The sequence below is a fragment of the Nuphar pumila genome, chromosome 1 (genome assembly GCF_984573655.1).
Source record: "Nuphar pumila chromosome 1, dmNupPumi1.hap1.1, whole genome shotgun sequence".
NCBI lineage: Eukaryota > Viridiplantae > Streptophyta > Magnoliopsida > Nymphaeales > Nymphaeaceae > Nuphar > Nuphar pumila.
In genome coordinates this window covers 42,179,333-42,323,511 of record NC_143249.1, presented here as the reverse complement: position 1 = coordinate 42,323,511, position 144,179 = coordinate 42,179,333, and the positions used below count along the sequence as shown (strand labels likewise).

The 144,179-nt window shown below is 39.3% G+C and overlaps 2 protein-coding genes across 3 annotated transcripts; both read right to left on the bottom strand.

Moving 5' to 3' along the window:
* Nucleotides 1–45,435: 45,435 nt before the first annotated feature.
* LOC149848815 (putative beta-1,4-xylosyltransferase IRX9H) lies at nucleotides 45,436–112,268 on the bottom strand. Of its 2 annotated transcripts, none has more exons than XM_089997585.1 (4): nucleotides 111,044–112,268; nucleotides 68,605–68,854; nucleotides 47,999–48,218; nucleotides 45,436–45,769 (listed from the first exon to the last, which is right to left on the bottom strand). In XM_089997585.1, exons 1-3 carry the CDS (start codon nucleotides 111,994–111,996, stop codon nucleotides 48,048–48,050), a joined length of 1,374 nt encoding a protein of 457 aa, XP_089853711.1. In that variant the 5' UTR covers nucleotides 111,997–112,268; the 3' UTR covers nucleotides 45,436–45,769; nucleotides 47,999–48,047. The 2 variants fall into 2 exon arrangements, with proteins under 2 accessions (XP_089853711.1, XP_089853719.1); XM_089997593.1 differs by lacking the exon at nucleotides 45,436–45,769 and adding an exon at nucleotides 46,898–46,914.
* Nucleotides 112,269–131,165: 18,897 nt separating this feature from the next.
* Nucleotides 131,166–134,592, bottom strand: LOC149848814 (large ribosomal subunit protein eL32z). Its single transcript, XM_089997574.1, has 3 exons — nucleotides 134,470–134,592; nucleotides 131,533–131,714; nucleotides 131,166–131,413 (listed from the first exon to the last, which is right to left on the bottom strand). Exons 1-3 carry the CDS (start codon nucleotides 134,557–134,559, stop codon nucleotides 131,284–131,286), a joined length of 402 nt encoding a protein of 133 aa, XP_089853700.1. The 5' UTR covers nucleotides 134,560–134,592; the 3' UTR covers nucleotides 131,166–131,283.
* Nucleotides 134,593–144,179: the final 9,587 nt, after the last annotated feature.

Sequence of the window (144,179 nt, the reverse complement as noted above, 5' to 3'; positions counted from 1 at the left end):
ACGGATCCTTCCAGGGAAAGTTCAGAGCACCGTCAAGATGAAGGCGACTGCGATGAGCCTCCCGACAAACCCTAAAGGATATTTAATTTCCGCTATCATCAAGAGACCACCAGCCAATGAGCCAATAACCGTCGATATAATCCCTGAGAGAAAAAGAAGGATCGGAGCATCTCTGAGATGAAGGAGTTTGTGACGTACCCTTCCAAAAAAAAAAGAGAGAAAAGTCAGAACATCTCCAAAATGAAGGATGATGTAATAAAATCCCCAAAAGCCTAAGAGAGCTCTAATTCTGCCAAAAAAAAAAAGAAAAAAAAAGTGGGCAGAAAGATCATCATGAGAAAAGAATCCCAGGATATCAGACTGCCGAATCTGTCAAGAATCTTCTTTAAAATTTGTGAAATTCTATTATCAATATTCTTTCACCAATTGCTTTCACAATATCAAGAATACTCTTTTTTCTGCTCATATCAAGGAAATTGATAGCTTCCTTGAAAGAAAGCCAATCGCAAGCAATTTGAATTCAAATCTTGATTCTATGGAGTTAAGTCCAGCCGGAGGTAATACTTCAGGTAGAAAAGAGAGAATATTTTCAAAACAATGTGCATCACTTTCAATTATTTTGAATCAACAACAATTTTCAACATTTTGACAATATTTTCTAGCCATTCTGACTTGAAGCACGAGTTTGAGGTTCATCTTTGGCGCATCTTGACATAGTTGTTATCCCTTTTAGGACTTGATAACGGGAGTTTTCAAGATTCCTTCCCTTCTGTTGGTATAATCTGAGCGCATGGGCTCTCAAATTCGCACACTTCCCTGTGTCCCCACTGTCCCACCATAGACAGTCCAATTTCGGCTTGAGGTTAAGCCACAAATCATTTTCTCGCAAAAGGTCATCAATTTCAAAAGTTATTTAGTCTCAGCAATGAGGCGCCCAAAATCAAACCCCTTTTCAAGCTTTAGGGACCCCAATTTCATTCTTTTGCAAAGCTCCTATCGGACTCATTGTGCGGAGATCCGAAGGTTCCATCATGGTTTCTTCCTTCGAGGATTCCATTCATTTTCTGCCCAATCAGGATAAGGGTACAAACCTGAGCCTTCTTTGATGAGGTATTTCATTTTCCGCCCAATCAGGATAAGGGTACAAACCTGAGCCTCCTTTGATGAGGTATTTCATTTTCCGCCCAATCAGGATAAGGGTACAAACCTGAGCCTCCTTTGATGAGGTATTTCATTTTCCGCCCAATCAGGATAAGGGTACAAACCTGATCCTCCTTTGATGAGGTATTTCATTTTCTGCCCAATCAGGATAAGGGTACAAACCTGAGCCTCCTTTGATGAGGTATTTCATTTTCCGCCCAATCAGGATAAGGGTACAAACCTGAGCCTCCTTTGATGAGGTATTTCATTTTCTGCCCAATCAGGATATGGGTACAAACCTGAGCCTCCTTTGATGAGGTATTTCATTTTCTGCCCAATCAGGATAAGGGTACAAACCTGAGCCTCCTTTGATGAGGTATTTCATTTCCCAATCAGGTTAAGGGTTAAACCTGAGCCTCATTTTGATGAGGTATTTGATTTCCCGGTCAGGTTAACGGTTAAAACTGAGCTTCGTTTCTACAGGAGGTATTTCTTGTCTCATCCAGGTTAAGGGCAAAACCTGAATCTCACTTCTTTTGAGGTAAAATTTTTCTTCTTTATTCTCCATTTCATATCTACCATTTTCATCAGGGCTAATCTCTTTATAACCAGTCAGATCCTTCTAACTGGGGCATTTTTATAGCCCAAATTTGGTGTGTTTTTCTTTGTCACTAAGCTCGTTTTCAAGCCGGCTTAGTAGCAAAGAGGGGCATATGTAAACACCCCAAATTTTCCTCATCCATTCTCAAATAACCCTCCTTGTGCAGTGCCAACCCTGTTAGGTTAGTGTAGGAGTCAAACCCCGAGTCAGTTTCAGGAAATCACCATTTTACCCATTTTCACTAGGAAAATTACCATTTTACCCCTAGGTCATCCCAGACCCCAGTCAGTAAGAGTCAACCAAGCTTGTTGGTCAGTTCAGAATAGTTAGAATATCAGTCATTTCAAGCTCATCTGAGCTCACAATGAACAGACCATTTTCATTTCTGACCATTCTTGCCAAAATGAGATCATTTCTTCAGAAATGAGCTCATTTCTCACTCAAATCCAAGCCAATTGTCTCCGAGTCAGTCATTTACAGTCAGTCATATTCCCCAAAGTCTAACTAGAGCTCACCAGGAGTTCAAGTGCTCCAGTTTCAATTCAAAACCATTTCCAAGTGTCCAGGAGCCCATTTTAGTCCATTTCAACTCTTTTAGCTGAAATTGAGCCGAGTTTAGTCAGTTGAGCTAGTGTTTGAGCCTCAATTTTAGTTCACCTCAGTATTATTGACCTTTGTTTCAGCTCAAACCCAGTTCAGGTTCGTAATTCACTTCATTCCAATGATCATTCCATACCATTTCTCTAAAAATGACAGCTTTTCTTGAAAATTCAGTTGAAAAGGTCAGTTAAGTCAGTGTCTGGTGAGTTCATTTAAGTTCTGAAACTCTAAAACCCAGCTCAATCTAGCTCATATCAGTTCAATCCAGCTCGAATTCCAATTTTCAGTGTCACTCTGACCCAGTAGAGTCCCGAAAACCATTTCTTGAGCTATTTTGCAAATTTTATCAATTGTAATGCTTTTTAAACTGGTACAGCTGCCAATCGGGGTCTAACATCTAAAATTCTTCATTCAGGGTCTGCATTTCGCATGTCATTTCTCATCATTTCATATCATTTCTTAGCATTTCATAACATTTCATTTCATTTTCGAAGTCCAGAACTCCAGTTTTATAAATTTCAATCCAGATTGAGTTTTAAAAGTTTTCAGAAATCAATTTCAAACCTCGGGTTTCCAAAATTGACATTTTCACCTCGGGAGTCTAAATTTGGAAATATTTTCTCAGGAAAAATAATCTGGATTTCTTTCAAAATTAAATTTTCAAATTTTACACTGGATTTGCTTCGCAATGAGCTATTGAACTTCAAAATCCGAGCTCGTTTCAAAAGCTGCCAAAAATAGCTCGTTTCGTTTGGAAATATTTTCTCGAGAAAAACAATCTGGATTTTCTTCAAAATTACATTTTTAAATTCTACATTGGATTTGCTTCGCAACGAGGTATTGAACTTCAAAATCCGAGCGCGTTCAAAGACTTCCAAAAATAGTTCGTTTCGTCTAAATTTTTTTTTGAAAAGACTATTTTACCCCTCTAATCGTCAAAATGAATTTCAAAATTGAAATTCGGACCCGCTCTGAGATGGCCCATTCATTTACATTTCTATTTTATTAAAAAAACAAAAAAATGATTCTTTTTATTTGTTTGTTTTTGTTTTTATTGATTTTTATTTATTTATTTCATTTTAGAGATGTGGGACCCACAAGGTGGTCACCCAAACCTCCAGCCCCACTTTCCATTTTTTTCTCATTTTTTCTTTCCCTTTTCCTTTTTTCCTCCTTTTCTTTCTTTCCTTTCTTTTTTCCTTTTCTTTCTTTTTCTTCTTTTTCTTCTTCCTCTTCTTTCCCCTTTCTTCCTTACTCCCTTGCCATTTCCCTCCACAGCCGTATGGCTGCCAACCATTCACGTAAAAGATGATTTCACTCTCTCATTCCTAGAAAAATTAAACCTAGAAAACTTAGGGCAAATGGCTATTAAGCCCTAAGTCCAAAAAACAAAAAAAGAGGAAACCTATGGCTGCCCAAGAGAGCCATTCACGCACTTCCCTTTCCCATTCACGTAGGCTGTTGGGAGCTTCTTTTTTTCATTAAGCTATTAAGACCTAAGTGGAGGGACATGAGGGGCTAAGTTTTGATTTTTTGGAAAAAAAAGGAGAAACCTACGGCTGATCATCTATCTCTCTCCTTCCCTCCCCTTGGCTGCTGCAGCCACAACAACATCCATTATTTTGGCAGCCACCAAGGAACACCTCCAGCCTCCTTCACTTGGACAACAGCCAACCATCACTGCCACATCTCCTTGCTGCAGCTACTACCTCCACATCAAAGCAGTCTTCAAGCTCCAGCCGGTGCAGCAAGTGAAGCTCCTCTCCTTCAGCTCCTCCAGCAGCCCCCTTTTGGAAGCAGCTACAGCCGGTGCCACCTCTTCCAAAGGCTCCCACAACAGCTTCACCAACAACATAGCAGCTTCCTCCATCGGTTCCAACCACCAGAAGCAACCTCCACGCATGGCGGCAACCTTCCTTTAGCAGCTGCCTCCCCCTCAACCGATCCAGCCACCACTTCAACACCACATCATATGGCTAAGGTTCAGCCTTCATCACCTTCACCATAGCAGCAAGACCTCCAGCTGATCCAAACCAATCTAAGGTAAGCCTGCATATGCTCTATTGGTTTTTTTTTATTAGAACTCCATGGGCTTCTCATGATTGTGGGCTGCATAGAGGAAGGGATATGTCCGACGAATGGATCAAGTCCCTCCTCTCAATAGCCAAAATCAATGAAATACTTTATGCCTCTCTACATTTTTGTTTTATTTTTTCTCATATAGTTTTTACATTGCATTTAAGTTCATTTTGTTATTTGAATTAATGTTTTATTCATATAGCATATTTTGTTAGTGCTTTGACTAGAGTCTATAGGTTTGAATCTTAAGCATTCAGTCCAGTCATCATTTCTTATTTAACATTCCATCAATAAACTCTTGAAATTTTAATATTGTTATATTTATATGTTCTTACTTTCCTGTAAAAAAATTGGTTTCATTCAAGTTTTGTAACCCCATGAACAAAGCAAAATCCTAATTTGGGTTTTGGACTTCTCAGAAATTCCAATTTCTGCTTTAGCAGACAAGAACCTTAAAATTTACCCTCATGAAAGATTTGAATTGTCCTACAAAACTCACAGTAGATTCATGATTGAATCTACTAATGATATGGAAATTTTTAGGTTTTTCCAAGCAGTTTTGGCCTCTGTAAAAAATCAGATTTCTCAGACCTCTGAGAAAATATCGATTTTCTTTTGTCTGGGTATAGACAGACCCTAATGCATCAAGTCCGCCCAATATGTAGCTCGTTTGCAAAAACTTTAAACACAAAAGTTATTACTAACAATATTTCCTGTCATGTCCCAAAATTTGGGAATTTTTAGATCGGTTTCAGTGTTTTTCTCGGATTTTCTGTTTCTGTCTAACAGATTCTAATGTCCAGAAATTCCAGAGATTTAGGTCTCTGATAACAGTGTGGCCTTTTCCAAACCGTAACCCGAATCCAAATAGTGTCAAAAAATCAAATCTTTATCTATTTGTCAGGGACATTTTCCCGCAATTTCAACCTTTTCCCCATCTGTCTGATATTTTTCCCATGTTTTCTACCAAAACCTGTCTGTTTCCCATAAATCCTAGAGTCGCCGGATTCCGATCCGACTTGCCGGAGTGGTACAGCTCCGATCATAGGTCAAAACCAGAAAGTGTAAAAGTAAAAAATCCTTCCCTTACTATCTTATATCACCGCATAAAATTTGGGAAAATTTTATGGAAGTTTGATATCCTAAATCTTCTTTAGAATCAACATTTTAGGCAAAAATCACAAAATTTAGGATTTTTATTTGAATTTATATGTTTAAAAATACGAAAAAATAGATTTTCGATCTCCATTCTGTTTTTAGGGTTATTTTAGGTGTCCATTCCAAATTTGGTTTAATTCCAAGTTCATTTGCTCCATGTGTTAGTTTATCTTTAAATTCAGAAGCGAAAATCAGGCGAAAATCAGGTTAAATTTGATATTTTATGATATTTTCGCCATTTTAGGGTTTTTATCATGTACATAATCATGTAGAATCATATTAGGGTTAATTTGAATCTCATTTGCATTTCATATTTTTCAATTTTGCAAAATTTATTTCAGAAAACCCTAGTTTCAAGGCCATAGTCTTGTTATTGGGGGTATTTTGGTCATTTTGACCTAAATTTCGAAATTTCAATTTCTAATTCTCCAAAATTTCATGCATATCATCATATTTTATCATGTTATATTTGATTTATTTCATTTGATTTTCAAAATTCCAAAATTTACAAAATTTCTTTCAAAAAACTCTGATTTCAAGGTCATCAGTGGCATTTTGGTCATTTTGACCCCAATTTCGAATTTTCAAGTTTATTTTCGAAATTTATTCATTATTTATCATGTTTATATCAAAAGGGGTATGAATTTGGGTTTCTATCTGAATAATATCTGATAATTTCCCATATTTTCGGATAAGTTCAGAAAAACCTACATTTTTGTGCTAACCTTGTTTTCTAGTTTTGCAGGAACATTCAAGAAGAAGATTTAGCTTTTATTTTTTTTATTTCAATTCAATGTAACCTCAAATGTAATAATTTGGAATAAGAGTTACTTTTCTGCTTAGAATAGGGTTGCATTGCATATAGTTTAATTTATGCAAATTTCAATATGTGATGTATGATTCATGCACATTATTTCAAATTCACTATGGTTTACACGAATGGCACGTGCACAAGCTCTTATGGAGTTTATAAACTCGGTGGGATTCGTATTTATGGCCATCGTCAGAATACGAAGAAAACCAAGATTTATGATCTTCATATTAGCCACATTCAGCCTACACACTTAGGCTAACTTCAAAAATGCACTGCATTTTTCAAAACTTCAAAAGGATTTCTCAATTCCTTAATGAAATTCCCTTTTCAAATTCATATTCATTCATTCATATTATTCAAATTGCATTGTTTTTAAATTCATTTTCCAATTTCAATTTCAGAAAATTCATTTTTCTCAAGAATTTCCAAGTCTTTCTCAGGATCTGATTTTATTAAAATCCTAAGTTTTCAAATGACATTTCAAAGCATTTTCCAAGTTCAAACCAAGATTTTCCAATGTTTTAAAATTCTCAAATTTCAAAATCCCAAGTTTTCAAAAATCGATTTTCTCAGATTTCCTATTTTCTTGAGAACCCCAGTTTCCTGAGAATCCATTTTCCATTTCAAAAATCCTTTTTCAATGAATTTCTTAGATTTTCTCAGAATTCTCAAATCCATATTCTCAGAAAAGCAATTCCAAATTTCAAAATCGATTTTCTAAAGTTCAAATTTTCCTGAGAAATCACTTTCCAATGCAAATTTCTGATTTCCAATAAAATTCAATGATTTTCCCAGGAATTCCATTTCCAAGCATTTTCCAGTCCTTTTCTAAATGCATTTCAATTTTCCAAAGCAAACATCATATTTTCTCAAACTTGCATTTTTCAAAATTCCATAGCATAAGCCTGATTCTTTGTGCATTCTAGGAAAAATAGAGCATAATTTAGATATTTGAGTCAAGTTAAAGCACGTAATTGATCCTTGGTTCAATTACCCCTGGTAAAGGCGCCTGGAACAGTTGAATCTCGTACCGACAGGAGGATCCCATTCCACGGAATTTCCCCGCAAATTTTCAAAATGGAGGCGAGTAATTTTCAAAACAATTTTCAAAACTTTGGTCGAGTTTGACTCGCGAAATTTGTTTCTCTCTCGCGAGGGAGGGAAAAAATTTTGCGATGATAACATGTTTGGCGACCGTGATGGGACCTGTCTTCGCCTGATCAATTGTGTGCTTTAACTTAGTTCAATTATCAAAATTATGTTTTATGGAATGTCAGCTTTATTTTTTGATATCATGTGAACCTAGGAGCCTAGACTTGAACCCAGTTGACATGGATTGCATGTAGACTAGGCATGGTTTGGTAGGATCATATTGAGGAGAATTATGCATGCTCACTTAGACTTGGGTCTGAAATACAACACTCCTCAATCTAGGGCTTGTATGAAAACAATGTTTGCTTCTTCAAATATTTCAAAATTCTATCTCTTTAGGATTTAGAGCTCTCTATTTGTCTGCATGTGATCATTTTTCAAAAACCACCCCACCTATGTCTACCCGGTCTTCACGTTGCTGGGCTCTCTTCCAGAACCATAGTTCGGGACAGAGCCTCACAACTGGGCCACTTATTTGGGCTAACGCTCTCCTGCCACGTACCAAGGGCCATAGTCCAACGTATATCGACAGGCGCTCAAGGATGTTGGGAAAACACAAGCTTAGAACCGGAGATAAAATTTTATGTCACGTACATCGAGCCTCGGCTCGAGTATATCGGCATAGCATGATTGGACACAGTTGATCTAAGCCTAGAGTCAGGATTAGGGTCCTAAAGCTCTTTTAAAATCAGTGCGTTTAGAGTCAGCTTCTTAGGGAATGCTGTATGTGCATAATTGTTTGTGATTGAATGTATGATATTAATTTTCATCTTATTTTCTTATGTTTTTCTCAATTTTTCCAAAATACCAAACAATTTTCTAAAATACCTCATTTTCCATCTTTTGTGAAATATCTTATTTTTCTCAAAAACCCTGGACGATTTTTTCAAATTATCCACCTTTTCTTCAAAACTCCAGGAGATTTTCCATTCTTTCGTTCCTCTAGACTTCGAATTTTCAGGTTTCATTTTATCCTGCCTGCAATTTTCAAAATTCTTGTATTTTTCCAATGTCTAATTCCAATATTCCTATATTTCAGTCCAATGGCATCCAGTCAGCTTGATTATGTTTTTCCTGAGGGTCACATCAACTACGAGGTGCGACAAAGTCTTCCCGAGCATCGAGCTCTCAGCACCGGACCCTTCTTCCCCCGGTGGTACTACATTTGGTTCAAAAACTTCTCTCGTATGTTTACGGACCACTTGAGCGATTGCGGGTTGGAACTGGCATCTGCAGTGGGGAAGTTGACAGTCAACGACAATCTGATCCATGCACTGGCAGAGCGATGGAATCCACATACCTGCACGTTCTGGTTTCCGTGGGGCGAGATGACACTACTGATGGATGAATTTTCAGAGATTATGGGACTGCTCGAGCCAGCCAGTCAGCCTGGAGATCCATTAGAGCAGCAATTTCTAATCAATGTCAAGGGTTTGGACCCCAAAGATGTCGTAGCTCGCATGACAGGGCGCAAGTCTTAGCCACTGATTGAAGAAAATGGGAATGAGTACGTGAGCCTGATCGAGATCTACCGACAGTATGGAGAATTCACAGAAGTCAGCTCGCTGTCCAGAACAGCTCGAGAGAGAATTCAGCATGTGATGGTTTTGTGCACTGTGGGACTTGCTTTCTTTCCAGACGGACAGAACTATGTTGATGTCAGAATAGTTCAGCTTCTGAGGAGATGGGGAAGTCGACAGACCAGCCGTCTTTCGATAGCCATGGCCGCGCTTGCTTTTCTATACAGAGGACTGACCCGCTTCACACTTGGAAAGTCCATCTTAGTCGAGGAATGTACTTATGCTCTTCAGTCTTGGTTCCTTCAGCATGTGCCAACCAGAGCTAGTTCATTCAGATACAACGGCAAGGAACTTCTTCCAGTTGCGCGGTACCGATTCATGATCGATTATCTGCAGGAAGAAGAAGTGGTGTGGGATTACTTTGATCGAGAATTATCGCCTCCCAGATACACCTATGCATATGGCAAGAGATTCAAGTTGCTCGGTCCATTCTTTTGCGCTTACTATCATTCAAAGCGGTGTGTTCGACAGTTTTCTCAGAGACAGAAACACATAGAGATGCGGCTGCTATTAGGAGTCGTGCAAGAGTTCGACCTTACATCAGCGCAGTGGTCCGAAACATACCATTCTGCCAGATATGGCTGGGAGTCTTTTGTTACTCTTCCACTTTTTCCAGGTCCTCGTGTCTCTGCTAGTTATAAAGAGTGGTGGCAAATGGTCCGTTTGCCCCCTCTTTCTCAAGTTTATTATTGATGCGATCATGTTTTTCTTTCAATAAATAAAAATCTTGCAAATTCCTCAATTCTTGGTTTGATGACCTCGCCTAGGTGACAAGGCATATTTGCAGTTGTCCGTTCTCCTTGCAAAGAATGACAACATAATTGTCGTGACTCCAGCGGTGACCCAATCCCTAGTAATGGGATATTCTTCCAATTATCTACCAAATTCTCATCAAATATTTTCCCTATATTTATTTCTATCCTGAATCTTCATCATCGAAATTTAATCATCTATCTTATTCTGTAGAAAGCATCAGTATTCTCAAGTGGTTCAGATCAAATCAAGCAAGAAGAAACCACTGTGTCAGTGCATCAGTGATTTTAGAAGCTGGCAAGAAGAAATGGATTCTCCAAGATCTGCCAGAAGACAGAATATGAATGATAGGGATGACACTGATCCGGCTACATATCAGATGTTCAAGAAAATGATGATTAGGATGATGTCTGAGCAAGCTGAAGATAGTCTCAGAAAGGCTCCCATCAAGGAGAAGACATTTGTCTCCTTCTCTCAGAATATCACTGGCAAGAGCAACAAGTGATTCGGCGCGTGTCTGCTCGATATTTTATTCTCGTCGATGTTCTCTATTATCGTGGATTCAGTTCTGAATATTCCAGATGCCTAGACGAAGTTGAAGCCAAAGAAGTCGTGCGAGAGGTACACTAAGGCATTTGCAGTAGACCCATCGGCTACCAAACTCTTATCAAGCAAATCATCCGGGCAATATATTATTGGAAGACTATGCAGCAAGATTGCTATCATTTTGTGAAGTGCGTTCAATGTCAGATGCATGCACCTTCCATTCATGCGCCAGCGACATATTTACAATCTGTCATCTCTCTATGGCCATTTTCTATGTGGACCTTTGATGTTGTGGGCCCCATTACTCCTTCTGCTTCAAATGGCCACAAATATTTTCTTGTCGCAACAGAATATTTCACTAAATGGGTTGAAGTTATCACTCTACGCACAGTCGAAGATCAACATGTGGTCTCATTCATCCACAAGAATATCCTTTGTCGTTTTGGCATACCGCACGATATCGTGTTGGACAATGGCAGTCATTTCAAGAATAAGAGAATGAGGACATTTTGCTCAAAGTTCAGAATTCAACATCGTTTCTCCGCTCCTTATTATCTTCAAGGGAATGGTCAGGCAGAGGCCACCAATAAAATTCTTATTAGAATCTTGGAGCGAACTTTGAAAACAGGTCGTGACTGGCATGAGAAGATCCATGATGCATTGTGAGCATACAGAATCATCATTCGAACTCCCACTAATGCTACTCTGTCAGAACTTGTCTACGGAACTGAAGTAGTATTGTCTCTACATGTTCAGAAACCTGCTCTGAAATTTGCATCACTTCTAGAATTATCTCTTGATCAGTATCAGCAACAGCGGCTAGTACAACTTGATTTGCTCGATGAAAGAAGACTCAGAGCAACAGAGCACGCTCAATCATATCGTCAGAGAATAGCCAGGCAATATGCAAAAAAATTTATTGAAAGGAAATTCTGAGTCAATGATCTAGTGATCAGATCAACGACCTATCTCAAGCACCGCCCGGGTGGCAAATGGTCATCGAATTGGGAAGGACCCTATATTGTCGAGGAAGCATTACCTCACAATTCATATCTGCTCATCAATGCTGATGGTGTGGAATTATCAGACCCCATCAATGCTCAACATTTGAAAATTTTCTATACTTAAATCCTCTATTCCATCCTTTGTAATTCCTCAATATACTTTCTTCAACAATGGTCAAATTCTTCTTTCCCAGTTACACTGGGGCATTATTTTGAAAATTGTTTTCAAAACATCTTGTATGCAGGCAGGATCAAACAAATCTCTCATTTTGCATGCATGTGCATCCATTTACATCATTTTGCATTCATTTGCATACATTTGCATTCATTTGCATTTGCATGCATTCATTCGCATACATATGCATCATATTCGTTTCCCCTTCAGGTTAAGGGATAAACCTGAACTTCCCCTTCAGGTTAAGGGATAAACCTGAACTTCCCCTTCAGGTTAAGGGATAAACCTGAACTACCCATTCAAGATAAGGGATAATCCTGAGACCCCAACAATCATTCTCGTTACAATTCCCAAATATTTTAATAGCATATGTCTCTTTCAAAAATTCAAATTTCAATTTAAAAACAAGGTAGGTTTTTAAAATCCAGTGCTCGCACTGGTATATTTTCAAAATTCAGTGCTCAAACTGGTGTGTTTTTAAAAATCCAGTGCTCGAACTGGTACATTTTCAAAATCCAATGTCTATGTTGACATAGTTTCAAAACCCGGTATTCATGCTGCTGTTCTTTCAAAGTTGACCACTCGTGGTTAGTGTCTCCCTGGTTGGTCATATCACTCAACCTCTCGGGTTCAGTCATTGTGTTGATTATTCATCAAAGTTCAAATTCCAATTACCAGTTTCGGCCCTTGGGCCATCCAAATTCCAATTTCGGCCCTCGGGCCATCTAATTACCAATTTCAGCCCTCAGGCCACCCAATTTCCAAATTTCCAATTTTGATCTTCGGGTCAATCAATATCCAAATTTCCAATTTCAGATCTCCGGGTCAACCAATTTTCAAATTTCTAATTTTGACCTTCGGGTCAATCAATTTCCAAATTTCCAATTTCGACCTCCAGGTCAACCAATTGTCAAATTTTCAAATTCGACCTTTGGGTCAATAGATTCCAATTTCGACCTTCGGGTCAATCAATGTCCAGTTTCCAAATATCAATTTCCAAATTCCAAATTCCAAATTCCAAATTCCAAATTTCCAATTTCCAATTTCCAATTTCCAATTTCCAATTTCCAATTTCCAATTTCAAAATTTCAATTTCCAATTTCCAATTTCCAATTTCCAATTTCCAATTTCCAATTTCGACCCTTTTGGTCACCCAATACCAATTTCAGTCATTTCCTCTTGCGAGAGACCCTTTTACAGGGAGAGTTCAAGGGAGCTCGTTCTTTTCACATGCTATCCTTTGTTCACCTAGCCCCTTTTTCAGGGAGAGTTTGAAGGGACTCGTGTCTATGTGAACCGTTTGCAAAACAAATTTCCAATTTCATACAAGGAACCCTTAGTTCAGGAAGAGCTTCGATGTAAGTTTGCTTTTCTTGTGACCATAATTTTATACTAAGCCATTTAATCATGAATGACCCTCTTTTCAGGGAGAGTGTGATGGAACTCGTTCCTTCATGACCAATTCACCGACCTCACCATTACCGGCCCCCTTTCCATAAGAGAAGCCTAATGTTAGGAAGTTTTGACTAAAGCTTAATTTCTCTTCGAAAGTTCATTTTGCAAACACCTCCTCTTCAGGGAAGAGAGGAGTAATTTCTATTTCCAATTTCTGAATCTTCTCCTTTGGGGAAAGGAGAAGAAAATTTCTGTCATGGATGTGTTGCGTAGTGCTTCAGATGCTCGCTCTCACCAAGGATTTTAAGGAAATTTTGCCAATTTGTCACTAAATATTTGTTGATTTCAAAATCTTTTTGCACAAAAACATTACTTCAGAATACCTTCAGTATTACTTCTGAAAGGACAAAGCTTTCGTGAAAAAGGATTCAAAATTCAAATTCTTTCTATTGGCCAACCAACAGATGAAGAATAAATCCTCGATATGGCTAGCAAAAGGAAATTCAATGTTGTTGCAAAACCATAAGTGATCGGTATTGATCGCAGTCAATGGCACATTTTTAAAGACCATTCTTGGAAAATAAAGCAGTCGAAATATCCTGGGTGATACAAAAAAATCCATTCAATCCCTATATCTCCTCAATCACCTAAGCTGCAATTAAATATCTGCAAAAGGGATCTCTCAATTGTCGTCAAGATGAAGGCGAATTAAGCGAGTCGACCCCCGGGGCCAAAGAAGATTTGGATCATCTCCAAGATGACGAAGTTTGTGACGGATCCTTCCAGGGAAAGTTCAGAGCACCGTCAAGATGAAGGCGACTGCGATGAGCCTCCCGACAAACCCTAAAGGATATTTAATTTCCGCTATCATCAAGAGACCACCAGCCAATGAGCCAATAACCGTCGATATAATCCCTGAGAGAAAAAGAAGGATCGGAGCATCTCTGAGATGAAGGAGTTTGTGACGTACCCTTCCAAAAAAAAAAGAGAGAAAAGTCAGAACATCTCCAAAATGAAGGATGATGTAATAAAATCCCCAAAAGCCTAAGAGAGCTCTAATTCTGCCAAAAAAAAAAAGAAAAAAAAAGTGGGCAGAAAGATCATCATGAGAAAAGAATCCCAGGATATCAGACTGCCGAATCTGTCAAGAATCTTCTTTAAAATTTGTGAAATTCTATTATCAATATTCTTTCACCAATTGCTTTCACAATATCAAGAATACTCTTTTTTCTGCTCATATCAAGGAAATTGATAGCTTCCTTGAAAGAAAGCCAATCGCAAGCAATTTGAATTCAAATCTTGATTCTATGGAGTTAAGTCCAGCCGGAGGTAATACTTCAGGTAGAAAAGAGAGAATATTTTCAAAACAATGTGCATCACTTTCAATTATTTTGAATCAACAACAATTTTCAACATTTTGACAATATTTTCTAGCCATTCTGACGTGAAGCACGAGTTTGAGGTTCATCTTTGGCGCATCTTGACATAGTTGTTATCCCTTTTAGGACTTGATAACGGGAGTTTTCAAGATTCCTTCCCTTCTGTTGGTATAATCTGAGCGCATGGGCTCTCAAATTCGCACACTTCCCTGTGTCCCCACTGTCCCACCATAGACAGTCCAATTTCGACTTGAGGTTAAGCCACAAATCATTTTCTCGCAAAAGGTCATCAATTTCAAAAGTTATTTAGTCTCAGCAATGAGGCGCCCAAAATCAAACCCCTTTTCAAGCTTTAGGGACCCCAATTTCATTCTTTTGCAAAGCTCCTATCGGACTCATTGTGCGGAGATCCGAAGGTTCCATCATGGTTTCTTCCTTCGAGGATTCCATTCATTTTCTGCCCAATCAGGATAAGGGTACAAACTTGAGCCTCCTTTGATGAGGTATTTCATTTTCCGCCCAATCAGGATAAGGGTACAAACCTGAGCCTCCTTTGACGAGGTATTTCATTTTCCGCCCAATCAGGATAAGGGTACAAACCTGAGCCTCCTTTGATGAGGTATTTCATCTTCCGCCCAATCAGGATAAGGGTACAAACCTGAGCCTCCTTTGATGAGGTATTTCATTTTCTGCCCAATCAGGATAAGGGTACAAACCTGAGCCTCCTTTGATGAGGTATTTCATTTTCCGCCCAATCAGGATAAGGGTACAAACTTGAGCCTCCTTTGATGAGGTATTTCATTTTCCGCCCAATCAGGATAAGGGTACAAACCTGAGCCTCATTTGATGAGGTATTTCATTTTCTGCCCAATCAGGATAATGGTACAAACCTGAGCCTCCTTTGATGAGGTATTTCATTTCCCAATCAGGTTAAGGGTTAAACCTGAGCCTCATTTTGATGAGGTATTTGATTTCCCGGTCAGGTTAAGGGTTAAAACTGAGCTTCGTTTCTACAGGAGGTATTTCTTGTCTCATCCAGGTTAAGGGCAAAACCTGAATCTCACTTCTTTTGAGGTAAAATTTTTCTTCTTTATTCTCCATTTCATATCTACCATTTTCATCAGGGCTAATCTCTTTATAACCAGTCAGATCCTTCTAACTGGGGCATTTTTATAGCCCAAATTTGGTGTGTTTTTCTTTGTCACTAAGCTCGTCTTCAAGCCGGCTTAGTAGCAAAGAGGGGCATATGTAAACACCCCAAATTTTCCTCATCCATTCTCAAATAACCCTCCTTGTGCAGTGCCAACCCTGTTAGGTCAGTGTAGGAGTCAAACCCCGAGTCAGTTTCAGGAAATCACCATTTTACCCATTTTTACTAGGAAAATTACCATTTTACCCCTAGGTCATCCCAGACCCCAGTCAGTAAGAGTCAACCAAGCTTGTTGGTCAGTTCAGAATAGTTAGAATATCAGTCATTTCAAGCTCATCTGAGCTCACAATGAACAGACCATTTTCATTTCTGACCATTCTTGCCAAAATGAGATCATTTCTTCAGAAATGAGCTCATTTCTCACTCAAATCCAAGCCAATTGTCTCTGAGTCAGTCATTTACAGTCAGTCATATTCCCCAAAGTCTAACTTGAGCTCACCAGGAGTTCAAGTGCTCCAGTTTCAATTCAAAACCATTTCCAAGTGTCCAGGAGCCCATTTTAGTCCATTTCAACTCTTTTAGCTGAAATTGAGCCGAGTTTAGTCAGTTGAGCTAGTGTTTGAGCCTCAATTTTAGTTCACCTCAGTATTATTGACCTTTATTTCAGCTCAAACCCAGTTCAGGTTCGTAATTCACTTCATTCCAATGATCATTCCATACCATTTCTCTAAAAATGACAACTTTTCTTGAAAATTCAGTTGAAAAGGTCAGTTAAGTCAGTGTCTGGTGAGTTCATTTAAGTTCTGAAACTCTAAAACCCAGCTCAATCTAGCTCATATCAGTTCAATCCAGCTCGAACCCCAATTTTCAGTGTCACTCTGACCCAGTAGAGTCCCGAAAACCATTTCTTGAGCTATTTTGCAAATTTTATCAATTGTAATGCTTTTTAAACTGGTACAACTGCCAATCGGGGTCTAACATCTAAAATTCTCCATTCAGGGTCTGCATTTCGCATGTCATTTCTCATCATTTCATATCATTTCTTAGCATTTCATAACATTTCATTTCATTTTCGAAGTCCAGAACTCCAGTTTTATAAATTTCGATCCAGATTGAGTTTTAAAAGTTTTCAGAAATCAATTTCAAACCTCGGGTTTCCAAAATTGACATTTTCACCTCGGGAGTCTAAATTTGGAAATATTTTCTCAGGAAAAATAATCTGGATTTCTTTCAAAATTAAATTTTCAAATTTTACACTGGATTTGCTTCGCAATGAGCTATTGAACTTCAAAATCCGAGCTCGTTTCAAAAGCTGCCAAAAATAGCTCGTTTCGTTTGGAAATATTTTCTCGAGAAAAACAATCTGGATTTTCTTCAAAATTACATTTTTAAATTCTACATTGGATTTGCTTCGCAACGAGGTATTGAACTTCAAAATCCGAGCTCGTTTCAAAGACTGCCAAAAATAGCTCGTTTCGTCTAAATTTTTTTTTGAAAAGACTATTTTACCCCTCTAATCGTCAAAATGAATTTCAAAATTGAAATTCGGACCCGCTCTGAGATGGCCCATTCATTTACATTTCTATTTTATTAAAAAAACAAAAAAAAACGATTCTTTTTATTTGTTTGTTTTTGTTTTTATTGATTTTTATTTATTTATTTCATTTTAGAGATGTGGGACCCACAAGGTGGTCACCCAAACCTCCAGCCCCACTTTCCATTTTTTTCTCATTTTTTCTTTCCCTTTTCCTTTTTCCCTCCTTTTCTTTCTTTCCTTTCTTTTTTCCTTTTCTTTCTTTTTCTTCTTTTTCTTCTTCCTCTTCTTTCCTTCTTTCCCCTTTCTTCCTTACTCCCTTGCCATTTCCCTCCACAGCCGTATGGCTGCCAACCATTCACGTAAAAGATGATTTCACTCTCTCATTCCTAGAAAAATTAAACCTAGAAAACTTAGTGCAAATGGCTATTAAGCCCTAAGTCCAAAAAACAAAAAAAGAGGAAACCTATGGCTGCCCAAGAGAGCCATTCACGCACTTCCACTTCCCTTTCCCATTCACGTAGGCTGTTGGGAGCTTCTTTTTTTCATTAAGCTATTAAGACCTAAGTGGAGGGACATGAGGGGCTAAGTTTTGATTTTTTGAAAAAAAAAGGAGAAACCTACGGCTGATCATCTATCTCTTCCTATCTCTCTCCTTCCCTCCCCTTGGCTGCTGCAGCCACAACAACATCCATTATTTTGGCAGCCACCAAGGAACACCTCCAGCCTCCTTCACTTGGACAACAGCCAACCATCACTGCCACATCTCCTTGCTGCAGCTACTACCTCCATATCAAACCAGTCTTCAAGCTCCAGCCGGTGCAGCAAGTGAAGCTCCTCTCCTTCAGCTCCTCCAGCAGCCCCCTTTTGGAAGCAGCTACAGCCGGTGCCACCTCTTCCAAAGGCTCCCACAACAGCTTCACCAACAACATAGCAGCTTCCTCCATCGGTTCCAACCACCAGCAGCAACCTCCACGCATGGCGGCAACCTTCCTTTAGCAGTTGCCTCCCCCTCAACCGATCCAGCCACCACTTCAACACCACATCATATGGCTAAGGTTCAGCCTTCATCACCTTCACCATAGCAGCAAGACCTCCAGCTGATCCAAACCAATCTAAGGTAAGCCTGCATATGCTCTATTGGTTTTTTTTTATTAGAACTCCATGGGCTTCTCATGATTGTGGGCTGCATAGAGGAAGGGATATGTCCGACGAATGGATCAAGTCCCTCCTCTCAATAGCCAAAATCAATGAAATACTTTATGCCTCTCTACATTTTTGTTTTATTTTTTCTCATATAGTTTTTACATTGCATTTAAGTTCATTTTGTTATTTGAATTAATGTTTTATTCATATAGCATATTTTGTTAGTGCTTTGACTAGAGTCTATAGGTTTGAATCTTAAGCATTCAGTCCAGTCATCATTTCTTATTTAACATTCCATCAATAAACTCTTGAAATTTTAATATTGTTATATTTATATGTTCTTACTTTCCTGTAAAAAAATTGGTTTCATTCAAGTTTTGTAACCCCATGAACAAAGCAAAATCCTAATTTGGGTTTTGGACTTCTCAGAAATTCCAATTTCTGCTTTAGCAGACAAGAACCTTAAAATTTACCCTCATGAAAGATTTGAATTGTCCTACAAAACTCACAGTAGATTCATGATTGAATCTACTAATGATCTGGAAATTTTTTGGTTTTTCCAAGCAGTTTTGGCCTCTGTAAAAAATCGTATTTCTCAGACCCCTGAGAAAATATCGATTTTCTTTTGTCAGGGTATAGACAGACCCTAATGCATCAAGTCCGCCCAATATGTAGCTCGTTTGCAAAAACTTTCAACACAAAAGTTATTACTAACAATATTTCCTGTCATTTCCCAAAATTTGGGAATTTTTAGATCGGTTTCAGTATTTTTCCCTGATTTTCTGTTTTTGTCTAACAGATTCTAATGTCCAGAAATTCCAGAGATTTAGGTCTCTGATAACAGTGTGGCCTTTTCCAAACCGTAACCCGAATCTCAATGGTGTCAAAAGATCAAATCTTTATCTATTTGTCAGGGACATTTTCCCACAATTTCAACATTTTTCCCATCTGTCTGATATTTTTCCCATGTTTTCTACCAAAACCTGTCTGTTTCCCATAAATCCTAGAGTCGCCGGATTCCGATCCGACTTGCCGGAGTGGTACAGCTCCGATCATAGGTCAAAACCAGAAAGTGTAAAAGTAAAAAATCCTTCCCTTACTATCTTATATCACCGCATAAAATTTGGGAAAATTTTATGGAAGTTTGATATCCTAAATCTTCTTTAGAATCAACATTTTAGGCAAAAATCACAAAATTTAGGATTTTTATTTGAATTTATATGTTTAAAAATACGAAAAAATAGATTTTCGATCTCCATTCTGTTTTTAGGGTTATTTTAGGTGTCCATTCCAAATTTGGTTTAATTCCAAGTTCATTTGCTCCATGTGTTAGTTTATCTTTAAATTCAGAAGCGAAAATCAGGCGAAAATCAGGTTAAATTTGATATTTTATGATATTTTCGCCATTTTAGGGTTTTTATCATGTACATAATCATGTAGAATCATATTAGGGTTAATTTCAATCTCATTTGCATTTCATATTTTTCAATTTTGCAAAATTTATTTCAGAAAACCCTGGTTTCAAGGCCATAGTCTTGTTATTGGGGGTATTTTGGTCATTTTGACCTAAATTTCGAAATTTCAATTTCTAATTCTCCAAAATTTCATGCATATCATCATATTTTATCATGTTATATTTGATTTATTTCATTTGATTTTCAAAATTCCAAAATTTACAAAATTTCTTTCAAAAAACTCTGATTTCAAGGTCATCAGTGGCATTTTGGTCATTTTGACCCCAATTTCGAATTTTCAAGTTTATTTTCGAAATTTATTCATTATTTATCATGTTTATATCAAAAGGGGTATGAATTTGGGTTTCTATCTGAATAATATCCGATAATTTCCCATATTTTCGGATAAGTTCAGAAAAACCTACATTTTTGTGCTAACCTTGTTTTCTAGTTTTGCAGGAACATTCAAGAAGAAGATTTAGCTTTTATTTTTTTTATTTCAATTCAATGTAACCTCAAATGTAATAATTTGGAATAAGAGTTACTTTTCTGCTTAGAATAGGGTTGCATTGCATATAGTTTAATTTATGCAAATTTCAATATGTGATGTATGATTCATGCACATTATTTCAAATTCACTATGGTTTACACGAATGGCACGTGCACAAGCTCTTATGGAGTTTATAAACTCGGTGGGATTCGTATTTATGGCCATCGTCAGAATACGAAGAAAACCAAGATTTATGATCTTCATATTAGTCACATTCAGCCTACACACTTAGGCTAACTTCAAAAATGCACTGCATTTTTCAAAACTTCAAAAGGATTTCTCAATTCCTTAATGAAATTCCCTTTTCAAATTCATATTCATTCATTCATATTATTCAAATTGCATTGTTTTCAAATTCATTTTCCAATTTCAATTTCAGAAAATTCATTTTTCTCAAGAATTTCCAAGTCTTTCTCAGGATCTGATTTTATTAAAATCCTAAGTTTTCAAATGACATTTCAAAGCATTTTCCAAGTTCAAACCAAGATTTTCCAATGTTTTAAAATTCTCAAATTTCAAAATCCCAAGTTTTCAAAAATCGATTTTCTCAGATTTCCTATTTTCTTGAGAACCCCAGTTTCCTGAGAATCCATTTTCCATTTCAAAAATCCTTTTTCAATGAATTTCTTAGATTTTCTCAGAATTCTCAAATCCATATTCTCAGAAAAGCAATTCCAAATTTCAAAATCGATTTTCTAAAGTTCAAATTTTCCTGAGAAATCACTTTCCAATGCAAATTTCTGATTTCCAATAAAATTCAATGATTTTTCCAGGAATTCCATTTTCAAGCATTTTCCAGTCCTTTTCTAAATGCATTTCAATTTTCCAAAGCAAACATCATATTTTCTCAAACTTGCATTTTTCAAAATTCCATAGCATAAGCCTGATTCTTTGTGCATTCTAGGAAAAATAGAGCATAATTTAGATATTTGAGTCAAGTTAAAGCACGTAATTGATCCTTGGTTCAATTACCCCTGGTAAAGGCGCCTGGAACAGTTGAATCTCGTACCGACAGGAGAATCCCATTCCACGGAATTTCCCCGCAAATTTTCAAAACGGAGGCGAGTAATTTTCAAAACAATTTTCAAAACTTTGGTCGAGTTTGACTCGCGAAATTCGTTTCTCTCTCGCGAGGGAGAGAAAAAATTTTGTGATGATAACACACAAGCATGATTCTTTGTGCATTTAGACTTAGGATAAATTCTTAGATAATATTTTAGCAAACCAAAAGGCATAAAATTCGACCCTTGGTTCGATTACCCCTGGTAAAGGCGCCAGGAACGGTCGAACCTCGTACCGACGAGCGGATCCCGTCTCCCAGTTTTCCCGCAAATATTTCAAAAACGGAGGCGAGTCATTTTCTCAAATATTTTCAGAATTAAGGTCAAGTGAGACCCCGCAAAAGAGTTCTTTTTCTCTTCTTTTCTTTTCTTTTCTTTTCTCTTCTCTCCTTCTTTCTGTCTTCTATTTTCTCCCTTCAAAATGGAGGAAATAGAGGTTGAAAAGGAAAAGAGAAGGAAGAGAGAGAATATTACGAGAGGAAAAATTTTGCAATGATCACAGAAGGCCATTCCATCTTTATGGCGGCTCTTCCCAAAGTCCTTTATGAGGTGGAGGTCGACCAAGGCTGAGGAGGCCTCTTTGATCTATCAAAAAAAAATTTGGGTGGCTGGTTTTGGGAAACTTCTTTGGGTGAAAGAAGGTTTAAATCTTATTTGAGCGTGGAAGGTGATCTTTGAGAAGATCTACCTTGACGTGGTTGTGTAAGCATTTTGGTTTGTGATTGTTGGTCTTCAAAGAGGGTTGTTCAACCTACTGTTTGTGAATCTTTGTTTGATGTCGGTTGCTTCTCAGCGATATCCATTGTTATCACCTTCCAGATAAAATTGTCGGTTCATTTGTTATACTCCATTGTTATCTTCTACATTTCTTATTGACTATTGTTTGTAAGTTTCAAGTAGATCATTTATTGTAGTTGGAATGAAATTTTCAAAGTATTTATGTCACTGAATAGTTCTGCTGCTCACAAGAAATTCCAGTTCGTTGTGATATTATGTAATTTGATTTCTATCAAGAGACGAGATAACTTATATCGAGTTGTCTGGGATGACTCTAAAGAATTGACCATATCGGCCTCGATACTAGTCAGATTCTAATGTTCTTTAGCTTCTCGGAAAGCTAAGACGTTTCTCTAAAGCTTTATAATTAAGGCCATTACGTGAAACAACTGTATGTATCCTTGAAATGTATTAAAAAGGTTTCAAATAGATAGAGCTCAATTGTTCCCTGTCTGGTGCAAAACATGTCTGGTAGTGTTCTGTATTTTTTTTAGATTCCCTCCATGAAAAATTGATTTGTTTGACTCCGTGAATAGCTAAGATGTAGCTCTAAAACTTTTATGTTCAAAGTTGTACCTGAATTCTTGCTTAGGTGTCTCAAAAATATCAATCTTTCTGCTGTTGTTGAAAAGTCGTAAAGTTAAAGCATGCATTAATATCCTGATTTTATATTTTCGAGTTTTCCACTTTTATTGATATTTTCTGCATGACTTGAGAATCTGAAAATTGAATTAGTTAGTTGATATATTATTGAACCTAGTTATTATTCTGAGTTTCATCTGATTCTTATGTTTGCATGTCTAAAATTTATGTTGATATGAATGCATGTTATGAATCCTAAATTACATTTTATAACAAATATCATATACCGTTTTGAGAGTTCAAAAATTTTTAGACACTCATAGAAAACTTAAAAAATCCAAATAATAACTCGTTGAAAAGGTTTGGATCTGACCTACGTTTTCTCTGTTGGTGGTTTTTGTAAACTCTACCGTCTAAGGGGTCGAAAACCCCTTAGAACAGACTGTTCATGGAGCCCAGAAGTCTGTCGCAGACTTGTCTGTCAGTCCCAGTTCTGAGTCTGTGGAACAGATACCTCTGATCTGAATATGGTGATTTTAGATTCGTTGGAAAGTCGTGCAAGTCGTGCATAAATCTCCTTTGGGCCGCCTCTGTCGAAACAGAGTGCTCATGTCCCAAAATCCTATTTTCCTAGAGTTCTATTCAGACTCATTTTCGTGAAATGCTTCTGCGTGTGTCAAGATTTGTTTGGATCTTGGATCATGGATCGGTGCCAAAATCTACAAGGCTTGAAGAGTTGCAAAATGATGCATACGATAGTGCCAAAATCTACAAGGCTTAAACTAAGCATTTTTATGATCAGCATATTTTGAGGAAGCAATTTGAGCTTGGTCAGAAGGTTTGGCTTTTTAATTCGCGACTCCAGCTATTTCTAGGGAAGTTGAAGTCTAGATGGGATGGCCTGTTCATTGTCCAAACAATTTTTTCACATGGTGCTATTGCTATTTTGGACCTATGAACGGGAAGCATGTTTAAGGTCAATGGTCAACGGTTGAAACCCTATACTTTTTAGGTCGTTACTAGTCAGAACATCAAGGTCATTAACCTCGTTGATATGTGAGGCAGTGCACAGTGTATGTATGTTGTACCTTTAGTATTTAGGTTGATTTAATTTGTAGTCTTCTATAGTCTTTTGCATATTTCGTTCTGTCTTGATTTCTGAGCATGTATATATTTCATTATGTTTGGATATGGTTTATGAGTTATAAGTAACAGGACAGATTCCATAGCATGGATTAAGTGACTTCTATTCCTTTCCTTGCATGTCTTTTGTTTCATAGTGTGTATTCATCTAAGTTTCATGTAAGCATGGGGGAGTGCCACTAAGGACAGTGTCATCCAAGCATGGGGGAGGGTGTAGTTTGCATACCCAATTTTTTTCCTTTCTGTTTATGTATTTGCACTTATGAAAACTCATAAAAATTAGATTTTTAAGGAATAAGTTTGATCTTATATGAATACTTTACACAATCTAACATTTTAGAGAATTTTCATGCCCAAAGGAAAAAAAATCTGACACCAATATAGAAAAACGTGGTTACTTATGTGAATTTCAAATAAATGATGATAGATGCATGTTAGAGTTTTATTTTGAATCACAAGTATGAATATACATGGTTTATTTTTAAAAACTAAGCAAATAAACAACATTGAAAATAAGAACTCAAAAAGTGAAAAAGAGCATATGTTTAGTGGTTTGATGTCTTCGTATTCCCTAGTAGTTGGGCTTAGACACAAGTTGAAGTGTTTAATTCCCATGTCAAAAAGGATAACGAAGGAAATCACTTCTTTGTCTAAGTTGATATTTGTGGCCTATTTGGTTCGAGCAAGTAGAACCTGAGGGGTATTTACACCTGGTGCCCTAAAGCCATCTGGTTTGGGAGCCACCGACCCGAAAGCCCATTACAGGACTTTATAGAGAGTCTAATAGATGTTGACATTGCACATGACAAGAAGCGGACTATACGTAAAACTATAAAAATTGAAGGTCTAGTGACTCAAGCAATTAAGTCTGAGGGATACTTTGTATCTAGTGCCCTAAGGCCGTCTGGCCTGGGAGTCACTGGCCCAAAGCTTGTTACACGGGTCACGAAAACTAGAAATTTGATATATCAATAAAAAGAAAGAAAGAATGTGGAAAAAATTGAAAAATAGAAAAAGAAAAAGAAAGAAAAGTCAAGAGCATAAAGATAAAGTTCACTGCTTAAGAATAATTTTTGAAAAAACTGTATAGAAGACATATAAGTGAGGATTAATAAACAATAACATGTGTGTATTCGATTTTTTGAGAATAAAGCATAAATGATTATGGTTTTTCTTAGAAAAGTAAAAGAAAAAGTTTTACTCTATGGTGGCATGTAAAGACTCTAAATATATATTGAAAGTATAATGGCATGAAATATTCGTGAAAACAAACTCCTTAATTGCCTAATACTTCATGAGGTTGCAATCTTTATGTATACATAACAGAGATGTTTGTGGGTAGCATCACTGCAAACCCTCACGAGACCTTACTCGTCCACTGGGGTAACCCAGGGGTTTAAAGGGCTTGTTGCATGCGCTAAATGCAACCGTGCTTCCTACAAAAGTGTGTTAGGTTTTTGCTTAGTTTATCTTTTATTTTTTGTCCAGATGATTACGCGTGAAAATGGTTAAAAATGCTCGTTTGCTAGAAGTTTTAGTGACTTTAATCAATTAGTAAATTGAGAAAATTAGTCATCTAAGTCTTTTAGCAAAATTAAATAAGTTTTTAGAAAATACTTTTTAAAAAGGAGTCTTTTGAAATTTTTGAAAATTCTATGGACTCTTTTAAAAATTTCTTCTAAAAAACAGGTTTAACCCTAATAATGGGTTATAAATTACAACATTGAGAGAGAGGGAGGCGTCTTTCTCACCTTGAAGCCCACGCTCCCTCTCTCTACCGGTTCCTCTTCCTCTCTCTCCTCTACCTTCTTCCCCTTCTCTTTCTTCTAACCCTGTCTTCGCCAGCATTTTTGTTCCCTTTTCGTCGAGGAGGCATAGCGTGACAAGCAGAAAGGCCACACTCTTTTTCTTAACCCTTCCATCAGGGACGGACCATCAAGGTACGCCTCTTCTCCCTTCTCTCTATATTTTTCTGTATATTAAATAGATTCTGGTTAGTGGAAATAGTTTTATTTTTTGTGGCATCGCTTCATAGTTGATACAATATTTTCAATATTTTTAGCATAGATTAGTTTCAATAAATTTCTGCATACATCTTAGACTAGGTTTTCTGTTTTTGTTCGGGCATACATGTTAGTTGGTTAATTTTTCAACATGGTATAGCTTTGTCTGCCTTGTTTAAATAATAATAAAAAAAGGGGTTGTATTTAATTTCAGATCAGTCGACCAGATCTGTCAATAAGATTTGGCCAACTGATCCATTTGTAGCCCAAATTTGATTTGCTAATCAAATCTGCCACCGTAGATCTGATCGGTAGATTAACTCCGATCGAGCCTTGAACCTGCCGACTCAGCCCAGATCTGCATTATACGTATATTCTTAGATTTGATTTGTTGGAATCAACAAGCTAGTCTAATCTATTGGGTTCGGCCTAGCTGATCAAGCCAGCGTGACTGCCTAATCTGACAAGCCTGCTGACTAGAACCGGTCTGATCCACCCTGCTGCCAATCGAATGACATAGTTAATCTGTGAAATACTTTCGTTAAATTTAAATCCAGTCTGATCTGTAAAGTCTTCCTCCTCGATAAGACGTGGATCCAAGCCAGACACAAGTAGATCAGATTAGACCAAATCGGATGAGCGGATTCTGGCTGCACCAAGATACATGTTGTAATTTTTGTTATTATTCAGTTCTCGTTGTTAGTTCAACTTTTCCTTAAGGTTAGATATAATTAGGTTGTGATTTTAAATTTAATTCTCCCTGTAGCTAGTTAGTTCAGATTTGTTTACTTAGGAGTTTTGTAATTAATTGGTTAGCTAGTTTACCTTAAATTCTGCTATGGTTAAGTTGGTTTAATATTTTATAGTCAAATTAGTTAAGTGGCATCAACGTTCCTTTGAGTTAGTTCTAAGTTGACATCTTCAAGTTAGTTAGGTTGTTTGATTTCTTTTTGTATTTAGTTAATTAGACTCCTTATAGCTTGATACATAATTTTAATTGGTTAATTGCTTTTAATTTATTTATTTATAACTAACTCTTTTGTGTTAGAAAATTATTCCCTTTGCCTTTCATGTTTTGTTTTTTTGTTTTTATGTCTTGCAGGAGGACTCAATTTGCATTACGAAAAGAAGGCTAGAACGCGAGGAAAAGAAGCCTGTAGATTTTTACTTTTCTTTTCTTTTCTTTTTTTTTTTTTTTTGGGGGGGGGGGGGTAGAGGGTCATTTTATTAATTGGGTTGTAATAAGGCCATTATTTTTTTTAGCCCTCTGCAGAGGGTAACTCTTGTAATTAGTTAATTATTCTTTTTATTTTTATTGAAAGGCAACAAAGTTCGTCTTTGTGTGAGGTACAAAAGTGATTAAACCTATTTTCTGAGTTCGACCCGGACTTCACTACTAGTGTGAGCCGGTTTTTATAATTTGATGCACGGTTTACACAGACACTTTTATTGAAAATTATCTTTTAAAAATACTTTATCAAAAAGTTGCATCATTGACTTTATTTAACACTTAGTGAGTGAGAGTTATCAAGTGTTAGAATGAATACTACCCAACCCCTCTTCTTACCCTCATTAAGCCCATACGAGCTCTCTCACTCTCCCACTCTAAATCTCTCTCTGACTCTCCCTCTTAAAACCTCTCTCACTCCCTCACCTACTCTTCTCCTAAACTCTCTCTTGTTTTTTCCACTAACACCAAGCTGCATCATTGGCAGCCATCAAGCTACCTCCACCACAACACCCTGTCCATAAAACCTTGCTGCAATTGTCTTCTCCATTGCCACCTCCTAAACCCGAGTTTTAAGCATAAGCATTGAAGCAACTGCACACACATGACCGTTCCATCTAGTGTTGCACATACAAGGTATATTTTTATACCAAATGATTGTAAATTGCATGTTATTTCATAAATTATGTTTTAAAAGTATATCTCTACTAGTATGCAGAGTTTTGTCTTGCTCAAAGGTCGACTCATGCCATGCAATGAGTCGATTCCCTGTTTATCGTAAGGGTTGACTATCTACAGGAGTCAACTCCTATTCCTCATTGTGCTTGGTCTGACAGGGTCGACCTCTATTCTGCAGAGCGTCAACTCCTATAACCCTTACACTTTGGAGGGTCAACTCCTGCTGAGAAAGTCAACCCCAACCTTTGTTAACATTTGCAGGTGTTGACTCCTAATTTGGAGGTGTCGACTCCTAAGTTGTTATAACGACCCTTGTGACTCTAGTTGCGGGTTTACGATGGTTTGAGATAGGTAAAGGTCGTTTAACTTGCAACAAGAAACTCGAGGCATTCTCTAGGCTTCAACCTTCATATCATCAACGAACATACCTTGCAGATCTCAAGGTAGGGATTTTCATATGCCATTTGCATGTGATTACACGACGTTAAAATCTATAATTATGTATACATGAATTGTTTGGAGCATGAGTCAATCCTTATTTCTTAAGGATCGACACCTGCAGCTTGTTGTATGGTATTGACTGTGGAGACCCACGAGGGTTGACCCTTTTCACTAAGGGTCAACCCTTCCCAGATTTTGTTTTGATCTTTATGATGGTTTGAGCAAACTCTTCTTAAAAAGAGTCAACCTTCTTCTTGTTGAGTCAACTTTTTTTATTAAGAGTCAACTCTTTTGACTATAAGTCGACCCTTGTGTTTTGGGAATCAACCCTTCTGCACTAGAGTAGACCATGAAACTTGGTGAATCGACTCATGAGTTGGGAGAGTCAACTCCTAAGTTCGAATTGCATCTTCTTTAACTCCAGGTACATGTTTGTGATGTTTTTAGCCTAGATAAAAGAAAATTATATTAGTACATATAGAATACAAATATATTTATGAGACTTGACATGCATAATGTATAATTCAAATTACGTAGAAATTACGTATACTCGAGATTTAGTTGTCGTGTATTATGAAATACACTTGTTCACATATGCATTGAACTTCATACTTCAAGGTTCAATTTACGAACATATGGATGTTTATGTGATGTAACATATGGCTATGATTTGATGATATGCTTCTATCTTAATATACCACATGATGTGACATAGGTTTTGATATTGTGTGGTTCATTAAAATTTGGTGTATATTCTTGTCAGGCTCATTTTATAGGAAGTAAGTTTGCCAAAGTTGCGTAGTGGAGCGGATGCGAGGTGCTACAACACTGCCAACGAGCCAATCATTTTCTTTATGGGTATTGAATCTTTGGTATTGTTATCCGCTTTACATTTAGTATAATCATTGTTGAGTAGAATGTAACTCGCTCAAGGTTTCAAACCTGAATTAAAAGATGTTGCTGCTAACAATTTCAAATGATAAAAAAAAAGTTTTAATTTTCACGTAATTTGAGAAATGGTTAAAATTTTGGAGTGTTACAGAGTGGGTTAAAAGTATTAGCTCATGACACGTCCAGCAACTGACATCGCTCTGTAAGTATTTCTCTGCATAGATTGCTATTTGAATATTTGTAAGATATTATGAAACTCAATATAAATTTAAGGCATACTCACTATGAGTATCACATCATGCACAATTATGAATGAAGGCATCCATAAAAAAGAATATAGGGGTTTTTCTATATTTTTGATAAAATACTTATGTATGTACATTTAGAGGTATGTACATATGTCAATTCTATTAATATATTTTATGATATAATAAGTTATGACACAAATATATTTCATTGCATCTACTAACCAAGGATGTTTCACCAAACGAGGCAAGAACCTCACAATGAATGGGCAAAGCAGTGAGAGTTCATTATGGAGACCCTCAATACTCTTTCCATGGTTATTAGAGACCATGCCCAAGACAGACAAGCCCCAGCAGTACCCGGAGATGCAAATGATAACCTGAGAGGGATTACCTATGAAAATTTTCTTAAACTAGATCACTCGATGTTTAACGAAAAAGCCGACCTAGAGTTGGCAGAAAGCTGGATCGAGAAGATTGAATGAGCCTTTGAAGTATTATATGTGCTAGAAGACAAAAAGGCAAATTTTTGCACATACAGATTAAAGGACAATGCTCGTAAATGACAGGACGCCACCAAGAGGGTATATTTTCCTAGGAATGTAGTAATTTCCTAGAAAGGTTTTTGAGAAACCTTTTTAGAAAATTACTTTTCGCTTCACGCTCAAGATAAGAACAATGTTGAGTTCCTGGAATTGATTCAGAGAGATCTGAATTTGATGGATTACACCACCAAATTTCAAAATTTGGAACGTTATTGTCCACATCTTTTCATCGATGATCGTGAAAGGATGAATAAGTATGTCAGAGGGCTCAAGAAAGAATTGTAATATCGAATCATAACTAGTATGCCACATACATTTTCTGCCACCATAGCCGTAACCACCATATTAAATGAAGAATGAAATCGCTCCAAGAAAGGACTGGCAAAGAAGCGAGTTGAGACTGGTAGGGGCAATAAGAAATATTTCTCTGATGATGGGATGCAACAATCAACCTACAAGAAGCAGAAGCAGTTCACCCCTATGAACAAGGGGGAGCAACACAAAGAAACAAGACCATCGCTGGAGTCGCATCAAAGGTGCTAAAACTGTCATCATTTTTATATTGGACAGTTGTGCCCTCATGACACGAGTGTTTGCCTCTAGAGCTGAGAGAAGCATTATATCAAGCAATGAATCAAGAAGGAGGGAGGCCGACAAACAGAAAAAGAATGTTGGGGATGTTTCGCTTCTGCAACAGCCATAGTAGATAGTCCCGTTAAGAGGCGGCTAGATATAGGTTGCTAGGATTAATCATTAGTCATTTTAGCCATGTTTAACAAGAGTGTCACCCAGTAACCTATCTACTTATGAACTTATAAGATTGCACTTTTTAAAATACAATCATAATATTTTGGCTTATCATTTGTTGTGCAAAGTACAAGATAGAAGTATGCAATAAGGCATAACTAGAAACCTACTAAATAGGCAGACTGGAACCCTTGCCAGAATAGGCAAAACTAATAGTGAATAGCTGTGACATGATAAAATCATGTGGAGCTGATTGTGGCATGATATAATCATGTGGAGCCTGGTAGTGAATAGTTGCGACATGATAAAAATCATGTGGAGCCGATTACATCATAATATAATCATGTGGAGCCTGATAGTGAATAATTGCAACATGATAAAATCATGTGAAGCCGATTGAGACATGATGTAATCATATGGAGCCTGATAGTATAGTTGTGACATGATAAAATCATATAGAGCCTGATAGTGAATAGTTGCTCCACATGATTATATCATGCTACAATCGACTCTACATGATTTTAAAAGCCTATTTTATAAATCATTGGTTAAGAGAAAAAACATAATTTTAAAAGCCAATTTTATAATTTTTAAACATGTGGTTGCATTCGTATAAAAAAAATTGAGAGAGTTTTTATTTCGGTAAATATAGAGTTGAAATAGATTTAGAACGTGCCCAGTAAAATTCAGGGGTAAAATAGTAATTTCAAGAAAGTTTCAAGGTCATTTTCAACCTAAGGATCATGATAGTCCAGTTTAGTTTAGTGTTGGATGACTTAGGGGCACAAAAGTCATTACATTTGACTTAGGGATATTATTAGTAAATCTTTATTTTGGTTAGAAAGTAACTAAACTAAAAGTAACTAATTTAGACTTAGTTACATTAACTAGAATAAGTTCTAGCTAATGTGACTACATAGATCAACCAAATTTAAACATGTTGGGATTTGAACTGGGTCATATCAGATCCAGCCCAGATCCAAGACCCACCATTCATAAGCCATAACATGTATTTATCACTTCACCAAGTGTTGACTTTATTTAACACTTAGTAAGTGAGAGTTACCAAGAATCAATACTTAGAATCTCTCTCCCTCTATAAATACTGCCCAGCCCCTCTTCTCACCCTCATTCAGCCCATACTAGCGCTCTCACTCTCCCTCTCTAAATCTCTGTCACGCTCTCCCTCTTAAAACCTCTCTCACTCCCTCACCTAATCTTCTCCTAAACTCTCTCTCTTGTTTTCCCCACTCACCACCAAACTGCACCATTGGCAGCCATTAGGCCACCTCCACCTAAACACCCCGGTGAGCACATTGCTGCAATTGTCTCCTCCATTGAGACCTCCCAAACCCGAGTTTTAAGCATAACCATTGATGCAACTGTGTTGAGAAACTCTGTTTTGATGTCACATAATATGATACACTGTCTCATTTGATTTTATATGATATGATAATATGTCCTCTTGAAAAATGTTATATTATGACTGCATATGTTTTGCCATAAATCTAACGAGTATTTGATGCAAGGATATCTCACCCAATAAGGATGGAGACTTCCTGTTCAAGTACAAATATGGTGCAATCATACTCCTTGAAGAAAAAGCTTGATGAGCCATGCATTCCTAAAGTTCAAATGAAGAGATCGGCTACCTCAAGATGAAGACTTCTTTCTTCTTTAGAGTCATATGTAACAGAACCTTCAGGAACTTGCATATTGCATATTACATACTCATTCATAAACACTATATCATAAAAGTATACGATAGTTTCAAAAAGCTCCTTTTTGAAAACCAATAATTGTACCTTCTTACAACCTTTTATGAAAAAGATATTTTGTCATATAATAATTGTACCTTACACTATATACAAGACAACATAAAAAAAAAAGGAATGTAGGAAAAAAACAAAAACATAAAATCGGCTACATGGAGAAAACAAATATAATATGTTTTTGAAAAGACTCTAGTTACCTTCTTTAAAGAAATATTTATAATATAAGAAGAAGACAAAAACATAAATCGGCTACACAAAAGAAAAATAAATAAAATATGTTTTTGAAAGGACTCTAGTTACCTTTTTGCAAAACCATAAAATGTCGACTTACTTGAAGTCATCATTCTCTTTACAAAACATTAAATACCTCCTGTAACAAATCCTTGTTAATATCCTTCTCAAAGAATGTCGACCTTCTTTTGGTCCTCATTCTCTCTGGAGACTTTGAAAAACACAACATAAAGAAAACACTTGACATGACTATGTACAAATAAATATCTCAAAGCACTCATTGTACTTACACTCATTTAAAGCAAAGAAGTACTAATGTACCTCAAATCATTAATTAGAATAAAGACAAAACTACAACCCAACGTTCAATGTACTATTGTAAGAAATAGACTTTTTACATAAAATATGCATTACCTAAAATATTACAACGACTAGTGTATCCTCTATTTTACTTTTATGGAAAAAGGCATTCTCCAATTTCTCTAAAAGATATTTTTGAAATGACATAACATTTCACATTTCAAAAAGTTACAATTCCAAAATGTAACGACTACTTTTTAAAAGCTATATAAACACACTCAAATAAACTATTCAAACAATGGAATGGAATGGACGTGTGAGCTTACAACGAGAAAAATTCCTATTCGATATTTGAAAAGAGAGCCTTGAAGAAGAAAGAGAAAAAGAAAAGAAAGAAAAGAGAAAAAGTCAAGTCCAGCTCTGTGACAAAGAGCATCCTCTGAGTGACAAACAGAACATTCTGAGAATCCTTCATTCGTGCATTCATATCATTCTGAAGGTTCTATAGGAAGTATTGTAACTCTGTTATTCACTGTATTCCTTCTTTGTTGAAAGAAGTAGACCTCTGTGAAAGAGGGTGTTGTCCTTCTCTGTTGAGAGAAGAAGACCTCTGTGAAAGAGGGTGTTGTCCTTCTCTGTTGAGAGAAGAAGACCTCTGTGGAAGAGGGTGTGCCCCTTCTCTGTTGAGAGAAGAAGACCTCTGAGGAAGAGGGTGTTGTACTATTTATCCAGTGACTCGGATGTTATAGTGGAAAGCTCAAGTGGTTTGCTTGGGGACTGGATGTAGGTCTGGATACTGACCGAACCAGTATAAATTCTGCGTTTTATGTGTTGTGCCTTATTGCCTGATTATTTTATTTTATCGATCTTTATCGTATTTCACTATTCACCCCCCTCTAGTGGAATTTTATTTGGTATCAGAGTAGGTTTGCTGGTTTCGACGTAACAAGTCTTCCAGCACAAATGACATCTACCTCCTATGCTCGTGATATTGAAGGTCAACACGCATCTCGTCCACCCTTCTTCAATGGCTCCAACTATGGATACTGGAAGTGCAGAATGGCTATATTTCTCAAATCCATTGATTTTGCTGTATGAAAAATTGTTGAGCATCCATACACATCTCCATCCACAGACTATAGCTTATGGTCTGATGAAGAAAAGAAAATGGCAAACCTAAATGCAAAGGCTATGAATGCCTTATATTGTGCCATTGATCAAAACGAATTCAATAGAATATCTATATGTGAATCTGCATATGATATTTGACATTCTTTGGAAGTTATTCATGAAGGAACCAACAAAGTGAAAGAAGCCAAAATTTCATCTCTAGTTAGAAAATATGAGTTGTTCAAAATGAACAAAGATGAACCCATCACAGAGATGTTTACCAGATTTACCAACATCACCAACGATCTGAAATATCTGGGTGTAACATATTCCCAGACTGAAAAGGTGAAGAAAATCTTGAGATCTCTCACAACTGATTGGGAGAAAAAGACTACAGCTATTGAAAAAGCTCAAGATTTATCTAAGCTTACTTTGGACGACTTAATAGGCAATGTTATGGCCTATGAAGTCCACATGAAAAAAAGAAGGGAAGAAGAGCAACCAGTAAAGAAAACTCTAGCTTTCCCAGCCCTATCTGAGAATGAAGACTCAGATAAAGAATCAAAAATTGTGCTACTCACCAGAAAATTCCAGCGCTTCATGAGAAGGAACTGGCTTCCAAACAGGCACAAGGAAAGAAAATATCCTAAAGAAGATCCCATGTGCTTTCAGTGTAATAAGCCAGGCCACTTAAGACGTGACTGTCCCCTTCTCAAAAGAAAGTTCAAGACTGAGGAACCAAAGAAGAGGTTCTTCAAGAAAAAAGCTCTGCATGCTCAATGGGATGATTCAGAACCATCCACTAGTGAAGAGCCAAGTGATGATGAAGCCGAAACTGCAAATATGTGCTTCATGGCAAACGAAAGTTCGGTAAGTGAAATCTCTGATTTTTCCTTTGAAGAACTTCTAGATGCTTTTCAAGAACTATTTGAAGAATCTAGAAAATTGAGTTTCAAAAATAAAGATTTAAAATCTGAAAATCTAAAGCTTTCTCAAGAAAATGAAAAACTCAGCAGTAAAAATTCTGAGTTGAAAAAGGAAAATCTTATGCTTATGTCTGAAATTTCTTCTACTAGCTCCAAAACTAAAAATCTACAAGTAGAAATTTCAGCGCTAAAAAGTAAAACTGAGAACCTCATGAAAACGGTTTTCAAGTTTACTAAAGGTAAAGAGAACTTGGATAAACTCTTATCCTCTCAGAAAGTCTCTTTTTACAAGAATGGTATTGGCTACTCTCATTTCAAAAAGCCATCTTGTATGAATCAAAAGACCACGTTTGTGAAAAGTTCATCTGAACCTAATAAGGAGTATTATAATGATAATCTTTTTAACTCCTCTAAAGATATAGACAAACCCAAATCCAAATGGATATGGGTTCCAAAGTCTAACAAAAAAGGACCCGATTGGGTACCAAAAAAAGAGATTTACTTAATGTTTTGCAGGCTCCAAAGAAGAAGAACAGATGGATACTAGATAGTGGATGTTCAAAGCACATGACAGGACATCCAGACCTTTTTGCTGTTCTTCATCATAAAGAAGGAGGAACCGTCACCTTTGGAGATAACAACAAAGGTTTGATAATTGGTATTGGTAATATTGGTAACATAGATAAACCTCTTATCAAAGACGTTCTCCTTGTTAAAGGCTTAAAACATAACCTACTAAGTATCAGTCAAATGTGTGACACAGGTTATAATGTTAGCTTTAATCATGATGCATGCCTCATAGCAGACACCAATGAAAACATCATCTTAAAATGTATAAGAAAGAATAATATATATGAACTATACCTAGAAAACATCACAGAACATTGTCTTATAGCTAATAATGACTCTCAACATTTATGGCACTTGAGAATGGGTCATGTAAATTCTAAGTACATGTCTAAATTAGCTAAAAATACGTTAGTACGTGGGTTACCCAAAATTTCTTTTAAAAAGGATTTCTTTTGTGATGCATGTCAATTAGGAAAATTATCAAAATCATCTTTCAAATCAAAAAATATCATTTCAAGTAAAAGACCTTTAGAGCTTCTCCACCTGGATCTTTTTGGTCCCTCTAGATAGCTAGTCATAATCACAATAAATACGTTTTTGTTATTGTAGATGACTACTCAAGATTTACTTGGGTAATATTTTTGAAAAACAAAAGTGACACGTTTTGTCAATTTGAAATCTTATGTAAAAAATTACAAAACGAAAAATCTTGTTCTATTGTTAAAATCCGTAGTGACCATGGAGGAGAATTTGAAAATGAACTTTTTGAAAATTTTTGTAACTTGCATAGTATTTCTCATAACTTTGCCTTTCCTAGAGCTGCACCTCAAAATGGTGTAGTAGAAAGAAAGAATAGAACCCTTCAGGAATCTGCCAGGACTATGCTCCAACACAATAATCTTGCTAAATCATTTTGGGCAGAAGCTGTTAATACTGCATGCTACATAACAAATAGAGTTCTCATTAGACCCTTATTAAATAAAACTCCCTATGAACTATTCTATGACAGAACTCCAAGAATAGACTATTTCAAAGTCTTTGGATGTAAATGCTTTATCCTAAACACAAAAGATAGCCTGGATAAGTTTGATGCTAAATCTGTTGAAGGCATATTCTTAGGATATTCGAGTCATAGTAAAGCATACAGAGTTTTCAATAAGAGTCATAATACTATTGAAGAATCTATGCATGTTAGTTTTTGTGAATCTATTGATCAATCTGTTCATGAGCAAACTAATGATGATGATGTTGAAAGTACAGATTTATTTTTAGATAACACAGCTAAGTCTAATGAAGATGATCATCAAAGAACATTTGTCGATATCAAAGATCATCCTCAAAAGCAGATTTTGGGAGAATTGACAAAGGGGGTTCAGACTAGAGCTCAGTTAGAACGAATTGCAAATATGGCATTCATTTCTCAACTTGAACCAAAGAAGATTGATGAAGCCATCATTGATGAGTTCTGGATGCTAGCCATGACTGAAGAACTGAATCAATTCCAAAGAAATGAAGTTTGGGATCTTGTACCTAGACCAAAGGATCATCCAATCATTGGGACAAGATGGATCTTCAGAAACAAGCTAGACGAAACAGGTAATGTTATAAGAAACAAGGTCAGACTAGTAGCTCAAGGATACAACCAGGAGGAAGGTATTGATTTTGATGAAACATTTGCTCCTGTTGCTAGACTTGAATCTATTAGAATGTTTCTAGCATATGCAAGCTATATGGATTTCAAATTATATCAAATGGATGTTAAAAGTGCTTTCTTAAATGGTTTTATAAATGAAGAAGTGTATGTAAAACAACCTCCAGGATTTGAAAATGAACAATACCCGGATCATGTTTTCAAACTCAAACGTGCTTTGTATGGTTTAAAACAAGCACCTCGTGCTTGGTATGATAGACTTAAAACCTTTCTTTTAAAAACTGGTTTTTCTGTTGGCAAAGCAGATTCTACATTATTTGTTAAAGTAGTGAATAATCATACCCTAATTGTTCAAATATATGTCGACGACATCATCTTTGGATCTTCTAACAGCACTCTTTGTGAAGAATTTTCTAAGTCCATGCAGAAAGAATTTGAAATGAGTATGATGGGAGAACTCATCTACTTTCTTGGACTGCATATTAAGCAAACCAAGGATGGAGTTTTCATCAATCAATCTAAGTATGCTCGTGAACTTCTGAAGAGGTTCAACATGAACTCAACTGCTTCAAAATCCACTCCTATGAGCACTACTACTGTTTTGGACAAAGATGAAGATGGTAAGTCTGTTGATACAAAGGTATACCGAGGTATGATATGATCACTTCTTTATTTAACTGCTAGCCATCCAGATATTATGTTCAGTGTTTGCTTGTGTGCTAGATTTCAGTCAAATCCAAAAGAATCACATCTTAAAGCTGTAAAAAGAATAATGAGATATTTAAAAGACAGTTGATTTTGGATTATTCTATTCAAAATCCTCTACATTTGATCTAATCTCATACAGCGATGCTGACTTTGCTGGAAGTAAATCTGACAGAAAAAGCACAAGTGGAACATGTCATATGCTAGGGCACTCACTAGTATCATGGTTCAGTAAGAAACAAAATTGTATATCCTTATCAACTACTGAAGCCGAATACATTGCTGCTAGCCTAGCCTGTACACAAGTCATCTGGATGAAACAAACTTTAAAAGATTTTGGTTTAAATTTTGAAAATACAACTATTTTCTGTGATAATACGAGTGTTATAAACTTATCTAAGAATCCTATTTTACACTCACGAACTAAACACATTCAAATAAGACACCACTTCTTAAGAGAACAAGTCTTAAACAACATAATTAAACTAGAATTCATACCCACTAATCAACAGTTAGCAGACATATTCACTAAACCATTAAAACATGAAGACTTCACATGAATTAGAAGAGAACTAGGAATATGCAAACTAAGTGACTTATAAATTAATCACACTTATTATAATACTTCTTATAAGTTTTGTTAAAATCTTATTTTAAATAGCTTTCCTTCTTATCGATTTTTGTTAGTCAAACTAAGTTTTCATATTCACGTGCACTTTATATTCTTATAAGACACATTCTTTATGTCTTTCAACTTGTCATCTTTCAAGTACACATCCATTATGACTCCTTGTCCTATCTCCTTTCTCTCATATCCATAAAAACTAATTATATTAAAAGCTATCATAACAATGTTCACATCACTCATCTCATAACTCCTTTATTATTTTTGTCCTTTTGTGAAAACTTTTCTTACGATAAATTGTTTCACCTTTCTACTTAGTTTATGAGAACTCATACTTTTCATTAGTTAAAATCGAATGACTATTTTTTGTTGTTCTTTTACCTTTTTCTAAAAAATCTAGTTTCTATATTCTCACGTAAATTTTTTTTACTATATCATTTGATATATCATAGATTATGTACACTCTATTATATCTCACGTAAAACTTTACTATATCATCTGTTATATCATAGCCTGACGAACTATCTATTATCATCTCTTCATGCTTTACATATTTTACAAAAAGTATCATAAAAACACATTATACTTCATATTTTTTATTCTCATTAGTACCTTTAGTACTTTCTCTCTCTCTCATACGAATTGAGCCTCCATTCTTGTCAATTCTTGTTTGTGACTCCTTCACTAGTTTAAAACTTAACTTTATTCTCTAATAACTATGAACTTCCTCAAGTCGAGTTTCTTTAAGAATATGTTTATCAAATAAACAATAATTCATATCAATCATAACTTTATGTCTTTCATCAATCATGTTTTTTTTTACTTCTTTATCCTACACAAAATCCATATATGTCATCTCACTTCTCTCTATGACAACTCACACTCCTTCCACGCATATCCACAAAAATGATTCTTATATAAGCAATTATTACTCTTCACTCATAAATATTTCTTTGTCTCCTCATTTCATCTCTCGAATACATTTTTTTTATATTTTAGATTTTTGAATCCGACTCCTCCATGTCTATTCTTATTTTTTAATCTATCATTTATCAATTCTTATATACTTTTGACTCTTTCTCCTTTTTGTCTCATCATCTCTCTTACCACTAGTCAAAGTCAAAGTGTGTCCTTCTCATATCTACGTATACTCATAAAAATTACAAATATGAAAACACATTAATCATGAAACATTTTTTAAGGCATTCTTTTCTTTAAAAATGTCATATCTTTCAAAGTACACATCACATGATCACCCTATGACCTATTTCCATAAAAAAAAATATTTCTATATTAAATAAGCAATCATGTCATTTCTTTCCATCCGTGACCATGCCTCTCTCTTACATTGTATATCTCTCTAAAATCGAGAATCATTAAAGTCTTGTATCCAAGCAAAACTTTATTTATTCTAATTCTACTCTATGTCATATCTAAATCAAGTAAATGTTGTCCTTTATAACCTTTCTCTCTTCTCTACATATTCGTATCATCTTTTTATATCTTTCACTCTCCTTTCACGCTTATCTATATATATAAATGAAAACTATTATTGCCTCTCACTCATACCCCATGGGTTGTCCTATTCTAAACTCTTCATTCACGAATTTAGAATACCTCCAAATAAAGTAAAAAGTTGCTTGTTTTATTAGGCCATTATTTTCAAAAATCATTCACTCTTTTTACTTCAACATGTCACCCCATACTCTATTAATGGCTTCTCTCACTAGTCGATAAACTCACCCATAGTAAAATCTATATATATATACTATATATTTCAATACTATGTCCTTCTCAACCTAATATAATACACTATCCTCAAACATTGATTTGATTTGTCATTCACAAGTCTCTTAACTTACTCCTCACGGATTTCCTTATTTGACTAAAATCTAAAAATCACTCACTTCCAATGTCATCCAAAACCTATCAAAATTATTTTCATTTCCTCTATTTAATGGATTGGTTCATCACACACCAATTCCACTCGTATCTATCTATCATCCTTCAAATTATTACCCACTTCAAACTCGCCCTTCTTAGTCCTCCTTTTTCCTTACAAACTCTTGCAATGGCCTCTTCCTCCTCTAACAATGTGATTACCGCAACAGATCTAAGGTATCCAAACTTGTTTCACAATTACAACTTACTATGCTCTCGCCCCATTCATGAAGGTAAATTGGTTAACTTTGACGACTTCATGCTCTTTGACTTAGACACCTATCTTCCTGAACTCAAACCTCTACTAGGATCTTCATCCCCAGCTGCCTATTATCCCGAACTAGTTCGACTGTTTTATACCAACTTCTCTACTGATCATGAACAAACCACAATCACCAGCAAAGTCCGAGGAAAGCTGATGATTTTCGATGCTTCCGACCTAGGTAGAATTCTAAACCTACCTTCCACCGGTACCGACCTTAACACCATAGTACCAATCGAACGATCGGTACTTCGAAAAATACTTCTCTGCACCAACTGCTACCAACTTCCATGGCACATGAGGAATCTCCAACCTCATGCTCAACTACTTGCCCAGATTCTTCTCCACAACATCTATCCCAAGCTTCCCCGCCAGGGATTAGTTCCTCGAAAAATCTCTCTTCTTATCTACGCAATTTTTTCTTCTCTTGCGATAAACTGGTCATCCATTCTTTTCGCTCTTTTTATTCGTTATCAAAAATTCGAACCTCTTCTTTTTGGGCGTTTCATAACTCCCATTCTCAAATACTTCAAAGTACCACTTCACAACGAAGTCATCCTCCGTCCATCTCAGGTCCTCGATGATACCACCTTCAATCTAAGGTCCCTGCACATGCCCGGCTCTGATGAAGCAGATCCAACATCCTCCTTCAATTACTTTTCTGCTATGATGGATATCGAGCACTCTCAGGATCGTATCCTTCGTAATCAAGCCCTGTTGCAGCAGACTCGCAAGCGGAATCGTGCCGACCGAACACATTCACCTCCTCCACCTTCGAGATAAACTCATTTTTTTTGGTCTGTAATAACTTTTAATTACTTTTAGACTGTAATATTTGGTCTGTAATAACTCTCTTACTCTGATCCCTTCCTTTTTGTCCATGACAAAGGGGGAGAAAACTTGTCTCCATTATTGGAGAAATACTCTCTTTAAACCTTTTTTTTCAAATATTTTATCATATTATTATTTCTATGCATAATGTCTTTTTGACAGGGGGAGCATATTTTGTCATCATCAAAAAGGGGGAGAATGTTGAGAAACTCTGTTTTGATGTCACATAATATGATACACTGTCTCATTTGATTTTATATGATATGATAATATGTCCTCTTGAAAAATGTTATATTATGACTGAATATGTTTTGCCATAAATCTAACGAGTATTTGATGCAAGGATATCTCACCCAATAAGGATGGAGACTTCCTGTTCAAGTACAAATATGGTGCAATCATACTCCTTGAAGAAAAAGCTTGATGAGCCATGCATTCCTAAAGTTCAAATGAAGAGATCGGCTACCTCAAGATGAAGACTTCTTTCTTCTTTAGAGTCATATGTAACAGAACCTTCAGGAACTTGCATATTGCATATTACATACTCATTCATAAACACTATATCATAAAAGTATACGATAGTTTCAAAAAGCTCCTTTTTGAAAACCAATAATTTTACCTTCTTACAACCTTTTATGAAAAAGATATTTTGTCATATAATAATTGTACCTTACACTATATACAAGACAACATAAAAAAAAAGGAATGTAGGAAAAAGACAAAAACATAAAATCGGCTACATGGAGAAAACAAATATAATATGTTTTTGAAAAGACTCTAGTTACCTTCTTTAAAGAAATATTTCTAATATAAGAAGAAGACAAAAACATAAATCGGCTACACAAAAGAAAAACAAATAAAATATGTTTTTGAAAGGACTCTAGTTACCTTTTTGCAAAACCATAAAATGTCGACTTACTTGAAGTCATCATTCTCTTTACAAAGCATTAAATACCTCCTGTAACAAATCCTTGTTAATATCCTTCTCAAAGAATGTCGACCTTCTTTTGGTCCTCATTCTCTCTGGAGACTTTGAAAAACACAACATAAAGAAAACACTTGACATGACTATGTACAAATAAATATCTCAAAGCACTCATTGTACTTACACTCATTTAAAGCAAAGAAGTACTAATGTACCTCAAATCATTAATTAGAATAAAGACAAAACTACAACCCAACGTTCAATATACTATTGTAAGAAATAGACTTTTTACATAAAATATGTATTACCTAAAATATTACAACGACTAGTGTACCCTCTATTTTACTTTTATGGAAAAAGGCATTCTCGAATTTCTCTAAAAGATATTTTTGAAATGACATAACATTTCACATTTCAAAAAGTTACAATTCTAAAATGTAACGACTACTTTTTAAAAGCTATATAAACACACTCAAATAAACTATTCAAACAATGGAATGGAATGGACGTGTGAGCTTACAACGAGAAAAATTCCTATTCGATATTTGAAAAGAGAGCCTTGAAAAAGAAAGAGAAAAAGAAAAGAAAGAAAAGAGAAAAAGTCAAGTCCAGCTCTGTGACAAAGAGCATCCTCTGAGTGACAAACAGAACATTCTGAGAATCCTTCATTCGTGCATTCATATCATTCTGAAGGTTCTATAGGAAGTATTGTAACTCTGTTATTCACTGTATTCCTTCTTTGTTGAAAGAAGTAGACCTCTGTGAAAGAGGGTGTTGCCCTTCTCTGTTGAGAGAAGAAGACCTCTGTGAAAGAGGGTGTTGTCCTTCTCTGTTGAGAGAAGAAGACCTCTGTGGAAGAGGGTGTGCCCCTTCTCTGTTGAGAGAAGAAGACCTCTGAGAAAGAGGGTGTTGTACTATTTATCCGGTGACTCGGATGTTATAGTGGAAAGCTCAAGTGGTTTGCTTGGGGACTGGATGTAGGTCTGGATACTGACCGAACCAGTATAAATTCTGTGTTTTATGTGTTGTGCCTTATTGCCTGATTATTTTATTTTATCGATCTTTATCGTATTTCACTATTCGCCCCCCCTCTAGTGGAATTTCAAACTGTACACACATGACTATTCCATCTAATATCACACATACAAGGTTGATTTTTATATCGAATGCTTGTAAAATGCATGTTATTTCATAAATTATGTTTTAAAAGTATATCTCTACAAGTATAATGAGTTTTGTCTTGCTCAAAGGTTGACTCATGTCATGCAATGAGTTGATTCCCTGTTTACCGTAAGGGTTGACCCATGTCTACAGGAGTCTACCCCTATTCCTCGTTGTGCTTGGTCTGAGGTCGACCCCTACATCCCTTACACTCTATAGGATCAACTCCTGTAGAAAGTCGATCCCCAGCCTTTGTTAGCTTTTGCAGGTGTTGACTTCTGATCTACAAGTATTGACTCATGATATGTAGGTGTCAACCCTTGGTCTGCAGATGTCGACTCCTGATCCGCAGGTGTCGACCCCTGGTCTGCAGATGTTGACGCCTACTTTACAGGTGTGAACTCCTGATTTGTTGGTGTGGAACCCTAGTCTATTGGTGTCAACCCTTGATCTAGAGGTGTCGACTCCTAAGTTGTTATAACAACCCTTATGACTCTAGTCGTAGGTTTACGATAGTTTGAGTCAGGTAAAGGTTGTTTAATTTGCAATAAGGAACTCGAGGCATTCGCTAGGCTTCAACCTTCAGATCATCAATGAACATGCCTTGCGGATCTCAAGATAGTGATTTTTATACGCCATTTGCATGTGATTACATGATATTAAAATATATAATTATGTTCAGAGTTTCGATTCAACATTAGTTTAGAGGTGAATACACAAACTGTTTGGAGCAGGAGTCAACCCTTATTTCTTAAGAGTCGACCCCTGAAGCTTGTTGTATAGTATTGGTTGCGAAGACCCATGAGGGTTGACCGTTTTCACTAAGGGTCAACTCTTCTCAGATTTTGTTTTGATCCTTATGATGGTTTGAAGAGACCTCTTAAGAAGAGTCAACACTTCTTCTTGTTAAGTCAACTCTTTTGATTAAGAGTTGACTCTTCTTCATGATGAGTCAACTCTTTTGATTATGAGTCAAACCTTGTGCTTTGGGAATCAGCCCTTATGCATCAGAGCCGAACCTAAAACTTGGTGAGTTGACTCCTAAGTTGGAATTGCATCTCCTTTTAACTCTGGCTACATGTTTGTGATATTTTGAGCCCAAATAAAAGACAATTATAATAGTACATGTAGAACACTGATCTATTTATGAGACTGAACATGCATAATGTATAATTCAATTTACATAAAAATTACGTATGCTTGCGATTTAGTTGTCGCATATTATGACATACACTTGTTCACATATGCATGAAACTTTATACTTTAAGGTTACAAGGACATGAATGTTTATACGATGTGACATGGTTATGATTTGATGATATGCTTTTATCTTAATATACCACATGATGTGATATGTTTTGATATTGTGTGGTTCCTTAAAATTTAATGTATATTTTTGCCAAGCTTTCATAAGAGTTGTGCACATGGAAAATAGGTTTACGAGAGTTGTGCAGCATAACTGTCGAATCATTTTTTCTTTCCTGGGCACTGAATTGTCGATATTGTTATCCACTTTAAATTCAGTATAATCGTTGTTGAGTAGAATGTAATCCACCTGAACCCGAATTAAAAGATACTTTAGTTAACAATTTCAAATGATAATTTTTTTTTAATTTCCGTGTAATTTGAAAAAGAGTTAAAATTTCAAGGCATTACAGTCATCCTCAATGAACAGGGGCATCCAGAAGAAAAAGTAAATAACACGTCAGGATAGAACCGGCAGGATGTCCAGATCATCCACCCCCTGAATGATTTTCACTATTACATTAAAATTGATAAAGCTACAACTATGTGTCATCCACAAGCGTCTTCAAGTGGGGTACTTTCTTTTTTGCAAATATGCTTCATCCAAGCAAACAATACCCAATGTATCTCAAAAACATTGAATGAAATTTTAAATATAGAAAAATATAACTGTTGGTATGGCTACCTGACAGTTTCTTTCTCCATAAAAAAACAAAACAAAAAACTACTGCACCAGTTGGCTGGATGCAAATGATCCATCCTCTGAGCGCCATTGCCTTGATGAGTCAACTAAAAACAAATTTACAATTTTCTCTCTTGTGTGGGGCTCCAATGCATTGATACAAAATGAAGCAGCAGCAGGGTTTCAACCATGGAAAACAATGTCAGTTGAACATCATTGCTTTTGCCTTTCCAGTAGACCATCATCTACAAGAAGCTAAGATTGGAGGATCCCCTGACCTGTAAAGCACAAATGTATTAAGAACTCCATATGGTACTTTACAGAAATAGCAGCGTTCAGCTTTAGAGCGACCCACAATGTTTCAGTTGAAACACTACCAGCACAAGAGCTAGACATAAGCATTACAATTTACATCTTTTTTTCCCTTACAGCCAGAAGTGCGTGCATTAAAATGACAGAATTTGCTGGAAAATGACATTTTTTGGGAAAAAAGAAAATAATGTTTTAGCATGTTTGGATGATCCATAAAAACACAATCACATTGGACACTTCAATAATCGTTCCATCTAACGCAGCTGTATGGCCTATTTATGAGCTGGTACATTAAAAAAATAATCCAAGTATTTTACAGAAGCTCTTTAGAGAGCGTCTGATGATACAGTAAACAAATCTGCAAGGAGAAACAGTCAGACTCTTCCCCCTCCCGACTTTTTCTCCCCACTTTTTGAGAAAGGAGAATCCCACATTTGATACACACCCAGGCTCCATCTGAAAATGATGGACAAAAAGTGGTGCAAGTTTTCTAATATCCCATGTGCACCCTTAGGGTATGTCCGTAAACAGGAAAAAAGAAGTTTAATTTGTTTCTTCAAAAAAACAAAGAAAAATCATCCATAGAAAGAATCTGAGGGATTTGGGTCAAAATCCTTCAATTGCAACCATTTGGAAACAAGTGAGTTGTGGACAAAAGGGTATAAGGAAAATTCTTGGCTTTTGAATCTCTGACTTCAACACCAGGAAAGGAGTAGGGTAATTCAGAATTGGCCCAATGAGATCTGGGCCACAAAATCCTTTATTTCCCCTCATTTGCAAACAAGCAATTTTGGAGAATAGAGCAAGTGGAGAATTGAATTGTGCAGCTAATCCTAACAGGTTTCTCTTGTGTGGTGCCTTCCATCCTATGAAGCCCATGCTAAATGAGTAGGGAGGATTGAAAATTTTTAGTTTGAATGCTTTAATCTAGCATATGATCTTGAGCTCACATCTCTCTCTCTCTCTCTCTCTCTCTCTCTCTCTCTCTCTCTCTCTCTCTCTCATACACACTAAAATTGACTTTTAAATAGATTTTAACTGATGGATTCATTTTTTTGAATGAATACCGACCTTCATATTTAGGTCTGTGTGGTGCCATTTCTGTGTCTTCCTGCGTATAAAAACAAAAGGATCACTGATCAACATTCACAGGTTTTAGTTTGTATTTTAAACTGTGTTTTTCCTATATTCAGATATAATATTAATAGCTTGTTGCACTTTATCAGATTTGTTCAACAGCCAAGAGAGGGAGTCCACAATCTGACGTTTACATTTATTTTATATAAAAATATGTAAATGGCTGGACCACACCACGTTAAAGTGATGAGATCCAAATTTAAGCATTTTGAAACTCTCTCTCTCTCTCTCTCTCTCTCTCTCTCTCTCTCTCTCTCTCTCTCTCTCTCTCTCTCTCTCTCTCTCTCTCTCCCTTATAGTTTGGTGCAGAGCACCAGCACATTGCTAGTTTTGGAGAATGGACCAAGTGGAGAATTGAATTTTGCAGCTAATCCCAACAGGTTTCTCTCTTCTGTTCTGAGATTGGGAAATGATCTGATAGAGTATCCTATTTTCTCCAAAACGCGTCCTGGAAATTGCTTGTACAAATGCTTCCAGATGCAGCCTTAAATCCATTGCTTGTGTCAGTGCAATTAGGAAGATTGGTTTTTCATTTCTCTTAAAATATAAATATTGCACATTACTTGCTTGACCTAAGAATAAAAAGTTTAAATATAAAACTTACAAAATAATTTGCCTAAATACTGTAGGATAAATAAATCACATTACAGTTGAAAAGGTTACGTATGCATTATATAGTTTCAAACTTTCAAGCCAATGTAATTTCAAATATGTCAAGCGCATAATGGTAGAACCTGCACTGCAAAGCGAAATCCTACAGACTTGGAAACTTGTTTAATTCTAAAGAGCATAACATGAGAAGTTCGTCTTGCACTTGCCTTTTCCTTGTGTGTGTGTGTGTGTGTGTTTCCATTAGGTAGGAATGTCATAAGGCATGCTGCAGTTGAAGATTGATGACAAATTAATCATCCCTATGGAAAAGCAAAGGGAAATACACATTTTTTCAATCATACTCAAATCGGCTAAGATATTCTTTATTCTTTCTTGAAACTAGAGGTCCTAGGATTTTTCTTCAAAATATTATATTTGCAGATTCTAGGGGAATTTTAGAAGCAAACCTTGTTTTTTTTATCTCTGAGCAAGATATCTGAGAAGATGCTCATCTCCCTATTTGATGGGTACAACAACGTCCAGGTTGTGATTGAGATACCAGCCTCTAGGATATGCAAGAGCAAGGTCTTCCAAATGAAGATGCCAAGCCATAATCCTCGAGCAACTGTCAGGCAGGCCTTCCATCTGACTTTCATCTTCAACCAACTGAGCTATGAATGTGGTCTCCTGGAGAAGCAGCATAATAAATCCAAAAATTGTTAAGACTTTAAAACAAAACATAAGGTCATCTTCTGTATCTTGCATTGGATAATGCTAGAATCACACTAGAAAATTAACCCAAGGCCATGATGCCTTTGACAACCAAAACATTAGAGCAAAAAGAACAAAAAAAACAGAAAATCAATTAACACCCTGAGATGTTAGTAATATCACCATCACGAGTAAAAGATATTAAATCTTTTAGAGGTTTATAAAGGGAATTAAGTTGACACAAGCATCACTCTACTGCCTTATTTAAATAAAAAGTAGCTGAGCATGCATGAATGAGATTGTGGGAGGGTACCGATTCTTTTTCATAAAATAGAAAAATAATAGAAAAGAACAAAAGAAATGGAAAAGTGAAGAACACAGTATATTCAGAGACCTTGGAGTATCGTGATACTTCCAAAAAAGAAAATCCCCATGCTCCTGCCAAATGTGTTATGTATAATAAAAGTAGTGATACTTGACCAAAAAATAATCCAATAATCAAGATTCCATCACACCATTCTGCCAATTAGACCAAATTATGGGTTGATATGGTGATCACAAAAAACTGAGTGAGGGTTTGGAGGGAAAACAAAGGCTGGTAAACAAGCTGAATGAACTGAACACAGCTTGCTCAGGCTCCTGAGCTGGTTCATCCAAAAAAAGTTGCATGCTATGTCACAGGGATTTGGCTAGCAGGGTGCCGCACCCGCGTCAACGCGACACGGGTGGGCACCGGGTGCGGTCAACCCGACCCTAGGTGCGTTGATCTTCCGGCTGTAAAAGTATCTTCAACAAGATACCAAGAATAATATTACAATATTCTTGGAAACAAATGTGAGCACATACGCACAACAAGAACACTTGTGCACAAAGAGCACAACACAAACTCACAAATGCACAAATGCGAACCCAAAAGTCATAAGCTTCACTAAAAGAGCTTGGGCTATAATCCCACAAGCATAAACATTACAAAGGGGAGAGCCCCTTATTTATAGAATGCAAGAGGCCTTGGAGGGGCCAACAAATAGACGTTGGAGCCCCTCCAACGGTCACAATTGTGACCGTTGGAAGGGCCCAATGTCTACATGGTTGGCCCCCCCAAGACAAGTCAAAAAGAAAGAAAAGACAAAAGAAAAGAAGAAATTACATGTGCATATTCGAAATGTGAATATGCGTAAAAATAAATGAAATACCTAAACTACCCCTATGGCTAATATTGAGAAAAATACATATTTTATATATATATATATATATATATATATATATTATAAGTACTATGTATACATATACATATATAGTATATGTATATGTAGTATTTATTATATATATAAAATATGTATTGTATTACAAGATTGAGATACATAATTTAACACCCCCCCTCAAACTTAGGGCAGGATGACCGAGAGTTTGCCAAGAAGAAAGTTGAATCGCGGAGCACACAACGCTTTGGTGAAGAAATCAGCCAACTAATATTCTGACGAGACATATGAAAGATCAACGACCCCTTTGAGATACGCCTCACGAACATAGTGACAGTCCATCTCGATGTGTTTAGTCCGCTCATGAAAGGTGTGATTTTTTGCAATGTAGATTGCACTTTTGTTGTCGCAACACAGCTTGGTGGGCCCTTTTATTGTGATCCCCATGTCTTCTAGCAACTGATGGATCTATACAATTTCCATTGTAGTAGTTGTCATGGCACGGTATTCAGCTTCAGTTGAGGAAAGCGATATTTTTTGTTGCTTCTTGCACCTCCACGAAATCAGTGAGTCTCCTAAGAACACACAAAAACTAGTGGTGGAGTGACGGTTATTTGGGTCACCTCCCCAATCAGAGTCAGTATAAGCAAATAATTTTAAATCAGAAGAGGACATAAAAACTCCCTTATTTAGAGTACCTTTAATGTATCTTACGACTCGCAAGACAACACTCATGTGGACTGATATTGGTGCATGCTGAAACTCGCTTGCAGTATGCACTGCATGAGAGATATCTGGTCTGGTAATACTCAGATACATCAAAGATCCTACAAGTTGTCTGTAGGGAGTAGGATCTGAAAGAGGAACACCATCATCAATTTTCATTTTAGCTCCCACTATAACAGGAGTTTCACAAACCTTTTCATCTGTAATGTCTAACCTGTCAATGATCTCAGAAGCAAACTTAGTTTGAGATAAAAAGTACCCTCTATGAGAGTATGCTACTTCAATGCCCAAAAAATAAGTTAGAAAACCCAAATCAGACATTTCAAATTTATCTTTTAAAATTGATTTTATACTCTTAACCCCATTAGAATCACTTCCGGTAATGAGCATATCATCCACATACAACAACAAAATCACAATCCCTGCATTGGATTTTCTAACAAACAAGGCAGTGTCAGTAAAGCAAGAAGAAAATCCATTTTCCAACATTACTGAGTTAAACCTGTCATACCAAGCCTTAGGAGCTTGCTTTAGGCCATAAAGTGCTTTCCTAAGACGAAGCACTTTCCCTTTGGGAGTCTCCATTCCAGGAGGGGCATCCATATAAAATTCCTCATTTCCCATTCCTCATGCCTTTTTTAATACTCTTCAAGAGCTTTGGTTCTTTCTTCTCCATTGAGAATTTTGATTTCACCCTCGTTAACAATGGTAATTTTCGGTTCCAGTTCAAGGATTATGCCTTGCCTTGCACATAGCCCCATAGACCCTTCCCCTTTATGTGAGCCTCCATGTTCCCGGCCCAAACGTGATAGTTGGATCCATTTAGCTTAAAACCGAGGGCAAAATGAGACTCTTTTTCACCCATTAAGGAGTAAAGAGAGAGGGAGAAATACGCACCAACACAAGATTTTAAGCTCTTACTTGCACAAGATTCTTCCAAAATATTTGAGAAGCAAGCTCCACTACTTCAATCTTCAAATATTCGAAGGCACGCTTTTCGAGGTACTCGAAAAACAAATAAATCCACGATCCTTTATCACCAACGAGGCTCTGATACCATGTAAAAGTATCTTCAACAAGATACCAAAAATAATATTACAATATTCTTGGAAACAAATGTGAGCACATATGCACAACAAGAACACTTGTGCACAAAGAGCACGACACAAACTCACAAATGCACAAATGTGAACCCAAAAGTCATAAGCTTCACTAAAAGAGCTTGGGCTATAATCCCACAAGCATAAACATTACAAAGGGGAGAACCCCTTATTTATAGAATGCAAGAGGCCATGGAGGAGCCAACAAGTAGACGAAGCCCCTCCAACGGTCACAATTGTGGCCGTTGGAAGGGCCCAACGTCTACATGGTTGGGCCCCTGATGCAGAGCAAGATGAACCCGGGTCCATACAGCGTGACCCAAGCATGGGCCCAGATTTACACTCTGGGGATCGGACCCAGGCAGCGGATCCAACCCAGATATTGGTTCCCAGACATGGGGAAGAGGTCTCGCTGCGTACCAATTCTAGACGAGCACAGAGGGTACAGGACGGACGACTCCAGATCCAGCAGCACACCGAAGTGGTATCGGGTCCAGGCCGGACCCGATACCCGGATCCAGCCAAAGCCTTTAAAAACCCCTCTAGGGTTGCATGCACAGAACGAAGAATAGAAAAATCGCTGCAGCTTTGCCTTTCGTTGTTTTCCCTTTTGTTCCTTTTCCAATAGACTTTTGCCTTTGATTATTCCTTTTTTTCTGTTGTTTTCATTGTTGCTTTTCACGCCCTGTCAGTTCTTGCATTTCCAATTATTCATCGTTGTTTAGTGGAAGTTCCATTGAAAATAAAAAAAGAAACAATACAACACCACGTTTTGGGTGGTTGTTTTCCTCTTATCACTGCACATCGTACGTTCGTGAGCAGCGTGCCAGCCATCTCAGCAAACAGGAGCATTGCAGCCGACCTTCCACACGGCATCAGTTGGTAGGTCTGCCCAGTGACAGTCCCTTAACGTGGTTGTTTGGGGATTCTCACGTGACAGCAAAGAGCAGCTACATCAGATTCAAAATATCGTGAAGGCTTCATCGTGCCCTCTCTGCATCAAATGGTATCAGAGCCACGAGCATCCTCCACCGCCGACAGCATGCCACCAAACGTGAGGAACGATCCGGCGAAGGGAAGGGACCAAGAGGACACTGGCAGCGACGGTCAAATGTTGCGTATGATGGAGATGATGACTCGAATGGACGAAAATCTGTTGTGTGTCAGTCGGGACATGGCCAGCATGTCAAAACGACTCGATGGGGTCGAAACTCGAATCTCGGTCATCGAGTCGCGGATGGAGCCGCACACGATGACTACACGTCAAAGGGGTTCAGGAGTGGCCGACGATGTTGTCATCCTCATTGAAGCTGCGGCAGTCGACCCAGATCAGTTGATGCACGTTCAGCCTGTACAAGACAAAGGTTTGAATTCGGCTCTCCCTCCCCAATCTGATTTGCCTCCTCCGCTCCAGACGAACCAGAGGATCCACGCAGGTATGCCGCCTCCCTCGGGTTTACACCTTTCACTGCAGTAGGCTCATGCGGCTGCATCGCTGGCCGGACCTGCCCTGCAGGACCCCAGCTTCACGCTGGGTCCTGTCTAGGGTCCAGGCCCGTGGCCGCGAGCCGCTAGGATGGCACCTCTGATTGGGTCGTGCCAGTAGGGTCCCAGCATCACGCTGGGTCGGTTGCTGATCCAGGGGTGTCGACCCGACCCGGGAAGGCGATTGTTTTTTATGATTCCGTGCGTGGGAGCAAGAAAGCAATAAATCAATGGCCGAGTCCGAACCCGAGAGGGTCCAGACCCGAGTTCACAAATACTGGACCCGGGTTTCGGGGACCACCCTTTGGGTCCCCGGGAGCGGGTCCGAGTGTCGAAACCTCTAACCCGACTTACCCAGTTGGGTTTGGTTCACGGGTCGCCCCGAACCTAACCCAACCCATTAATTTTGAACCTCAAAATGGACTCTTTACTGACCCAAACCCATATCGGGCCCGAACGAAGCTCTAGTTTGGATTTGAGCTGGGTCAGGACCAGACCCATACTCATCTAGATCATGGATCGTGTTCAAACCAGGCTTTTTACCACCACAACTTGATCCCCGATCCGACCTATCCATATCTGAGTCTGACGCGTAGCTTAAGATTAGACCCGATCCAAATACAATCGGATAATTCATCCCAGTACTACACTACCCAAACCCAGTACCCTTACCAGGCCCAAGCCTTTAACCCAACCCAAATCCAGAATCCCATACCAAACCCAATCCACTGCCCCTACCCTAATCCAACCCATAACCCAGACTTGTACTATCCAGTTCCTACCAACCTAGAGCCAGAGACCCGGCAACCCATCCCCCTTACTTTGGACCTCCTGTCATACCAGTGCCACAACGCCGGCTACAGATGGCTCCCGCTCACGGGCCAGCCAGAACGAGGCAGATTCAATAGGGACTGGCACGACTAGAGCGCTGACAACAAGTCGTCGGAATTCGTCAACCCCAGCAGCCAGGCAAACAGGACGACAGAGATGAAGCATTGTGGGATGATGACACCTTCTGGAACGAGCATCCTGCAGGAAGGGTGGAGGCCCGACAGCAAAGAGCACCAGAGCGCCCCTCCATGTATGGGGTGAAGTTGGAGCTTCTAGAGTTCCCAGGTCGGTTCGATGCGGAGCAGTTCTTCAATTGGTCATATGTCGTCCAGTTCTTCTTCGATTACCACAATGTCGTCGAGCACCGTCGTGTCTCCCTAGCCTCTACTCGGTTGAGAGTCCTAGCACAGACATGGTGGGTTGAGCTGCAAAGGTCGAGGGAGCGGCAGGGATTAGAGCACATACAGACTTGGGAAGAGATGCAGCGGTTGATGCAGTCTAAATTCGTGCCATCAGATCACGCCGAGAAAGCCTACAAGGAGTACCTGACCTTGCGTCAAGGCACCAATACTGTGGCAGATTACACTACTGAGTTCCATCGTCTTTTCCTATGAGTACAGATCGAGTAGACCACCTGCCAGCAGGTCACGAGATATATTTCTGATCTCCATCCTACTATTTCTGACGACTTCAGTTGTATCACAGTTGAATCATTGGATCAGGCAAGTAGTTATTGTAATGAGATATACGGAAAAACAAAGAGTGCGATAAGCACTTACAACATCCACCAATGGACAAACAAAAGGGATAACACCCAAATCCACAAAGAGACAACACAACATAAAAATATAAATGTCGCTTATTGAAAAGAGAGAGAGCTCTCAAGAGTGAAGAATACAAGAGGGGTCCACCCCTATATATACACAAAAAAAGGAGAGTGAGGGATGGCCTTATGGCCTTAAAAAAAGAGCCACACAGGGGGCTCCCCACAGAGTCGTTGGGGGCCCCATCGACTCCATGGTGGGGCCCCTTATGTGAGTAAAAAAACAAAAAGAAAAATAAAGTGCAAAAATAAATACAAAAGAAAGAAAAGAAAGGGAAAATAACAAGTACCCCTATCGGGTACTTGTGAAAAGACTAAAATACCCCTATTGGGTATATTAGACAATATATATATATAGATTACATGTATTTTAACACCCTCCCTCAAGCTTTACGGGGATATAACCGAAAGCTTGTTAAGGAGAAACAAAAAACGAGGAGCAGCAAGAGCTTTAGTGAAGAAGTCTGTCAACTGGTACTCGGATGTTGTAACGCCCCAAAAATCAAGGACTTGTAACTTTTTAGAATAGTTTAGAAAGCTTTGAAATCATACAATTATCAGAGTTTAAATAATACTTCAGCGGAAAATGATATTTTTAAAACCACAAGTCAATGGACCTTGAGCGCGTTACAGCGTAAACTTTCCTTTTGTCAAATCCCGCACAACCATTGAAATCAAATGGTTTACAAACAGAGTTTCAATAATTGAGAATTCATTTGTTGAAACCAAGAAGAAGCTTACTAAAACAGTTTTATTAACTCACGGTTTAATAAAAGAGAAATTTTGAAACACACTTTATACCAAATTTACCAACATGTCCTCAGGAGCGAAACGTCAGGGAAAAAGCTCTATCTTGATCTCATCACGCCATCATGCCATCGCGACAGTATTACAAATCCATTACCTGCCCATAAAATGGGTCAGTTTCACTAAAAACTGGTAGGTGCACAGACAGGACAATATTGATCATAATTAAGCAGAATAATTTAATATGTCAAATAGACAGGCAATTATATAGCAATTTAATTTCAACAGATTCACAGAGCAACTATCATGAGCACAATGCTAAAATTATTACAAGCATTTTACTAGCACAAGTAGGCTAACTATTACAAGCAAAGCACTGCACAAGAAAGTTAACTAGCAAAACACAATGCTTCATCAACCACACACCCAATTCCATAAGTATTGAACATGTTGTACCCTATAACTTTCATACGTGCATAACTGAACACATTGTGTGATCGTATTTAAATTATGTTTCGATATTAATTGGCCAAGCGGGTACGCACAAGGCACGACTCTAGAAACAGCCTAGACTGATCCGGGGGTTTATTATGCTATGTATTTTATGATAACCCGGATAGCTGACTGAGTCCGCACCTAAGGGGACGGTCGGTGACCAAGAGAGAAATCCCCGAAGCAGCATAAACAATGGATGCATCCCAAACATGGAGAGCTACCACCTAGGATAATTATGGTAGTCCCATTCCCCTAACTCCGATGACTGGGGAAGCCGAGTCTTTTGCTCGTAACTGCCATTAATGGCCTGTCCATCGAAGTTTTGTACCTTCCTGTCCTCTCTCCTGACAGGAGTCAGCGATTCGAATGAGTACATCAGGGGTAGTTAACTGAAGACCCATTCTACATACTCTAGTCTTTCGACCCACTCGAGTATCTTGCCGGTGAAGGCGAAAACATCACTTATTTAGGTGATCATAACATTTTGTTATTTGCACTCATCGAGGTTGCCACAACCTACTCATCCAATCATCGCAACGTAAGAAGACATACTTGTCAAAAAGTACGGTCGTACATGTCATAAGTACGACTACGATGAAAGGGATATGGTTCCACAAAAGAAACCCCAACAGATATTATCTGCAAAAGAATTAATACAACACAGCCTGGCAAGATAAGTTTTGAATTCACTTCAACAACATTTTTCATATTTCATGACGCAAGGTCATCTCGGATCTCTCGTCCGATCAACAAAGTACTTAACATGTTGTGCATGTCTAAAAGTACGCTATATTGAACAAGGGAGGTCTGTGGTTTCTCAAACGGAATACCCAACACCCAACTTCATAACCATTCAAAGAATATAGGAGTGCTCATTTGGCACGATTAATCCTTAAAAGCTATAATGCCACATTAAGTCATTCACACAAGACACAACACTATCAATCTTACATTCAAAATTTATCTTGGTATCGACATGTGACACTAGATTGATACATAAAGAATGGGTCCTTCAACAGAACCCCACTCATTCATATGCTCATGCCCCTAATCGGGGTTATTCGAATTGAGCCGCAACTTGAATCAAGGTTATAAAACATTTCTCCCAAGTGTGTGGACTTGGGAGGGCCAAACGTGATTTCGCCATCCTGCGAGACTTAAACATACTTTGCAAAAGTTATGCATTTTGAAGAGCACCAGGTTCGCAGAAGGAAACTCGTTTTTAGAGAACTGAAATGTACAAGCACAACTTCTAGTGTTTTGAAAACAAGTGAAATCAGGATGGGCACAAGACTACATTTATGTAGGTACATATTTACCATAAGTGTCAACATATGAAGGTTATAACATGACGACAAACAGCTCTCGGCTTGCGATGCCGCACATCGAGGGAAAAGCACATAAGTAATACACGAGGTACCAAAACCATACATTGACCACTTAGACAGGCAAACACATAAGGTCATAAGTAATACACGAGACACAAAATCGTACCTCACTCAAAGGAAACGTGCAGGCAAAAATGGATGCAAGCAAACAAGGGCATATGTATTTCAAGAAATACGAAACCACACCTCATCTCATAATCAACTTATGCAAAATAATGATCGAAGAATGAAATTGTACATCGATCCATAGGAACGAACAGGCAAGCATATATGCAAGCAATTAAGGGCATAAGTATTGCAAAAAGTACGAAACCACCTTCAACCACATAAGCAAATATGCAAATTAATACTCAAAGAGTAAAATCATACATCGACTCATAAATATGCAGTCAAGAAAATATGCAACGCAGAAGCAATATAAATCTAAGCATATCTAGCATGGGCATCTTAATTGTTTCAACTTAAATACGTTCATCAATTGCCCTTTTGTGCGACTTTACCCTACCTTGGGATGTCGTGCAACTGCGTACGCCTACGCGTGAGGATAATATGAGGGTTGAGCCGCAGAGCACGATCGAGACCTGTTGCGTAAATCTGCAAGAGTGCGAAACATTTAATTAAGCTAATCTAATTAATGGTGCGATGAGGACATGGGTAGGTTTAGGCGACAGGGACGAGCCACTGCCGAAAACAGCAAGGCGGCAGGGGCCCTCGGCTCCTTCCGACAGAACAATAAAATAGCAGGGGCTTCGGCCCCTGCCTGACGAGGAAGCGAAGGGCAGGGGCCTCTGCCCCTGCCAAACAAGGTCACGCATGGCAGGGGCATCGGCCCCTACCTGACAAAACAGCTGACAGGGGCCTCGACCCCTGCCTCACGAAGGTAACAAGTGGCAGGGACACTGGTCCCTGCGTGCCAGCTCAGAATGGCAGGGGTTTCGGCCCCTGCCAGACAGAATAATGAAGGGCAGGGGTATCGACCCCTACCCCGCAGAACAGAGAACGGCAGGGGCCTCGGCCCCCTTGCCTGAAGAACATGATATGGCAGGGGCCTTGGCCCCTGGCTGACAAAAATAGGGAATCGCAGGGGCCCCAGCCCCTGCCTGACGAATCAAGGGACAGCAAGGGCCTCGGCCCCTGCCTGCAGAACCAAACAAATGGCAGGGGCCTCGACCCCTGCCTGCCAAACCACGGAGCCGCAGGGGTGACAAGCCCCCTGCGTGCCGAGAAACAAGAGGCAGCAGGGGGGATATCCCCTGCCCTCCCAGAAGCCAAGAGGCGGCAGGGGCGAGCCCCTGCCAGCCCAGCAAAACAAAGGGCGACAGGGGCATCGCCCCTGCCAGCCGGAAAAACAGGAAACGGCAGGGGTATTGCCCCTGCTCACCGGAGATTGAGAGGAGGCAGGGGGCTAACCCCTGCCAGAGAGAGAGCTCGAGACGGGGGTGACAGGGGGCAACCGACCTCCCGTCGGTTTCCCTATCACCCACAGGGGTGAGGAGGTGCCGCAGGGGCCATTGGCCCCCCTGCCGGCACTCCGGCGAACCCCCACAAGAGAGAAGGGGACGACAGGGGCCCTGTAGGCCCCCTGTCGGGTTTCCAATGGGCAAAGAGGGAGGTGGGAGGGCGCGGCAGAGGTCGTGCGCCGCCTGCCGGCGTCCTGGCGAGGTGACAGAGAGAGATGGGAGGGGGAGGAGGAGGTGGAGGCTGCATACCTGGAAGGAGAGGAAGCGAGGTGGCTGGCGGTCGGCGGCGTGCGCAGGGAAGGAGGAGGCGTCGGTCGGGGTTGCCGGCGAGGTTGTCGCCTGCAGGGAACGAGAAGGGGGGGCGGGGCATCGTTCCTCCCCTCCCGCAATGCTCTTAAAGAGCTCGGGGAGGGGCGACAAAAGGGGAAACCCCGATGGGTTTCCCAATCGGGCCGAAGGCGCGGTGGGGGGATGCGGCGCACAGGGGGGTTTTGTTTTAAACAAAACCTCTCCTGCGTCGGGTTATGAAACCCTATCGCAGGCGGGCCCGGGTCGGGTCCGGACCCGACCCGGCCCGGGTCCGATAAATTTTTTTTTTTTTTTTTTGAAAAAACGTGGGTTTTACAGATGTGACGTAAGGTAGTGCTATGGTTCCTCTTAGGTATTCATCACGTACGTAATGGCAGTCCATCTCGATGTGCTTAGTATGCTCATGGAAGGTGTGATTGCTTGCAATATAAATTGCGCTTTTGTTGTCACAACACATCTTCGAAGGAGTAGAGATTACAATGCCCATATCACTGAGGAGACTTCTTAGCCATACAAGTTTCATGGTTGTAGTGGTCATAGCACGATATTCCGCTTCCGTTGAGAACAAGGATATTTTGTGATGCTTGCATCTCCAAGAAATCATAGAATCATCTAAGAAAACACAAAAACCCGTAGTTGAAACTGTCATTGGGATTTCCTCCCGAATCAGCATCAGTATAAGCAATTAAATTAAGTGATGAAAAGGAGGAAAGAAAAACTCCCTTAGTTATGGTGTTTTTGATGTATCTGACGATCCTTAAGACTGCACTCATGTGCACGGTTGTAGGTGCATGTTGAAACTGACTGACAGAGTGGACGGCATGAGCTATGTTTGGCCGAGTGATAGATAAGTAGGTTAGAGACCCAACAAGTTGACGGTAGGGAGTAGGCTCCTCGAGAGGTGTTCCATCTTCCAATCTTAACTTTGCATTGATGACTTCAGGGGTTTCTGTCTTCTTATCATCGGAGATACCAGACTTGGAACAAATGTCAGCAGCAAGTTTCATCTGAGAGAGAATGTACCATTGAGGAGAGTACGCCACTTCAATTCCTAAAAAATATCTTAAGAAACCAAGGTCAGACATGTCAAAATTTTCTTTTAAAACTTTCTTAATATCATTAATTCCTTGCTCATCACTTCCAGTGATGATCATATCATCAACATAAAGTAGTAGAATAACTACTGAAGACCCTGCACTTTTCACAAACAAAGCCGTGTCAGTATAACATGAACGAAAATTCAAACTTGTCATTAAATTACTAAATATATCATGTCAAGCCTTTGGAGCTTGTTTCAAACCATATAATGCCTTTTTAAGTTTGAGAATTTTATTTTTACCAATAGATACTCCTGGTGGAGGATCCATGTAAACCTTTTCATTTAATTCACCATTTAGGAATGCATTCTTAACATCTAGTTGATAGATAGGTCATTTTTTAACTGACGCAACGGCGATAAGAGTCCTAACACTAGTCATCCTAGCTACGGGTGCGAAAGTTTCTTCATAGTCTATACCGCATTCTTGAGCGTATCCTTTTGCTACTAATTGGGCTTTATAACGTTCTAATGAACCATCACTTTTAATTTTAATTACGAAGACCCATCTACATCCAATCGATCTCTTTCCAGTGGGTAATGAAGTTATTTCCCAAGTTTTTGCCTTTTCAAGGGCACTAAGCTCTAAGTTCATGGCTTCAACCCATTGGGGAATGTTTTTTGCTTCATTATAATGTGAAGGTTCATGAAATGAGTGTAACGCAATTAGACACGCTCTATACCTTGGAGTTAGAGACTCATAAGAAACAAACCTATTAGGAGGATTGGAGATTCGGCCGGATCTCCTTAAAGAGGTTTCTTCTATGTTGGACCCTTGAGAGTATTTTTCTAAGGCGCTCATTTGAGCTTGTTGACCATGCCTAACATAGGTTTGGATTGGTCTATCACTTTCATTTTCAACATTGTTAAGAGGAATATCCTCTAGGTCATTCAACGACTCATTAGAGATTTCCTCTTCTTGAGGAGTCTCATCTTCTTGGGAGAGAAGATCAAATAAGAAAGCATATTCACTTTCGTCAATATCTTTAGTTTTCATAAAACCATTTTCATTTTCCAAAAATGTTACATCTTTGGATACATAGAGTTTGTTATTTTTCAAGTCAAAACATCTAAAACCCTTTTGATTTTCTCCATATCCTAAGAAAACACATTCAATAGTTGTAGGAGATAATTTGTCTCTTTTATGTGTAAGGACAAAACATTTACACCCAAAAATTCTTAATCTATTGAAATCGGGTGTTCTTTCAAATAGTTTTTCATATGGAGATGTATTTTGTAAGAATGAAGATATCATTCTATGTATCAAGTTGAGGTTAAGGCGGCTTCGGCCCAAAAACTCTTTGGAATTTCCTTGGAAATAAGGAGTGTCCTAGTGGTTTCCATGATGTGTCTATGCTTTCTTTCGGCTAAACCATTTTGTTGAGGAGTCTTAGGACACAATCTTTGATGACAAATTCCATTTATTTCTAAATAATTTTGAAATTCATTTGATAGATATTCTCCACCCGAATCGGATCTAAGAGTAGAGATATTACTTGAAAATTGATTTTTGACTATCATATGAAATTTCTTGAAGAAGTCAAAGACTTCGGATTTTAAATTAAGAAAGTAGATCCACACATACCTAGTGTAGTCATCAATGAAAGTAACGTAATAGGAGTATCCTCCTTTAGACATGACTGGAGAAGGACCCCAAACGTCCGAATGAACTAACTCAAATGGTCTTTTGGAAACAAAAGTTCGATTTGGAAAAGGAGTGGATTTCATTTTGCCAAAAATACAACTCTTGCAAACAAAATGTTTCTCATTACAAAATTTATTTCCAAATGGAAAGGAGTACATTTTTGAGAAACTTGGATGTCCAAGTCTTTGATGCCAAATTTCAATAATTTTATCTTGGACATGATTACAAAAAGAGTTAGTGGGAAGTTTCAAGTTGCTCATGTAATAGAGATCTCCCCTCCTATGGTCTTGCCCAATCTGCTTCCCGGACTGGAGATCCTGTATAGAGCAATCCTTAGTTGAGAAGGAGATTTCACATCCATGATCACATATTTGAGCAACAAATAGGAGATTTAAATTAAGTTGAGGTACCACTCTCACGTTTGGCACAAAGAAATCTTTGGAAAAATTTAAAGTTCCAAAACTTTTTACTTGTAAAGATGTACCATCGACAGTTGAAACATAGGAGTTTTTAAAGTTATTACACAAATCGGAAAGCTCATTTTCAAGAGGGGTCATATGAAAGGAAGCTCCAGAATCAAGGATCCAAGAAGACATACCTGAAGGAGAGGAAAAAGCTATGACGGCACCCGAGGTTGATGGCAAGGTTTTAAAACCCGTGACTCGAAACTCGACTCGTTATTTATTGACTCGTGACTCGGCGGGTCAACTCGGTGACTCGGACCGGGTTTTGTTAACTTTTGATTTTAAAAGAAAAACAATATATAATTTGTCTGAAACCATGTTTTTGAGTAAACATAGTCTCCAAATGTATGTAAGAATATAAAAACAACTGCAAAGAGCTATAGAGGTTTGCTTGAATAATTGAATTTGATATCTATACAAGCACTTTGACTAATTCATGACTTGAATTAGAGGATTTGGTCACCATGAGTTCAGTCTGCTACTACCTAAGGTTCCTAAAATGGCCAATCATATATGCTAGCTTGTTTTAAAAGTTTTAATTCCCTCTCTAACAAATCCATAAATGTAAAACAGGGATATATGTGCATATTGAAAGTTTACAGAATGCCCAATATCAACATAAATAAGCAATTTTCTCTCATGTATAAAACTATGCAGGAAATATATTAATGGCACAACTATAAAAAGACTACTAATATTTGAATATGTACAATGCTTGTTCACATAACAAATGGATGATGAAACCTAAATGTGACTTCCCATAAGCACAGTGGACCCGCCATATATAGTGAGAATCATTTCTTTAAAATATTTTGCTAGAATAAGTTGATAACACAAGGTGAACAGTAGTTCGAACAACATGGTGATTTTATTCTATGGATTTAAATGCTTTTTTATCTTTAAATGATTTTTATTTTCTTTTTTATACAAAATTTGGGGGTAACCCTTGTTAAAATATATGTACTTATATATTTCGAAACTGTAATTTGAAACTCAAAAAACAAATTTCAAACATCCCAAAACTCGCCCGAGTCAGGCCGAGTCAAGCCGAGTCAGGCCGAGTCAAGCCCGAGTTTTGGCAAACCGAGTTTGCCTTGCCAGGTTGACTCGCTGGAGGGGCGAGCCGAGCCGAGTCAACGAGTTGACTCGGCGAGTTTTAAAATATTGGTTGATGGTATCTTGAGTAGAGTTTGTAGTGCTTCTGATAGTTGAGCAAGAGAAAAAGACTCCTTCCCTTTGATAGTTTTCTCCTTCTTTTGAGTAGCTTATTTAACGGAGGCAACCTTATTTTTAGGTGCTTCATTCAACTTAGGGCAATTAGGTCTTATATGACCCGGTTCTTGCAATGATGGCAAATGGCTTTTCTATAGTTGCCATTATAATTATTTTGCCTTCCAAAGTGTGGAGGCTTATAGGCTTTCACATGGTTGTCGGGTTTAGATACGGCCAAAACGTCATCTTCTCCTTTAATCATGCCAAGACGAGTTTCTTCTTGGCATATTTCAGCTATGGCATCTTCCAAGGGAAGAGGCTTAGATCTATGAAGAAGGGAAAATCTAACTTGTTCATATTCGGGCCTAAGCCCATGTAGAAATTGGAAAAAGTGTTCTTTTTCCATTTGTCCTCTTCTTAGTTCCACATCCACACTAGAAACCCACTTTGGTTCTAGTAAAGATAGTTCATCCCATAAGGGTCCAAGAGTGCTAAAGTAATCCCTTACACTCATTTCTCCTTGCTTGATAGTCCGGATTTTTTCTTGGAGGAAGAATTGACGAGCAAGGTCTTTTTGAGTAAACATACCTTTCATAAAGAACCATGCTTCATTAGTCATCCGAAATTTAGCAATGTTGGCGCAAATTTTGAGCTCCACATTGTTCATGAACCAAGCAAGAATTTTCGCATGCTTACTTTCCCAATCTTCCACTTTAGATTGGTGATCTTCAATGGCCTTCATGCGGCATTTCCTTCAAGAGCTTTTTCTTGATCACCATCCATCTTGGTGAGTTGGAGTTGTGGTTTAGGAATGGTGCCCATAATGTATCCCCAAAGTTTTTTACCTTTGAGGTTGTTCTCCATAGCGGCGGCCCACATCATGTAGTTGGAGCCATTAAGCTTGAAGGAGAGATCAATCTTTTGTTCCCCTTCCATTTAATCTCTCACAAGAAGACAAACAAAGAGAGATACAAAAAGAAAAAAAACAATATATAACTATTCAACTAGCTATATTAAGAATCAAGAGCATACACAAGGCTCTGATACCATGTAATGAGATATGCGGAAAAACAAAGAGTGCGATAAGCACTTACAACATCCACCAATGGACAAACAAAAGGGATAACAACCAAATCCACAAAGAGACAACACAACATAAAAATATAAATGTCTCTTATTGAAAAGAGAGAGAGCTCTCAAGAGTGAAGAATACAAGAGGGGTTCACCCCTATATATACACAAAAAAAAGGAGAGTGAGGGATGGCCTTATGGCCTTAAAAGAAGAGCCACATAGGGGGCTCCCCATGGAGTCGTTGGGGGCCCCATCGACTCCATGGTGGGGCCCCTTATGTGAGTAAAAAAACAAAAAGAAAAAAGAAAAATAAAGTGCAAAAATAAATACAAAAGAAAGAAAAGAAAGGGAAAATAACAAGTACCCCTATCGGGTACTTGTGAAAAGACTAAAATACCCCTATTGGGTATATTAGACAATATATATATATAAACATATATATATTACATGTATTTTAACAGTTATGTCATGAATGTGGAGGAGAAACTGAAAAGGAGGTAGGAACATAGGACATCCCGTAGTGATCAGTCCAGTCAACCCAAGTCGAGTTTCCCAACCAGGGAAGCGAGCTCCCCTAGGAAAGAGGACTCAAAGTCCACCCTTGGAGTCGACCCTAGCAAACCCGATCAGTCTGGACCCGTGTACCATACCAGATCCAAAGGTAAGCCCAGTGAGTCCATCGTTCGATGTTTTAGGTGTCAAGAGTTAGGTCATATTGCGTCCAAGTGTCCCACCATGAGTAAGAACACCCATCTAGCAGAGGGCATTGTTGAGTCTGCGTCCGATAGTGATAACGAGGGTGAGTCACATGCTGAGGGAAATGAAGAGATGAAAGTCGTAGAGTTCGATGGCAGCCTTGAAAATTTGTTAACCATCCGTTATGTTTTGACCACATCCCGAGAGTCGACCCCGACAAAATGGTTGCGGAATAATATTTTTAGAACCCGGTGCAATTGTGAAGGGCGCACATGTAATGTTATCATTGATACCGGAGCATGTGAGAATATGGTGTCTGAGAGTATCGTGTCCACCTTGAACTTGAAAACGAAAAAATTGTCCCAACCCTATAAAATCACATGGTTCAAGAAAGGGAACGAGGTACCCATCACCCTACGTTGCCTAGTTCGATTCTCCACAGGGGAGCATTACCACGATGAAGTGTGGTGTGATGTGGCCCCTATGAGTGCGTGTCACATCCTTTTGGGATGCCCCTGGCAATTTGACCGTAAGACCATCCATGATGGTCGTAGGAACACGTACACATTTGTCTTTGAGGGTCATAAGATAGTTCTTCTTCCCACCAAGGAGACCGGGTTTCCCCGGCTCACGGGCCTAGTAGACCAATCTTTCCTCCTTGAGCTTCCCGGAAATTGGCACCTTTCTCTGACATTTAATATGTATGATCTAAATGCTTATTGTGAGGACAAGTCGTCAGAGCCGACTTCTTCCCAACCAGGGGAGAATGATGCAGAGCAAGATGAACTCGGGTCCATACAGCGTGACCCAAGCAGGGGCCCGGATTTACACTCTGGGGATCGGACCCAGGCAACGGATCCAACCCAGATATTGGTTCCCAAACATGGGGAAGAGATCTCGCTGCGTACCAATTCCAGACGAGCACAGAGGGTACGGGACGGACGACTCCAGATCTAGCAGCACACCGGAGTGGTATCGGGTCCGGGGCCGGACCCGATACCCGGATCCAACCAAAACCTTTAAAAAACCCTCTACGGTTGCGTGCGCAGAACGGAGAATAGAAAAATCGTTGCAACTTTGCCTTTCGTTGTTTTCCCTTTTGTTCCTTTTCTAGCAGACTTTTGCCTTTGATTATTCTTTTTTTTCTGTTGCTTTCATTGTTGCTTTTCACGCCCTGTCAGTTCTTGCATTTCCAATTATTCATCATTGTTTAGTGGAAGTTCCATTGAAAATAAAAAAAAGAAACAATACAACACCACGTTTTGGGTGGTTGTTTTCCTCTTATCACTGCACATCGTACGTTTGTGAGCAGCGTGCCAACCATCTCAGCAAACAGGAGCATTGCAGCCGACCTTCCACACGGCATCAATTGGTAGGTCTGCCCAGTGAAGGCTTCATCGTGCCCTCTCTGCATCAGCCCCCCAAGACAAGTCAAAGTCAAAAAGAAAAAAGAAAGAAAAGACAAAAGAAAAGAAAAAAAAAAGAAATTACATGTGCATATTCGAAATGTGAATATGTGTAAAAATAAAGGAAATACCTAAACTACTCCTACGGCTAATATTGAGAAAAATACCTATTTTATATATATTATAAGTACTATGTATACATATACATATATAGTATATGTATATGTAGTACTTATTATATATATAAAATATGTATTGTATTACAAGATTGAGATACATAATTTAACACTGGCAAGGAGCAGAGGAGGAGGGAAGAGCGTGACAGGGGGCCATCGGTTCCTTGTCGGCCTTCCGGCGCACCACGAGAGAGAGGGAGGGAACGACAGGGGACTGCTGACCCTCCGACGACACAGAGAGAGAGGGGGCCAGGGACGGCATGAGCCACCAACCTCCTGCCAACACCCTGATCGAAAACAGAGGAGAGAGGGAGGGCACGACAGAGGTTGTCGGCCCTCTGTCGGTTCTCCAGTGACCCAACCGAAAAGGAAAATCGAAAGGAGAGGCTTTTTACCTGCGAGGTCACGGCGACAACGACGATTGGGAGGAAGGAGAGGGGATGGCGTTGAGCTCGCAGACGCACGCAGGGGCTGGTGGTGTTCGGGAGTATACCGGTTCTCCTGCGAGTCGAGGGAGACGAGGCAGAGGGAGAGTGATTGAGAGAGAGATGAGGAGGGCGATCGGGAGGGGAGATGAGGCAGAGGAGGGAGGCACAGGCGATGAGCCCCCCCCTGCGATTATTTGAAGGCTCGGGGGATGCCCGATTCAGGAAACCCCTTCTCAAAAGAAGGGGAGGCTGCGGGGGTTTGAAATATGCGAGGGTTTTAACCCTCGCATTCACATGCTAATAACCCTAATGGGTTACGGGTCTGCACCGGATCCAGATCCGACCCGGGTCCGAAAGGATTTTTTTTACGTGGGATTTTACAACAGAAGCTGAGGTTTCTAGATTTGTCTGATTGATCGTGCTTCTCAACTCTCCCTGAAAATACAGGTATGATAGGTTGCTTGCCAAAGATCGACATGAGGGGGTTCTCAGCAACAAGAGTCAGGCAGGGCTTTAGATGGGCCTGAGTCTAGTTCGGGCCAGACCGCGTGGGCTCAATGTCTACTCCTAGATCTTGTTCAATCTTGAATATAAACGCTACGTTTCATGGATACTTCAACTTACACTTGTGTCATGTCCTCATCTGTCTCATTTGCTTCCAGAAGATTCTTGCTGAATAAATTTCTCCAACCGTTGATGCTCGAGTTTTTTTTATATAAATAATATCATATATGCATATATATATGCATATATATATGCATATATATATATATATATATATTATTTGTTTTTGTCGCACCCCCACACCCAAGGTTTTTGAAAGTGCCGCACCCGCACCCATGTGACTTAGGTTGCATGTGTATTTTAAAGAATGAAAACAATGGGATCTAAACATTAAACCGCTTTTTTGAAAGCCATGTACTCTAACCAACTTTACCATATCGTTTTTCACAACATATATTACACAACTTTATATTGCAGTTGTGCAAGATCACCCTAGCCGAGCTAAGCTGAACACCCTCTGCATGTGCTTTTACTCATTTAAGCTAAACAAGCTGCTCATTGCTTGCCAAACCAAGCATATTTGACAAATATGAGCGAGTGTGGTGTGAACCGAACCAACCCAAGCCATGAGCTGCTCACTTCATTTACCAACCCTAGAGAAAACTTTATTAACTTTAAGGGTGGTAGCAGAATGCTGGCATGGCTCATCTTCCAAGCTCATCAATGGGTCATATCATTTCACATCACACCTAATAGAAAGAACCTGTTTTTCTGAATACCAGATTGCACATGGGTTATACCAGACAGAACTCTTCAGATACCAGTACCAATGTGATTTTCACACATGAATAAACTAGCCAATAAAAATTTTTCCATTAATCAAAAAATTCAATGACATGAACTATACAGTATTCTTTACCAGGATCAGGTGATGAACAATACCATTAGACAGCAATAATTCATAAACCAATAAGTCAACCCTTTCATTTCCTAAAAAGGATTATGGACTTATAATATATCTTTCAACTAGAATTTAAGCAATCAATATTCCAAATAAAGTTTGCATTGAATGAGAAAGAACTTAAAGAGATGATACCAACCTGAAAACCCTCCTTGATTGTATCCAACTGTCTAATGGGTTCTGGATTAAGGTGGTACCATCTTTTAGGGGCCCACAGTATAGTGCTATTGAATGCAAATCCTGACATGTCAACATGAAATCTACGAAGTCTCTTGCTTTTTTCATTTGTATGCCACCCAATCACTTGTCTTCCATTGCAAACAGGGCCTTCCAGTATGGCTTTGGCTTTGCTCTGAGCAAGCATGGCAACAGGCCAGGTGCCAAAGCGCCTGCAGTCATAACCACAATTAGGGAAGGCTAACAAAGAAACAACAACAATCTAGATAGCCAACTAATTATTTTTATCATACAAAACAGCAGAGCAACATGTAATGGTTCTATGTGATCAAACAGAAAAAAGCATCACTTCTTGTCAGACAATAGCAGAGCAACATCTTTGGATAATGAAACATGTTCTCATTCTAATGAAAGAAAAGGCCAATATTTGAGTAAGTCAATCCCTAAGCATAGTTGCTGAATGCCTTGGTGACGGGAGTGTTAAAATGTATGCTATTATATACATATATATATATCAAAATATATATGTATATAGTTGTATATTGTCATAACCCCCCAGAGGCATTTTTGTCTTTATATCATATGTACTTAGCACAGTCAACTAGGGACTTTTCTTTCTTTTTATTTTTTACTTTTTTCCTTTTACCTTTTTTACTGTTTTGACCATGGACAAAACTGTCAATATTATAGGACTGTTGGGATCCTCCCAAATGGTCACAAATGTGACCGTTGGGGAGCTCCCAACAGCTCTATTGAGCTCCCCTTTTTGTATAAATAGGGGACCTTCTCCCCTCTTATTTGCATTGTTCTTTAGAGCATTTTATCAATAAAATACATTATTTATTTTATGTTCTCTTGTGTTCACTTGTGCTATTGTGCCTAGGCATCTTGTGACTCTATGTATTTTGCTCATTAGTGGCCTTGTGACTTTATGTATCTTACCCATTAGTGGCTTGTTATTGCGTGTTTAGAGATATCACTTGTGATCCCTCATTTCATTACATGGTATAAGAGCCCATTGAGTTCTCTTGATCTTCGAGGTTTTGCTTTTGGAGTGAAGATCGTGACTAAGGTGTGTTGTCTTCTCTTCCTCTTTACTTCTTTCTTTTCGTCATGAAGTATGAACCAAGAGTAGAGTTCTCCTTCAAACTCAATGGAAGCAACTACTTGGTGTGGGCTTCAGTCATGGAAAATCGTCTTAAAGGAAAGAAACTTTGGAACTTTGTGATGAGTAGTACTCTTGAACTATCATTAAAGCTTATCAAAGTCGAAGGAGGTGTTGAGAAAACTCTTGTTGGAGATGATCGTGATAAAGCCATCAAAAAATATCAAATAAAGGTAGAAGATTAGAAAAGCAACCATGCAAACATTTGGGCATGATTTATGAACAATGTTGATATAAAAATATGTGTCAACATCGCCAAATTTAAAAGAGCCAATGAAGCTTGGTTCATTCTTAAAGGTATGTATACCCAAAAGGATCTTGGTAGACAACATTTTTGTCAAGACAAGATTAGATCTACAAAGCAAAGGGACATGAGTGTTCGAGATTATTTTAGTATTGTCTCTTCTTTGGGATGAATTAGCACTCCTTGAGCCAAAATGGATGACTTTCGAAGATGTTGAGATTAGAAGAGAGCAAATTGATAAGGAACACTTTTTTCAATTCCTTCATGGTCGAAGACCAGAATTTAAACAAGTGAGGTCTTCTCTTCTTCATAGAACTAAGGCTATGTCTCTTGAAGATGCTTTTGCCGAGGTGTGTCAAGAGGAAACCTGCCTTGGCATGACAAATAAGAATGATGATGTCTTGGTCGTTACTAGGACTATAATCCACCCTCACTTTGTAAAACAAAATAACTATAATAGTGGGTATAAGAATGATGATATTTGTCACTATTATAATGAACCGGGACACATTAAGCTTAAAGGCAAGGTTGCTTTCATTAGAGAAATCACTCTTAAGAAAGAAGAGTCAAGCAAAAATAGTGGATATATCAAAGACACGCTTAGCCAAGTATCAGAAGCACTTCAACAAATTCTCAAATCCTCTCTTATTCGGGTGCCGCCATTGCATCGTCTTCATCTCCTCCAAGTATGTGGATTCTTGACTCGGGTGCTTTCTTTTATACGACCCCTCATGAAAATTCTCTCTCCGAAGTTCGCACAAATTTCACTTCATCTTACGTTTCAACGACCAATGAAACTTCCTTAAAAATAAATAGTTTTGAAACTTTTGATTCAAAAAATTCTAAAAAAATTCTTGTTCCAAAAATAAGAGTTGTTTCAAAGTTAAATTAATTTTTTTTTTCATCTTTCAAATTTCTGATCATGGTTGAAAAATTGTTTTCTCATCTAAAGAGTGCACAGTGCAGGATCTCCAGACAAAGAAGCTGATTAAGCAAGGCCATAGGAGAGGCGATATTTACTTTATGGATTTTTTGTCCATTTCACCCAAGTCATTTTGTAATTATGTACAAGACAAAAGTATTGACACTTGGCATAAGAGACTTGGGCATCCTAGTTTTTCGAAGATGTATCTCTTTCTTTTTTTGAAAAATATTTGTAGTAAAATATATATATCTTGTAAAGATTGCATTTTTGAAAAAATAAAAGCTATTTCCTTTTTTAAAAAAACTTTTATTTTTACTCGACCTTTTGAATTAGTGCATTCGGATGTATAGGGTCCTTCACCGGTCATATCAAAAGAAGGTTACTCCTATTATATTATTTTCGTTGATGATTTTGCTAGGTAGACATGGATTTATTTTTTAAATCTTAAATCTGATGTGTTCTCTTTCTTTAAGGAATTTCATTCAATGGTTATAAATCAGTTTTTTAGCAACATATCCATTCTTAGATCAGATTTGGGAGGTGAGTGTTAAAATGTAGTCACTCTTATATATATCCATATATGTATATGTACCTATCTAAGTATATATATATATATATCAAACCCGATAAGGGTATTTATGTAAATTTACATATTTTACGCATATTCTCACTTGAGAATATGATTGTACCATTTTTTTTCTTTTTCTTTTGTTGTATTTTTCTTTTTTTACTTTTTTCTTTTGATGTGACATGAGGGGGCCCTCAATGCACATGTTGGAGCCCCTCCTCCAACGGTTAGATTTCTAACCGTTGGAGGGGCTCCAACGTGTGTATTGGAGCCCCCCATGACTCCAAGATCTTATAAATAGGGGTGATCCCCTTTGTGCACTTGTGAGAGTTCTCTTTTGTGCCTCTACACACTTCGTGTTTCTAGCATTGTGTGTATACACAAAATCTCTTTTTATAGAGATTTTCACATGGTATCAGAGCAAGGTTGCTTAGAGAAAAAAAATCTTGTGGTTCTTCACAATATCAAGTGCCTCGAAAAGTGTGCCTTCAACTTTCTTGTGATTGGCTTGAAGACTTCTCTCCATCCAATATTTAGAAGATTACTATAACAAGATTTGAAATCTCATTGTGGTGTGTTTTATTTTCTCTCATCTTATCTCTCTAATGGGTGAAAAAGACTCCCATTTCTCTCTTGGCTTTAAGCTCAATGGCTCCAATTATCACGTATGGGCCAGAAATATAGAAGCTCATATTAAAGGAAAAGGGCTTTGGGGCTATGTTTAAGGCTCGATTCCAGAACTGGAGCCTAAAATTACTTTAGTTGAAATAGGAGAAATCAAAATTCTTAAGGGAGATGAAAGAACTAAAGCTCTTGAAGAATATAGCAAAAAACATGAGTGAGAAATGAAGAACTTCAAGATTTTGTCATGGATTCTCTCCTCCGTTGAGACTAGAATCAACGCCAATATTATAAAGTTTAAAAAGGCTTCTCAAGCGTGGGAGTACCTTGAGAAGATGTACACTTCTAGAGACTTGTCCCATAAGTATTATCTCCAAAAGAGGGTGCTAACCCTTCTTCAAGGAGAGATGACTATAAGGGAATATTTTGCCGAACTCTCTTCCATTTGGGATAAGTTTGCTATGCTCGAACCTAAGTGGAGTGGAGAAGCCATAAAGCTTCGTCATAAACAATTAGAAGATCGATTTTTCAACTTTTTGAATGGGCTAAGGCCCGAGTTTGAGAAAATTAGATCTTCTCTCCTTTCCTGCTTCACCTCTCTCTCTCTTGAAGACGTCATTACAAAATTAAGTGGAGAGAAAACTCGCATGGGCATTAGCAAGCAAAATCCAAGTGTTCTTGCAATGCCCACAAATCAAGATGAATGTGATGGAGCAAATGTCGTTTCTAGGCCCGGGAACAACTTGAGGACATATAAACCTCCTCATTTTAAAAGCCAAAATCAAGGTGGTCAAGGCGGAAGAAGGGACTATAGCAAAATTGTGTCACTTTTGCAAAGAGCCGGGTCATATCAAACCAGTTTGTCCTAAATGGAAGAAATTACTTGCAATGGCCACCACATCTCAACCACAAAAAGAGGAATCTACAAATGAGCTTTATCTCTAAATCAAATTGTGGAAGCTCTTCATCCTCTTCTTAAGGGAGCTGTTTCCGGTGCCGTCGTGTCTACTCCTCCTCCAGGTAAAACTTCTTGGCTTTTAGATTCTGGTGTTTCATTTCAGATGTCTCCAAACATTTCCACTCTTTCCGAATATTTTGAAAGTTCGTCACCATCTTTTGTTTCAATCGTGGATGACGCTTCTCTTGAAATTAAAGGAATTGAGAATTTTAAAACCCAAAAACTTATTTATTCTTAAAATTAGATTTATACCAAAATTAAATTTGAATTTACTTTCCGTCTCTAACTCTTGGACCTTGGGTGTGACATTCAATTCTCATCTAATAAATGTTTAATACAGGATCACCGGTCCGGGAGGTTGATTGGGGAAGGCTCTAGGAAGGGAGACTTATACTATGTGGACTCTCTTCAAATTCCTAAAATCCTTTTTTGTAATGTGGCCCAATATAAAGACATAAATGTTGGGCACAAAAGACTTGGTCATCCCAATATCACCAAGTTGTTCTATTTGGACTTTGTTAAAAATCTTTGTAAAAGTACTTTCTCTTGTAATGATTGTATTCTTGAAAAAAAATAAGAAGTATGCCCTTTGAAAAAAGATCTATGTTTACCACTAAACCTTTTGAAATTATTCGTTCAGATGTTTGGGAACCGACACCCGTTATATCCAAAGAAAGTTTTGCCTATTATGTGATTTTTGTGGATGATTTTTCACGATTTTGTTGGATATATTTTCTCAAACATAAGCATGAAGTTTTTACATCTTTTAAATCATATCATATGATGATCAAAAATCAATTTAATAGTAATTTAAAGATATTTAGAACCAATTTCGGAGGTGAATATCTATCTAATGAATTTAAGAAATATCTTGAAGACTATGGTATTGTCGATCAAAGATCGTGTCCTAAGACCCCACAACAAAATGGTTTGGCCGAAAGGAAGCATAGGCACATCATTGAAACCACTAGAACCCTTCTTATTTCCCAAAGTATTTCAAAAAAAATTTTGGGCGAAGCGGCTCTTGCTTCCGTTTATCTTATTAATCGTCTTCCATCCAAAAATTTAGATAAAATCTCTCTTTTTGAAACTCTATACGAAAAAGAACCCAATTATAATAGATTGAGAGTTTTTTATTGTAAGTACTTTGTCCTTACAGATAAAAATGATAAACTCTCTCCAAAAGTCATTCCTTGTGCCTTTCTTGGCTATTCCAAAATCCAAAAAGGGTTTTAAGATACTAAGAATGATAAGTTATATGTCTCAAGGAATGTAACATTTTTTAAAAATGATAGTGGTTTTGAAAAGAATGAATCTCATTTAGAAAATGTCGACTATTCCTTCCTTTTTGATCTATTATCTAAAGATGATGATATCTCTAGTGATGATGAATCAATATATAACAGTGACAATGAAGTGGTTGAAATCAACAATAACTCTAACCCTACTACCTCTCAAGAAAAAAATATAACCAGAGACCCTATCACCCATACTCATAGAGAAAGACACACCTTTAGAAGTGCTATTGAGCAATATAGTGAACTTAGCGAATCTATCTCCACACATGATTCAAACCCTAGAAGAACCGAAAAAACTAGAACTCTCTCTAGATTCATATCCTTTGATTCTCTTTCTCCTAAATATCGGGCTTGCTTAAGTGTCATTCACTCATATTTTGAACCAAAATTTTTTGAAGATGAGAAACGATGTATTGAATGGAGAGAAGCCATGGAGAGTGAACTCAAAGCGCTTATAAAAGCAAACACTTGGGAATTTTAAACGCTTCCCCGTGGAAAGAAAATTATAGGATGTCGATGGGTGTTCAAAGTCAAAACCAAGAGTGATGGATCTCTTGAGAGGTATAAAGCTCGTCTAGTAGCTAAAGGGTATAGTCAAGAATACGGGATTGACTATGAAGAAACATTTGCTCCAGTAGCTCGTATGGTTACTGTTAGATGTTTCATCACCATTGCTTCCATTAGAAAATAGAATATTTACTAAATGGATGTCAAAAATGTCTTTCTAAATGGTGATCTTAATAAAGAAGTCTACATGAATGCTCCACCTGGTATGGAAATTCCTAAAAATAAAGTTTTTCATCTTCGTAAAGCTCTTTATGGCTTGAAACAAGCTTCCAAAGCTTGGCATGATAGGTTTAACAATGTAATGATTGAAAATAGCTTCAATTCATGCTATACTGACACTGCACTATTTGTTAAGAAATCTGATGTAGGGATTGTTATATTACTGTTATATGTTGATGATATGTTAATAACAGGTGATGATGCCAAAGGAATCAAGAGCATTAAATTTATCTTGACTTCAAAATTTGAAATGTCAGACTTAGGATTTCTGACATTTTTGAGGAATTGAGGTAGCCTATTCTCACAGAGGTTATTTTTGTCTCAAACAAAACCTACTTGTGAGATTCTTGACAGATCAGAAATCTCAGATGACAAGGTCTATGAAACTCCTGAAATAGTAGGTTCGAAGATGAAGATTGATGATGGGATTCTCCTAAAAGATCCCACACCTTACCGGCAACTGGTTGGATCTTTAACGTATCTCAGCATTACGAGGCTGGATATTTCTCATGCAGTACATGTTGCTAGTCAGTTTCAACATGCACCTACTACAGTTCATATGAGCGTCATTCTCCGCATCATCATATACATAAAGGATACAGTAAACAAGGGAGTATTTATCTCTTCTTCTTCTTAATTGAATTTAATTGCTTATACTAACTCTGATTGGGGAGGTGACCCAAATAACCGTCACTCCACCACTGGTTTTTGTATTTTTTTAAGAGAATCGTTAATTTCTTAGAGATGCAAGAAGCAACAGAAAGTATCGCATTCATCCACCGAAGCTGAGTATAGAGTCATTACATCTACTACCATGGAGATTATTTGGATTCGCAGCTTGTTGAAATATATGAATATTCAAGTTCTAGGGCCCACAAAATTATGTTGTGATAATAAAAGTGCAATCTACATTGCCAAAAATCACGTATTTCATGAGCGCACGAAGCATATCGAGATGGACTGCCACTATGTTCGTGAAGAATATTTAAGAAGAACCATTGAACTTCCTTATGTTACATCAGAATATCAACTGGCAGACTTCTTCACCAAGACGTTGTGCTCTCCAAGATTTAACTTTCTTCTTGGCAAACTTTCGGTTGTGACACCCTAAGTTTGAGGGGGGGTGTTAAAATGTAGTCACTCTCTTATATATAATACATATCTATATATGTACCTATCTAAGTATATATATAAATATATATATACACATATATATCTACATATACATATCTATATATGTACCTATCTAAGTATATATATAAATATATATCTCAAACCCGATAAGGGTATTTATGTAAATTCACATATTTTACGCATATTCTCACTTGAGAATATGATTGTATAATCTTTTTCTTTTTCTTTTTCTTTTTCTTTTTCTTTTTCTTTTTCTTTTTTTACTTTTTTTATCTTTTTCTTTTGATTTGATGTGACATGAGGGGCCCCTCAATGCACATGTTGGAGCCCCCTCCAACGGTTAGATTTCTAACAGTTGGAGGGGCTCCAACGTGTGGATTGGAGCCCCCTCGTGACTCCAAGATCTTATAAATAGGGGTGATCCGCGTTAGTTTTTTCTATGCTTTTGTAAAGCCCCTTTTGGGACCCAATATATTGAAGTTGATATTTTTTATGTTTTTGTGCATGTGTATTTGTGCCTTTGTGCACTTGTGAGAGTTTTCCTTTGTGCCTTTGTGCCTTTGTGCACACTTCGTGTTTCTAGCATTGTGTGTATACACAAAATCTCCTTTTATAGAGATTTTCACAGTGAGTACATGTCAAATGATTTCAAAGCTACTTGAAACAAAATGAAATTTGTCATCAAAGAGTCCTAAAACTCCGCAACAAAATGGGTTAGCGGAAAGAAAACATAGACATATAATAGAAACCATTAGGACTCTTTTGATTTCAAGGGGCATTCCCAAAAAATTTTAGGCCAAAGTCGTTTTAACCTCAACCTACTTAATAAATAGAACTCTTTTATCTTTGTTACAAAATGTCTTTCCATTTGAACAACTTTTTAAAATGACTCGATTTTAAAAGACTAAAAATCTTTGGTTGTAAGTGTTATGTGCTTGCCCATAAAAATGATAAACTATCTCCCAAAGCCATTGAATGTGTTTTCTTGGGCCATAATGAAAATAAAAAAGGGTATCGATGTTTTGATTCAATAAATAATAAGCTCTATGTTTTAAAAGATGTAACCTTTCTTTAAAATGAAAATGGGTTTTATAGCAAAGAACCTAAAAAAGAAATTGATTAATTATTTCTATTTGATCTATTGCCAAGACATGATGAGTCTAACTCTATTAAGTGTTTGATTCTTACTTGGACAATGACTCTAGTATTAATCATCTGATTGTTGATGGAGTTGGTCATCAACATGAAAGTTTGAATGAAAATACATCAAATGATATACATGTATATACTCGATGGGAGGAAGGCAATCACCCATATACTCTTGACAAGTTCTCTCAAAACATATCCTTAGGGAAATCCCAACTTAGGAGAACAAGTCGAATTTCTAGTGCTCCAAATAGATTTGTGTCGTATGACTCGTTCTCTTCAAACTTTAGAGTACGCTTAATAACTCTTCACTCTTATTATGAGTCATCTCATTATAATGATGTCAAACGATACCCTCATTGAATAAAGCAATAAAAATAGAACTTAATTGTAACGCCCCAAAAGTTCGACTTGAGACAAGAAAATTTGAATGAAATTCCCTTTGAAAGTCAGAGTTTGCAGCGAAGTTTTTTAGTGATACAAGAGGTTTTCAATAAAAAGCACAAGTCGATTCTTCTGAGTACGTTAGCCAAAAGATCCAACAAAAACCCATTTCCTAACCGAACCAGACAGTGAACAAAAAGATAGAAAAGATTTTATCGGAAAAAGGTTTAGCTTGTACAAAATACTGGGTCATCCACCCTAAAAACAAAAGTACAAAACCCAAAACAAAATAGCCAAAATGCCAACAAGAAAGGTGAGGCCTTGATCATGTAGCATCGCACTGCCGCCTGTGAGGAGAGTCTACCAATCACCTACACCCATAAAAATGGGGTCAGTCATGTAAAAACGGATAGGTGCGCAAAAAAAAACAAGAAGAACAACAACTAATCTAAAGCATGCTCATATCTAAGCAGATAGAACCTTATGATAGAAACTGGTGCAACAGGCGGAAAGCAAGTGACTAGCCAAGATTGTAGCAAAGCTAACATAAGTATCATCATGAACACATCTAGGCTAATAGTATAGTGATAACAAATCTACCTGTAATCAGTTGCAACGAGGCTAATCATGCATACCTTTTAACTATCACAAGTAGCAAACCAGTAGCAAGGTAAAACGTGTAGTCAAGCTCAAAAGCAAAGAACTGTTGTGACATCACCAAGGTGCAAGATTAGACCCACTCGAGCATCTTGCCTATGAAGGCGCATGATTACTATTTAGTGAATGTTCACAATTATGCTTTATTGCATACCATGAGGTTTATCCACCTCATGCTACTCATCATAGTATCACACAACATCATCGCCAAGGGATGCGACTATGATGATAGCCAAGGGTCACAAGGAGGCACCCAAAACAAGCTTAAACATATAAGCATTCTTGAGAAAAACCTGAGCAACAGAGGCAATGGTATAACCGCAATTTATATGGCGCATGCAAGAAATAAAGTAATAAGAGTGTAAACAAGCAAGTCAAGAACAAAGTCAAGGTGCGTAAAGCGCGGGACAACAGAAAGTAAAGTGCTGAAAAGTAAATAGTCAAGGCACATAAAGCGTGGGGCGACAGAAAGTAAAGTGTTGAAAAGTAAATAACCAAGGCGCATAAAGCGCGGGGCGACAGAAAGTAAAGTGTTGAAAAGTAAATAACCAAGGCGCATAAAGCGCGGGGCGACAGAAAGTAAAGTGCTGAAAGGTAAATAGGACAAGGATCGTGAAACCGCGTCCTTGAGTTAAAAGGCAGAAAATCAAGCCTAAGCACATAAAGTGCGGCGGCGGTAGAAAGGTAAAGTGCGGAAAGATAAAGAGGACAAGGATCGCGAAACCGCGTCCTTGAGTTAAAGAACGTACATATATAACTTATATGTATACGTACCTAATCGTCCTCTTCTTCGATCATCTTTTCTTTATTTTAGTTTTGTTCATTTAAGGTCCTTTTACGCAACTTTCCCCTACCTTGGGGGGTTGCGAGTTCCCGGACGCCTGCGGGTGTAGGTGCGAATGGTTTTGGGCCATCTGCAAGCGCAAAAAAAGGTTAGCGTGAATGCCAAAGTCAGAAACAGGTCTGACAACACCTGCAACGGTACCGGACCACTAAGACAGGCAGGGAGCTCTGCTCCCTACGAGAAGATAGTGGAGGGAGCAAGACAAAGGGGACAGGGGGAACGGAGCCCCCTGTCGACACAGCAGACGGCAGGGGGCTTCACCCCCCTGCCGGCAACAAAAGAGGGACAGGGGGAACGAAGCCCCCTATCGACACAGCAGATGGCAGGGGGCTCCGCCCCCCCTGCTGGCAACCAGCGAGTGGCAGGGGGAGCGGAGCCCCCTATCGACATAGCAAAACGAGAAGAGACAGGGGGGTTTTACCAGGGAGCTACAGGCGACTACTCAGGTGTCACCGGCAGACGCAGAGGAAAAAGGGTGGCGTCGGGGACGTCGGTCGAGGTCGTCGAAGTGGAAGGTGGAGGCGGTGGGTCGCTGGCGCCCACGCAGCAGAGAAAGGAAGAATGTGGTGACCGGCAGCTTCGGTCGTCGGCGCTCTCTCGAAGGGTGAGATGGCCGGCGACTTCGGTTGCCGGCAACGGTGGTCACGGGGGACGAGAGGAAACGGGAGAGGCAGAGAGGAGAGAGAATGGGCGAGGGCTTTTGCCCCTCGCCCGAGGCGTTTGTGCCTTTTTAAAGGCACAGGCTTCTCGAATAATCGAGAAGCCGGGTCCGAGCTGGGCTCGGATCCGACACAGCTGACCGACTGTGGCACGTGTCTGACACGTGCCTAGCGCGTGTCCGACACGTGTCAGATTCGCTTTTTTTTAAGTGGACTTTACATCCTTCCCTCTTTAAAAAAAAATCGTCCGCGAAATTTTAGTGTAATCGAAGTTAGGAATACAATTCGGGGTATTTCTCCCTGATATCAGCCTCGGGTTCCCAAGTACATTCGTCAATGTCATGCTGTTGCCAATGAACCTTTACAAAAAGTATCATCGTTGATCTCGTCACTCGATCCCGATGATCAACAATCTCTATCAGCTTTTTCTCGAATGTGAGGTCATTGCGAATATCAATGTCATCAAAACAAATGATGTGGGATGGATCGTGGATGTACTTCCTCAGTATGGACACATGAAAGATGTTGTGAATCTGAGCGTATTGAGGGGGTAACGCCACACAATAAGCTGTCTCACCAACCCGTCCTAAAATCTCAAAAGGCCCAACATATCTGGGACTTAACTTTCCCTTCTTTCCGAATCGAAAAACACTCTTTGTCGGAGATACTTTAACAAACACCATATCTCCAGCAGCGAAAGAAAGTTTACGGCGGCGACGATCGGCATAACTCTTCTAAAAAACTCTGCGTTGTACGAAGCCGTTCTTGAATCCGATGTACCTATTGTGTATAGTGTTGAAGCACGATGGGTGAATCAAGCCTTCTCTCACCAACCTCATCCCAGTACATTGGCGCTCGACACGGCCTTCCATACAAGGCTTCGTAAGGAGCCATGCCGATACTAACGTGGTAGCTATTGTTGTATGCAAATTCTACTAAACTGACATGGGAATCTCATTCCCCCGTCCAATCTATCATACAAGCTCGCAGCATGTCTTCTAGAGTCTGTATAGTGCGCTCCGACTGTCCATCAGTCTGAGGATGGAAGGCAGTGCTAAACTTTAGCTTGGTGCCCAACGCCTGCTGAAGTTGTCTCCAAAATCTCAAGGTGAACCTCGGATCACGATCAGATATGATAGAGGTCGGCACACCGTGCAATCGCACGATCTCGCGGATATACAAATCTGCTAGGTTGTCGGCACACCGTGCAATCGCACGATCTCGCGGATATACAAATCTGCTAGGTTGTCCACCGACTGACCTAGACGAAAAGACAAAAAATGCGTTGATTTGGTGAGTCGATCGACAATCATCCAAATCGCGTTGTGCTTTCTCCTTGTCCTAGGCAGACCGACAATGAAATCCATGGTAATATCTTCCCATTTTCATAGCGGGATCTCCATTTGCTGCACGACTTCACCCGGTCGTTGGTGCTCGATCTTGACCTGCTGGCAAGTCAAACATCTTGAAACGAACCCCGCTACCTCACGCTTCATGCCGCTCCACCAGTAATTCCGCTGCAGATCCTTGAACATCTTTATACCCCCAGGATGGATGGTGTACCTGGACCCGTGTGCTTCGGTCAAGATTTCATTCTTCAGGACAGGATCTTTAGGGACCCAAAGACGATCTTTGAACCATATACTACCATCTTCCCTTAGACGGAAAGGAGTATCATCTCGTGTCGCTTTTGCTTTCAACCCTTCGTAGAGTCGATCATCCCTCTGTCCGACAATAATCCTGGCGGACAAATCCGGGTGGAGCACGAGATTTGACAAACGTAACGAGCCTGTTGAGGAAACGAAAGGTTTCCACGAGACAAAGACATCGATCATTTTCCATACAGTAGCTAACGCGCTGACCAAGGCCCTAGAAGATTTGCGGTTGAGGGCATCTGCCACAATGTTCGCCTTTCCCGGGTGGTAGGAGAGAGAGAAATCGTAGTCCTTAAGGAACTTGAGTCATTGTCGCTGACGCATATTTAGTTCCTTCTGAGAGAAAAGGTATTTGAGACTCTAGTGGTAAGTAAGGGCCTCGAACTGCACTCCGTATAAATAATGTCGCCATATCTTCAACGTGAAGGCTATGACGGCTAACTCTAAATCGTGCATCGGATAATTCCTTTCGTGTGGCTTAAGCTGACGAGAGGCATACGCTATCACCCTACCATTTTGCATAAGGACACCACTAAGGCCCGTACCTGAGGCATCAGTGTAAATCATGAATCCTTCCTGACCAGAAGGCAAGGCCAGGATAGGGGCAGTAGTAAGCCGCTCCTTCAAAGAACGAAAACTTGTCTCGCAACTATCATCCCAAACGAACTCGGTCTCTTTCTTCAACAACTTGGTCATTGGCTGAGCAATCTTGGAGAAGTCCTGGATAAACCTTCAGTAGTACCCAGCTAATCCAAGAAAACTTCGAATGTCACATACGTTTCTCGGTTGTTGCCAGTTCAACACAGCCTCAACCTTTTCAGGATCTACGGACACTTCTTCCTTTGAAATGATGTGTCCCAGAAACATAACCTCCTCAAGCCAAAACTCATATTTGGAGTACTTGGCAAACAGGTGCTCCCTTCGCAGGGTTTCTAAGACAATGCTCAAATGTTTTTGATGTTGCTCCCAACTTTCCGAGTATACCAGGATGTCGTCAATGAACACGATCACAAAAGTGTCCAAGAAATGCCTGAACACCCTGTTCATAAGATCCATAAAAGCCGTTGGGGCATTCGTGAGTCCAAAAGGCATAACAGTGAACTCATAATGCCCGTATCGAGTTTGAAAGGCCGTTTTCAAAATATCATTCTCCTTGATCCGGAGCTGACGATATCCGGATCTAAGATCGATCTTTGAGAAGATTCTGGCTTTCTGCAGTTGATCGAATAGGTCCTCAATACGGGGAAGCGGATATTTATTCTTGATTGTAACTTGGTTGAGCATCCGATAATCGATGCACAACCTCAAAGACCCATCCTTCTTCTTAATAAATAAGACAAGGGCTCCCCAAGGTGACACACTAGGGCGAATGAACCCCTGGACCAAAAGCTCTTGAAGTTGCTTCTTGAGTTCCTCGAGCTCCGCAGGCGCCATACGATATGGGGCCTTCGAGATTGGCGCAGAACCGGGCAACAACTCAATACAAAACTCCACCTCTCGGGGCGGAGGAAGACCTGGCAACTCCTGGGAGAAAACATCTAGGTAATCGCATACTACGTCCAATTCGCCAAGGGGAGTCAGTGCCGCAACTGATTGAATAACACTTACTAGAAAGGCAGCACATCCTTTACGCAAGAAACTTTGCGCCTTCAGTGCTGAAATCATCGTGGTCTCGCACACCGGTCTCGGAATCCGAAATTCTACCGTGAGAAAGCTTGGAGGAGACAAAACAATCCTACCTTCGCAGCACAAGACCTTGTCATGGTATTTGTGCAACCAATCCATGCCTAGGACAACGTCAAACTCAGACATCTCGAGTAAAATGGCACAAGCAGGTGTCGCTCTGCCACGATTATGTCTAATTATGGCAAGTAGGTGGCGCAAACCGTATTCTTCCCAATCGGGTTGTATACGTCTAAGGCAGAGTCTAACCGAGATACATGTAATTGCAATTGTGCAACAAAACTTGTAGAAATAAACATATGAGTGGCACCACAATCGAAAAGAACGAAAATTGTGCGATCTGCAACTAAGACCGTACCTTGCATGAGATCCCCCTTCGTCAGCTGCTCGACTATGGCAGCATAAACTCGTCCAAGTGCTTTCTTTACACCGCTAGTCTGCAGTTGCGTCAAATGTGGTGCCTCTGCTGTAGTTTGGGAGGCTAGGACGCACCACTTGCTCGCCTAAAGTCGTCTGCCGCCTTCTTGCGATAATCTCGAATGTAGTGGCCCATCTTGCCACAATATAAGCAGCCACCTGTCTCGCGGGGACAGGGCTGACCGACATGCTATCCCCCGCACCTTGTGCAGGTGCCTCTGGAGGGCTGTTGTGGCGCTGGACGATTCTGGTTTAGCAGCCTCTTTGCTGGAGGACCATGCTGCTTCCCTCCCTCCATTTTGATGGGCAGAACCAGTTGCTTTCCTTCCTCAATCTTGACGGGCAGAAACGGTTGCTTAGCCTGGACGTGGTGTTGAACCTTCTTCCGATCGCCACCTGTCGCAGGTGGCCTTCTGGCTTGAGCATTCTTCGCACGATCCCAGTCCTCATTGAGAAAGGTGACTATTTCCACAGCCGCAGAGAAGGTTGCGGGCATACTCGTGAGAACCCTGGGTCTGAGCCCTTCCTTCAGGCCCCTAATGAACTTCATTGCCCGCTCACGTTCGTCTTCAAAGAGGTTGGGACAGTGACGCTCCAACTGCTGAAATTTTGCTACGTACTCGCTCAATGAAAGGTTGCCATGGCACAGTTCCAAGAACTCAATCTTTTTTTCTCCCTCGTATGAGGGGGAAAATAATTGTCGAGGAACGCTTTTTTGAAGGTCTCCCAAGGCACCACGCCCATGCTCGGGAATCGCATCTTCCGAGTGGTATCCTACCAAACACGCGCCTCGTCCTTCAGTCGAAAGGACCCAAACAAAGTCTTCCTCTCGTCGAGGACTGAGAGGACCTCGAAAACTTGTTCCATCTCGCTGACCTAATACTCTGCTACGTCCGGGTCCACTCCGTTGGAGAAAGTCGGAGGGTCCAACTTTAAAAATTTCTCAAAAGTGACCCTCTGCTCAAAAGGAGTCTAATCCCTCTGCGCTGCAACCTGACTCCGGATAGCCTCTGCCAAAGAATTGAGGGAATCCATAATGAATCCCCTACGCTCGGACCCATCTTTAGTCAAATCCTCGATCAGCTGTCGCGCCATCCTTAACAGTACACATAAGGTACAAGTCAGAATGCACCAAGACTGATAAGAAAAACAGAATACTTTATAAATCCTTAAGTCATTACATATACAAAATCTCAGCAATGCTGGTGCACAAGCCAAAAAAAAAACTTATATGCACTGGTGTTCGCAGACTCCCTTACAAAAACTAAACAAAATTATGCAAGCACTATCTGCCTCTAGGGACGGTCGAATTGTGGAAGGTACTCCCTTTTATCACATGTGCGTCTAAACCTACGTCGAGGGGTGAGAGGAAGTGGCTCATTGCAGGGAGTCTCTACTTTATACAGTGGCGTCGAAGGCATGTAGTCAGGTGAGCCTGAACCGCTCGTAGTCGAATCCGAAATGTTTATCGGAGAATCAACATGAATAGGGAGCATCAGGCTCTCCGGGATTACCGAGGGCAGAGGCTGCTCGAGGACCGCCAAAGGTAGATCTGGCATATTCAGGTCTGGGATGGCAGCTTTAGCAGAATCTGAGGCCGCAAAAACCTTATCGTGCTCCTCCTTAAGAAGACAAGAGTCTAGGGTGTGCCCCAAATCACCACAGAAGACACACTCAACTGGGACCTCGAGAGGATCATCGCTCTGTGATGCTTCAGGTGTAGCCTATCAATTTACTTAAATTTGCGTAGGTATAAGCTCACTCATCCGTGCATAGACTGAGGACCAAGTTGTTGCCAACGGTATCTGGAAGTCTGACGGTAGCGGAATACCCGTCTCGTCCGTAAATGTCGGTGGGGGTGGGCGGTTAGCCCAGTAATCCTCCCAGAACACCCTAAGTCCTCCCCTCTCTACAAAGAGGCCCCTACCCCTAACCGAACGAGCACGCATTCTACGTGCACCCCTGCTGTGACAGCCACTAGGACCAGCCGACGGATCCATCAGACAAAAGTACTAACAAAGCAAAAACAATACTTTAGTTTATCAAATCCAAAATTAAATGATAACAAAGGTCTACTTACAGTGCGGTGGAATGCTCGATGGTCAAAGTTCAACCCTTCTCACTCTGGCTCTGATACCAAAAGTTATAACGCCCCAAAAGTTCAACTTGAGACAGGAAAATTTGAATGAAATTCCCTTTGAAAGTCAGAGTTTGCAGCGAAGATTTTTAGTGATACAAGAGGTTTTCAATAAAAAGCACAAGTCGATTCTTCTGAGTACGTTAGCCAAAAGATCCAACAAAAACCCATTTCCTAACTGAACCAGACAGTGAACAAAAAGATAGAAAAGATTTTATCGGAAAAAGGTTTAGCTTGTACAAAACACTGGATCATCTACCCTAAAAACAAAAGTACAAAACCCAAAACAAAATAGCCAAAACGCCAACAAGAAAGGTGAGGCCTTGATCATGTAGCATCGCACCGCCGCCTATGAGGAGAGTCTACCAATCACCTACACCCATAAAAATGGGGTCAATCATATAAAAACTAGTAAGTGCGCAAAAAGAACAAGAAGAACAACAACTAATCTAAAGCATGCTCATATCTAAGCAAATAAAACCTTATGATAGAAACTGGTGCAACAGGCAGAAAGCAAGTGACTAGCCAAGATTGTAGCAAAGCTAACATAAGTATCATCATGAGCACATCCAGGCTAATAGTATAGTGATAACAAATCTACTTGTAATCAGTTGCAACGAGGCTAAGCATGCATACCTTTTAACTATCACAAGTAGCAAACCAGTAGCAAGGTAAAATGTGCAGTCAAGCTCAAAAGCAAAGAACTGTTGTGACATCACCAAGGTGCAAGTCTAGTAGTACTGTGAGCATGTCATATTTTGTTCTGATTATTAGATGGCCATTGTGGGTACGCACAAAGCATGAAACGTAGAAAAAGCCGAGATCGATTCGAGGGTTCATTATGCTATGTATTTTATTATACCCCGAATGACTGACTGAGTCCGCTCCTAAGGGGACGACCAGTGGCCAAGAGAATAAGTTCTCAAAGGCATACTGGGCCTATGGATGCATCCAACTTCTGCAGAAGTGTCAGGCGACTACCACCTAGGATAATTATGGTAGCTCCCATTTTCCCTACCTCCGATGTCTGGGAAAAAACTGAGTCATTGCTCGAAATAGCCATTAATGGCCTGACCATCGAAGTTTGGTACAATCCATCCTCTCCCTTGATGAACCATATCGAACAAGTACGACGAGGGGTTTTTCTTCATTGTCGCCTTATTCTATATGCCCTGGTCTATTCGACCCACTCGAGCATCTTGCCTGTGAAGGCGCATGATTACTATTTAGTGAATGTTCACAATTATGCTTTATTGCATACCATGAGGTTTATCCACCTCGTGTTACTTCGTAGAAACACACAACATCATCGCCAAGGAATGCGACTACGATGATAGCCAAGGGCCACAAAGAGGCACCCAAAACAAGCTCAAACATGTCAGCATTCTCGAGAAAAACCTGAGCAACAGAGGAAATGGTATAACCGCAATTTATATGGTGCAGGCAAGAAATAAAGCAGTAAGAGTGTAAACAAGCAAGTCAAGAACAAAGCCAAGGCGCGTAAAGCGCGGGGCAACAGAAAGTAAGGTGCTGAAAAGTAAATAGCCAAGGCGCACAAAGCGCGGGGCGACAGAAAGTAAAGTGCTGAAAAGTAAATAGCTAAGGCGCATAAAGCGAGGGGCGACAAAAAGTAAAGTGCTGAAAAGTAAATAGCCAAGGCGCATAAAGCGTGGGCGACAGAAAGTAAAGTGCTGAAAGATAAATAGGACAAGGATCGCGAAACCGCGTCCTTGAGTTAAAAGGCAAAAAATCAAGCCTAGGCACATAAAGCGCAACGGCGGCAGAAAGGTAAAGTGCGGAAAGATAAAGAGGACAAGGATCGTGAAACTGCGTCCTTGAGTTAAAGAACGTATATATATAACTTATATGTATACGTATATAATCGTCCTCTTGTTCGATCAACTTTTCTTTGTTTTAGTTTTGTTCATTGAAGGTCCTTTTAGACAACTTTCCCCTACCTTGGGGGGTTGCGAGTTCCTAGACGCCTACGGGCATAGGTGCGAATGGTCTTGGGCCACGGGATACGAGTGCGCTCTATCGTGCAACCTGCAAGCGCAAAAAGGGTTAGTGTGAATGCCAAAGTCAGAAACGGGTCCGGCAACACCTGCAACGGTACCGGACCACTAAGACAGGCAGGGAGCTCTACTCTCTATGAGAAGGCAGTGGAGGGAGCAAGACAAAGGAGACAGGGGGAGTAGAGCCCTCTGTCAAAAAGAAAAGAGGGACAGGGGGAACAGAGCCCCTGTCGACGAAGCAGATGGCAGGGGGCTCCGCCCCCCTGCCGGCAACAAAAGAGGGACAGGGGGAACGAAGCCCCTTGTCGACACAGTAGATGGCAGGGGGCTCCGCCCCCCTGCCGACAACAAAAGAGGGACAGGGGGAACGGAGCCCCCTGTCGACACAGCAGATGACAGAGGGCTCCGCCCCCCTGCCGGCAACCAAAGAGGGACAGGGGGAGCGGGGGGCCCTGCCGACACAGCGAGTGGCAGGGGGAGCAGAGCCCCCTGCCAACACAACGAGTGGCAGGGGGGAGCGAAGCCCCCTGCCCACACAGCGAGTGGCAGGGGGAGCAGAGCCGCTTGCCCACACAGCGAGTGGCAGGGGGAACGAAGTGTTAGAAAGTGGCTTTGAATACATTAGGTTCAATAGTGAACCCATACATGCACATGAAGTGCGAATAAACCCATTAAAGGGAACATAAGCGCATAATGTGCTAACACATAAACCCACACAAGGGGCAAAAATATGACTTAAAGTCATAAGTTGAATATTATTGAAAGAAAGGAAGAAGAGGGGAAAAACCCCTTACAATGGAGCAAGAGCTCCTCCAAATCTCTAAGAAATACAAGGGGGAGACCCCTATTTATAACACAAGAGAGGAGCCACAAAGGGGGCTTCCAAAGGAGTCGTTGGGAGCCCCCAACGGTCACATTTGTGACCGTTGGGGGCTCCCCAACGACTCTTTGGGGAGCCTCCCTAGGTGGCGCAAACCCAAAAAAATAGAAAAAGAAAAAAGAAAAAATAAAATTAAATTACAAACATATTCCGAATGGAATATGCGTAAAACTGGAAATGTCTAAACTACCCCTATGCCTATAAATAGAAAAATATATATTTTATATATATAATTAGGATAATACATATGCATATATACAATATATGAATATGTATTATCCTTTATATATATAAAATATATATAGTATTACAAAGGTTGAATGATACATTTTAACACCCCCCCTCAAACTTTGCGTGGGGGAACAAAAAGATTGAAGAAAGCAAGAGGAAGAATCTCAAGGCTTCAAGAGCCTTTAGTCCGAATGTCATTGAAAATGTAAATGTCTTCCTCCAACGTCTTTAACGATGAGCACCTTCCATGATCTATCCAAGGTACTTCATTTTTCACTTATCTTCAAGATCCTGTGGAACAACAACAAAGAACAAGTAAAAAATATCTTTGCACTTTACTCAAATGGAACTTTCCTAACAAGGTGCAAAATTATATTTATGCAAGATCACATGATAAAATACTTACTTTAGCATGAGGAAAATTTAGAAAAAAACAAGATTTCAAAATCATATATCATGTTAAATGGTAAGCGGAAGCAAATTATGCGGAAATGAATTGCAAGAATGCATAATTCATTCATAAGGTCCAACATTGGACAAACATAACCCCTATGCCTATAAATAGAAAAATATATATTTTATATATATAATTAGGATAATACATATGCATATATACAATATATGAATATGTATTATCCTTTATATATATAAAATATATATAGTATTACAAAGGTTGAATGATACATTTTAACACGAAGCCCCCTGCCCACACAGCGAGTGGCAAGGGGAGCGGAGCCCCCTGCCGACACAGCAAAACGAGAAGAGACGGGGGGTTTACCTGGGAGCTATCGGCGACGACTCAGGTGTCACCGGCAGACGCAGAGGAAAAATGGTGGTGTCGGGGACGTCGGCCGAGGTCGTCAGAGCGGAAGGTGGAGGCGGTGGGTCGTTGGCGCCCACGCAGCAGAGAAAGGAAGAATGTGGTGGCCGGCGGCTTCGGTCGTCGGTGCTCACTCGGAGGGTGAGATGGTCGACAATGGTGGTCACGGGGGATGAGAGGAGATGGGAGAGGCAGAGAAGAGAGAGAACGGACGAGGGCTTTTGCCCCTCGCCCGAGGAGGCACAGGCTTCTCGAATAATCAAGAAGCCGGGTCCGGGCTGGGCTCGGATCCGACACAGCAGACCGACTGTGGCACGTGTCTGGCACATGCCTAGCGCGTGTCTGACACGTGTCAGATTCGCTTTTTTTAAGTGGACTTTACATTAATGCTCTTAGGAAAGCCAACACATGAGAAATAGTTGATCCTCCTTTAGGCAAGAAACCTATAGGATGTAGATGTATGTTTAAAGTCAAAATCAAAAGTGACAGATCATTAGAAAAATATAAAGCAAGATTAGTCGCCAAAGGGTATGCCTAAGAATATAGAATAAATTATGAAGAAACCTTTGCTCCTATCGCAAGAATGATTAGCATTCGAACTCTTATTGTCATTGCCTCTATTAAAAAATGACTCATTTTTCAATTAGATGTTAAAAATGTCTTTTTAAATGAAGAACTTGGTGAGAAAGTTTACATGGACCCCCTCCAGGGCTTAATTTAAATGAAAAATTTTTAAAACTTAAAAAGGCCTTATATGGTCTTAAAAAGGCTCCTAAGGCTTGGTATGATAAATTTATTAATGTTTTGATTAATTTAGGATTTATCTCTTGTCTTACTAATACTGCTCTCTTCGTCAAGAAAACATATAATATCATTGTGATTCTTCTTCTATATGTTGATGATATGATCATCACAGGAAATGACAAAGAAAGAGCTATTGAAATTAAATCAGTTTTAAATAAAACTTTTGATATGTCTGACTTGGGATTTTTGAGATATTTTTTAGGGATTAAGGTTGCCTACTCTTCTAGAAGATATATTCTCTCTTATATGAAATTGGTTGCTGACATATCTGCTAGGTCAGGAGTTTCAGATGAAAAGAAGGTGGAGACCCCATAAGTTATAAATGCAAAATTAAGACTTGAAGATGGTGTATTGCTTGAAGATCCCACTTCATATCATCAATTGATCGGTTCTCTCACCTACGTCTCCATCACCTGACCTGATATCGCTTATGTCGTTCATGTCGCATGTCAATTTCAGCATGCTGAAGATCCTACTCCATATCATCAATTAATCGGTTCTCTCACCTACGTCTCCATCACCTCACCTGATATCGCTGATGTCGTTCATGTCGCATGTCAATTTCAGCATGCTTCTACCGCAAGTTCACATGGTTGCAGTTATGACGATTGTGCGATACATCAAAAACACTATCTCAAAAGGGCTTTTTTTATCCTCTTCCTTATCTTTAGATTTAACTGCTTATACTGATGTTGATTGATTGGGGTGGTAACCCAAATGATAGAATTCCAACTACTAGTTTTTGTATTTTTTTAGGAGATTTGTTGATCTCCTGGAGGTGTAAGAAACAATAGAACGCTATCCTCAATTGAGGCAGAATATCGAACAATAATAATGACAACAATGGAGCTTGTTTGGCTCTGGTCTCTTCTCTTAGACATGAGAGTTTTCATCTCTAAATCCTCAAAGATGTGTTGCAACAACAAAAGTGCAATCTACATAACAATCAATCACACCTTTAATGAAAGAACCAAACACATTGAGATGGACTGCCACTATCTTCGTGATGAATATTTAAAAGAAACTATTGAGTTATCGTATGTCACATCAAAGTACCAACTTATGGATTTCTTTACCAAAGCCCCTCCCTCTCCTTGTTTTATTTTTCTACCTAACAAACTTTCGGTGATCTCACAGTAAGTTTGACGGGGGGTGTTAAAATATGTGTTATATATATATATATATATATATATATATATATATATATATATATATATATATATATATTATCATAATCCTCATGGGCATTTTTGTCTTTTTATCATATGTACTTAGCATAGACTAGGGACTTTTCTTTCTTTTTATTTTTTACTTTTTTTCTTCTACCTTTTTTACTGTTTTGACCATGGACAAAACTGTCCATATTATTAGGACTGTTGGGGAGCTCCCAACAGCTCTATTGAGCTCCCCTTTGTTGTATAAATAGGGGACCTTCTCTCCTCTTATTTGCATTGTTCTTTAGAGCATTTTATCAATAAAATACATTATTTATTTTATGTTCTTTTGTGCTCTCTTGTGCTATTGTGCCTAGGCATCTTGTGACTATGTATTTTGCCCATTAGTGGCCTTGTGATTATGTATCTTGCCCATTAGTGGCTTGTTATTGCGTGTTTAGAGATATCACTTGTGATCCCTTATTTCATTACAAGGAGATCCCTTCCTTTTCTTTTTCTTTTGAATGTAAGAAAATACTGAAAGGCTTGATCAGTCTTAACTGATAGAAACGTGACTAAGTCAAGAAAACCAATTTTCTGAATAAAATAACATGGTCGCAAATGGGTTGAGACTTGAGAATGTCTAAGTTGGGTGTTAGTTCCAATGCAAAGGAAAGTACTGTTTTTCAATTCCTTACCGTATTTTAAGCATGCAAGCCATGTCTCCATTAATTCAAAATTATTGCAGAACAACTATTCTTGTAGATGATGCCCCTTCTCTCCATATCTTTAACCACTCAACACTCGAAATGAAGAATTTGGGATGTTAGAAATACTTTTGATGTTAGTGTTAGAATTTCATCTGCACCTGCATTAAGAGAGAAAACAGAGAAAGAGAGGGAGAGAGAGAGAGAGACGAGAAGAGAAAACCGAAAAGGGGCTTCTGCGGCTGTCACGATTTTTGTATATCAGAAATCGTGACCTAATGCATTGTATAAAACACTTAAGTGTACATGGGTCGGGTCGGGTCTAATATAATATCCGAACCCAACCCAGAAAAAAAATACATTTAAGTTTAAGTTTTACAATGAACTCGGGTCTGGTATAGGATCCAGACCCGAACCCGAAACAATATACACTTTTTCACCCCCCCTCAAGTTGAGCATGGTTGTGAACCATACACAACTTGCCTTTGAGCGTCCAAAAACGATCATTTGTTAATCCTTTCGTAAATAGGTCCGCAACTTGTTGTTCAGTATTGACGAACTCAGGCTCAATCTCTTTTTCTTCAACTTTCTGTCTCACAAAGTGTTGATCAATCTCAATGTGTTTAGCACGACTGTGATGTACTGGATTGAATGACATGTTAATAGCACTTTGGTTGTCACATAGCAAGGTAGTGTGGGAGATCTTTTCTCCTACTTCAGTCAGTAGATGTCTGATCCATGTGACTTCGGCAGTGGCAGCAGCCATAGATCTGTATTCAGCCTCAGTACTTGATCTAGCGATAGCTTTTTGTTTTCTACTGCTCCAAGAGACTAAATTTCTTTCAATGAAGGCACAATATCCTGATGTAGATCTTCGTTCATCAGGATCCCCAGCCCAGTCTGCATCACAATATACAGTGAGTCCATGCTCATCTTTTCCATATGACTGTGGTGAGTATGTCAATCCATCCCCAATAGTCCCTTTCAGATATCTAAGGATCCTCTTGACAGCTTCCATATGTCCAGTACGTGGCGCATGCATAAATTGAGATACTTGATTAACTGAATAAACAATATTTGGTCTAGTGAAGGTCAGATACTGTAACATTCCTATTATGCTTCGATACCTGGTGGGATCATCACACAAATCTCCATCATGAGCACTAAGTTTTTGATGCAGCACACTCGGAGTTCCCAGAGGTTTGCAGTCTTTCATACCTACCTTGCGGAGAACATCTACGGTGTACTTGTGCTGTGTGAGTGTCAAGCCATGAGTTTGATTATCAACTTCTACACCAAGAAAATAGCGTAGAGTTCCAAGATCTTTCATTTTGAACCTCTGACCTAGTAAGTTTTTCACTTCTTGGATGTGAACCACAAAGTTTCCTGTGATAACAATATCATCAACATAAATTAATAACAGAGTGGTCACAGTCTGGCTTCTAAAAAAAGAACAATGAGTGGTCCAGCATGGAACGCGAAAATCCATGTTTCTGAATCTCTAGTGAGAAGCTATCAAACCAAGAGCGAGATGCTTGTTTCAAACCATAGATAGCTCTCTTTAACCTGCACACATGGGTTTTACAATTTTGTTCTTGATATCCAGGGGGTTGCTCCATATACACTTCCTCCTTCAAGTCCCCATGCAAGAAGGCATTCTTTACATCAAGCTGACTCAACTTCCACGCATGTTCAACAGCCAGAGAGATAATAATCCGAATTGTTCCCATTCTTACAACCGGACTAAAAGTCTCATCATAGTCTTGCCCTGCTTCTTGAGTGAATCCTTTTGCTACGAGCCTTGCCTTGTATCGCTCAATAGTTCCATCTGGCTTGTACTTTATCTTGTAGACCCATTTACATCCAACAACATTTTTGTCAGGCGGTCTGGGAATGTAATAATCGCAAATTTTATAGAATTACCTAGAAAAATTGTGTATATACATATTTTTTTAGCATGATTTGGGCCTAGGATCCGTTACCCGAATCCAAAAAGAAAAAAAATATGGGTATAATAGCAAATAAACTGGTCGAATCCAACGTTGGACCCAAGTGGATCCAACCCATGGATCCACTATTGTTCACACGACATAGATCCACATTTTTTTTTTATTCCCCGGATCCAAATCGCTACCGGGTTCAGCGTCGCGGGTCGCGGTTCGGACCCGGACCCGGCCCACACCCTGTAAAAAAGATACAGGGGCTGCCCGATAAACATAACAAGAGAGGAGTTGGGAGAACCCCTCCCCCCCCCCCGATATATCGGGTGTTAGGGTTCAGCTGAACCCTAACACGCAAAGAGATGGGGAGTTGGGGGAGCACCCCGCAGCCGCCGGAAAGGTAAGATTTCCTCCCTTTTCGGGAGGCCACCCACCTACATAGGGGGGGGGGGGGGACCCCGAACCCCTCTTTCCCTCTCTCTCGACATCCCATTCTCTCTCTCGATATCTCTCTCTCGTTCGAATCGCCCCCGAGCTCGGGCCTGCTGTCGAAGCTTTGTCAGGAGACGCAACGGACCTCCTCTCGTAGCTGCAGCAACAACTTCGCCGGAAAATGGTAGGATTCTGAAATTTTTCTTTTGGGTATTGACTGTGTTCGGTCATGTTGAGGTGGGTTGTCCAAAACCCAGATGGGTCGACTTGCAAGGGGGGGGAAATCTTTAATGTTGGGGTTGTCTGTCAACCCCAAACCGAAAACCCCAAATTTTTAATTTGGGGGTTTCGGATTTCTGTTTTTTTTTAGGGATCGATCATGTGTGTGGGGGGGGTCGGATTTTCTGTTTTTAGGAATCAAGCATGTGTATGTGTGAATACCCTGTACATTAGGTCCAGCATATACTTGCATGTTTGTTAGGTTGAAATCAACGACCTATTGCGTGCGATTGTTTCTACTTATGGGTTATGTTATAATTAACGACCTAAGTGTGTGTGACACGTTGATTATGCTGCCATGTCAAGTTTTTTTTTTTAGCCTCAGCAACATATACTGCTACTGCCTTTATGCTGAAACGTTTACAATTGCTTGTGTTTCAGAATTTATAGTGAATAGTTGGTTGACTTTTTATAGTGATCTGCAGTTAAGTCAGTAGGGCTTTATCTACTTCAGCTTGCGCAATAACAAGATAGTCGTCGGTTAGTGAGGACATTCTGTTTTATATAAAGTTGCACATGGATCTGATGCTACTGCCCATTAGGAGAATATACTGTTTTCATAAGAAGCTGCATATAAATTTGATGCCAATGTATCTGGACATTTAATAGGCATTTAAACTCATGATAGGCTGCATGATAACCCTATAAATTATGCCTGTATAGAAATAGATTAAGTGGTTATTGGAATTACTATTTTGCTGTGCATAAATTTTATATGAGTATAAAGTTAATTTGGATGTTTGTTAGGTTGGAATTAACGACCTATCTGCGTGTGATTGTTTCTACTTATGGGTTACATCATGCTGGTTATGTTATAATTAACGACCTAAGTGTGGGTGACACGTTGTTGATGCTGGCCGATTGGTACAGCTGTTGCTTTGTGATTATAAGTCTTCCCTGCTAATTCTGATCACCCACTTGATATTCTTGTTATTGCTCAATGTTGATGGTTTAGTCTGTGAAGTTATGCTGAACTTAGCATAGTTATAATTAGCCTATGTTGATTTAATTATTATGTAAATCTATGTTAAACATAACATAATTTATGTTGACTGATGCTAATGGTTTCATCCTGTAAAATATAGCATGTTTATGCTGGCCGATTGACACTATTCCATTATGTAAACCCTAACTTGTTTAGGTAAATTCCTGTTAGCTTATTTTGTCTATGTATTATGTTGGGAGATGTGGCATGCTTATGATAACTCATGTCAACTATTGAAGATACTGGTAGTTACCAGGTTTGTTGGAAATTGTCATAATGAGACCCTACATGATAATAAATTTTGCTGAGCATACATAGAAGTGGTTACATATTAGATGAACATATAACTTGGTGTACACTGAAATCTTTAGACATGTAACTTGTCTAATGGGCAAGACAGATTGGACTACCCGATCCGGGTTAAGTACCTAACGAAGGTGTGTGGTCTGGTTCAAGTATGTTGGTAAGGAAATTAAATAATAACTTGTGTGCTTGACTGGTTTAAAGGCACCAGAGCACTGTGGGTGGGTTATGTAATTAAAATGACTGAGACTGTTATATACACCTGGGTAGAATGACTAAGGTTGAGAATCCTACTACTATGATAATAGAAAGAAGTTGGGGAAATGCCCCATACTTCGGGAAATGAACTGATGAAAAGAGTAACCCACTCAGTTTCGGGCTTACCTTGGAGAGGGTAAGTGGTACAAAACTCTGGGGACATGTGTTTGGTTTCGAGCGTAAAGCGACTCGTTGGTCCCAGTCCTCAGAGTCGGGGGACCCGGACTACCAATTGTGTCCTAGGCGGTAGTTCCATGTTCTTCTGCAGAAGTTAGGGATGCATCCTGTTTTGGTTTTGGCCTTTGAAAGTTTCTCTCGGTCACTGGCCGCTCCCTTGGGGATTTCAGTCACAGTTAGAATGTTCGGGTAAATAATACAACCCTGAATAATATACCCCCGTACATTCTCTTCTGTGATGGTTGCCTTGGCCCGTGTGTACCCGCGGGATAAGAAAAGATAAACATTAATTAGAACAGTTAGGTATCACTATGTTGGAGTCATTAAAGAGACATTTGCATACTCTTTCATCATGCTTTATACTCGGTATTTATGATGAAGCGACATCCTAAACTGTGCATAGATTAGTTAATTGAATGCATATTAAGGATGTTATGTTGATGTTATTCATGTTAGTGTAAGTTCTGCTTTAATTGCTTAATACCTTACCTGCTTAATTATTGTAGTCGCATAAACTGTTTCTTTGTGCTTAAGTATAACTGTTACATAATCTACCTTTCTATTTAGACATATGTCTGTTATTGCTGTTGCTTCGAATTCCTTAGGTGTTTATGTTTAAACTGAAATTTAAATACGACACCCACATCACACACCTGACACATGATCTACTTGCAAGAATAATTACAGTTTTCCTACTTAGACGTGGTAGTCTAATTCCTATAATTTTTATTATTTTCAGGCACAGAGTAGTCTATGAGCGGAACGGGATGAGGCGCAGACCGAGACTTGATCCATTTGTTCTTTGGCGGTTCTGCTTACTTTCAGATTGAGATTTTTGTTTTGAGACTAAATGTGAAAACTCTGATGTTGGATTTTATTATTATTAAAGTGAAAATAAATGGTGTGGTTTGCTTTTACCTTCCTGTATCGTTCTGAAATGCTTAACCCGAGAATTATTAGTGTTTCCGCTTTAAAAAAAAAAAATCCCTAAAAATTTGTGTTAAATTTCGGGGCGTTACAGTTATGGTATCAGAGCCTGGGAACAATAAATCAAGGATCACGGTCATGCCACATCCTGAGATCGCTCTGTGAGTATATTTTTATCATTCTTACTTTATTAGGCCTGATAATTGCATTGTTTTCTATATATAAGTTTAGATATATACTTGTGATGATTTTAGGGACACTACAATTCAATGATAGTAAAACTGTGTGTATTGAAATGATTATTAGATGTATCGTCGATCCCAAGCTAGTTCGAGCACGGCGAACGAATGGCAGGACCAAAGGGGTTTCGTGATGGAAACTCTCGGTAATCTGGCTCAAACCATGGACACTCAAATGCGCCATCAGGCGGAGTTAGCCGCAGCCATAAGTGAAAGGCATAATACGAACACAATTACCTATGAGAAGTTCTTGAAGTTGAACCCGCCTACCTTCTCAGGCAAGGCTGATCCTGAATTAGCTGAGAGTTGGATTGCCGGGACAGAACGAGCTTTTCGGGTTCTGTCTGTTCCTGATGATAAGCAAACGGACTTCGGCACCTACCGCTTGACGGAAGATGCACAGAAATGGTGGGACACAACCCGAACCATCCACTTTGCTGGAGTGGATACTATTCCATGGGAAGATTTCAAACGAACATTTCTCGAGACATATTTCCCCCAGTACGCTCGTGATCAGAAGCATCAGGAGTTCTTGGAGCTTACACAAGGAAATATGAATTTGGTGGAATACACTACCAAATTTCGGACCTTGGAGCGTTATTGCCCAAATTTGTTCGCGAATGATAAAGCCAGAGCAACTAGGTATGTCGGCGGACTCAAGGACGGATTGCGACCACGAGTGATGATAAATCTACCGTCCACCCTCGCACAAGCCATTGAAGTGGCTACTATGCTGAATGAAGAATGGGAGAGGTCAAGGAAGAGTCAAAAAGACACACCGGGGAAACGGGGAGCCGGTCCGCCGCAGCACCACGGTGGCAAGAAGTACCAGCCACCTTACAAGAAGCAAAAGTACAATGGTGGAAATCGTTCTCCGCAACAACAAGGACAAAATCGGGTGTGCCAGAAGTGCAACCGGTCCCACTATGGACAACCTTGCCCTAGAGACACAGGAGCATGTCTTTACTGTGGAAAGATGGGTCACTATGCCCGTCAGTGCCACAAGAAGATGGCAGATATGCAGAAACGTAATGCCGGAGGAGGACAGCAACATCAACCATCTCAGCCGCAGCAAACACCACAGCAAAATGCACAGAAAAGGGTGCCGGGACGAGTATATGCCACCACTGCGGAAGAGTTGGAGAAAGGAAATCTGGTACAAGGTACTGTATTTGTCAATGGCTGTGTTGCACTTGTTCTATTTGACTGTGGTGCTACACATTCGTTCATATCCGTAGAATTTGCAAAATTACTTGGTGCACATACTGAATCTCTGAAACATGAATTATATGTGTACAATCCGATAGGATATAATTCGATATGTGTAAACTACATCCCTGATGTCATAATTGTACATGAAGGGCAGAACTTACCGGCTAACCTAATCTTGCTCGATATGACTGAATATGATGTCATTTTGGGGATGGATTGGCTATATGAACATTATGCCAACGTTCTCTATCGCCAAGGGAAAGTGGTTTTGTCCAGACCAGGATTGCCAAAGGTTGAGTTTCGGCTCTCGAGACCTACAGTAAAGGGCCGAATGGTATCAGTATTAAAGGCCCAGAAGTATATGCGACAGGGGTGCCGAGCATTCCTAGTAAATGTATTCTCCTGCGAGTCGAAAGTCACACCATTAGAACTTGAAGTGGTTCGAGGATTCCCGGAAGTGTTTCCGGATGAGTTGCCTGGACTACCTCCACCGCGTGAGGTGGATTTTCATATCGAGTTGGTGCCTGGGACGACACCGATCTCGAAAGCGCCTTATCGTATGACCCCAGTAGAGTTGGAGGAGCTGAAGAAACAACTCCAGAAGTTGATGGAGCAAGGTTTCATTAGACCGAGCGTATCACCAGGGGAGCACCAGTTCTTTTTGTGAAAAAGAAAGATGGTTCTATGAGGCTGTGTATAGACTATCGGATGTTGAATCAAGCAACAGTAAAAAATAAGTATCCCCTACCTCGTATTGAAGACTTGTTCGACCAATTGCAAAAGGCTAAAGTGTTTTCAAAAATCGATCTTAGATCTGGTTATCACCAACTTCGGATCAAGGACGATGATATTCCTAAGACAGCCTTTAGAACAAGGTACGGTCACTACGAGTTCGTAGTTATGCCATTCGGACTGACAAATGCTCCTGCAGCATTCATGGACTTGATGAATCGAGTATTCAGAGCATACTTGGATACGTTTGTAATTGTCTTTATTGATGATATACTTATATACTCTGAAAGCGTAGAGCAACATCGTGAACATTTGAGGATCGTATTGGGGACTCTCAAGGAACACCAGTTGTTCGCCAAATTCTCCAAGTGCGAATTCTGGCTCGAGAAGGTCATGTTCTTGGGTCATGTCATATCGCGAGACGGAATCGCTGTAGACCCGGCTAAGGTTGAAGCTGTATTAAATTGGGGTCAACCGAAGAATATCAGTGATATCAGGAGTTTTCTGGGATTAGCAGGCTATTATAGAAGATTCATTCAGGACTTTTCACGGATTGCTATGCCCATGACCAAGCTCCTGAGGAAAGGAATCAAGTTCGAATGGACGGATAAGTGTGAGGAGAGTTTCCAAATCTTAAAGAAGAAGCTTACCACCGCACCAGTGTTGGCTTTACCTTCAGGTCATGGTGGTTTTGTGGTCTACTCCGACGCATCAGGTACTGGGTTGGGATGTGTTTTAATGCAAAATGGTAAGGTAATAGCTTATGCCTCTCGCCAATTAAAGACTCATGAACGAAACTACCCAACTCATGATCTCGAATTGGCAGTCGTGGTGTTCGCGTTGAAAATATGGCGACATTACCTGTATGGGGAACAATTCGAGGTATTTACTGATCACAAAAGTCTCAAGTACCTGTTTTCCCAGAAAGAGTTGAACATGCGACAACGACGATGGTTGGAGTTTATCAAGGATTACGATTTTACCATTTGCTATCACCCAGGAAAGGCAAATGTGGTAGCTGACTCTCTCAGTCGCAAAGCTGGTTGCAGTTTGTCCAGTCTATTGACAAAAGGGTGGAATTTGGTGGAGGAATTCATGGATTGGAAACCGTTTTCAGATGTCGTGGGGAGTATCAAGTTATCTAATTTATCTGCTCATCCGGAGATCCTTACAAAGATTATTGAAGGTCAGAAAAAGGATCCCCAATATGAGAAATTGAAGTCACTAGCCCAACAAGAGAAGTCACATTTCTCACTCAAGGAAGATGGCAGTATTTGGATGAAAAAGCGACTTTGGGTCCCTAGTGATCCCAAGTTGAAGGAAGAACTATTGGGGGAAGCACATAGGTCTAAATACACCATACACCCAGGAGGCACGAAAATGTTTAAAGATTTACAACGTGGGTATTGGTGGAATGGAATGAAGCGTGAGGTCGCAAGTTATGTCTCGAAGTGTTTGACTTGTCAGCAAGTCAAGGTAGAACATCAGAAACCTGGTGGAATGATGCAGCAAATGGAGATTCCACAGTGGAAATGGGAAGAAATCACCATGGACTTCGTGGTGGGTTTGCCCAAAACACGGAAACAACATGACGCTATATGGGTAATAGTGGATCGACTAACCAAATCGGCTCACTTTCTACCCATACGAATAAATCAATCCCTCGAGAGCTTAGCGGACTTATACATCAGAGAGGTTGTTCGACTGCATGGAGTACCAGTTTCTATTATCTCAGATCGAGATCCTCGATTTACTTCGCGATTTTGGGGTCAGTTGCAACAGGCCTTAGGTACAAAACTGAAGCTGGGTACTGCTTTTCATCCCCAGACTGACGGACAATCAGAGAGGACTATCCAGACACTAGAAGATATGCTGCGAGCATGTATGCTGGATTGGAAGGGGGAGTGGGACAAGCATGTTATTTTAGCCGAATATGCTTACAATAACATTTACCATGCGAGTATCGGCATGGCTCCTTTCGAAGCTCTGTATGGAAGACCATGTAGATCACCTGTGTATTGGGATGAAATTGGTGAACGGTCGGTAGAATCACCAATCGTGTTACAACATTATACCCAACAGATCAAAATGATAAGAGATAGACTGCTCACAGCCCAGAGTCGACAAAAGAGTTATGCAGATCAAAGGCGCAGGGAGCTCACTTTTGATGTGGGGGATCGAGTCTTTGTAAAGGTATCACCCACCAAAAGTGTGTTTCGTTTTGGTAAGAAAGGAAAATTGAGTCCCAGATATGTCGGACCTTTTGAGATTTTGGAACGGATTGGAGAAACGGCCTATCGTGTAGCCCTACCTCCTCAGTATGCTCAGATACATAACGTATTCCATGTATCTATGTTAAGAAAATATCTTCAAGATCCGTCACATGTCATCCAGTATGAGGACGTAGATATAAGGGAAGACCTAACAATGGAAGAAAAACCAGTGGAGATATTGGAACGAAGTGAGTGAATCTTGAGATCAAAGACCATTCCTCTCGTCAAGGTGAGATGGCAACACCATGGCATCGATGAAAGCACGTGGGAACCAGAGGCTAATATGCGAGAAAAATACCCCAAGTTGTTCGAGTAAGCACCTACAGGTAAATTTCGAGGACGAAATTCTTTTTAGGAGGAAAGGATGTAATAATCGCAAATTTTATAGAATTACCTAGAAAAATTGTGTATATACATATTTTTTTAGCATGATTTGGGCCTAGGATCCGTTACCCGAATCCAAAAAGAAAAAAAAAATATGGGTATAATAGCAAATAAACTGGTCGAATCCAACGTTGGACCCAAGTGGATCCAACCCATGGATCCACTATTGTTCACACGACATAGATCCACATTTTTTTTTATTCCCCGGATCCAAATCGCTACCGGGTTCAGCGTCGCGGGTCGCGGTTCGGACCCGGACCCGGCCCACACCCTGTAAAAAAGATACAGGGGCTGCCCGATAAACATAACAAGAGAGGAGTTGGGAGAACCCCTCCCCCCCCCCCCCCGATATATCGGGTGTTAGGGTTCAGCTGAACCCTAACATGCAAAGAGATGGGGAGTTGGGGGAGCACCCCGCAGCCGCCGGAAAGGTAAGATTTCCTCCCTTTTCGGGAGGCCACCCACCTACATAGGGGGGGGGGGACCCCGAACCCCTCTTTCCCTCTCTCTCGACATCCCATTCTCTCTCTCGATATCTCTCTCTCGTTCGAATCGCCCCCGAGCTCGGGCCTGCTGTCGAAGCTTTGTCAGGAGACACAACCGACCTCCTCTCGTAGCTGCCGCAACAACTTCGCCGGAAAATGGTAGGATTCTGAAATTTTTCTTTTGGGTATTGACTGTGTTCGGTCATGTTGAGGTGGGTTGTCCAAAACCCAGATGGGTCGACTTGCAAGGGGGGGGAAATCTTTAATGTTGGGGTTGTCTGTCAACCCCAAACCGAAAACCCCAAATTTTTAATTTGGGGGTTTCGGATTTCTGTTTTTTTTAGGGATCGATCATGTGTGTGGGGGGGGTTTCGGATTTTCTGTTTTTAGGAATCAAGCATGTGTATGTGTGAATACCCTGTACATTAGGTCCAGCATATACTTGCATGTTTGTTAGGTTGAAATCAACGACCTATCTGCGTGCGATTGTTTCTACTTATGGGTTATGTTATAATTAACGACCTAAGTGTGTGTGACACGTTGATTATGCTGCCATGTCAAGTTTTTTTTTTAGCCTCAGCAACATATACTGCTACTGCCTTTGTGCTGAAACGTTTACAATTGCTTGTGTTTCAGAATTTATAGTGAATAGTTGGTTGACTTTTTATAGTGATCTGCAGTTAAGTCAGTAGGGCTTTATCTACTTCAGCTTGCGCAATAACAAGATAGTCGTCGGTTAGTGAGGACATTCTGTTTTATATAAAGTTGCACATGGATCTGATGCTACTGCCCATTAGGAGAATATACTGTTTTCATAAGAAGCTGCATATAAATTTGATGCCAATGTATCTGGACATTTAATAGGCATTTAAACTCATGATAGGCTGCATGATAACCCTATAAATTATGCCTGTATAGAAATAGATTAAGTGGTTATTGGAATTACTATTTTGCTGTGCATAAATTTTATATGAGTATAAAGTTAATTTGGATGTTTGTTAGGTTGGAATTAACGACCTATCTGCGTGTGATTGTTTCTACTTATGGGTTACATCATGCTGGTTATGTTATAATTAACGACCTAAGTGTGGGTGACACGTTGTTGATGTTGGCCGATTGGTACAGCTATTGCTTTGTGATTATAAGTCTTCCCTGCTAATTCTGATCACCCACTTGATATTCTTGTTATTGCTCAATGTTGATGGTTTAGTCTGTGAAGTTATGCTGAACTTAGCATAGTTATAATTAGCCTATGTTGATTTAATTATTATGTAAATCTATGTTAAACATAACATAATTTATGTTGACTGATGCTAATGGTTTCATCCTGTAAAATATAGCATGTTTATGCTGGCCGATTGACACTATTCCATTATGTAAACCTTAACTTGTTTAGGTAAATTCCTGTTAGCTTATTTTGTCTATGTATTATGTTGGGAGATGTGGCATGCTTATGATAACTCATGTCAACTATTGAAGATACTGGTAGTTACCAGGTTTGTTGGAAATTGTCATAATGAGACCCTACATGATAATAAATTTTGTTGAGCATACATAGAAGTGGTTACATATTAGATGAACATATAACTTGGTGTACACTGAAATCTTTAGACATGTGCCTTGTCTAATGGGCAAGACAGATTGGACTACCCGATCCGGGTTAAGTACCTAACGAAGGTGTGTGGTCTGGTTCAAGTATGTTGGTAAGGAAATTAAATAATAACTTGTGTGCTTGACTGGTTTAAAGGTACCAGAGCACTGTGGGTGGGTTATGTAATTAAAATGACTGAGACTGTTATATACACCTGGGTAGAATGACTGAGGTTGAGAATCCTACTACTATGATAATAGAAAGAAGTTGGGGAAATGCCCCATACTTCGGGAAATGAACTGATGAAAAGAGTAACCCACTCAGTTTCGGGCTTACCTTGGAGAGGGTAAGTGGTACAAAACTCTGGGGACATGTGTTTGGTTTCGAGCGTAAAGCGACTCGTTGGTCCCAGTCCTCAGAGTCGGGGGACCCGGACTACCAATTGTGTCCTAGGCGGTAGTTCCATGTTCTTCTGCAGAAGTTAGGGATGCATCCTGTTTTGGTTTTGGCCTTTGGAAGTTTCTCTCGGTCACTGGCCGCTCCCTTGGGGATTTCAGTCACAGTTAGAATGTTCGGGTAAATAATACAACCCTGAATAATATACCCCCGTACATTCTCTTCTGTGATGGTTGCCTTGGCCCGTGTGTACCCGCGGGATAAGAAAAGATAAACATTAATTAGAACAGTTAGGTATCACTATGTTGGAGTCATTAAAGAGACATTTGCATACTCTTTCATCATGCTTTATACTCGGTATTTATGATGAAGCGACATCCTAAACTGTGCATAGATTAGTTAATTGAATGCATATTAAGGATGTTATGTTGATGTTATTCATGTTAGTGTAAGTTCTGCTTTAATTGCTTAATACCTTACCTGCTTAATTATTGTAGTCGCATAAACTGTTTCTTTGTGCTTAAGTATAACTGTTACATAATCTACCTTTCTATTTAGACATATGTCTGTTATTGCTGTTGCTTCGAATTCCTTAGGTGTTTATGTTTAAACTGAAATTTAAATACGACACCCACATCACACACCTGACACATGATCTACTTGCAAGAATAATTACAGTTTTCCTACTTAGACGTGGTAGTCTAATTCCTATAATTTTTATTATTTTCAGGCACAGAGTAGTCTATGAGCGGAACGGGATGAGGCGCAGACCGAGACTTGATCCATTTGTTCTCTGGCGGTTCTGCTTACTTTCAGATTGAGATTTTTGTTTTGAGACTAAATGTGAAAACTCTGATGTTGGATTTTATTATTATTAAAGTGGAAATAAATGGTGTGGTTTGCTTTTACCTTCCTGTATCGTTCTGAAATGCTTAACCCGAGAATTATTAGTGTTTTCGCTTTAAAAAAAAATCCCTAAAAATTTGGGTTAAATTTCGGGGCGTTACAGGGAATGACTTCCCAAGTTCCACATTCATGCAAAGCTTGCATTTCATCATTCATAGCTTCTACCCACTTGATAGAAGTGGCTGCCTGGTAGTACATAGTGGGTTCAACTTCTTTATTGAGAGCAGTTAAAAACAGCTGAAGATCCAAGGAGAAGTTGCTATAGTTGACCCACCTGTCAATGGGGTCGTATGCGGCTTGATTTTCTGATCTCAGGAGTGTGAGAAGGGGTCAGATTGTTGACTGAAGCATGATCTGAATGGCTTGATGTCATCGGTCTCTGTCTGGAATAGACAATGCCTTTGTATCTACCAGGTATTTTTTCTAAATTCTGTGACCCCGACGTCTCAGTGTTTTCAGACATCTCTTCTTCTTGCTGCACGCAATCTGGTGAACATGCTTCGCTGGCGCTAGCAAAAAGTTCTGAACTCAACCAAGGATAGTAAACTTCAGTTGGTATATTGGTTGCATCAGCTTTGTCATCGAAATTTTGCTCATCAAAGACAACATTTCCTGAGATTCTGATGCGTTTGTTGGTGGGATCATAGCACCTATATCCTCTGTAGTCATCTGCGTATCCCACAAACCTATACTTTTGGGCCTTGTCTTGAAACTTGTTTCTCAGGGACCGATCAACATGCACATAGCAAACACATCCAAAAACACGCAGATCATGATAACTAGGATGAGTTTCAAAGAGACAGTGATAAGGAGACTTGTTTTCCAGAATGACCATTGGCAATCTATTTATCACATGCACGGCAGAATGAAAGGCTTCTGTCCATAGGTTGGTGGGAAGATTGCTGTCATGAAGCATACTCATGGCACTTTCAACGATATGTCTATGTTTTCGTTTAGCAATCCCATTTTGTTGAGGAGTGTGAGGGCAGGACACCCTTCTTCCTATTCCGTTATCTCGAAGAAAATAAATAAAGTCATGGGATGAAAATTCCCCACCTCCATCACATTGGAAAAATTGAATGGACTCAGAAAATTGGTTTTTGACCAAGGAAAAGAAATTTTGAAACAAAGAGAACACTTCTGACTTATTTTTTATGAAATATATCCAAGTGTATCGAGAATAGCTATCAACAAAGATTAGATAATATCTTCTTCCAGACCCAGAGACAATTGGGGCGGGTCCCCACACATCAGAACAAATGATCTCAAAAGGTTTTGAAGCTCTCTTATTAATTGAATTGAAAGGCAATACATGACTCTTGCACAAAAGGCAACTGGAACATTTATGACTACTCTCATCCCCTTTAAGACTTTCTTTTGGAATGAGATTATTAGAAACAAGTTTCTCAATAAAATGACTCCCACAATGTCCTAACCTACTATGCCATAAGGATGGCTTATTGCATTCAGAGATACTAAAAACACTAGCAGAAGAGGAGGAACATGACTCTGATGAAGACTTCGAAACCAGGTGAGAAGGGCGAACATCACGACATGGAGCTTCTTCAAAGACATACATGTTGCCTCGTCTCTTTCCTTCAGCGAATGTTTCCCTCGTGCGTAGGTCCTTGACCTGCACAGAGAAGGGAGTGAATTCAACTGAAGCATTATTATCATCAATAAGTTTAGAGACGGAGACAATATTTTTCTTAATGTCAGGAGCATGAAGAACGTCAGAAAGAGTAAGAGTGGAATGTGACATGGGGATAACAGTCTTTCCAACATGGGAAACAGGATGGTGGGATCCATCTCCAGTGACAATCTTACTTTTTCCAAAATAAGGAATAGGAGTAGAAATTTTACCTGCATCGCCTGTCACATGAGTCGCTGCCCCGGAATCGACAAACCAAGTGCCTTCATCATTCTGCTTCAATTTTAACTCTGACAAGGTAGATATCAGCAAATCTTTAATCTCTCCACTATCTCTGGTATTTGTGAACCTTCTCTTGATTTCTGTCTGTGGACTCTTTCCTTTATTCTCTGGATTATGCCAACAGTTCGCCTTGATATGTCCCTTTTTGTTACAAAGGAAGCAAGTAGGGATGGATCTTGTTCCCTGCGCATGAGTAAACGTGTTTGGAGTGGGAAGCAAACCACGCCCTCCGTGTCCACTTCGCCCTTGTCCTCCTCGTCCTCGTCCTCTACCATAGGTCACTCCTGTAGCAAAAACTTCTTGAGAATTTGAATGATTATGAGTTTCTTCAGAGAATCCCTTCAGAGTCATTTCATATTGGATCAATTTGGCTCGTAGCTCATCAAAGGTAGGAAGAACAGGGAGACACAATAGTGAAGTGACTATCATGTTGTAGTCAGATCCCAATCCACTCAGGGTTTGTTGCACCATGTCACTGTCACTAACGGCACACCCTATAACTGCAAGTTGATCTGTAATGGTCTTCATCTTGTTCAAATATTCCATGATGGTCATGGAATCTTTCCTTAACAACTGAAATTCTCTTTTTAAAAAAACTACTCTTGCTTGAGAAACCTGCGAATACGTCTAAACCAGTCGTTCCCAGAGTTGTAGAGTTGTACAATTGTCAGGAATGGCAAGTAGGATCTCTTGAGATAGGGTGGATGTGATGTATGCAACAACTGACTGGTCTTTTCTTTCCCAATTGAGGAATTCAGCATTTTTGACATACACGATTGAACTCACCCCTTTGTCATCTTTTTCTTCTCTCGGGCTAAATTCTGGTGGAACTGAAGTGGTTCCATCCAAGTGACCTAAGAGGCCTTGACTCCTTATGAAAGGAATAATCTGCCTCTTCCAGATCAAGAAATTTGAGGTATTCAACTTCTCAGAAACAAGTTGGTTGAAAAAACTTGAGGAAAGATTTGATTGAGGATGGTAGGGGTCCATAGAGAATAAGAATCAACAGACAAAAAATCAACCTTCTCGCAACACTCTTTTTTTTTTTTTTGCTGTCAGAGAATCGCAATCTCTTGAAATCAGAATATGAAGAAACTTTGGTCCTTTCTGTGCACCAAAAAAAAAGGCTTGCGTGAAAAATAATCACACGTTAAGAAACCCCTCCTTTGACTGTTTCAGCAAAGTGAAATCAGGAATGATAAGGTGCAGCAGAGCACATGGAATCAAAGGGAAGCACTATAACATCCGAATATGCAGAGATATTTTGGAAAAGACAGAATGAAAAGAGAATCAAACGATTAATAGGAAAAATTTAACATTTTACGTGAATCAGTTCACGAATTCACGTGAAGAGACGTTAACCCACGATCTGGGAGAAGACCGATCCTTCACGTGAACCAGTTCACGTGAAACGTAGTCAATCTACGATCTGGATTCACGTGGATAGAGGGCCCGTGAATCACAGATTCACAAAAATGTAACTCACGTGAGGTGTGAGTACACAGGGAGATTCAGAAAGGGGGAAAGAAAAGAGGCGAAAGGGAAAGAAGGACAGAAAGAGAATGAGAAGGGGAAAACCTCAAATTTTTTTTATCGTGGTCACGAGCCAGAGTTCCTTTTTGCCTCTAGAAGGATCTACGCTCTGATACCATGTTAGAATTTCATCTGCACCTGCATTAAGAGAGAAAACAGAGAAAGAGAGGGAGAGAGAGAGAGAGAGACGAGAAGAGAAAACCGAAAAGGGGCTTCTGCGGCTGTCACGATTTCTGTATATCAGAAATCATGACCTAATGCATTGTATAAAACACTTAAGTGTACATGGGTCGGGTCGGGTCGGGTCTAATATAATATCTGAACCCAACCCAGAAAAAAAAATACATTTAAGTTTAAGTTTTACAATGAACTCGGGTCTGGTATAGGATCTAGACCCGAACCCGAAACAATATACACTTTTTCAGTTAGGAGGTTCAACTGTCAACAAATGATACAAGTCAAATCTATGCCAAGCCCCTAGTGTGGTTAGAAAGATCAACTTGATAACAATCATAGTCTCAAGATTCCTAGTGGTCAATATAAACTCCAACATTTTTACATGCAAGTTGTTCTCCAGTCTAAAACATGATCACCAGCTCTTTAGTTGTCAATTCTATTGGACTCCACAACGGGCTCTCCCAGTTGTAGCACAAGTAGGAAGAATGCTACCTAAAATTTTGTTCCTCAATTGACACCTTATTTGTGATAAAGAGTTACACAGACGAAAGCAGCAATCAGATGAATGAAGGAAGTTATCTTATCAAGTTAAAATTCAGATTAAATGTGATTCAACTACAAGTAATCACCTGGAGGAATCCCCTTCAATAAGAAGATTTTAACGCCACCCAAGGCACGAGGATGTCCCATGATGAGGCAAGACTTATGAAGAGCAGGCTCTGCTAGGTAACTGAATATTTTGCAACATATGCCTTAACTAAAATGTGACCATCTTTGCATGTCTTCAAGCAGTATTATCCTTAAGTGGTTTAGAAATTACTTAATTCAGGCTGATAAAGAGTTTGTTAGGTTGATACCACGTTCTTTGCTTATTATTCATTCTATTGAACTTTGTCAGCCTGATGTTCCTCCAGAAAACATCCATAAGGATGCACATATATAGTAATCATGAAGAGAAACAAAATTACAGCAGTATTCTGGTAAACAATTTTAATAAGAACCAAATGATACACGCGCTCTAGAAGCCTCCCATTGCACAAATTTTCTCCAGCTTTAACCTTTCAAGTATGTGATTGTGGTTTATAACCAATGTAGAGCAGAAATTGATACTAATGGCATTCAGAACACCCATCGGATGAACATATTCTAAGCAAACTTACCACCAATTATGTTTAGCTCTACCACTCAACAGCCATTAGTCTAATAAAAGAAATTGTTATGCAGAACCTTAAAATATAAACCTGGAAATAACACATACAATAAGGAAAAATGAAACAAATGCAAGAGTCTCTAAATTCATATGCTGCAATTCTGAAGAAAGCAAGAATTTACAAGTTTGCAGATTACCCAATATCCCTCAATCTCCTGAACAGCTCAACCGAGTAGACATTGTCATCATCTGCAAAGTAAACGATCCCAACCAGGTTGTGCAATTGCATATAATCAAGAGCAACGTTGCGCTGATGGACGCCCCTATCTTTTATATCGGCCATGTTCTTCGTGCATACGAGATGCCTATACATCACCCCTGTTCTTCTCAAGATATTCGCTGTCTCTGTGGAAGCCGATTGCATCTCCACCACAATCCACAGAAGGGGAGGAGGGACCAGCCTTAATGTGTGCCCCAATCGGTTCAGATAGTATGCTTGAAACGCCCGGTTGTAGGTCGGGGTCACGACAATCAACAGCTTCTTCCGAGACCGATCAAGCTTCTGTAGAAAGGGAATTCCATGGAATTTCTCTTCATTTACACTTACTTGCTCTTCGTCTCCGACAAAATTCACCATTTTTTCCTTCACAGGATTGCTTCGCCTTTCTGCATGATTGAAACCGAGATCTCCTGATGTCGAATCGTCGAAATCGAACAAGAACTTCAATTCCCTCCTCGGATGAAGGATCTCCGATCTATCCATCGCCCCTAATGAAGTGAACCCCCAAAAGAACCCTAACATGAAGCAGATGAAGAACCGAATCGCAAATCTCCTCCAAACGCGCACCCTCACCTTGGATGATCTCTCGGGAGATTTCGAATGCTTCGTTGGAGAAATCCTGATCATGATCGACCAGAAACGGCCGAAGAGCGTGACTGGAGCGATCAAGCCGTAGAAACGGGAAGGAAGAAAGCCCCTCGGAGACGAGGGATTGAGCGGATCGCCGCGAGGGAAGGCCAGGGATTTTGACGAGGCGGAGGCCGAGAAATGGCTCCCGTTTGGACACGAGTTGGTCCGATCCCAACCGTGATCGCAATCGGGATCAGGGTCCCAGCGCAGAGGCGAAAGAGCTCGTCTGAGGGACGCCATTGCGCTAAAGAATCAGCCAAACACGATCAACCTTAGCAGGAACGCTAAACCTAACCCTTCCACACAGATTTGAGCCTTTTGACTCTCAAATTTCATAAAATAGAGATCTCGTTAAGATATCAAACCCGTGAATCCCGAAATTTAACCCTAAATTCCGCAAAAAAAAAAGTCTGTGCATTTAATAGATCGAGAAAAATGACAATTCATGCAAAATTTTCACTAAAAATAGAATTCTACAGAATTCAAGTGTTAAAACTCACGAAAATCTTAACCTAACCCTGATTTCCACAAAGATCTCGTCTCTTTGATTAAAAAAAGGGATAGATTCGAAAATTTTCAAAACTTATAGATTCCACAAAATCGAGAAGTCGTTAACCAGAGATTTTCCAAAACTAAAGAGATAAAAAAGAGGAGATTCACGAAAACTAAAGCAAACCTTGAGAATTCGGAAAACAAAAAAAAGAAAGAATCTATTTGTCAAAAAATCATGAAAAAATTAGGATCAATTTCTAGGAGAAAACTAAAGGCCGTGAGTAATGATTTTGCCGGAAAATTGAAATGAAAAAAAGCCAAAAATTGATCAAGAAATCGAATTCCACAAGAACGAAAAGGAAACTCCAAAAATTTCAAAATTGAGAGAGAGATTGCTAAGAGGAAGAGGAAGCGCGGGTTCTAACAGAAAGACGAAGACAGCTACGAACCGTCAGATCTCAGATGAACGGACGACGGATGATATGAATTCTCCCCTTCGCTTCCCTTTCTTTCAAGATTTTACCCGCCACGACTGTTTATGAAATTACCCTTTTCACATCAAACAAACTACTAAATTATTCTTTCCTCGTTCCGGAAAGCTGTATTTTGTAAAATTTTGAGCTAGTCATTTGTCAAACGGTAGGAGGGAATAGGGATGTTAATGAATCCGATTTTATCCGATATCTGGCCAAATTTGATTCCTTCAGTTTTTTTCGGATTTATAAAACTGCGCTCAGCCTGCCATCCTTACGATTAGGGGTGGCAAAATCTGACACGACCCGCCAACCCGCTTCTTAGCCGGGTTCGGGTTGGGCTTAAACGGGTTCGTGTCGTAAACGGGTCGACCCGCCTAACCCGTTCATTAAACGGGTCGGTTCATGTTAGGGGTATGCCAACCCGGCTGACCCGTTTAATAAACGGGTTAAGCGGGCGGGTCAACCAGTTTATCCGACCCGCCAACCCGTTTACCCGACCCGCCCGTTTACCCACCAACCCGTTTACCCAACCCGACCCGCTTATTAAATGGGTTAACCGTGTCGTGTCGGGTTACCCTTTTAATAAATGGGTCGGGTTAGTGTTGAGGTATGTTGACCCGCCAACCCGACCCGATTGCCACCCCTACTTACGATCATTGTGAACCCCTGTCCATGTTCCCTTGCGACTTACATTGTACAGTTGCGTTTAGAGTCTGTTTTGCTTTTGTTGAGTCTGATGTAAGCTGCCCGGTTAAGGTGAATCAATACCCCGAAGGGGCAGCCCGTATACTTGAATTGTAATAGCCTGCGAGCAAATTTGTGAATAAAGTAAATGCGTTGAGCTTTCTTTTGTTCACCCTCGTTGTGATTGCTTCTTGTGATTGCAATTTCTCTCCCTCTATTCTCTCTTGCTCTCTTGCACTCTTATTACAAGCTTCCGTGATCGGCAAACGAGCTGACGAGTAGGCTTGCGGCGGTAAGGGAGGACCGCCGCGCCGCGCTGGCCCATTGAAGGAAATAGGCCCGTGACAAGTGGTACCAGAGCCCGTTCTCGTGCTGGGGAAGGGACTCCGGAGTCGGTGTCGACAGACACGCCGACAGGCTGCGATTTGTGAGCAAGACATCGTGGCGCCTTATCAACACTTGTGCAACACCAAAGGCAAGGCAGTTGTCGAAGCTGAGGAGATGGGTTTACCTCGGGGCCAAGAAGAGTTGGCTGCAACTGTTAACAAGCTGGTGGAAGATGTGACTTTGCATGATGAAGCGATTTCACGCGCATGTGAATCATTCAATGGATTGAATGATGTGGTGGCGAGCCTGCAAGAGCAGGTGAACTTACTAATGGGGCAGGTCACTTCATTGACGACTACAGTGACCGATCTTGAGTTGAGGAACCGTACGTTGCAGCGGACGGTGACCCTAAATGGCGGAAATGGCGAGAGACCATCAAGGATTGATGTACCTAGACCCGCAAAATTCAATGGTTCTCGTGACAGCAAGGCCATTGAGAACTTCTTGTTCCAAGTAGAAGACTACTTGGATATCCAGAATGTGACCCTCGAGGATATGAGGATCAAGGCTGCAACGGCCTTACTTGATGGTGATGCTATCGCTTGGTGGAGGCGGAAGCGCAATGACATAGAGAGCGGTCAATGTGTGATAGACACCTTTGATGACTTCAAAGTAGAGTTGCGCAACTACTTTATGCCAAGAAATGCGCAGAGACAGGCTTACCGGATGGTTCGTGAGCTCAAACATACTGGTTCATTGCAAGACTATGTCAGAACGTCCCAGAAGCTTATGCTGGAGATACCTAACATGCCAGAAGAGGACATGATCAACTGGTTCATTGTGGGACTTCAACCATGGGCACAGTCTGAAGTGGAAAGGAGCAACCCCCGTATTTTGGAAGATGCATATGTGGCGGTTGAGCGCTTAATTGACACTCAGCGCAAGCCTTTCACCCCATCAACCAAAGTTGGGAAGAAGCCTGACCACGGAAGCAAGAAGGATGAGCAGCACAACGATAAAGGTGAGGCATCGACACGCCATCAATCCGAAAAGAAACAGAACTTCATAAAGCATAACAACAACAACAAGGGTGCGGTTGTGACATGTTGGTTCTGTGGTGATAGACATATCGTCCGGCAATGCCCAAAGCGCCTTGTAAAGGACGACGGGCAAGCCAATGCTGCACAGGAAGAATGCAGCGATACTGAATGCAGTGACACTGAGACCATGCAACCGAGGATGGGCGCCATGCGATCGATCAATGCGGCCAGAAGTTGTGCAGCTAAAAACATGCAGGCCAGTAAGGAACTCATGTACACTGAAGTTATTATGAATGGAAAGTCTACTTCAGCAATGATAGACTCCGGGGCCACACACAACTTTGTCTCGCGGAAAGATGCAGAGCGGTTGGGCTTGAAGCATGGGCCAAAACAGAGGACCATTAAAACGGTAAACTCTGAGGCCAAGCCCATCCTTGGTGAAGCAAGGGATGTGGCTATTCAAGTGGGAAGTTGGGTCGGTAAAGCCAACTTCTCTGTGGTGCCCCTGGACGATTTCAAGATGATTTGGGGTATGGAGTTTCTGCGAAGCCAGAATGTTATGATGTTGCCAAAATTCAACACGCTGACGATCATGGAGTCAGACCTGTCACACACAGTGCAGTGCCTTACGCAGAAAGGCAAGTCTTCAGTGTTGTCTACAATGCAACTAAAGAAGGGTGTCAAGCATGGGGAGCAGACATTCTTAGTGGCAGTGCGCGCAGAGGAAGGGAAGGTGGAAGCAGCAGTGCCACCGACCCTAGCCCCACTATTGGAGGAGTTTCGGGGGGTGATGCCCCTGGAATTGCCAAAGCGTCTTCCGCCAAGACGCGAGGTCGACCACAAGATTGAGTTGACCCCAGAAGCGAAGCCTCCTGCAATGGTTCCATACCGTATGGGGCCAGCTGAGCTGAAGGAACTGCGCAGGCAGTTAGACGAGATGTTGGACGCAGGCATTGTTCGTCCATCAAAAGCCTCATTTGGTGCCCCGGTCCTTTTTCAGATGAAACATGATGGCTCTAAACGATTATGTGTGGATTACCGTGTCTTGAACAAGGTCACGGTGAAGAACAAGTACCCATTGCCATTGATAGCAGACTTGTTCGATCAGCTAGGCAATGCCCGTATCTTTTCCAAGCTAGATCTGCGATCGAGTTACTGGCAGGTGAGGATTGCCGAAGGTGATGAGCCGAAAACAACTTGCGTCACCCGCTATGGTGCTTACGAATTTCTAGTAATGTCATTCGGGTTGACAAATGCTCCAACCACTTTCACGACTTTAATGAACCAGATCTTCTACCCTTACTTAGACAAGTTTGTGGTAGTCTACCTGGATGATATCGTGATATACAGCAGCAACATGGAGGAACATGTCGGGCACCTGCGGACAGTGTTTCAGGTGCTGAAGGATAATGACCTCTGTGTCAAATGAGAGAAGTGTCTCTTCGGGCAGGAGGAGATCAGCTTCCTTGGCCACGTTGTGGGGCGTGGTGTGCTGCGTATAGATGGGCAGAAGATAAGGGCCATCCAGTAATGGGTTCCGCCAAGCAAAGTGCCAGAATTGCGGTCATTCCTTGGTTTGGCAAACTACTATCGGCGTTTCATCGAAGGTTATTCCCTCATTGCTGCGCCCCTCACAGATTTGTTAAAGAAGAATCGGGTATGGCTCTGGACAGGAGCGTGCCAAGATGCCTTCGATGGCTTGAAGAAAGCCTTAATGAGGGAGCCAGTGCTACGACTGCCTGATCATTCGAGACCCTTTGAAGTCCACATTGATGCCTCAGACTTTGCCATTGGCGGAGTTATTATGCAAGATGGTCATCCGATCGCATATGAGAGTCGCAAGCTAAAGGATGCAGAGAGGCGTTACACCGTGCACGAACGTGAGATGACCGCTATTGTGTATTGCCTCAGGACCTGGCGGCACTACCTTTTGGGTGCCGAGTTTGTCGTCAAGACGGACAATGTGGCTACGAGCTATTTTCAGACGCGAAAGAAGTTAACGCCCAAGCAAGCTCGATGACAGATGTTTTTGGCTGAGTTCGACTTTGCCTTAGAGTACAAGGTTGGAAAAACCAATGTTGTGGCGGATGCCCTAAGCCGTAGGGCTGAATTAGCTGCTGCGCACGCAGAGCCTTCTGAAGTGCATTTGGAGGGCGCATTGCTGAGCCGCATCCGCGAGGGTACGCAGCAGGATCCGACCGCACAACACCTTGTTTTTCTGGCGCAGGCAGGGAAGACTCGGCGATTTTGGCTACAGGATGGCCTCCTCGTAACAAAAGGGGGACGCATCTTTGTACCACGGTGGGGAAGCCTTCGCCGAGAGCTACTCAAGGAGTGCCATGATACACTATGGGCCAGCCATCCTGGTCAGGAGCGGACCTTAGCACTCCTTGAGCGCAGCTACTATTGGCCGCAAATGAGAGACGACGTTGAGGGGTATGTGCGGACATGCCTCATCTGCCAGCAAGATAAGGGGACAAACCAGAAGGCTGCCGGTCTCCTTGAGCCTCTACCAATTCCAGAACGTCCTTGGGATAGCATCTCCATGGACTTTATTGTTAGTCTGCCGAAGGTAGAGGGCCTCAGTTCTATTTTGGTTGTGGTGGATCGTTTCTCAAAGTATGCCACCTTCATCCCAGCTTCCAAGGAGTGCCCTGCAGAGAAGACTGCAGAGTTGTTTGTAAAGCATGTGGTGAAGCACTGGGGCATACCAAAGAGCATTGTGAGTGATCGCGATGCTCGCTTCACGGGCAAGTTCTGGCGTGAAGTATTTCGGCTACTTGGCTCTAAGTTGTTCTTTTCAACTAGCTTCCATCCGCAGACAGATGGGCAGACAGAGCGTATCAACGGGATACTGGAGCAGTACCTGAGACATTTTGTTAGTGTCAATCAGAAAAATTGGGTGAAGCTCCTTGATGTGACACAGTTTTGTTATAATCTGCAGAAGAGCGAGTCTTCAGGCCACAGTCCGTTCGAGATAGCCACGGGGCAACAGCCACTGACCCCGCACACTCTTGCCACACAAGAAAAGGGAAGGTCGTCATTCGCCTATCGGTTTGTTCGAGACTGACACGAGCAAAATGAGTTGGCGAAGGCATTCTTACACAAAGCGGCAAAGAGAATGAAGAAGTGGGCGGACAAGCACCGTCGGCCCGCAGGGTTCCAAGTTGGGGACCAAGTGTTGGTGAAGTTATATCCTGGTCGCACAGGCATCTTCCGCGGGCGGCACCGCGGACTACTCAGAAAGTATGAGGGACCCTTCACCATCACAAAGAAGGTGGTTAAGCTGGCATACAAGCTGGAGTTGCCCCCAGACTTCAAGGTGCACCCGGTGTTCCACGTGTGCAACCTCAAGCAGTTCCATCCAGATGATGGAGACCCGGAACGCAATTTGCCGCAACGCGCTCCCATCATGCAGAGGGCCCCGGCAGCACAACGGGCCGAGAAGCACCTCAGTCAGATCCTTCGCCACAAGGTCAACTACTTGGGGCAAGCGAAGAAATACTTGGTGCAGTGGGAGGAAACAACGAAACCAACGTGGGAGCCTGCATTTCGAATGAACAGCCGCTACCCGACTGAAGTCAGGGCTTACCACGAATCAGATGGCACCGAGGACGGTGCATGATTTGAAGGGGGGAGCATGTTCCCTTGCGACTTACAGTGTACAGTTGCGCTTAGAGTCTGTTTTGCTTTTGTTGAGTCTGATGTAAGCTGCCCGGTTCAGGTGAATCAATACCCCGAAGGGGCAGCCCGTATACTTGAACTGTAATAGGCTGCGGGCAAAATTGTGAATGAAGCAAATGCGTTGAGCTTTCTTTTGTTCACCCTCATTGTGATTGCTTCTTGTGATTGCAATTTCTCTCCCTCTATTCTCTCTTACTCTCTTGCACTCTGATTACAAGCTTCCGCGACCGACAAATGAGCTGACGAGTAGGCTTGCGGCGGTAAGGAAGGACCGTCGCACCGCGCTGGCCCATTGAAGGAAATAGGCCCGTGACAGTCCATGTGGTCTATGCTACGCATTGGCTTGCGCAAAGAGACTAAGCATATGGGAATCGAATCTTGACTGCCCGTCTAGCATCCAAAGTCCCCACTCCGCCAACCCTCATTAACTACATTTGATTTCTTTAGATACTTTTGGTAAGCTAAAATCATTATCCTATTATAATTGGATGTGAATATGGTTTTGATTTTTTGCTAATAAATTAAACGGATGACTTAATCCGTTTAAAAGGTGGATCTTGTTCGTTTAGCCAACATCTGGAATATGGTATTGGTTACATCCCATCTGAACTGTTTACATCCTTGGTCAAAAACTGAAATAGAGAGTTTGAGGGTATATCTGCTAAATGAGCTATTAACTAAAAATAGCTCGAGTCATTTAGCAGCCAAGCCAAATCCCAGCCTGAATTTTGTAGTGACTCGGACAAGATTGTTGAGAAACTCGGTTTTGATGTCACATAATATGATACACTGTCTCATTTGATTTTATATGATATGATAATATGTCCTCTTGAAATAATGTTATATTATGACTGAATATGTTTTGCCATAAATCTAACGAGTATTTGATGCAAGGATATCTCACCCATTAAGGATGGAGACTTCCTGTTCAAGTACAACTATGGTGCAATCATACTCCTTGAAGAAAAAGCTTGATGAGCCATGCATTCCTAAAGTTCAAATGAAGAGATCGGCTACCTCAAGATGAAGACTTTTTTCTTCTTTAGAGTCATATGTAACAGAACCTTCAGGAACTTGCATATTGCATATTACATACTCATTCATAAACACTATATCATAAAAAGTATACGATAGTTTCAAAAAGCTCCTTTTTGAAAACCAATAATTGTACCTTCTTACAACCTTTTATGAAAAAGATATTTTGTCATGTAATAATTGTACCTTATACTATATACAAGACAACATGAAAAAAAGAATGTAGGAAAAAGACAAAAACATAAAATCAGCTACATGGAGAAAACAAATATAATATGTTTTTGAAAAGACTTTAGTTACCTTCTTTAAAGAAATGTTTTTTAATATAAGAAGAAGACAAAAACATAAATCGGCTACACAAAAGAAAAACAAATAAAATATGTTTTTGAAAGGACTCTAGTTACTTTTTTTTCATAACCATAGAATGTCGACTTACTTGAAGTCATCATTCTCTTTACAAAGCATTAAATGCCTCCTGTAACAAATCCTTGTTAATATCCTTCTCAAAGAATGTCGACCTTCTTTTGGTCCTTATTCTCTCTGGAGACTTTGAAAAACACAACATAAAGAAAACACTTGACATGACTATGTACAAATAAATATCTCAAAGCACTCATAGTACTTACACTCATTTAAAGCAAAGAAGTACCAATGTACCTCAAATCATTAATTAGAATAAAGACAAAACTACAACCCAACGTTCAATATACTATTGTAAGAAATAGACTTTTTACATAAAATATGTATTACCTAAAATATTACAACGACTAGTGTACCCTCTATTTTACTTTTATGGAAAAAGGCATTCTCGAACTTCTCTAAAAGATGTTTTTGAAATGACATAACATTTCACATTTCAAAAAGTTACAATTCCAAAATGTAACGACTACTTTTTATAAGCTATATAAACAAACTCAAATAAACTATTCAAACAAGGGTATGGAATAGACGTGTGAGTCTACAACGAGAAAAATTTTTATTCGTGATCTGAAAAGAGAGCATTGAAAAAGAAAGAGAAAAAGAAAAAGAAAGAAAAGAGAAAAAGTCAAGTCCAGCTCTTTGACAAAGAGTATCCTCTGAGTGACAAACAGAACATTCTGAGAATCCTTCATTCGTGCATTCATATCATTCTGAAGGTTCTATAGGAAGTATTGTAACTCTGTTATTCACTGTTTTCCTTCTTTGTTTAAAGAAGTAGACCTCTGAGAAAGAGGGTGTTGCCCTTCTCTGTTGAGAGAAGAAGACCTCTTGGGAAGAGGGTGTGCCCCTTCTCTGTTGAGAGAAGAAGACCTCTTGGGAAGAGGGTGTTGTACTATTTATCCGGTGACTCGGATGTTATAGTGGAAAGCTCAAGTGGTTTGCTTGGGGACTGGATGTAGGTCTGGATACTGACCGAACCAGTATAAATTCTGTGTTTTATGTGTTGTGCCTTATTGCTTAATTATTTTATTTTATCGATCATTATCATATTTCACTATTCACCCCCCTCTAGTGGAATTTCATTTGGTATCAGAGCAGGTTTGCTGGTTTCGACGTAACAAGTCCTCCAGCACAAATGGCATCTACTTCCTATGCTCGTGATTTTGAAGGTCAACACGCATCTCGTCCTCCTTTCTTCAATGGCTCCAACTATGGATACTGGAAGTGCAGAATTACTATATTTCTCAAATCCATAGATTTTGCTGTATGGAAAATTGTTGAGCATCCATACACATCTCCATCCGCAGACTATAGCTTATGGTCTGATGAAGAAAAGAAAATGGCAAACCTAAATGCAAAGGCTATGAATGCCTTATATTGTGCCATTGATCAAAACGAATTCAATAGAATATCTATATGTGAATCTGCATATGATATTTGGCATTCTTTGAAAGTTATTCATGAAGGAACCAACAAAGTGAAAGAAGCCAAAATTTCATCTCTAGTTAGAAAATATGAGTTGTTCAAAATGAACAAAGATGAACCCATCACAGAGATGTTTACTAGATTCACCAACATCACCAACGATCTGAAATCTCTGGGTGTAACATATTCTCAGACTGAAAAGGTGAAGAAAATCTTGAGATCTCTCACAACTGATTGGGAGAAAAAGACTACTGCTATTGAAGAAGCTCAAGATTTATCTAAGCTTACTTTGGACGACTTAATAGGAAATCTCATGGCCTATGAAGTTCACATGAAAGAAAGAAGGGAAGAAGAGCAACCAGTAAAGAAAACTCTAGCTTTCCCAGCCCTATCTGAGAATGAAGACTCAGATAAAGAATCAGAAATTGCGCTACTTACCAGAAAATTCCAGCGCTTCATGAGAAGGAACCGACTTCCAAACAGGCACAAGGAAAGAAAAGATCCTAAAGAAGATCCCATGTGCTTTCAGTGTAATAAGCCAGGCCACTTAAAACGTGACTGTCCCCTTCTCAAAAGAAAGTCCAAGACTGAGGAACCAAAGAAGAGGTTCTTCAAGAAAAAGGCTCTGCATGCTCAATGGGATGATTCAGAACCATCCACTAGTGAAGAGTCAAGTGATGATGAAGCCGAAACTGCAAATATGTGCTTCATGGCAAACGAAAGTTCGGTAAGTGAAATCTCTGATTTTTCCTTTGAAGAACTTCTAGATGCTTTTCAAGAACTAATTGAAGAATCTAGAAAATTGAGTTTCAAAAATAAAGATTTAAAATCTGAAAATTTAAAGCTTTCCCAAGAGAATGAAAAACTCAGTAGTGAAAATTCTAAGTTGAAAAAGGAAAGTCTTATGCTTATGTCTGAAATTTCTTCTACTAGCTCCAAAACTAAAAATATGCAAGTAGAAATTTCAGAGCTAAAAAGTAAAACTGAGAACCTCATGAAAACGGTTTTCAAGTTTACTAAAGGTAAAAAGAACTTGGATAAACTCTTATCCTCTCAGAAGGTCTGTTTTTACAAGAATGGTATTGGCTACTCTCATTTCAAAAAACCTTCTTGTATGAATCAAAAGACCACGTTTGTGAAAAGTTCATCTGAACCAAATAAGGAGTATTATAATGATAATCTTTTTAACTCCTCTAAAGATATAGACAAACCCAAATCCAAATGGATATGGGTTCCAAAGTTTAACAAAAAAGGACTCGATTGGGTACCAAAAAGGAGATTTACTTAATGTTTTGCAGGCTCCAAAGAAGAAGAACAGATGGATATTAGATAGTGGATGTTCAAAGCACATGACAGGACATCCAGACCTTTTTGTTGTTCTTCATCATAAAGAAGGAGGAACCATCACCTTTGGAGATAACAACAAAGGTTTGATAATTGGTATTGGAAATATTGGTAACATAGATAAACATCTTATCAAAGACGTTCTCTTTGTTAAAGGCTTAAAATATAACCTACTAAGTATCAGTCAAATGTGTGACACAGGTTATAATGTTAGCTTTAATCATGATGCATGCCTCATAGCAGACACCAATGAAAACATCATCTTAAAAGGTATAAGAAAGAATAATATATATGAACTATACCTAGAAAACATCACAGAACATTGTCTTATAGCTAATAATGACTCTCAACATTTATGACACTTAAGAATGGGTCATGTAAATTCTAAATACATGTCTAAATTAGCTAAAAATAAGTTAGTACGTGGGTTACCCAAAATTTCTTTTAAAAAGGATTACTTTTGTGATGCATGTCAATTAAGAAAATTATCAAAATCATCTTTCAAATCAAAAAATATCATTTCAAGTAAGAGACCTTTAGAGCTTCTCCACCTGGATCTTTTTGGTCCTTCTAGAGTAGCTAGTCATAATCACAATAAATACGTTTTTGTTATTGTAGATGACTACTCAAGATTTACTTGGGTAATATTTTTGAAAAACAAAAGTGACACGTTTTGTCAATTTGAAATCTTATGTAAAAAATTACAAAACGAAAAATCTTGTTCTATTGTTAAAATCCGTAGTGACCATGGAGGAGAATTTGAAAATGAACTCTTTGAAAATTTTTGTAACTTGCATGGTATTTCTCATAACTTTGCCTTTCCTAGAGCTGCACCTCAAAATGGTGTAGTAGAAAGAAAGAATAGAACCCTTCAGGAATCTGCCAGGACTATGCTCCAACACAATAATCTTGCAAAATCTTTTTGGGCAGAAGCTGTTAATACTGCATGCTACATAACAAATAGAGTTCTCATTAGACCCTTATTAAATAAAACTCCCTATGAACTATTCTATGACAGAACTCCAAGAATAGACTATTTCAAAGTCTTTGGATGTAAATGCTTTATCCAAAACACAAAAGATAGCCTAGATAAGTTTGGTGCTAAATCTGTTGAAGGCATATTCTTAGGATATTCAAGTCATAGTAAAGCATACAGAGTTTTCAATAAGAGTCATAATACTATTGAAGAATCTATGCATGTTAGTTTTTGTGAATCTATTGATCAATCTGTTCATATACAAACTAATGATGATGATGTTGAAAGTACAGATTTATTTTTAGATAACACAGCTAAGTCTAATGAAGATGATCATCAAAGAACCTTTGTCGATATCAAAGATCATCCTCAAAAGCAGATTTTAGGAGAACTAACAAAGGGGGTTCAAACTAGAGCTCGGCTAGAACGGATTTCAAACATGTCATTCATTTCTCAACTTGAACCAAAGAAGATTGATGAAGCCATCATTGATGAGTTCTGGATGCTAGCCATGACTGAAGAACTGAATCAATTCCAAAGAAATGATGTTTGGGATCTTGTACCTAGACCAAAGGATCATCCAATCATTGGGACAAGATGGATCTTCAGAAACAAGCTAGACGAAGCAGGTAATGTTATAAGAAACAAGGCCAGACTAGTAGCTCAAGGATACAACCAGGAGGAAGGTATTGATTTTGATTAAACATTTGCTCCTGTTGCTAAACTTGAATCTATTAGAATGCTCTTAGCATATGCAAGCTATATGGATTTCAAATTATATCAAATGGATGTTAAAAGTGCTTTCTTAAATGGTTTTATAAATGAAGAAGTTTATGTAAAACAACCTCCAAGATTTGAAAATGAAAAATACCCAGATCATGTTTTCAAACTCAAACGTGCTTTATATGGTTTAAAACAAGCACCTCGTGCTTGGTATGATAGGCTTAAAACTTTTTTATTAAAAACTGTTTTTTCTGTTGGCAAAGCAGATTCTACATTATTTGTTAAAATAGTGAATAATCATACCCTAATTGTTCAAATATATGTCGACGACATCATCTTTGGATCTTCTAACAACACTCTTTGTGAAGATTTTTCTAAGTCCATGCAGAAGGAATTCGAAATGAGTATGATGGGAGAACTCACCTACTTTCTTGGACTGCATATCAAGCAAACCAAGGATGGAGTTTTCATCAATCAATCTAAGTATGCTCGTGAACTTCTGAAGAGGTTCAACATGAACTCAACTGCTTCAAAATCTACTCCTATGAGCACTACTACTGTGTTGGACAAAGATGAAGATGGTAAGTCTGTTGATACAAATGTATACCGAGGTATGATAGGATCACTTCTTTATTTAACTGCTAGCCGTCCAGATATAATGTTTAGTGTTTGCTTGTGTGTTAGATTTCAGTCAAATCCAAAAGAATCACATCTTAAAGCTGTAAAAAGAATAATGAGATATTTAAAAGACACAGTTGATTTTGGATTATTCTATTCAAAATCCTGTACATTTGATATAATCTCATACAGCGATGCTGACTTTGCTGGAAGTAAATCTGACAGAAAAAGCACAAGTGGAACATGTCACATGCTAGGGCACTCACTAGTATCATGGTTCAGTAAGAAACAAAACTGTGTATCCTTATCAACTACTGAAGCTGAATACATTGCTGCTAGCCTAGCCTGTACACAAGTCATCTGGATGAAACAAACTTTGAAAGATTTTGGTTTAAAATTCGAAAATACAACTATTTTATGTGATAACACAAGTGCTATAAACCTTTCCAAAAATCCTGTTTTACATTCTCGAACTAAACACATTCAAATTAGACATCACTTCCTAAGAGAACAAGTCTTAAATAGTATAATTAAACTAGAATTTATACCCACCAATAAACAACTAGCAGACATCTTTACTAAACCTTTAAAAAATGAAGATTTTATAAGAATAAGAAGAGAACTAGGAATATGTAAATTGAATGATATATAAAACTTAAGTTCACTCGAGTTCATAATATTCACAAAATTCATCTTAATAAGGATACTAAAAGAACCTTAAAAATTTAATAATCGTGTCTTCCTTTTACATTTTTTAAATAGAGTCACTTCTAAGGGTCTCGAATACCACATACTGCCTTAAAAAGTTGAAACTTTATGTCAAAGTACATTTTTGTCATATAATCTTTTACATGACTTTCACAATTATTGTCTCTCATAACTTGACTTTCTCTTTACTATATATTTACTTTAGTTACCTTTCTCTCACACATACGATTTGAATCTCCATTCATTACTTTGACTTCTTTACTATTCTCCTAAAGAAACTATGAACTCCTTCAAATCGAATTCCTCCAAAAACCTTGTTCCTCAAACTAAAACTTCTATGAATAACAACACATTCTTTATGTCACCTTTCAAGTACACATTAATAATCACACTTTGTCCTATCCTCCTCCACGCATACCCATGAGTACTACCTTCTTTAATTACAAGTAATTATGACACTCTTTCATATCACTCATCTCATAACATCCTTTCATCACCTTTTGTCCTCTTGTGAAAACCCCTCATACGAATAATACTCTTCTACACTTCAACTCATGCACTATATTTTAATAACTCCCACTTGTTTCTTGTTTTAATAGGCCATAATTTCTCACTTTCTCTCTCTCTCTCTTCACGAGTTTCTCTTTGTTTCTCTCAAAACAACTTTATGTCTAATCAAAATATCTTCTTCTTTCCTTCTCTCTCTCACAATAGGCTAGCCGATCTTCAATAGAATAGTTGCTACATTTCACGTAAATTTTTTTACTATATCATCTACTATATCAACTATTATCGTCTTTAGCAATCATGACTTTTTTCATATTGTATATCTTTCTCTCCAATCAAGACTCATTAAAAACTTCCTCAAGAAAAACTTCATCTTGTCACTCACACATCTCTATTTGTCTTTTTTCCTACACATTCTTCACGAATACTCTCCATAAAGTAAAAACATCTTATAAAAGGATATTTGTTCTTATTAGGCCATTATTTCACCTCATCTCTCGAAAATCTTTAAAAACCATAGAAAAATTCACTCTTTTGGCTTTATCACACATCAAGTCACTCCATACATGACACAAACTCACAATTCGATAAAACTCTCACATGATAATTCTTTCTTATATAAAAGAATAATTCAAAACCATGTCCTCCTTGACTTCTTTTCAAATATAATACACTATCCTCCAATCTTGATTTGATTTGTCATTCACAAGCCTCTTAACTTACTACTCACGGATTTCCTTATTTGACTAAATTCTAAAAATTACTCACTTCCAAATGTCATTCAAAACATATCTAAATTATTGTCATTCTTCTATTTAATGGATTGACTCATACCATACCAATTTCACTCGTATCTATCAATTCTTCTACACACTATTACCCTCTTCAAACTCACTCTCCTTAGTTCTTTTTTTACAAACTCTTGCAATGGCCTCTTCCTCCTCCAATAATGTGATTACAACAACAAATCTAAGGTATCCAGACTTGTTTCACACTTACAACTTACTATGCTCTCGCCCCATTCATGAAGGTAAATTGGTCAACTTTGATGACTTCATGCTCTTTGACTTAGACACCTATCTCCCTGAACTCAAACCTCTAATAGGATCTTCATCCCCAGCTGCCTATTATCCCGAACTAGTCCGACTGTTTTATACCAACTTCTCTACTGATCATGAACAGACCTCAATCACCAGCAAAGTCCGAGGACAGCTGATGATTTTTTATGCTTCCGACCTAGGTAGAATTCTAAACCTACCTACCACCGGTACCGACCTTAACACCATAGTACCAATCGACCGATCGGTACTTCGAAAAATACTTCTCTGCACCAACTGCTACCAACTTCCGTGGCACATGAGGAATCTCCAACCTCATGCTCAGCTACTTGCCCAGATTCTTCTCCACAACATCTATCCCAAGCGTCACCGCCAGGGATTAGTTCCTCGAAAAATCTCTCTTCTTATCTACGCAATCTTTTCTTCTCTTCCGATAAACTGGTCATCCATTCTTTTTGACCTTTTTATTCATTATCAGAAATTCGAGCCTCTTCTTTTTGGGTGTTTGATAACTCCCATTCTCAAATACTTCCAAGTACCACTTCACAACGAAGTCATCCTCCGTCCCTCGCAAGTCCTCGATGGAACCACCTTCAATCTAAGGTCCCTGCACATGCCCGACTCTGATGAAGCAGATCCAACATCCTCCTTCAATTACTTTTCTGCTATGATGGATATCGAGCAAACTCAGGATCGAATCCTTCGTAATCAAGCCCTGTTGCAGCAGACTCGCAAGCGGAATCGTGCCAACCGAACACATTCACCTCCTCCACCTTCGAGATAAACTCATTTTTTTTATCTGTAATAACTTTTAAATACTTTTGGACTGTAATATTTGGTCTGTAATAACTCTTTTACTCCGATCCCTTCCTTTTTGTCCATGACAAAGGGGGAGAAACCCTGTCTCCATTATTGGAGAAATATTCTCTCTTTAAACATTATTTCACTTTTTTTTATCATATTATTATTTCTATGCATAATGTCTTTTTGACAAGGGGAGCATATTTTGTCATCATCAAAAAGGGGGAGAATGTTGAGAAACTCGGTTTTGATGTCACATAATATGATACACTGTCTCATTTGATTTTATATGATATGATAATATGTCCTCTTGAAATAATGTTATATTATGACTGAATATGTTTTGCCATAAATCTAACAAGTATTTGATGCAAGGATATCTCACCCAATAAGGATGGAGACTTTCTGTTCAAGTAGAACTATGGTGCAATCATACTCCTTGAAGAAAAAGCTTGATGAGCCATGCATTCCTAAAGTTCAAATGAAGAGATCGGCTACCTCAAGATGAAGACTTTTTTCTTCTTTAGAGTCATATGTAACAGAACCTTCAGGAACTTGCATATTGCATATTACATACTCATTCATAAACACTATATCATAAAAAGTATACGATAGTTTCAAAAAGCTCCTTTTTGAAAACCAATAATTGTACCTTCTTACAACCTTTTATGAAAAAGATATTTTGTCATGTAATAATTGTACCTTATACTATATACAAGACAACATGAAAAAAGGAATGTAGGAAAAAGACAAAAACATAAAATCGGCTACATGGAGAAAACAAATATAATATGTTTTTGAAAAGACTTTAGTTACCTTCTTTAAAGAAATGTTTTTTAATATAAGAAGAAGACAAAAACATAAATCGGCTACACAAAAGAAAAACAAATAAAATATGTTTTTGAAAGGACTCTAGTTACTTTTTTTTCATAACCATAGAATGTCGACTTACTTGAAGTCATCATTCTCTTTACAAAGCATTAAATGCCTCCTGTAACAAATCCTTGTTAATATCCTTCTCAAAGAATGTCGACCTTCTTTTGGTCCTTATTCTCTCTGGAGACTTTGAAAAACACAACATAAAGAAAACACTTGACATGACTATGTACAAATAAATATCTCAAAGCACTCATAGTACTTACACTCATTTAAAGCAAAGAAGTACCAATGTACCTCAAATCATTAATTAGAATAAAGACAAAACTACAACCCAACGTTCAATGTACTATTGTAAGAAATAGACTTTTTACATAAAATATGTATTACCTAAAATATTACAACGACTAGTGTACCCTCTATTTTACTTTTATGGAAAAAGGCATTCTCGAACTTCTCTAAAAGATGTTTTTGAAATGACATAACATTTCACATTTCAAAAAGTTACAATTCCAAAATGTAACGACTACTTTTTATAAGCTATATAAACACACTCAAATAAACTATTCAAACAAGGGTATGGAATAGACGTGTGAGCCTACAACGAGAAAAATTTATATTCGTGATCTGAAAAGAGAGCATTGAAAAAGAAAGAGAAAAAGAAAAAGAAAGAAAAGAGAAAAAGTCAAGTTCAGCTCTTTGACAAAGAGTATCCTCTGAGTGACAAACAGAACATTCTGAGAATCCTTCATTCGTGCATTCATATCATTCTGAAGGTTCTATAGGAAGTATTATAACTCTGTTATTCACTGTTTTCCTTCTTTGTTTAAAGAAGTAGACCTCTGAGAAAGAGGGTGTTGCCCTTCTCTGTTGAGAGAAGAAGACCTCTTGGGAAGAGGGTGTGCCCCTTCTCTGTTGAGAGAAGAAGATCTCTTGGGAAGAGGGTGTTGTACTATTTATCCGGTGACTCGGATGTTATAGTGGAAAGCTCAAGTGGTTTGCTTGGAGACTGGATGTAGGTCTGGATACTGACCGAACCAGTATAAATTCTGTGTTTTATGTGTTGTGCCTTATTGCTTAATTATTTTATTTTATCGATCATTATCATATTTCACTATTCACCCCCCTCTAGTGGAATTTCAAAGATCACGTCCATTCACACTGGCTGGGGCAACAAAGGCATGAATCTTATATCGGGCCAAGTTGGATCAGATTTGGTATTGTGCAATTCAAATCCCAACACATAATATTATGTTCACAAACGGAACTCAAAATAGAACCTCAACGTGTACCAAAATCAAATCCGGGCTTAGGAATCAGATCAACACTTTGTGAGATCCAGATTTACATCTAATCAAGTCCAATCTTTTTGCACCTTTTGCTAGTAAAACCCTTGTTTCCAACCTTTTTCTTGACAGATCTATTTTGGAGATAGAATTGGATTCAGACCTGCAGATTAAATCCAAGTTTTGGTTGGATCTACCATGATACGGCACATATGTCCGACAGATTTGCACCCTTAATGGGTGTGATTTCATCAAGTTGAGGTCGTTACTGGTGAATTTTCTTATGGAGTCACAATATGAATAAGTCTTCTTATAGAAACCTTTGCATGGACATAAACAGGTCGAACTCGGGTCAAATCTGTGTTACAGAATCCAATCATATCTAACCTAATTGGACTTGGATTCAGATTGGATGAAAATGGTAATTCCCAATCTGAATTTGTTTAGCAAATCACATACGTTTATATATATATATATATACAATTTGATCAAACAATCCATATCATATCATATCCAACGATAAATTATAAATGGTTTTTTATGGATACACAAACTATGGGATAAGCTCCCCCAACAAGAAATTGAGACCCATCAGTTATGATAGTGCAACCTAACCATACAACCATTTCATTTTATGCACAGCTTGTAACATGAATGGTACTATTTCAACCATTTCAAAATTCAACGATTTAAAAACAGTAAAACAAAAAAAACTTTTAAAGACAATTTGTTTGTTCTGATTGCTTTCAAGAAATATAGCAAAGAGAAAGAGCAGATGTCCACTAGGTAGTTATAAACCTTCTAGGGGAATATCACAGAGAGAGGGCGCTAAAATAGACCATGGAAGACATCAACAAACATAGCCCATGAACCAAAACCTCACTGCATCCAAAATGTAACTCGAAACTTTCAGTAGCCAGTCAGCACTATTTCGACTTGAAGTAAACATTACTTAAGCAGAGCAAAATCCCAAAAAAGCATGAGTTTGCATACAAGCTGAATAACTAGTTCTACAAGAAAAATGGAAGATAAAGCAATATGGCTGGATCACTCGTCCTCCTGGCTGCGCAACCTTGCAAGCTTGTTTGTGACCACCACATCAAGTTGTGCAGCTCTCTCCACAATAGCCTTTCGCTTCAATGTTGACACATTATGGGCAATCTCCGCACAGAAAACCCTACCAGATACGGTCCAATCGGCCATTAGTAGGAAACATAGGCCAACGATAGGATAGACATAGCTCAGTGTCAAACTAAACAGAAATAACAGCATCAAACAGATGGGGCAAGCAATCACCTGTTATGCATCATCAGCAGATCAAGGTCACTGGTGTTGTGCACCACGAACTTCTTAAAACCATTCGGAAGATAATGCCTGGTCTTCTTGTTGGAGCCATACCCAATATTTGGCATAAGGACGCACCCCTTGAACTTCCGCCTCACACGTGAATCGATACCCTTGGGCCTACGCCAGCTTGGCTGTCAAAGATAAATTTAAAGAGGAGACTGCGTAAAACACTTTGCCGGGAAATGATACATAATATACACGATATACGACAGGAAGACCAATGCTTTCAGTCACTTATTCATTATTATCTGCGGAGAAAAACTGACAAATTCTATCAACCAAATCAATTGAAAAATAAATATAAATGTCACATTAACATCCAAGGGATCTTTTTACAGAATAGTAAAAAAAGATTAACCTTGAAAGACAACTAAAATATGCCTTCTTTTGCTCAATCAACATAATTAAGACCATATCAACAATTGCTATGCTAATTTAAACACATGAAGATGTTAAAAACAGCCAAAAACTCATCATAAACAGTCCCAACAGAGGCAGCGACTAGATCAGCATTTTACCATAAAACTGAAAATTATAGCAAAGGAAAACCCAGTCCCCAACCTCATCATTGAAATGAAACAAATAGCAGAAAAACACTCAACCACTTAACCTCTCCTTTGGCTCCTAAATGATCTAGGGGTATAAAATGCTGCCCCGAGAGCAGTATCCTGAGCCCCCTACCCAAACATTAAGCAATAAGAAAAGAAAATACAGTATGAACAAGGCACCTAGAAAACTTCTCTTACTGTTGGAAATATTTTAGAGATAGAAAACAACACCATCCAGGATATATGGCACTCAAACCTTGATTATATGTGGCAGACTGCCTGACAACCTGCTAGGTCAAGACATGCATGATTAGATAAATAAAACCGACACTATATTTCAATGTCACTCTCGGTGGGGAGCATAGACTTTTTCACTCCCTCATTAAGAAACTCTAAAAGCATTTGTCCGTATCCAGGTATCCAACTCCACAAATACGACGCAAAGCGGTAACCCTTTAAATGTACTTACTACATAAGATTCCCTTAAATGCAATGGCATTTTTACACCAAAAGCATCCCAAAGTGCTCATTGTTTAGCAAATTTCACGGTTTGTGACTACTTGACTACTGGATAGCCTTTCCAGCTATTCACTAACATCTTTGATGCTTCTATTCCTCAGGGCACATCAGAAATTTAATTCAATCACGCAGCACACAAGGTTCTCTGGCTATTCTAATTTTACTTTCCCGATTGCATCTCACTGAAAAAAGTCAGATATGAAGACCACTAAACCAATATAAATATTCTTCCTCCTAGAAGAATTCAAGAAACAGCTCTTGTTGCAAAAAAAAAAAAAAGCTCGCATCCTTCATATATCATAGAAGAGCCTTTGTCCATTGCATCTATGATCTAAATACCAAATTATCATGAAAATATGGCAACTAAACAATGCAACTGAAATGCAGTCAATGTAGCCAAAAAGCAAAGAACGGATATTGATAAGCATGGATTATATCAAACCTACCCTTGTTTGGTTGTTCCTAACTGAAGACTGATCAACAATAATATCGACAGAATTTAACACAGACAACATCTTGTAACAGTATACATTTTCTACAAAACCTGATGAATATGAAGAAATGGATGACTAACCTCAATGACTAAAATCCCATAACAGGCCACAATTTAATGACTCCATGCTACGACCTAAAGACAACCAAGTTGAAGCCAACACTCCCTCCCAATTCGGAAAGTTGTGCAGCAGGCAAGTTTATCTACCACTTGCAATGCTAGCCTTCTTTAAAAACAGTTCAATGCAATTCGTTTGAGTACCAAAAGTACTTGCCAAATCTCTCATTTCCCCACTTTTGGTTTAACATACTTTAATCAGAAGGATTTGGAAATGAAATCTGCCTAGGTCTCTCTCTTTCTCTCAATGTGCTAGGACGTGGTAAATTGACAAATGACATCCAAAAAGCCACAACAGATAGAAAGGCAATCAAGGAAGAGATGCACAAGCACACAAAGCCAAAGTATCCCCAATGGCTTAAAAGTGATATAAACACACGAAATATATCCAGCTTGACAAGTCAGAAGAAATAAGCACTGAAGCAGGCGTTAACTTAGCATAGAAGTAGGCAGGCAGCATTGTGTGATGCTAAAGTACATGTTCTTACAGAATGGTCTTCTTCCGCTTCACAGGCCTTGAAGAAGATCAAGACTAGAAGAAATATCCCTAAACATAAAACCTTGTGGATCAACTCACCAAAATTACCAATAGCCGAAAACCATGTCGGAACAACCTAATCAAGCCACGCAATCTTGATCCACAATATCTGAATAAATCAGAGCACAAACCCCATCTCATATAGGCAAAGTCCCATGATTTTGCAAGTAAACCAGCATCACACTAATCTGTACATAACATGTACACACTGTTAGGAAGAAACGCGATGCCACTACAAGACAAAGCACACATTGTGTATGTTATGAAGTATTTCTCTCAGACGCTGTCCCGCGCTTGACCACGGTATCGGATTGGCAAGGTTCCATCCCCATCCATTCATCAAGTAATGAGTTCTCATTTCATTCATATGATTCTCTGTTCACTTCCTTAAAAATTTCACGTAAAGGTTCTCAAAACCGGACTTATGTTGAATTTCATTTCTAAAACATATTTCACGATCTACAAGCCATGTTTTGGAGAGCGAGCACAAGGTACCGTCGGCTAAACTGAATGAAAGGATAAACCCTAGTAACTGAACGTCAAGGATGCACGAAAGAGGAAAGAGGAGAAAATAAGCAAAACGATGAGTTAGGAACCACATTTCACGCTCTCCAGATCCATATTCCTATCAAATTAGGGCTTGAAATCAAAGGATCGATCGAGGAGCTCACCTTGACGGAGATCTTACGGTCGCTCTGCGGCCTCTTGAACTTCTTGACCCTCTTCTTTATCACCTTCTTGCTCAGCAGAGGCACGGCCATGGCTCTCTCTCTCTCTCTCTCTCTCTCTCTCTCTCTCTCTCGGAATCGGAAAAAGAAGAGTGGCGGAAACCCAAGGGCTCTTCCTCTTGTAGAATTAGGGTTTTACCTGTTTGATTTTATGTGACTAAAATATCCTCAGATAATTATTGAAATGCTCGTTTCTCCCTGACAACTATAACGGGCCGTGTGGGATGAATTCCCTCTGGTGCGTGTTTTGTTTTGTACCCTTCAGAAAACCCGCCTGGCGTTGATCTGCGGGTCCTGACCAACCCGATCCAGGATCGACAGTGAACGAACCTGGACCGCCCAAGTGGGTCCGAGTTGAGTAGGCTACTGGAGGTAGGACATTGGGAGGAGTCTAGGAAAGGTGTAGACGAATCGGACTAGTGCCTGACTCAGGACAGATCATGTAGGCTGTAAGATAATCAAAGCCGGAGTTGGGTTTGGATTTGGATGCATAGAGACTACAGTGAAACCTAGATCCAATTATAGTGTACACCTTAATAGATCAAACTTATACATAAAACAGGGTCGGATCTTGCCAGACTTTTGAGGACTCGGATATGGGTTCGTACTCAGATGTGAGATATCCTAATCTAAATTCGGATATGTTTTTGCTTTCCGAATCCAACTAAATGGACTCAGATTGAGTCGGGCATAGACGACCCGGTTTGTGTCTTTCTCATCCATCTGTTGTTGGGCCCCACTCTGAATGGTTGTACAACAGAAAAGGGAGGGCGGTGATTAGGTGCAGCAGTTGGGATCAGGTGCAATCACATAGCACAAATGCAGTGTGCCGCTCATGGTTGCCAGAGACTGCTGCGGGGATACTGGTACGAGAAGCCCTCAAAAGTTTAGAGTATGTTTTGATTGAAAAGAGTTTCTAAAAAAGGTTGGTATGAGTTTCTCATAAGTATTGGTATGCTGGTACATGATTTTTTTAACATTGGTACTAGTTTTGAATGAAATTGATAAGAGCTTCTAGAAATTAGACCTCATCATTCACCTTGTAAGAATAATAAAATCTTATATATTGAAAAAAAAAGGATAATAACAAGAGAAAAAGAAATAACTTTAAAAATCAAATAATCACCACGTGTAACTATAGCAATGGGCTAACGTCTCAAGTTATATGCAAAATATTTTAAGACAATAATCAAATAAAAAAGCATAGAACAATATCAAACTAAAAACAAAAGACCTGTAAGCAAAATGGCATGAAGATTTTCAATGCCAAAATTTCAATTGCATATCATCTATGATTGCATAACCCCCTTTCCCTTTGAGTTGCGAGCTTGGCCAATTGGTTATTTTCCTTGGTTTGGAATTTTGCTTTCACCTTTTGTATTTGGCTTTGCTCCAATTTGTATACCGATATTTCTTATAAAGAAAGATCTATCTCTAAGCCCACAACCATGTTCAATGGGGATTATTGAACTAAGATATTGCTGGCCACTACTTGCAAAGATTTCTTGTGCATCTTCAGAACTTTCTTCAACTAAGTTGGCCATATGCATCTCATCTAACTTAACAATAGAATAATCATCAACAGGATACTCTGGATTAATGTCCCAATTTTTGTAAGGCCCATGCTTGTAATTTTCTTTAAATCGAGAAAGCAACCTTAAGTTTGAATGGATAAATACTAAGTCATCATGCATTCAACTTATTCCTCTTGATGTTCTTAATAAAACTATACATACTCTGATTTCTTTCTGTTGATAAGGTAGAAATAGGTTGAGACAACTTTTATAGCTACTTGGAAGACCATGATAGTGCCACCAATCAAGAACATTCATTCTTAGATCCTTTGTATCCTTCATTGCACCGATTGTTCCAAATCGATCTTTTCTATTTGTAAAATCCAAATACTGAAATCTAACAATATCAAAAGTTTCATCATTTCGAAGAATCCTCTTTAATGCTTTTATAGCATTATCAAAAATGTTTTTAGCTTTATGTGGAGGCTTTTTTTGCCTAACCCCACGACCTAGACTAACCAAGTAATCAGAAGTGTAATATTTTGGAGTTGATGCATAAGCAAGGCAATGCAAAGGAACATTCATCTTTTTCCATCGTTTCACAGTTATATTATAAATAGTGGAGTATATGTCACTTGTATCAGTCACAAGACAGTCTTTAATCTCACCCAACATATTCTCCATTGCCTCATAAACATCTTAACCATTTTTTGTATTAGTTTAGTTATAGATATAGATTAACTGATTTATAAAAATCATCTGATAGAACTGCAACTTTCACTTGTTGTCCTATCCACCTTTATTTCTGTCCATTCTTTCCATTGACTGCATACAACTGTAGTCCATAGAGAATCTTTTACATCCAATAACATTTTCATGGTTATATAATGAGAAACAAATCTTGTCTGTGCTACCTTCAAAAGCTCCAAACCTAGACATTCTCTAAACATAGCCACAACTTAACTGTAATTGGTGATATACTTCACAATTTCTTTTTCGGTTGTGTATATATCATTCATCCATGAAAAAGATTTGGCTAAATCTTTAAAAATCAAATTAACTGTATGAACCATGCAAGGAGACCAAAATATATGTGAATATAGATCTTCAATCAACTTACCTGCTGCTTTGCAATTTGCAGCATTATATGTAACCACCTGCATTATTATGTTGTACACACCAACCTGTTCCATAGTCTTAAGCAAGTAATCAGCAATATTTTTTTCAGATTTCTTAATACTCAAGTCATGTGCCTCCAAAAACATAGGACCGAAGCAATTTGAAGCAATAACATTAATTAAAGCTTGGCTTTTAAAATTTGTCTAGCCATCTGATATAATTGAAACCTCATAAATTGGCCACTTTTCTCGAATGTTGTTCAATTCAACATTTAACTTTTGCTTTTCAACATTAAGCAAAGTAGTTTGTGCGGTCTCATATGATGGACTCTTGAAACCTTGTGGAGCAATATGAATTGCTTCAATCATTTCTGCCCAAAAAGAGATCGCAACACATTAAATGGCACTTCACATGCACATAAAAATTGCACAATCTTTGATGCTACTGTTGCCCTCTCTTGTTCTTTGAATAATGTAGGTAACTTTCCTGAGCTGATGTTTTTAGATCTAAAAAAACCTTCGACAGTGTTTTTTGTCTTAGATTTCTTCAATGGTGGTCCTCTTATAACTAATTCTTTGAGATTTTCAAACTCCACTATATTTTCCAGCTCCATCAACTTCTTCTTGTTATTTTTTAAAGAGTCACAACAATAAATTCCTACATCTTTGCCTCTTTTAGTTTCCATGATGTGTGCATAGACTCGAGTGTATGAGCGATGATAAGTATTATTGCAAAAAGAGCACTCTCATGTCTAAGTATCACCCAAAGATTTTGCTTCAGTTTGAATATTTTTCACAAACTTCCATAATGGCAATCATGTTTCTTGCTCTGAAACTACTTCTTGATCCTCATCTGCTTCTAGAACTGAATCATTGAAGTCATGAACACTTTGGTATGGAGACTCATTCTCCTCTTCAATTGTGTAGTTGTTTTCTTCCATGATCATGTAAAACTAATTCAAAATAATAGTAAATATTAGACATATTGCAATAACTAGATGTGCTCCTCTTCAAATAAATATATAACCATGAATTTTCTTTTATTTATCAAAAACACATATTGCAACAACTAGAAAATAATTTCATACAACTTTTTCTTGCAAATAATTTCCAAAGAAAAATGTGTTTTCCGTGGGATAAAAGTTACTCAGCCTGGAAATAGAGCTTTTTGTATCTCCATAAACACATCTGTGAGAATAAAACCAAACATTTAAGCACTAAAATGGGACTGGTGGATCTGATAATGGATCCAAACTTCCTTTCTTTAGGGTCTGTCATGTGTGTTGGGTCAGTTACTACTGATCGTGTGTAGCACATAATCTTATTGTTGTGGGTTTGTAGGGCAAAGGTTGAGTCCTCAAACATATATACACCTTCTTAGCATGTCTCTAGATCATATATGGGTACAAAACCAAGATCCAGCATACCATAAATTTGCATTAGTGGAGTGACAACATACCTACTCAGAACCAGATCTGGATCTAAGAAGGTGCCTCAATGTTTGATTTAGACCTAGGGTCTGGTTTGAGTCCAGTTGACCAACCCCAATTCTATGAATTTGAACAAACCTAAGGCATAACTGCAACACAATCCAGAACTTTTTTTTTTGGTTTATGAAAAAAGCTGGGGTTAGGTATACCCATACTTGTTCATTGATAAATGCAGAAGATGCAATTAGATATCCATTTCTGATGGAACCCAATCCTATACGTGAGAGAGAATTTTGTACTTGCACCAACAAACTGAGCTCTCTTCTTCGGTTCTTCCACCTTCCATCAAGTGCAACCTTGAAGGAGTAAGACAAACTCACCTTCTTAAGCTTTCCTTTCTCTTCTGTGTAATTAGTTTTAAAGTTGGAACTTAGAAATTAGAAACTTGAAAGAGGAAACTTAGCTTTTTTTATTTAGTATATTACTAATTTACTATAGCGTGAGTTATGACAATGACAAACACTACCATTTAAGGAAACTGCATAAGAAACTTGTTTCCTATACATTTAGAGACAAGTTTCTTATGTAACAGAAATCAGTTTCTTATAAATATGAGATGAAAATATATGGCTTATGAAACTGGTTTTGTACCAGTACCTGAAATTGGTACCTCAAAATCGGGAAAGTCAAGGGTTACACTACAAGTAAAACTCTAATTAGCGACGAAAATTTGCGACAGAATTTTTCCGTCACGAATTTGTGACGGATTAGCTAGAGAAAACTATTTGTCGTTAACATTCGAATTATTTGCAGAATTAGCGACGAAAAAAAATCCGTCAGTAATCCGTTGTGAATTAGCGATGGATTCGCGACAGAACAATTCCGTCTCAAACTCTGTCGCAACATCGTGACGGCTCAACAACAACAAAATTTCATCGTCACTCCATCGCACATTTGCGATGGCGTTTGCGACAGAATATTGTTGTCGCTAATCCGTTGCTAAATTTCCCATAAATCCCTAATGCGAGCCCCTTTTCCCTTTCTGTTTCATTAGTCCCCCGCCCGCCGCTTGTCAGCCTCCCGTCGCCCGCTCGCCCGCCCACTGCTTGTTGACTTCTCGTCGCCCACCCGGCGGCCTCCCTTTGCCCGCCTGACTGTCGCTCGTCGCCTATCGACCTCCCGACGACCTCCTCTCTCTTTTCCCTCCTGTTCTCTCTCTCGTTGCTCCCCTCTGTATTTTTCGGTGAGTCCCATCCGGCGATCCCCCTTCCAGGTACACCCTCCATATCCCGGGTCTTCTTCCTCCCTAAGACTGGCAGACTCCCCAACGACCCCCCTTCCATCGTGTTCGACAGCCCCTTCATCCCCTTCCTTTTTCTTTTTCGGCAGCCCCTGTCGCTCATGTTCCTCTTATAGAGGGTTGGCAGGGGCAAGACCCTGCCGTCGGCTAGCTCGAGAGGGTCGACAGGGGCCAAGCCTCTGCCGCCCTCTCTCCTTTCTAGCAAGCGACAGGGTTGTCGCCTGCGTTGCCTCTTCTGTCAGGTAGAAGGCTCCTAGGGGAGGGGCTGCTCATGCCTTGGTCGGCAAGGTGGTTGGGCTCCCTGCTTGCCTCTTGTTCAGGCATGTTGGCAGGGGTTGAGCCCCTGACACCTCCCTTTTTCTCGGTAGGTTGGTAGGGGTCGAGCCCCTGCCACCTCCTTGTGTTTGTGAGCAATGGCAGGGCCGAGCCATGTGGCTGTCTCCCTCTCTTTTTTTCTCTTTTGGTGGGTAGGGGTCGGGCTTTGACACCTCCTCGGGTTTTCCTGGTGAGTCGATAGGACGCAGCCAAGCCATGTCGCCTCCCTGTTTGTCTGGGTAGGTCGGTAGGGGTCAAGCTCTGCCAACTTTGACCATTTTTTTGGCAGGTTGGTTGGGGTAAGGCCCTTGCCGCCTGTAGTTTTGGGGCTCGTTTCCGACAAGGGGCGTCACCCTCGTTGTCATCGGGTAATAAATTTCATTTTAACACAGTGTCTCTTGCAGATTTCTCGACGGATCTCGCTTGTGCCCCGCCACCTGTGGTAATTAAGTGACAAAAGCAATGCAAATCGAGTAAATACCCGTGGTGAGTAAGTGATGCATGTGCATCACATGTTATTTAATTTCTTAGATGCAACATTTTTTTGTTCACATACTCACTTAGTTGTGGATATCTAGGACTGCTTTGATGGAGTTTGGAGATCATGTTGAGCATGATTTTAATGTATGAAAATAGAAGTGTTCTTATTTTTGAAGTTTGGATTTCATGCTAGTCATGGTAGTAGTTAGCGGGATATTGGAGTGTGTTTGCTGCAACTACATGTTTGACATTGTTTTGATATAAATGATTTGAATGTATTGCAATGTTTGATGTGATTGTATTCATGCTTGCATGAAGTTACTTTCAATTTGATTATGACTTCCATGTAAAATTGTATCATGAAAACATGCTTTAAATGAATGTATCGTGGTATGAATGAGTTTCCACATGAAAATGAATGATAAGTTATCAATGCTTCAAATGAATGGTTTTGCACATGAAAATATTAAGTTATCAATGCATGCACCATAGTTCTTGTGATTGTATGACATTATATATATATATGCGTGTGTGTGATATATATCAAATCATTACATCTACCATGAATGCATGATAAATTTGATAGTTTCTTCATCATAGCATTCTAATGATTCTCTTTTAACTGGTTAGGATAATATCTGTAACATCATACGACAAAATGACTGCAAACCATGAATGGATATATTGTAAGATAGTTGACAATGAAGTATCGCTTGAATATATGGATGATGTTGACAGTTTTATTAAATTTGCAACGGCAAGTGTCAGTACAGTGGATCCCATAGGTCGAATTAGGTGTCTCTGCAAGATTTGTAAGAACAATCGATTTGTAGAACTTCATAGTGTTAGACATCACCTAAACAGGAAGGGTTTTGTGAGTGATTATCAGAATTGAACATTTTATGATGAAGAATTTAGGAAGAATTTTGATGCACAGGTGAATATGGTGCACAATAATCTATATATGGATTTTATATTTGATACCGCAGGACCAGAACTGGGTTCTGCTATGGGTCCTAATGATGTAACCACTGGGGTAGAGGAAGAAGCATCAAACGATGCAGTTAGTAGATTTTATGATTTACTTACAGATGCTAATGAGCCACTTTGAAATGGTTGCGAGAGTCACGCTATCTTGTTTACAGTTCTTCAACTATTGAATTTGAAGTCCGAGTTTAATTTGAGTCAATCATGTTTTAATCGTTTGTGCTCTATTATGAAGAGTATGTTGCCCAAAGATGAAAAATTGCCACAAAATTTTTAGCGTGCGAAGGTTATGGCCAATGCTCTAGGTATGAGGTATCAAAAGATAGATGTTTGTTCAAATCACTGTATGTTGTATTTCAAAGATCATGAAAATAGCAGATCACGCCCGTCATGTAGGCATCCTCAGTTCAAGCCAAAGATAAGAAGCAATGGTAACACGAGGTCAAAAGAAGTGTCATACAAGTCACTTCACTACTTCCCTCTCACCCATAGATTGAAATGATTGTATATGTCTTCGAGGACAGCTAAACACATGAGATGGCATGCAAATAAAGTTCGACATGATGAAGACAAGATCACGCATTCTATTGACGCGGAAACTTGGAAACACTTTGATCGTATTCATCAGACCTTCGCAATAGAAGTGAGAAATGTTAGGCTTAGTTTATATACAGATGGATTTAATCCATTTGGAGGTAGATCAACTCCATACTCGTGTTAGCCAGTATTTGTAACCTCATACAACCTTCCTCCAAGCTTGTGTATGAAGCGTCAAAATCTTTTGTTGTCTCTATTGATTCCTAGTCCGACCTCTCCAGGCCAAAATCTTTACGTATATTTAAGGTCATTGATTGATGAACTGGAAGTATTGTGGGATGACGGTGTTCTCACGTACGATGCCCACAAAAAAATAAAATTTCAATATGAAGGTTGTTGTTTTATGAACAATCAATGACTTCCCTGCATATGATATGTTATCTGATTGAAGCATACATGGGAGGTTGGCATGCTTGTACTACATGGAGAATAAAAAATCTTTTAGATTGACATATAAAAGGAAATTGTGCTGGTTTGATTATCACCGTCGATTTCTACCCAACAACCATTTGTTTCGACGACAAAGAAATGTGTTTCGAGCAGGCACAATTGAAATGGAAGGTCCACCCACAAGATTGTCTGCATAGAGATTTTAAGAAGATTGCGATACTTTCCATATAGACTGACAGATGCTTGTAGCTCGATGCCCTTCCTTGGATTTGAGAAGGATCACAATTGGACAAAGAAATCTAGATTTTGGAAACTACCATATTGGCCGACCTTATTGATACGACATAATTTGGATGTGATGCATGTGGAGAAAAATGTGTTTGATATTGTGTTCAATATAGTAATGAATGTGAAAGGAAAAATGAAGGATAATCCAAAGACCCGTATGGATTTAAAAATAATATGTAAAAGATCAGATTTGGAACTCAAAGAGTACAATGGCAAAGTATTGAAACCAAAGACAAGATACGTGCTTAGACCAGATCAAGTAAAGCAGGTATGCCAATGGTTGAGATAGTTGAGATTTCCAGATGGATACGTCTCTAACATTACTCAAGCTGTGAAGATAGACGAGGAACAATTATATGGGTTGAAGAGCCATGATTGTCATGACTTTATGCAACAGTTGATACCTCTAGCATTCCATGATATGTTAGACAAACTTATAGGGGGGGTATTATATGAATTGAATAGATTTTTTAGAACATTGTGCACGTCGAAAGTTGTAGTATCTGAGGTAAAGAATCTCAAGAATTTTGTCGCCACTACTATTTGTCAGCTAGAGAAGATATTTTTGCCAGCATTTTTCAATGTTATGGAATATTTGATCATACACTTGCCATATGAACTAAGGGTTGGTGGTTCTGTGCAATATTGGTGGATGTACCCATTTGAAAGGTATATGTTTTCTTATATTTTTCTTTTCAATGCTATTAAGAAATTTATTATAATCTGAGATGTATAATGTTGAGAGATGCATGTTTGACCTCAAAAAAAATGTTCAAAATAAAGCAAGAGTAGAAGGCTTTATTTGTGAGACATACACTTTATAAGAGATTTTAAATTTCACATCTATGTACTTTGAACCTCACGTTACACATGCCCACCTCGTAACGATGATGGAGAACAATTTATTGTAGCTAACAAACTGTCGATATTTCAACCACTTGAGCATACCTTTGATAGTTTCCGATCAAGACTCTTGGAAGATCGAGAGCAAGACGCAACACAAATCTATATCCTTTTTAATTACTTAGCGATCGACACATACATCGAGTAAATATATATAGACGCAACACAAATCTATATCCTTTTATGTTCTATACATGCATACATTGTTCGGTAATATAAGTATTTGTTAAGTGCAAACGATTTGATCTGAAGTTGCGAAGAGAACTTTCACATCTCACTGATGCAAAAGTACAAAAAGAATGTGAAAATAAGTTTGTGGCATGGTTGAAAG

Bases quoted from the DNA above. Each gene is read 5' to 3' on its own strand.
- LOC149848815 (XM_089997585.1), bottom strand. From the start codon at position 111,996: ATGGCGTCCCTCAGACGAGCTCTTTCGCCTCTGCGCTGGGACCCTGAT. The intron at 68,855-111,043 runs GTAATCTGCAAA...TTATGACTGCAG, and splicing joins AGGAGATTGAGGGATATTGG to GCGCTTTGGCACCTGGCCTG. The intron at 48,219-68,604 runs GTTGGTATCATC...CTGCTTCTCCAG, and splicing joins CAATCAAGGAGGGTTTTCAG to GAGACCACATTCATAGCTCA.
- LOC149848814 (XM_089997574.1), bottom strand. From the start codon at position 134,559: ATGGCCGTGCCTCTGCTGAGCAAGAAGGTGATAAAGAAGAGGGTCAAG. The intron at 131,715-134,469 runs GTGAGCTCCTCG...TATCTTTGACAG, and splicing joins ACCGTAAGATCTCCGTCAAG to CCAAGCTGGCGTAGGCCCAA. The intron at 131,414-131,532 runs GTGATTGCTTGC...CGTATCTGGTAG, and splicing joins CTGCTGATGATGCATAACAG to GGTTTTCTGTGCGGAGATTG.